The sequence below is a fragment of the Tenrec ecaudatus genome, chromosome 6 (genome assembly GCF_050624435.1).
Source record: "Tenrec ecaudatus isolate mTenEca1 chromosome 6, mTenEca1.hap1, whole genome shotgun sequence".
Lineage (NCBI taxonomy): Eukaryota > Metazoa > Chordata > Mammalia > Afrosoricida > Tenrecidae > Tenrec > Tenrec ecaudatus.
The window spans coordinates 81,869,617-81,981,511 of NC_134535.1; the positions used below are offsets into that span (position 1 = coordinate 81,869,617).

The window sequence follows — 111,895 nt, forward strand, 5'->3', positions numbered from 1 at the left end:
CCGAAGCTGTGAAGCTTTACTGGAGCCGAAAACCTCATATTTCTCCCAGGGAGTCCTTGGTGGGTTTGAACAGCTGACTTTGAAGTAAGCGACATAAAGCAGGACCCGTTATACCACCAGCACTGATAGAGCAGAAATCCCACACGTGCATGGCTTTAACAAACATGGATTCCCGACAGTGCAGGGGGGGCTGGACGTCTGCAGACTGAGGAGGGCTTTCTCTAAGTGGGCTCGGGAAGAAGGACGGGCTTTCACTCTCCAGCTTCTGCCTCCTTGGCCCTTGGAGATCCCCAAGGGTCCTGGTATCTAACTCCTCTCTTCTTACCTGTTTAATCTCTTTTATATCGAAAACAGATCGACTCAAAACACACCCTGCACTAGACCCGTCACGCTGGCAGAGCAAAGGCGACGCATTCCCAAATGGGGCTGTCACCAGAGAGCATAACACCGCAGGCCCTGCCCCTTCCTCCCACTTGTCAGGCATGAGCTCACTATTGCAGCCGCGGCGTCAGTCCGTCTCCTTGAGGGTGTCAGTCCGTCTCCCTGTGCTTTGTCATGCATGACTTTCTTTTCTAGGGACTGATGCCTCCGGTGTCATAGCCAGAGTATGTGAGAAAAGTCCCCACCCTGGATTCTAAGGGGCATTCTGGTGGTACATCTTCTAAGACAGACTTTATTTTTCCTTCTGGCCATCCGCAGTCCTTTCCATGTTTACCCCAACCCTCAAATGCATGGATTCCTCTTTGATCTTCCTTATCCATGGTCCCCGGAGGCCTGGCGGCATGGTGGGTAGGCCCTGTGCTGCTATGTGCAAGGCCAGCAGTTTGAAACCACCAGCCGCTCCTCTGGAGAAAGACAGGGTAGGGTGTGTTGCTCCCCTAGAGATCGACAGTCTGCGAGGCCCACAGGGCAGTGCCACCCTGTTCCATGGGGTCACTGAGTTGGCACTGTCTCGGTGGCTCTGTTGGCCACGATTCGTCTGAGACCACAGGCATCACCTGCTCCCTGCCACACACGGCTCCCCGAGAGGACCGGCCTGAACTGCCCCAGGGGGTCTCTGAGTCGAAAGCCCCACCTTCCTCTGGCCACAGGCACAGGTGGAGGGTAGGACTTACCACACGAGGTTACAGGGACAGAAGTCCAACACTAGAACTGCTGAAGCCAAGAAGCTCCTGAAGTTGGATGTGGAAGAACCACCCTGGTAGTTGCCTCACTTGAAAAGTGTTAAATAAGCTAAGCAGTTCATGCAGCGGCGGGATTCCAGAGCGAGCTGAAAGCTATTGCTCCTGTCCACGGAGCTGAGCTATAGACTGGAGGTTCATCCTGTCCGGAAACAGCAACAAGGTAGAGAGTGGGAGACACATAGTCACCCACACACACGTGACCACTCCCATGCACATGCACACACTCACACACACAGACACACACATGCACGCACACACTCACTTATATAGACACACTCACATACAACCATGCACACTCACACGTGCGTGCATGCATAAACACACTTGCACACATCTACACACTCAAACACATGCACACACATGTACATGCAGTCACACATATACATGTACACACTCACAGAGTCATACACATGCACACACATGCACACTTGCGCACACGGGAGCGCACACCCACTCACATATGCACACACTCACATGCAGGCACGCGCACTGCCGCCGGGGCCATGCTGACCCCTGCACCCTGGAGGACAGAGCAGAGCTGCTCCATAGAGTCTCTGAGACTGCATGTTCGCCCCAGGCAGGCCATTGCCTAACTCCCTCCGCAGAGACACCGGACAAAAGGACGGCTTCCCCCTTGCAGATTCTGGGAAGGCTCCTTGAAGGAAGGGCTCCAGGGAAACCAATCACTGCTTCTCAGTCATGTCCGACTGACAGAGGCCCTCCTGGGCGGGCAGCGTCACACTGCCCTTGTGCGTTTCCGAGACCCTAACTCCTTGCAGGAGTAGAAAGCCCGTCTTTGTCTGGCAGGTCACCCGGAGGTTTCCAACCACTAACCCTGCGGCTAGCAGCCCAACTCGTAACCAAAACCCATCCCACCGAGTCGGCTTCACCTCATAGCGACCCTGTGGGGCAGAGGAGAATGGCCACGTAGGGAGGGCCTCTTCCCGACACGACTGCCACACCTCTGTCCCGCAGAGCAGCTCCTGGGTTCAAAACTGCCGGTCTTTTCTTTTTTATCATTTTATTAGGGGCTCATACAACTCTTATCACAGTTTTGTTGTATATTGTTGCTTGGTTTTGCTCTGTCTTGTTTTTGTGCATGTTATTGTCTCCACAGGTCTCTCTGAATAAGATAGGCTGGATGAACAATCTGGAGGAGAAAACAATGGGACTGACAGTTCCAGGGGGACATGGGAGAGGGGAGGTTGGGGGAAAGGTAGTGGTGTTATCAAACCCAGGGACAAGAGAACAACAAGTGATCCAAATTGGTGGTGAGGTAGGTGTGGGGGGCCTGGTAGGGCATGATCAAGGGCAATGTAACCAAGAGGAATTACTGAAACCCGAATGAAGACTGTACATGATAGTGGGACAAGAGGAAAGTCAAAGGAAAGAGAGGAAAGAGCTAGAAGGCAAAGGGCATTTATAGCCAAGCACCTCCCCCCTGGGCTCCTTTAGAGAGGACTGGGGTTGGGTTAGGAGCCCGATGGCATAGTGATTACGTGCCAGGCTGGGTCAGCAGCTCGGGCCTTTCCACCCCTGTAAGCAGGGGCAGTCTCGGAAACCCACAGGGGCAGCTCGGCCCTGTTTTATGCAGTCGCCGTGAGTGGGTGGGCGGGCACCATCTTGCTGGCAGTGAGTTGGTTTTGGCCTTGGGAGGGCCGGGCTGGCTGCAGTAAGGAAGAGGGGACTGTGCCAGGAAAAGCCCACAAAGAGGATCCAGACGGAACCATGGACTATCAGGCTGGCGCAGTAGCATGGTCCACCGTGGGGTTCGGCTGAGCCCAGTACCCGTGAATGTGGCCTTGATTGGCCATTGTCGTCGAGATGTTACTAGATAACAGGCGGTCCCATTAGGGTGGGGTGGGTCCTGATCCCCCCAAGAGTGGTCACAGAAAATAGAACAGATACCGGTGCACAGGCACACGGGTGCACATGTGCTGGGAGCTGCAGGTATCGAAAAGGAACCCCAAGGATCCAGGGGCAGCTCCTCTCCAAGCCCCCTGAGCACCGTCCGTGTCTGTTTGGCCTTCTGGAGCTGGGCGACAAGTCCATGCTCCCTGGGAGCAGCCTGCTCCTGTAAGCCACCCGGTTTGAGATATTTGTTCCAGCGGCCCTGGAAAATTACTGCAGGGCCCTTCCCTGCAGGGTGTTCAGACTTGCCTCAGCAGCAGTGGGGAGCCATGGGAGGTGTTTGAGCAGGAGAGTGCCCAATCAGTGTTACAGCCCTGGGTGGTCCCAGGGTGGGGGGGGGGAGCAAGCTGAGGCAGGGAGACCCTGAAAGCTGACCAGCGAGCTGGTAATATGGGGGTCACATGGCAGGGGGACACACAGAGGGAGAAAGGAGTCCAGAAACTGGAGAACATCTCCCCCAACAAGCCAGGCACAGAAGCCAGGCCCTGCGGGCCTCTCCTGAGCCAGGCTCTGTCCAGAAGGAAGAGGATTGGGCACCAAGTAGGAAGGAAGCAGGGAGGGAGCAGAGCACAGAGCCTGAGGCTCCTGAGGACATGCCTCCCTGCTGGGGCAACAGCAGAGCCCTGTGGTCACAGGAGCTCCAGCGCAGTGGGTAGGAGGTGCGAGGTATGTAAATAAATAAGACTCCTCAAGGGATCAGAGTGCTGGGTACAAACAGGAGCTGGGGACTGGGGGTCTATGCCCTAGTACTAGAGGGCACCATACATGATGGAGAGATGAATGATCAGTAACTGGTGGGTGCAGACAATGCAGATGAGAGGGAGATGGGTGAGACAAGGCTCCTCCCCACTTAAAAGCCTCCTGAACGCAAAGCCTCACTGCCATGGATCCACCCTGAAGGACAGAGTAGAAGTGTCCCCATGAGGTCCCCAGACTGCAAGTAGAAAGTCCCATCTTTCTCCTGAGGAGCCGCTGATGGTTTCAAACTGCTGACCTTGTGGTTAGGAGGCCAATGCATAACCACTCAGCCACCAGGGCTCCCTCAATGTCTTCTAGACATTGCAAATGTCAAGTGAGAAGACCCTGGATTGAGTGTGGAAGCCCTGGGACAGCCCTGACCATGGAGTCATGATTCCTTGCATCTCTTCAGAGCAAAGATTTACCTGCCATGCTCAGGAGTGTATCTTGCCAAGGATGCTTAACGCAAAACTTCCGGTTATGCTATGACTCAGATCATGTGAATGTGAGCTGTTTCCTGACCCTCTTTACGAATGGGGAATGTATGTGGCAGAGTCACTGGGACAGGGGGACACACATCTGCCAAACCAATGGTGGTATACACGCAGTTGAGGCTGGATCAATGTGCCCTGCCAATGATGCGGCCACGACTGGCGCTGGCTCTCGTGGCAAACACGCTTCTCTGTCCGGTAAGTTCTTGTTCAGTAGCTAGATTCAGTGACAGGGGAGTTGACCCTCCCATGCCTGAACACCCCCACCACCACCACCAGAGGAGGTTGGAAGGAAATTAGGCGACCATTAGATGCCTATGAAGACCCCAAACTGAGCATGCTCCTTTTCAAACCTGAACCAGTAGGAGGTACACCTGGGCAATCCAAACTAGGCCCAGGCTCATGACATCACCCAGGTGGGCTCAACCCAACCAATGGGTCGACCAGTACCTTCGACCATGCCTTCCCTAGCCAGTGGGGGTGGGGGGAGTGGGGGTGGGGGGAGTGCTAGGATCAAGGTAGGGAGCACGATCTGGCTCCTTTCTGGTCCCTGCTCATGCCACAGCCTCTCTGGCCCCCTTTCCACACACATGGGAGTGCTCTTTTCCACGTGGTTGTTCATGCCCCATTGAAAATCCTTTTGAGACTGGAAAATCTGAAACTTGTCCTTCATAAAAACCCAGTGGGGTTACAAACAGGCTTCGGCGTGAATTCTTTCATCTTGGGAAGCCACGTACCAAGGTCTTACCCGCTCCAGAACCCTAGCCTTACCTTGCTTCAGTCCTGTCACTGATTCAGGTCTCTTTTCTTCTGTTTTCTATTCCCTCTCCACTGGCCCTGAGCGCCCTCATGCTACTCCCTTGGTGGGGTTTTTGCACACGCTGCTCCCTCTGCCCAGAATGCTTTTCCATCCCGTTAACCCAATGAGCCTCAGGTCAAAGGCCAAGGCCAAGCCTCACTGCCTCACAGGCCTGTTCCCCATTCCCTGAGCAGCTCTCTAAGTCTGCGCCTCTCCTTTGTCGTTTACAAGCTTACATCCCTTTATTTATGCTACAGTTATATGTAGCAGTCACCACTCTATCTGCCTGACTGTAAGCTGCTGGAGGGCAGGACCTGTTCACCGTGCTCCTCAAAGTGTCTGGCAAACCTGGAACCTCGCACATCCTCAATAAAGGTGCCCGCCAACAGAAGGGATGCTCTGGCCAGGACACGCGGAGGGCAGGGCCCTGGGGCTGCAGATGGACAGCCAAGGGGGGCCCTGCTAGAGAAGAGCCCTCATGCTGACGGGGACCTTGGAGATTAGGGTAGGCCTGAGATGATAGGGTAGGCCTGAGATGATAGGGTAGGTCTGAGATGAGAAAGCCTCAAAGTCCCCACACCCCTGACTGTCACTTGTGACTAGTGTCTGTGTTAGTTAGGCTGGGTTCTGCAGAGAAGCAAAACTCTGTGTGTGTGTGTGTGTGTGTGTGTGTGTGTGTGTGTGTGTGTGTAGAAAGATCCCCATATAATGTAATGAGTATAGAAAATAATTTTGAAGTAATTAAAATCAATAGATTTTTGGCAACCAAAAAGAAAGAAAGAGATCCCCATCAAGAAATGGCTCACACAGAGTCAGGTTCAAGGCAGGCATCTCCCGACTGGTGGAAGCTGATGAACAGGACACGGGAGGACAAAGCAGAGGCAGCCAGGGTGGGGCAGGGCAGCCTGGTGGGGGCAGAGGTTCCAAGTCAGCCAAAGGAATCCGCTGACAGTCTGTAGAACACTGCCAGCTGCTGGGCTCGCCAGGGGATGCAACCAGAGATGGAGGAGCCAGACCCGAAATCCAGCTCCAGCAGGAGGGAGGGCCGAAGAGGATTCCACCAGCTCAGGGTCCCTTTCTTATCTCCAGGGGGTGTCAGCAGGCTGCTCTGCAATTGATAGGTTGAGCTCCACCCCGTCCTTACCCAGGAGTGTCTAGTTGATACGGTCCCTCACCATCTCTCTCTCTCTCTCACACACACACACACACACACACACACACACACACACACACACACACACTTCCATCGCACAGAGAACCTGTAGGGCAGGGTGGAATTGCCACCGTGGGTCTCCAAGGCAGAGACTCTTTATGGGAATGGAAACCGTCAACGTTCTCCCTTGGAACAGCTGGTGATTTCGAACTGCTCACCTTGTGGCTGGCAGCCCAATGCATAACCACCATGCCCCAGGGCTCCTGAGCTAACGCTCAATCATAGTAGATCCACCTCACACAGCAGTAGATTTGGTTTTGTCCATACCCTCTACCCACACTTCTTGGGGTTCCTGAAGAGACTCCCCTAGTTCCCAGCTGGCCCAGCCAGTCACGAGGGCCAGGCTTCCTTCTTTGGTCCCAGGCCTGCCCCCCACCCCCGGGCTGCCCTTGGACATGGCTATGCAGAGCTGCTGAGCCCTCGGCCTAACCGCTGTGTTCCAGGGCGCTCCGCCCCACCTCCCAAGAAGCTCTTCATCACAGTCATGTTCCGGGGCCTCCGCGGCTTGAGGAGGTCTGCTCCAAGCCGCCTAATGCTCCCTTCTCCTGCCCTGCAGTCATCCCCTGCCTTGCTCCCACCCCGTCTCTGCCGCCCCCCCACCCCACACCCAGTGGACATCCTGAAAGTTCCGGTTAATTGAGCACTGACTACGCGCCAGGCTCCAGTGGGCTCATCCCAGGAGTGGCTACTCCGATGTTTGTCCCCTACTACTGTTCCTGTTGGGAGATGCTCAGGGCGGCTGCTTGGCTCCTCACACCATTCACCTGCTCCTCCTCCTGAGGACGGCCTGGGGGCCCTCCCTCTGGGCCCCAGCTGCTCTCAAATGCAGAGCACACCCAGGCCCAGCAGTGGAGCCAGCTCTCTCGCAGGCCATCGGTTTCCTGTGCTTCTCAATGACGGGGCACTAGCTTTCACTCCTGGTGGCGTATTGGTTACGTCGTGGGCTGCTCACCCCAAGGCCAGCAGTTTGAAACCACCAGCCACTCCTTGGGAGAAAGACAGGCTTTCTGCTCTCTTAAAGAGCTGGCGGTGAAGCATTCACAGAGGCACTTCTACCCTGGCCTGCAGGCAGTGTTTGTTTGGGTTGGGGGTTTCGGCCCTGGTGGCGTGGTGGGTAACCACCAGGGTGTCCCGGAGAAAGATTCAGCTTTCTGCTCTTGCCGTGGATCACAGCCTCGTGAGCCCTGAGGAGCAGATCAGCTCTCTCCTATGGGGCCACGAGGAGTCAGGATTGACTCAACGGCAGTGAGCTTGTTTGGGGTTTTTGTTGTTGTTGCTGTTTTAGGGGGGGGACAGTTGTTGGTTGGGCTTTGGATTTCCCAGTTGAACCCCCTTCATGAGACGGCTCGGCGCGGTGGCAGCAACAGTGGGCTCGGTCATAAGAACGGTGAGGATGGCCCAGGACCCACCCGGCTGCGGCTCCTGCTGCTGCTCCCAGGGCCGCCATGGGGCAGGGCCGGTTCAGAGGCAGGCACCGGAACCACTACCAAAGCAACCAGTTCCCTATGTCGGGGCCCTAGTGGCACAGGTGGTTAAGCACTCCTCAGGCAACCAGAAGTTTGGCGGTCCAAACCCACGCAGAGACGCCCTGACAATACACCCACTAACCCCACTCCTCCACAATCGGCCGTTGACTCTGTGGGGCAGTTCTCCTCTGACACCAGTGGGGTCGCCCTGAGTCGGAACCAGCTTGGCGACAACTGGATCCCGGCAGCGTCCAGTGCTATCACGAAGGATAGCCAGCTTCGGTGCTGAACGGACAGACGGGGAGCCACCCAGGGCATTGAAGACACCACAGTCAGACCAACCAGCACACACACACAGCTGTGTTCAGGCCACTACAGTGTGGAGCAGAGGCCAGGATGAGGCTGTCGGCAGCCGGGCAGGCAGGAGGGTAAGAGAGAGAGCCTGCTTCCTCGGGGAGGACAATGCTTTCCATCCTAAGAAATCCAGGCCATCGTGAAGGAGGGGAGCACGGGATGGGGACCCAATGCCCATCTGTAAACAACTGGACATCCCTTGCAGAGGGGTAGTGAAACTCACAACCTTCCTCTAGTTCCTGAATGCTTCCCCCATCCCCCCACTATCATGATCCCAGTTCTACCTTGCAAACCTGGTTAGACCAGAGGATGCACAGTGGTACAGTTGGGATCTGGAAACACAGGGAATCTAGGACGGATGAACCCCTCAGGACCAACGGTGAGAGTGGCGATACCGGGAGGGAAGGGAAGGTAGAAAGGGGGAAATAATCTCGGGGATCCACAGGTAACTTCCTCTCTGGGGGATGGGCAACAGGAAAGTGGGTGAAGGGAGACACCGGGCAGTGTAAGATAAGATAAAATAATAATTTGTAAATTATTAAGGGTTCATGAGGGAAGGGGGAGAGCAAAAAGGAAAATGAGCTGATTCCAGGAACCCAAGCAGAAGGCGAATTTTGAGAATGATGAGGGCAATGGATGTATAAGGGTGATTTACACAATTGATGTATGTATGGATTGTGATAAGAGTTATATGAGCCCCAATAAAATGGTTTTTTTTTAATCCAGGGAATGCCGAGTGAGGCCGTGAATCCGCTTTGTCCTGAAGAGCCATTTTTGCTGCAAGAGGAAAGCATATTCCATGTGACTGTTGGCCAGAGCCAAGGACACAGCAGCAAGCAACATTCAAAGACAGAGAGGCCCCCAGAAAGGAAGACGCTCACTCAGTCCAAGGACAAAGCCTTCTAGGACAGGAGGCCCCAACCAGGACTGGCTGGACACGTGGCCTTTCAAACCCATGACACCCCCTCCCCCCGCCCCACCCCCACCTGAGGACTTCTCTTTACTGGGGGACTAGAGTTTCCTGCGGATCAGGCTGAGTCTGTCCTTTGCTAAGCCAGCCCCTAGCCCGGTGCCCTCAATAGCCGGCATCATTTGGGAAGTATGGGCAGAGGGACGGGTGAGACCTGCTCCCACAGCCCCGGCCTAGTGCGGCAGACATTTCTTTTGTCCGGGAAGGCTGCAGGTCCCTTCTGTAGAGCCCTAGTTTGTAGCCCAGAACAAGGGTCCCGGCACCCCTGGCTGGGATGTAGCTGGGTGTGGTCATGTGACTGAGTGCTGAGTTGATCAGGCACATGAGGGGCCCGCCCTGTCCTTGCCAGTCCCCCTTCCCACCGGCTGCATACAGAAGTGGTGATGGCCACCAGCTTGCATCAAGTTTGCCCTCCAGCCGGGGGACAAGGAGACGGGACAAGCCGGGGCGCTGATTCTGCTGGGTCCCTGCTTCAGTCCCAGAAATCACGTGAGAGAAAACTGAGGTCGGATCTCGTCTAAGCTGCTCTGGGAAGTTACGTTGAGTCTCTTCTACAAGGCAGGACAGCCCCATGTCCTACCTAATGTCACCAAGGAGCCCTGCTGCCACATTGGGCTGCTAGTCGCAGGGTCAGCGGTTTGAAACCACCAGCCACTCTTCGGGAGGAACAGGAGACCTTCTGCTCCATAGAGTTACAGCCTGGAAAACCCAGAAGGGCAGTTCTACTCTGCCATAGATGGTCTCCGTGAGTCAGAGTCCACTGAATGGTGGTGAGTTTGAGGTCTGGGCTTGTTTCAACTAATATAAGCTATGAATCCTGGGAACTGCCAAGCAACCCAACTCTCTTATACTACCCCTTGGTCTGCCACTAAGGCTATTTCAATGCCACCGATTGCAATAAGACAAGCTACTCCACACACTGGGCTGCTCAGAGGGGTGGAGGCTTTCAACCTGACCTCATCCTCACAGCAGGGTCATTAACACTGCACCTGGGTTTCAGATGGGAAAACGGAGGCTCAATGGCGAGAACGGATCTCAAACCTGGGCCAACCTCAACCTGCTCCAGGTTTTCCCTCCCAACCAAACTGGGGGTGAGTTATGCTCTTGGCAGGAGAGACCCAGGCACGCGGGGCGGGGGGTGGGGACGGATGCTTTGATAAGCCTTCTGGAAGTCTAGGCCCCCGGCCCTCGGTGACACGTTGTGACATATTACAGAAGGGAGCTCACCAAAACCCCAAAACCAAACTCTGCCATTTGGTCGATCGCGACTCACTGTGACGCATGGGTTTCTTAGGCTGACGATCTTTGGGGGACATCAAGCCTCGTCCTTCTCCCACAGAGCAGCTGGTGGGTTCCAACTACTGACCTCGTGGTTTAACAGCCACCTCACAGCCCACCACACTGCAAGGCTCCAGACAAGAGAGGGAAGGAAATTGGGGAGCAGGAGGGGAAGAGGCTGCAAGAAAGAAAAACAGAGGAGAGACGATAAACAGACCAATTCAAACGATGTGAGGAACTGTTATCTCATCACCGCCCCCTTAAAGTAAGGTGTCAAAAACAAAACCGCAAAACACAGAGCGTGTTATGAACTGAATGGCACCTCCCCAGCTTTACCCACCACCAGAAACGTAAGCTTAGACTCTTAAAGACTTGGGAGACAAACTGGTAGCTCTCTCTCATGCGGAGATCCCTCGGACCTTGGCTGCCTGTGAGAAAGAATTCACTCTGAAGCCTGGATTGTGATCCAAGTGAGTTTTATGAAAGGCAGAAGAAGTTTCAGGTTTACACGGGCACCCTTGGGGCCCTTCACCCTCACCCTGCCTGCCAAGACGCTGCCCGAGAGACCAAGTCACACGGTGGACTCCAGACTCTGCCTTTTAATTCCTCCGCTGGGAGGTGCGGTTGACGATACTGGTTGAATTGAATTCACCTGGCCCAGGTGGGCCAATCCAGGTGTAACGCCCACCTCGGTGCACCACCCCTCCCTGGCCAGAAGCTGGAACTTCTGGGCATGGGCAGTGGGCACCCTGGTCCCTGTGCTCGCTACCTAACAAAACCACGGTGTCAAACTTCTGCTCCACGCTATGAAGCGCTCTGGTTGCAGGTAACAGAGAAAGCCACGTTTCCTGCGACGGTTGTAATGGAGATGCCCGTGCTGCATCCGGGTAGGTTCATGCGGCTTCTCCTCAGGGATGTCTTGCAGGAAGTGAGCCTTGCCAGCTGAAGCAGGGAACTGGCTAAGGTAGCTGCACCCTGGTCCGACCATCAGAAAGCAAGAGACTCAAGAACTAGAAAGGCGAGGCTCACTGAGCCATTTATCCCTCCACCCTTCAATTAACCCCACATGTGTTTATTGTGGTAGAAAGAGCCCACAGGGAGGCAACGTTATAAAACGTCATAGACATAACCAAACATCATGGGGGGGAGTGTCCCTGGCTGAGGGATCAGGACCATCGTCCACACCGGGGTCACGTGGCATCACATAGTTCACGAAGACAATGCTTGACATCCCATTTTGGTGAGTAGCAACTGGGGTCTTGAAAGCTTGTGAGCAGCCACTGAAAGGTCATTATCCAGAAGCAGTTGACTTTTCCCCCTACTTCTCAGTTACTCCACACTTCTTTTCTTTTTTTTCCTGCCAACTCTACTCACCAGTGGGCAGTTCTTAAAGCATATTTTATCCAGTATTAGGGGAAACGCAGGCTGTAGCAATGGGTGCAGCCCTGGAAGCTCCAGATTCTAGATGCCTTAGATCGGTGGTTCTCAATCTTCCTAATGCTGCGACCCTTTCATACAGTTACTTGTGTTGTGGTGACCCCCCAGCCATAACATGATTTTCGTTGCTACTTTATAAGTGTCATTTTGCTACTGTTATGGATTTGGTGACCTCTGTGAAAAGGTTGTTCAGCCCCCAAAGGGGTCTTGACCCCCAAGTGGAGAACCGCTGCCTTAGATACTACTGCTGGAGGTCAGGCCCCAAAAGGAGATAGCAAGACATTGGTATTACCAACAGACAGGCACAAACGAGAGGGTGCATGTCTGTTGAGTGTGTGGAATAACATGTTACAGTATTTTTACCAGACAAGTCACGCTCGCCAAGATTCGGAAGTAAATGTAAAGGCATATACACAAATCATCGACAGGGTGTTGACATAATTTGAGATGTTGAATTTTTGGGAGACACAACCAAACACATATTGACTGAAGGCAGTTCACCATCCCAGAGGCATTCATTAGAAAGAGCCAAGTAAATAAGGAAACCAAACCAAAGCCAAGCCCACTGCCAGCGAACCGACACCGGCTCGCAGCCACCCTGCAGGACTGGGGAGAAGTGCCCCTGGGGGCCTCCGAGGCTGTAACTCTCACGGGGAGTAGAAAGCCCCGTCTTCCTCCGGTAATGACAGCAGTGCGCCGGAAGAATCGTGTGCCCACGAGCAACTGCACATAACCACGTGCTACGCACACCTCTGCCGACCAACTGGGCCCCATGAAGAGAAAGCAGATTTCCCTTCCCGAGTGCTGAGCGAGTACTAGGCAGGACGGCATCAAGGAGACGCAGTCTGCTCCCAAAGGTCTTGTTTTTAAAACTCTCGCTGCCGTTGAGTGCCTCCGACTCAGAGCTGCACTGTCTGACAGAGCAGACCGCCCTGTGGCGGTCACTCTTTATGGGGACAGAAGGGCTCATCGTTCTCCCACGGAGTGGCTAGTGGTTTCAAACGGCTGACCTGGCGGTTAGCTGCCCGGTGTGTAGCCCACTGAGCCACCAGGCCTTCAAAAATCCCTGGTGGGCTTCAATAGAGTTGTTTATGGAGAAGTCAGACCATCTCATGCTTGCCTGAGAACTGAGTCTGCAGGTCCGGGAAAGATTCATTTTAGGCAGGAAGACATGTACCGGAGGGGCCCCGTGGCTCGCTGGGCTGCCACGTCGGCAGTCGGCACCCAGCAGCCGCTCTGTGGGAGAAAGCCGGGCTCGCTACTGCCGTGGAGAGGAACAGGCTCCGAAACTCCCAGGGCTGTGCCCCCAGGTCTACAGGTTGGCTGTGAGCGGTCATCAACTCGGTGGCAGTGAGTTTGGGTTCGGTTCGGTTCTGTCTTTGAGGTATGTATGACTCTGTACTAGAAGATGGAAGACAATATGCATTTCCCAATGTTAAATCATTTTGCACATGTTCCCAACGTTCATGAGCACTCATTTTCTCCCCTAAAGGGACTCGAGACCCTGCAGTGTACGACAGGGATTCCAGAAAGCCACCACTCATGATCCTTGTCATGCGTGGAAGCAAGGAGCCCTGGTGGCGTGGTGGTTACACGTTGGGCTACTGACCACAAGGTCAGCAGTTCAAAGCGACCAACCAGCCCCACAGGAGAAAGACGGGGCTTTCTACTCCCATAAAAAGTGGCCATCTCTGAAACGCAGAGGGGCAGTTCTACCTACAGGGTCACTGTGCGTCGGCATCGACTGGCCGGCAGTGAGTTGGTTTTTAGTTTGGTGTGGAAGTCATGATTGCTCAGTGGCCCGATGGTGACAAAAATCACAGAAGGAAGTCTACGAGCAGGGAAGAAAAGTTTTAAATTATATAACACATGAGAGACGGAAGACTATTGGAAAATAAAACACAGTGAATTTTTTTCACATTTTTCTGATCATTTCATTTGCGTCGCATGGCATCTCTTCATTTGTGTGGATGTACTTGTAACCATAGGACTGATTCACAACAGAAGGGTCAACATAGACGCACAAGCTGTTTAGAAAGCAAAACTGGAGGGAGACCAGCTCCCGAATGACACGGTGCCCGTGCAGGAGGCCAAGGCCATGGACACCTTGTCTCTGCGGTGCAGTGTGCAGTGTTCCTTCTGTGGAGAATGGGGTGCACAGGAGGGGAAAGTCTTAGTGCCAAGCATCCGTGAAAACATTGTATCCTCCAACGCATCTCATTTTGCTACAATGGGATGATTTGCCACATGATTTCTATTCAGTCATTAATATTATAGAAGTTACACCCATACACAAACCAAACCAAACTCATTGCCACCCGTCCAGGCCGACTCAGCGGGTCCCTATAGGGCAGGGGAGAACTCCTCATGTCTGAGACGATAACTCATTATGGGAGTAGAGAGGCTTGCCTTCCTCCCAAGGAGGGGGGGGGGAGGGAGGATTGGAACTTGGGACCTTGAAGTGAGCAGCGCAGCGCTTCACCACTCTGCCACCAGGGCTCGCCAGAGAGACAAGGGGGCTCAAAAATGTTGGTGGAAGTGGGACTGAAAGATAAAAGGATTTCCCCCCACACATTTTGAAGCCCCCTCACAGATACCTGTGTATAGAACTCACAAGTCCCATTTAAATGAGGGAGCAAGTTGAGGGGGGGGGCGGCATCATAGCTTATTGGTGTTTAGGACCCTCCACAGTGACACCTGGCCCTGCTGCTAACTGAAAAGGTTGGAGGCATGAATCCACCCAGGACAGGGCAGGAAGAGGCAGAATCCTCTGGTCTCCCTCCTCCCCGGCAGGCAGCCTCTGCTCAATGGCCTCGGATCACCACCTGGCCATTTGGGGCATTCTTTGCTCTGCTGGACCTGGTGGAGGTGGAAGAGGGGGTGTGAAACCGGCTCCCTGTGCCCCCGTCCCTCAAATCTCCCCAAGGGCACATTGACCACACAGGCTCCATCAGATTCTCCTCCCCTCCCCTCCCTCAGCCACCCACGCCTTCCCAGCACCCTCCTCCCTTTACTTGCCTTCAAAGAACTTCAGGGGGCTGGGCCTCCTGACCCCCATGAGAATCGCAGGTGGAGCGTATGGGAAGAGGAGGCAGCCTTTTACTCCCTAACCTGGCAAGCGCTGGGGTGGGAGTGGGGGTGCAGGCGGGTGCCCTCCCACGGAAGACAAGGGACTGGAATCCTCCCATTAAAACAAGGTCAGGGAGACCCCCAGAGTGGACTGGAATTGCTCTCCATTGTTTGGGGTGTCTGATCTCCTAGAGGTAGATCCCCAGGCCTTTCTTCAAATGGGCCTCTTGATGGACTGGGATCTCCCAACTGTCCCCTGGGAGGCCAAGCACCGGGAAGGTTTGCACAAACCGGGCCTCCGTCCCAGCACAGGTTGTGTTCCATGTCTCCACCAGAGGGGGCTGCAGAGCTACCGGCTGCTTTTCGGAAGTCCCCAAGCTTAGACGAAGGTGGGAACCCCTGCTCCCTGGAACAGCACGTACAGTCCAAAAAAAGAAGTTTTCCCTAACTTGCAAGGCACAGACTTTGCCCCAGGCTCCTACTGTCCCCATTATTCCGCCCAGAGGTCTTTCTTCCTGGGCCTGCTGGAATGAAAGCTGAGAATTCTGGGCTAGATTGCCTTCTCTGATTCCGAGCTTCCTGCCCTCAGAAGAAATGAGGGGTCTTCCCACCTCCCCCGTCACAGCTTCAGTGTCCTCAGCTCACGTGAGGGATGCTGAGATGCGTGAGCTTCGCCCCCTCCCCCACGACCCCCCCCACCTCAGTGCACTGGTGGGGGGGTGCGAGATGGGGGGCAGGGGGACCCGTGGTCACAGGAAGTGTTCCTGGTTGCAGGGCCACCCGCTGAGAAGGCCCTGAGGCTGGAAAGGGCAGGACCAGCGGAGGAAAAGATAAAGGCCCACTTGGCTGGAGTTCAGAGGAAGGGTGGGGGCCCCAGCCTGTCTGATCTGCTCCAGGGCCACCACGACCTCCTCAGACTTCTCCCCCCACACGGCAGTGGGTAAAGAGTGTCCCTCTCCTGAAGTGGAGGAGGGGGAGGATTCGGGGCGCCTCTCCCATTTCACCCACTGCACGGAGGGTCTGAAGGACCGAGGGGGCCCTGGCTGCCTCTCCAGCAACCACTGACCCGGCTCTTATAGTTGTACTTTCAGTTGTCCAATAAATTGTACTTCAGGGGTACACACTGCCCCAAGCAGCCCACGTGACATGGGGTGAGCCAGTTCCTCCGGGGCTTCTGGGGCAGGCCTTTCCTGCAACGTGATGGTGTCCGGATGGGAAGATGACTCTCTGGGCTGAGGAGAGTTTTGCTGTGGGGGGTTGGAAAGCCGCTTCCTCATCCTCTCCCAGAACCTAGATCTCAGGAAGCCAAAGCCTTGGGCGCTGCTACACCCCTGCAGGCCACATGGGGACAGCCGGCTGGTGGTGCATGCACTGTGTCTGCCGCCAGGGGAGACCACAAAGTCCCAAGCCCTGCCTTGTTCCGGCCCCAGTCTAGCCAGCTGGAAGCCCCTTCCTTCCTCTGGACAGTCCATTAACACAGCTCATCAACACTGGGAGGGTCGATTCTGATGGACGGTACTCCACACAGTTTGCAATGGCTATGATCTTTGGGACTGCTAACCACGAGGTCAGCAGTTCGAAACCACCAGTCCCCCCACCCCACCCCAAGGAGAAAGATGAGACTTCCTCCTCTGTCAGAGCTACAGCGTCGGAAACCCCCAGGGGCAGTTCCACCCTGCCCCATAGGGCCGCTCTGAGTCGGCATGGACTCCATAGCAATGGGCTGACCTTTCAAACACAGGCCACCAGGCTTTCCTTCCAAGATGCCTTTGGCGAAGCTCAATCCACTGACCTTTGAGTTAGCAGCCCGGAGCTTAACCATCTGCTAATAAGACCCCTTTGTTGCTTCACCCAATGAGCCCTACTGGGGCTAGCTGGTAAGCGTTGGACTGCTCGGGTCAGCCTTGTATGCTCAGGTCAGTGGTTCAAGCCCACCAATGGCTTCCTGGGAGAAAGCTGAGGCTGTCTACTCCCATCAAGAGCTACTACTTAGGAAACCTCTGTAGGATCGCTATGAATCGGTGTTGACCGCATTGGCAGTGGGGTTGTTCTGGGGTTTACTGCTGAACCCAATGCCAGTCAGGCTGTTCTGGGGTTTACTGCTTAACCCAATGCCAGTCGGTTGGGGCATTACTTTACAGCTGAAAGTCTCACGCTACTGCAGGGCCACGCCTCTTGCCTCCCCACCCCCCCCGCCCCGCAGGATTTTATTCTCCAGCTTCTCCCACCACCCTGGGGAACCTATCAGGCTAGGTCCAGGGAGATCAGATCTGAAGGGACTGGCTGGATCAGCAGGACCCTCCCTGATGCAGGAGAGCTAGGCCGAGGCTGGGACGGAGCGGGACAACCCCCAAACAAGAACAGTGTCTGCACAGAGTCCCGGATTCTGCAGGGGTGTTCCAGGTTGCAGGATCAAGGGTGCCCCGGCATGAAGTAGGGAGAAAGCTGCCCAGTGGGAGAGCTGCAGGCAGCTGGTGTGCCTGGAACAGAGGGAGGTCCAGCCAGAGAGGTGAGACCGGCCTGGGGGTGGGGCGTGAGGCACGCTGAGGAAGCTGGACTTTTTCCAGAGGGAACTGGACAACCAGGAAGGGGTTGTGCGCAGACACGGTCCAGGAGACTTCTCTGTGACCATGATGACGCCACCACCCATCCGCTGGCTAGCTGTGCTGGCGAGCATTTGGAATGGTTCGTTGTATTTCATTGACACTGGCACAGCCGCGGGGGCTACGCAAGCGGGCGGTGGGCCTTTTACCAGAGCATGGATCCCTGCTCTGGCCACCCCACAGGACAGAGTCCAACCGGCCCCTGGGGTTCCGAAGGCTAGGGTCTCACTGGAAGCAGACTGCCACATCTTTCTCCCACAGAGAGGCTGGTGGGTCCCGACAGCTGAGCTTCAGATGAGCGCCTGGGTGCTGAAGCCCTGTGTTACCAAGGCTCCTTCCAGGGCTAGTAGTCAGGATGGGGCTGGAGCAAGGACAGATGGGAGGTGCACTGGGGGTGGGTGGGGGGTGGGGGGGTGGGAAGGCACAGTTAGGTGTCCGTGGGTGGTCCAGGGAAGAGAGGGTGAAAGCTGGTGAGGAAGTCCAGGGAGGAGGATGGCCATCCCCACGCCCGGAATCTCAGCAAATCCACGGCAGTTGGTGTGTCCGGCCTCTCAGTCCAGTTGGGGTAGTTAGAAAGCGGAAACCATGACTTCCTGCACATGAAGTCCAGGCGAGGAGCTCTATGGAGACAGGCACTGGATTAATCATTAGCTAGGGGCAGGGCAGGGCAGGGGAGGGTGCAGGGAGCAAACACGGGAAGAAAATGTCCCCAAAGCGATGTGTGCTGACAGCACCACCCTCCTCAGGTGACAGAACAGCCATTGTGTGCGGTGTGAACTGGTTAAAACAGAGGTTCTCAACCTGTGGGTCACGACCCCTTTGGGGGTCAAACAACCCTTTCACAGGTGGCACCTACAGCATATTTCCCGTGCTCTTGGGAACCAAGACACTGCTCCTCTATCCGTCTCCAGGCCCACATGCAGATACACCCACATACGGGGTCCCCACAACATGAGGAACTGTATTAAAGGGTCGCAGCATTAGGAAGTCTGAGAACCACTGATTTAAAATAAACACACACAAATAATAATAACTTATGAATGATGAAGGGTTCATTAGGGAGGGAGGAGTGGGGAGGGAGGGGGGAAATGAGCAGCAGATATTAGGGCTCAAGTGGAAAGCAAATGTTTTGAGACTGATGATGGCAACAAATGTACATAAGTGCTTGACACCATGGATGGATTGTGATAAGAATTGTACGAGCCCCCAATAGAATGATTTTTTAAATAAAATAAAGCAAACAAAAAAAGAGAGGAACTCAAGATGGGTGGGCTGCAGGCCCCATACCACGCCGCTCCCATGCAGTCCACCGTGATCAACATCCAGAGTGAACCCCACGTGCCCAGCCACGTCGTCTGGTCCCTCTTCAACACGCTCTTGCTAAACTGCTGCTGCCTGGGCTTCATGGCCTACGCCTACGCTGTGAAGTCTAGGGACCAGACGATGGTGGGCGACATGATTGGGGCCCAGAGCCACGCGTCCATTGTCAAGAACCTGACCATCTTCTCTACAGTCCTCGGACTCCTTGGAATCCTCATCTTCGTCATTCTTGTTGCCACGGGCACAGTGAGGAGCTTCCAAGCCCTGTCACAGAGGATGGGCCAGCAAGGCCACTAGTCACTGCACCACACTGTGTCCTGGACCCTCCGGCCCGGCCCTGCTGGACGACCTGACCCTGGCCTGCCTGCCACCGCTCCTGTCCACAACTGATTGCTCATGTATCTCCATCTCTCAGCAAGTTCAATAAAGCACCCTGGTGTGTGTAAAAAAACCCCAATTAATTAAAATAAATAAATAAATAAATGACAACCCCGAAACCAGCGTTTGAAGGCTGACTGGATGGTTTCGGCACTATTACAGAGGATGCTACTGGAGAGGGAGGGCAGTGCAGGGCGCCCGCCGGGTGGACTCGGCAAGACCAGGGTGAAGGTGGCACAGCCCTCCCCCCCACCCCACACCCACCCATGAGGGTCTCATGTCTGCACGCAGTTTTGCACCAGAGCCTGCCCTGAGTCACAGTGTTGGGTACCTGCCCGCCGTGGGGCCTCTGCGCTCAGGTCGGAAAACCAAGGATCAAAACCACCCCGGCAGGGTGGAAGCTGACGCGGCGTGGTTGCTGCTGTTGGTGTTCGTGCCACTGAGTCAGTGCCGACTAGTAGGGACGTCATGCACAACAGAGCGAAGCCCTGCCCAGCCCCGCCTCACAGCGGTTCACAGGTCTGAGCCCAAGGTTGCAGCCAGTGTCCAGGCCACTCATCCAGGACCTTCCTGTCTCGCTGCCCCTCCACTTTACCAAGCCTGATGTCCTCTCCAGGGAGCAGTCTCTCCTGACAACATGGCCAGCGTACGTGAGATGAAGTCTCACCATCCTTGCCTCTGAGCAGCTGTGTCAGTCTGGGTGGACTAGAGAAACAAATTCATAAGCACTCATATGTGCATAAGAAAGAGCTTTAGAAAAAAATTAAAAAGAAATGGGTAGCGGGGGAACAGGGCACTAACCCATCCAAAGGGAGGGTATTGTTTATATTTCCACAGGGAAGGAGGGACCAGACTTCATCCCAGTGCTCCAAGATGTGAATGCAACATACTGGCATGGAGGAGGGAACCAGTGGAGAGGTCTGAGGCGCCGGCCCCAATCCCAAATACATGGACACCTGCCCCTCTCCCAAGAAGAATTTATTTCAGAGGACAGCCCTAAATCTGCAGCTCCGGGAGAGGGACATGTCTGATCAGAGCACATGGGAGCAAATGAAGGGGGAGGAAGAGAGAGTGAAGCACACCCTGGGCCACCAAGCCTTTATGACGATATTTCTTCTCAGATCAGCCAATGCACAAGAAGAGAACATGGCCAGCCCCACTATGAGACATGACAGCCCTCAGTGACCCACAGCCCTACAGGGGACAACACTGGAGACAGTGTGGGAATTGCACCTGATCTGATGGAGGCAAAACACTAAGGGCGTGCAACAGAACAGCAAGAGGAACAGAGCAACAAAGTCCCCAGGGAATACCAAAAATAGACTTTGGGGCCAGGGCTTGGCACCCCATCAGACTGAACCGGAAAACACTCCTAAAGGCAAACAAATAGTCCTTGAACTAACTACAAGTTTTCTTTTTTGTTGTTGTGTTGTGTTTTGATGTTTGTTTTGTTTTTTAACATTTTATTAGGGGCTCATACAACTCTTATCAGAATCCATACATATACATACATCAATTGTATAAAGCATATCCGTACATTCTTTGCCCTAATCATTTTCAAAGCATTTGCTCTCCACTTAAGCCCTTTACATCAGGTCCTCTTTTTTTTCCCTCCCTCCCCGCTCCCCCCTCCCTCATGAGCCCTTGATAATCCACAGATTGTTATTTTGTCATATCTTGCCCTATCCGGAGTCTCCCTTCCCCTCTTCTCTGCCGTCCGTCTCCCAGGGAGGAGGTCACATGTGGATCCTTGTAATCAGTTCCCCCTTTCCAACCCACTCATCCTCCACTCTCCCAGTTGTTGTGTTGTGTTTTGTTTTTTTCATTGGCTTTTTGTTGTTGTTGTTTTGTTTTCTTTGGTTACTTGGTTTTGCTCTGTCTTGTTTTTGTGCATGTTATTATCTCTATAGGTCTGTCTAAATAAGATAGACTGGATGAACAATCTGGAGGAGAAAACACAGGACTGACAGTTCTGGGGGGGACATGAGAGAAGGGGAGGTGGGGGGAAAGGAAGTGGTGTTAACAAACCCAGGGACAAGAGAACAACAAGTGATCCAAATCTGTGGTGAGGAGGGTATAGGGGGCCTGGTAGGGCGTGATCAAGGATAATGTAACCAAGAGGAATTACTGAAACCCAAATGAAGTCTGAGCATCATAGTGGGACAAGAGGAACATAAAAGGAAAGAGCGGAAAGAGCAAGTTGGCAAAGGGCATTTATAGAGGTCTAGATAAAGGTGTGTACATATGTAAATATATTTATATACGATGATAGGGAAATAGATCTATGTGCATATATTTATAGGTTTAACATTAAGGTAGCAGATGGACATTGGGCCTCCACTCAAGTACTCCCTCAATTCAAGACTATTTTGTTCTATTAAATTGGCATTCTATGATGCTCACCGTTCCAACACGATTGCTGACGACAGAGCAGGTGCATAAGCAAATGTGGTGAAGAAAGCTGGTGGCACCCGACTATCAAAAGATATAGCATCTGGGCCTTAAAGACTTGAAGTTAAACAAGCGGCCATCTAGGTGAGAAGCAACAAAGCCCACATGAAATAAGCACACCAGCCTGTGTGATCACAAGGTGCCAAATGGATCAGTTATCAGGCATCAAAGAACAAAAAATCGTATCATTGTGTGTTCACCTCCCAGATATGATTACTGAAGACAAAGTGGGTGTATAAGCAAATGTGGTAAAGAAAGCTGATGGTGCCCAGCTATCAAAAGATATAGTATCTGGGGTCTTTAAGGCTTGAAGGTGAACAAGCAGCCATCTAGCTCAGAAGCAACAAAGCCCACATGGAAGAAGCAAACCAGCCTGTGTGATCACGAGGTATCAAAGGGATGAGATATCAGGCATCAAAGAACAAAAAATCATATCATTGTTAATAAGGGGGAGTGCAGAGTGGAGACCCAAAGCCCATCTGTAGGCAACTGGACATCCCCTTATGGAAGGGTCGAGGGGAGGAGACGAGCCTGTCCGGGTGCAGTGTAGCAACGATGAAACATGCAACTTTCCTCTAGTTCCTAAATGCTTCCTCCCCTCACCACTATCATGATCCCAATTCTACCTTACAAATCTGGCCAGACCAGAGGATATACACTGGTACAGATAGGAACTGGAAACACAGGGAATGCAGGGCAGATAATGCCTCAGGACCAGTGGTGAGAGTGGCGATTCTGGGAGGGTGGAGAGAGGGTGGAGTAGAGAGGGGGAACCAATTATAAGGATCTACATATAACGTCCTCCCTGTGGGACGGACAACAGAAAAGTGGGTGAAGGAAGACGTTGGACAGTGTAAGATATGACCAAATAATAATTTATAAATTATCAAGGGTTCATGAGGGTGGGAGGAGCGGGGAAGGAGGGGATAAAATGAGGAGCTGATGCCAGGGGCTTAGGTGGAGAGCAAATGATTTGAGAATGATGAGGGTAATGAATGTACAAATGTGCTTTACACAATTGATGTATGTATGGATTGTGATAAGAGTTGTATGAGCCCCCAATAAAATGATTATTTTTAAAGAAAGAAAGAGCTTTATATACAAGAGCAATTAAATATGGAGAAAACATCCCAGCCCAGACCAGGTCAAGTCCATAAATCCGCTATTAGCCCACATGTCTGATACCAGTCTATAAAGTCCTCCTCAGACTCACAAAACACATGCAATGAAGCCAAATGCAGGGAGATCACAGGCCAGCGGGTTGGAAGTCTTGTGGACCCAGTGGTGTTGTAAGCATCTCAGTGCTGGCAGGGATCTCCACGTGGTTCCTGCAGCATCAAAACTGCCTCAGGTTAGCTTCATGTGGCTTCTCCTCAGAAATGTCTCGAAGGGAGTGAGCCTTCTCAGTAGAGAGTATCCGAGAGATTGTCTCCCACCTCCAAGGAGGAAATACAGGAGTTCCCAGAATCCTCAGAAGGCCATGTCCACACAGAGGCCTCACTGGCTATCACCTGATTGACAGGCTAGTCTCCCCCCTTCACTCTGAATCCACTCAAACTGACAAACGATTATGTAACGACCACAGCCGCATTCTGGCTGTACTTCTTCCCAGTCAGATAGGTTCCTTTAGCAGTCTGTGGCCCTCTCAATATTCTTCTACAACCTGAAGGACAGGGCTGAAACTTGTGGCAACTGCATGATAGGTAGAGCTACCCTCCAGAGGCTTTCAGTGGTCACGATCTTAGAGAAAAGAACCTGGTGGCACAGTGGTTAAGCGCTTGGCTGGGAGCTGAAAAGCCTACAGCTGGAGGCCACCCAGTGTTTCCCAGGAGATGCTATGATCTGCCCCTGAGAAGACGGCCGCCTCACCTCTCGGAAGCCCTATGGGCAGGGCTCCTCTGCCACACGTCGTCTGAATTGGAATCGACTCCACAGCCCATGATGACAGTCCTATGGAAGGTGAGCACCAGGCCTTTCTTCCACAGTACCACTGAGGGTTTTGAGCCACCAGCCTTTTTGCTTACTATCTGTGAGTAGCTGTGGAGGATTGAAATGTCTTTTTTCTTTTTTTTAATCATTTTATTGGGGACTCATACAACTCTTATAACAATCTGCACACCCACTGTATCAAGCACCTTTGTACATCATCCTTTTGAAAATATTTTCTTTCTGTTTGAGCCCTTGGTATCAGCGATTCTCTTTTCCCCTCCCTCCCCCAACCTCCCACCCTCATGGACCCGACAAATGATAAATTCTTATCATTTTCATGTCTTACACCACCCGCTATCTCCCCTCTTAATTGGGTTCTTCTACCTGAGTGGCCTGTGTGGGACCAAGCACACAGGGCGTGGGTGACAGTCAGAGAGGGGAGAGGTTTTTGTCACCACGCCCCTGCCTATCAGGACGATCGCCATCTCTGAAGCAGAGGAGAGGGACCGGAGGACCTGGAAAACCACATTCAAGAGCTCTGTCGCAAGTAGCTCAGGCCACGGATACCAGGTGCATACGGAGACTCCGAGGAGCTGCAGCTGAGGGGGGGGGGTCCCCTCTTCCTCCTCACCTGGCTGAGGCTATGGGGCTGGAGGCCGGTGGCCAGAGCAACGGGCGAGCTGCCTTCTTGGCCCATGGAGGCCAAGGCCAAGGGATGCCGTGGCTGAAAAGGTGAGAAGCAGAGAGAGCCATGGCTACCCTGTGGCTGGAAGGCTGAGAACCTGAGGCTGGGAGACCAACTGTATCCTTTCTGTTGCTGATCCTGACTTGTGGAAACCAGTTAGCTTCCCTGACAACCCCCTTTGTTGTGAGTACTGTGTGTGAGTTCAATGATTACAGCCACCTGTCAACCCCAGCCTGGCCGCAGAGTGCCCAGAGAGGAACAGCTGGGCGGGGAGGGCTCTCGGGGCAACGGGGAAACCAGAGAAAGGCAGCTATGTCCACCTCCATGGTTGTGTATTACAGCAAAAAAAAAAAAAAAAAGCCAAGTACTCAAACTCACTGCCATCAAGTCGATGGTGAGTCACAGTGACCCTATAGGACAGGGTAGAATTGCCCCCTGTGGTTTCCAGGACTGTAACTCTTGACAGGAGCAGAAAGCCCATCTTTCTCCCTCGTAGTGGCTAGTAGTTTTGAACTGCTGACCTTAGGGATCACAGCCCAACGCGTAACCATGATACTAGCAGCTCTGTTATTGCAGGAGTCCAGCACAAACTGTCTGCACCACCCCGGACCTAGTATTGCCCCCCACATACGAATGACCTCGCTTCCCCGGTTCTTTTGGATCCAGGGGAGTGCTCCGTGGACTCACCATGGTCCCATCCCTGAGGAAGGATGACCCTGCTGGCTGGCAGAGGCCAGGAGTCAGCAAGTTAGGAGGGAGGAGAGATGAAAGGGTGGACATACCGAGAGGAGGGACCAGGCCACAACCAGCTTCCTGTCAGAGGGAAGCAAGGCTCAGACGCCCCCGTAGGTGCTCATAAGGGGTCCCTAGTGAGAGCAGCGTTGCCAGACATTTCCAAATTGGAAATTTTCCCAACAGGGTAACTTATTTTCCCATTAGAAGATAATCTGTTCGGTCCCATTATATTCATTCACCAACAGTGGCAACCTCCAGCCGGAGCCAGAGGCCAGCGTCATGACTTATATGCTCAAGTTCAAGTTCAAAATGTATCACCGTGACAAAACAGACCGCGGAGAGCCGGACTAGTTTAGCGAAACATTATTGATCTCTCAGCCAGCACAGCCAACTTCCCAGAAGGCTAAGGCAGTGAGTCAGGCCTGCAGGCTCCTCCAGCCTGGCCCCAGCCAGGAACCTGGGGCTCTGGGCCAGTTCGTTTAGGGGGCAGTGGAATGAGGCTGCTGCCGCGAGGGACCAAACCAAACAAATGAAATAGCTCTGTGAGGAACGGAACGAGTGCTCCGAGAGAGGAACGTGTGATTGGAGGCGCAGAGTGTGGAGCTTTGGCGGGAATCACTGCTGGGAAATTAAAACCCCGGAGCACGCTTTCACCGTGTGTAGAATTCTTGTTGGCCATGGCTCCAAGTTTGTTTCATGGAAGTAGTTGTTCCTAAGATGTATTGTTTGGGGGGTTTGGTGTTTTTTTAACCACTTTCTGAGGAAAATGTAAAAAGAATTTAAATTTAGCCTTGTGGCGTTACAATTCTTGGAAACACGGTGCATTTCATGTTCGTGTTCGGACACGGTGAGGGAAATACAGGAAGGGCCAGGACCTAAAGGTTGTCTTGTCTTTCAAAGGAGGGGCTTTAGAACCGCATCCCCAAAGCGTGTCTGCTAAACAGTGATCCCACAGGAGGCTTCTTAGAACGACCGTGAGAAAAAAGGAGGACGAGGTGGTCCACCCTGCAGAGGGACAGGAAGACGCGCACCAACGGGGAGGTTTCCGCAGGCCCTCCAGACCAAGACAGACTCCAAGACAGAAGGCCTGGGAATCGACTTCCGAAAATCCGTCAGCAAAATGAGCTCACGGATCACAACCGAATATTGCCCAACTCGCTTGCTCCTGACACAGCCTTCCAAGGAAACCAACCAGACCCACTGCCCTCAGTCCACCCTGACTCACCACAGCCCTAGAGTTTGCTCAGCCTGTTTTTGACACGAGCAGAGAGCCTCATCTTTCTGCTAAGGAGTGGCTGGTGGGTTTAAACTGTCAACCTTGTCGTTAGCAGCCCAACAAACACCTAACTTACAGCACCACCAGGTCTCCTTAGACGCACCGTTAGGCGCCATCAGTCCGTGGAGGAAGGCATCCTGTTTGGTGAAGCAGTGGGTCCATGGGGGTGGGGGAGACCCTGGGTGAGATGGACCGCCAAGGTGACTATGAGGACAAGTCAGGAGAGGGCAACACCACGAATCCGTACAGACGCGGTGAGAGCGATCTATTAGACATCTGCTAAACCCATCGCCGTTGAGTCAATTCCGGATCATGGCACCGCTGCAGAAGAGTACAGAACTGCACCAGGGAGGTCCAAGACCACATCTTTCTCTTAAGGGGTGGCTGAGTGCTTAACTACTGCACCACCAGGGCTCCTTATCTATAGAACACCTCTTAACAGAAGCCTGCTTAACTTAATCGTAGCCCGACTCTAAGAAAAATGTGTCCTTACTTGATACTTGCCCTCATGAAGTGATCACTCAAGAAATGGGTGGCAGGTATAGCAAAGTGTGGTAAAGAAACGAGATGGTGCCTGGCTATCAGAAAGAAGAGAGTCTGGGGTGTTAAAGCCTTGTCTTTTAAACAAGCATCCATCTAAGTGAGGCATCAACTAAGTCCACATGGAAGAAGCACACCATCCTGTGTGATCCAAGGATCGTAAATAATAAAACCCAAGACCAGAGGAGGGAATGGTGTTAGAGCTTAAATTCTGAGCACCTAGTTTACAGAAGGGGATGGATGACAGTCAAAGCCCCAGATACACTTGCAGGGGGTGCCCACTTGGATGAGGCCTCCGGTGGATCCCCGCCGACCATTGGCCAGGAATGTGAACAGCCTTTCTATATGACAGAGTCCATTGGAAACTGGGTAATGCAGATGTAATTATGATACAATTTAACACCTTATCATTTGTTCTTCCTTTTGACTTGTTCAAGTTTTTATTCTTTTCTGTTATCTTTTTAACTGAAGCTTTTCCCTGTTTTATTTAGTTGCTGCTGTTTTAAATTTTTTTATGATTTTTTTTTCTTTCTGTATGCTTCTTTTTTCCATATGAAATTCAGGATAAGTTATAGTCTCCTGGGGTTGAGGCAGGACTAGTGGGAAGAGAGTAAGGAGTTAACAGTAATGAATGCAAGAAAAGAGTTCTAAAATTGATTGCAGTGATAAGTGTACAACTCCTTTTCATGTCTAACTATGTAATTGCATGCTCTCTGAATTACATGGCAACAACTCTATGAAATCCTTTAATAAATAAATAAGAAACCTGAGGCTGACACAGGACCGGGCAGTGTTTCATTCTGTTGTGCATAGGGTCACTATGGGCCGGAGTCAACTCGATGGCATCTCACCACAACAATAACAATAAGTCTGCTTAACTTTGACTCACACCTTCTTTCCAAAATGCATTGCGCCGGGGGATTTTGTGTTTTTTAAGGAGTTTTGTTTTTTTCCCCCAGCAGCACCTACAACAGCTGCGGGGGCAGCTGAGCAAGGAAGTAAAAGTCAGAAACCGTGCCGTGCTGTGGCCTCTGAGGAGGAGAGGGGAGCCCGGTCCCCTGCTGTCTACCAAATGGCTCCCAAATAGCCATCACTTCTCTCAAATGACAATGCATGGAATAGTTTTCACACCAGCCACCCCATGGTGTGGTCAGCTCCAAAATGTGTCCGTCAGATTCTAGCCCGTTCCTGTTCCTGGGAGCTAATACCTTCTTTTTAAGGAAGAAACCAGGATGTATGAGGGGGAACCAAAAAAAAGCAGTATGGTTTTTCCAAAGCTATATATTTATATTTTTTAACAAAACAACCTCATCACCTTCAATGTTCTCTCCATTTAATACATTTGTCAAATGTGCGATTCCTTTCTTGGAAACATTTTCAAACTCATCTGTTTGGATGGCTGACAGCACCTCCCTCGTTTTTTCTTCACCTCTTCTTTCGTTGTCAAACCACTGTCCTTCCATGTCCCTCTGCATTTGAGGACACAAAGAGACGTCGCACCAAGTGGTCAGGTGAGTAGGGTGTATGGGGCAAGAGAGGCATGCTGTCTTTTTCCAAAAACTGGCACAATGAGATGGCTTTGTGAGCAGGTGCACTGTCGTGGTGGCAAAGTCAATCCTCTGTCACAGATCAGGCCTTTTTTGTCGCACACTGTTAGGTTATCTTTTCAGAACCACTAAATAGAAAGTTTAATTAACAGTCTGACCTGGTGGAACAAACTCCAGATGCACTACTGGTCAACATTTTCATCCTTTCGGGAAGTTGATGGACATCCAGAATGAGGTTTGTCATCAATTGACAATACACCTTTTCTTGAAATGAGAAAACCACTTATACACTTGAGTTTTTCCCATAGTGCTGTCCTGGTAAGCTCTGCTCAACATCACAACAGTTTCTGCAGCATTTTTCCCGAGCAGGAAACAAAATTTCACAGCCACATGCTGTTGTCTAAAATCAGCCATCCCAAAAAATGAGATTTTTAGCAAAACTGCCTTTATGAAAAAAATCACTGTGATAAAAGAGAACCTTCCCAAGTGACGGCACTGGATGCACTAACTCGGAGCGAGTTGCTCGATGCTCACCTACTGAGGAAAAACTGTGTACTACGAAAGCTCTGTTCCCAGCACAATTCCGGTTTGGGGGAGGTACCCCCTTATATTTACACTCCTGTCTCCTCCCCACCCTTCAATGAAAGAAGACATTCAGGGGACCATGCCACCCATTCAGAAATGCTTCTCCTAATGGGCCTTTATAGGCCGAGAACAAACCGTGAAACTCCATTTCCCAGTGGAGCCCAGCTTGGAGCAGGTGGCCCAGCAGAGGCATGTGCAGCTAATGCCGTGACTGGGAGGGCTTGCCCCACCAAATCTCCCTGTGGCTGTCTCTCAGGTCTTTGCTCAGATGTCACCTTCCCTGGAGACCCCACTTAAAATGTCACCTTTCCCCTGCCCTTCTCCAGGCACTGTCCAGTGTTGCTTTCCTCCATCGTCACCATTACTGCCTGACGTACTCTATTTTTTAAATGATTTCTAGTTCGTTCTCTGACTCATCTCACATGGGGTTTCTGTTTGGCTCACCACTAGATGCCCAGTGCCTAGCACACAGCGTGTGCTTTGTAAACGCTGGTGGAATGAAGCTAAGACTGAATGAACGAACCAGTGAAGCCTTTCATGCCTCTGCATCCACTGAGGGCCAGGGCCCTGACTGCCCATCAGCCTCGCCGTCCCACTCCTGGTTTGCTGCCTTTGGTGAGGGATGAATGGTACAGCCAGCTCCCAGCCCTGTGTCACCATCACCTTTGGGCCACCTGAGCAGCCCACACGCCCACCTTCCACCTCAGCATTGCCTGGGGCTGTCCTGTCTGGGCTGGCACTGGGGCTAGACACAGGTGGTGTTGGGATAGGACATCTTTTACAGAAGCTGGAAGCCATTGTGTTGCAAGAAGTGAGAACAAAGGGCCCTTAAAGAGGGAAGCTACCTACGGCATTGTGTCATTTGCCCAGAAGGGCAGATGAGGTGGAAGGAGAACAGGGAACAGGTAGGCATCTGAGCTGGTTGGGGAGGGGTGGAGGTTTGGAAACGGTGAGACAAGGACAAATGGTTGAGGACAGAGGTTGTGCAGACACACATGGTCAGGTATCACCCATCATTGGGTAGGGCAGTGAGCCAGCATCAGGGGCAGGGACAGGGGCAGGTCAGAGAGCGTCCTCCAGTGGCCCTGGCAGGCCTCTCTGTAGAACACAGTCCTTCACTTAGTCTGCACGTGTTTGTTGAGCACCTACTAGGTGCCGAGTGCTGTGCTAGGCAAATGAGCAACCCAGTCTCAGCTGCATGCACACAGAACTGGGAAAACGTCAAGGAGTGGCACCAAGTGCAGAATTAAACCCTAACTAAACAGGAGACCAGGTAGGGCATCCCAGGATGCTCCAGGAAAGCCTGGCAGGGACCCCATAAATCTGGAGGGGCTCAGGAACATCCCCAAAGAAGTGAGCTCTCAAAGGTGGAGGAGGAGCCAGCCAGACCATGGACAGAAAGGGTGGGGAGAATCTGGCAGAAGGCCCCATCCAAAAGCAGAGGAGATGACCAGCAGAGGACATGAGGGAGCACACACAGAAATGACACCGGACGAGAAGCAGGCCCCTCCACGGAGGGCAATGGAAGTGGGACCACCGGAGGAGGATCTCTGAACTCTACCCTTGAGCAGTGTAAAGCCATGCTGCGGGAGAGGGGCCGGGCAAGAGACTCCTTCCTATAAGAGCCCCGATGGACGTGGGGGGCCAGTGAGAAAGGCTCCAAGGATGAGGCCCAGGGAGTTGGAGCAACATCAGGAGAGGTGAGCTGTCCCATCCTTGATGATGGGAAGGACAGAGGGACAAAGGCCAACGGAAACGCAGTGCTAGAGGGAGATCCTCCGCTGGGCCAGAGACCTTTCTGCAGGGAAGATGAGGAGGCATCAGGGTGAAGGTCGCTCCAATGTCTGGCCGTCTCTCATCAGCCCCAGCCACCCTGCCTCCTCTGGGTCCCTGGGCCACATGACAGCCTGTGTCCCTCCAGCAAGAACACTCTGGCCCAGGCCTCTCTGCCTGTCTGGGCACTTCTGACAGGCCAGGCCTCGACTCAAATATCCCTGCCTGCCTTCCCCTCCAGTCACCCGGCAAGTCTGTCTCCACCATGGGCCTGTCTCGCCTCCGGCACCGCGCAGCCACGGGCTGAAATGCCCTTACGTGAAGACGGGAAGCCTGGTGGGCACGGCTCTCTCCTGGGATGCACGGGGTGCCCAGACTTGGAAGTGCTTTGACGGCTATGAGAGTTTGGCAGGTTATGTGAGGATCTCTGGGTGGCACCACCACGTAAGCAATGGACGACGGAGTCTGGCGGCTCCAGCCCACCTGGAAGCCCCTTGGGAGAAACTGCTGGTGAGCACCTTCTCACAAGTCACAACCCTAAAAGCCCAACGCAGGAATACTCTGACACGCACGCGTGGCCGGGAGCTGGAATCGACTCACTCACTGGGTGACACAGATCCAACAACCCTTCTCCCTGAATGCAGACTCGTTCTCAGGGGCCAGGGCCTCTCTGTCTTGCTTACAACGTCTTTTTGGCTGGTGCCTAGTCCGGTGGTGGCTGCTCGGTCAGTATTAGGGAGTGGACGCGTGAATTACAGACTGAATGCGGTCATGGGCACTCGGGAGCTTGCAATGGGTGGAGCTGAAAGTGTCAGCGCCCGTGAGCAGCGCAGAGGTGGCAATTCAATCTAGCAGAGTGAGGCCACCAGGGCACAATGGCGGGAGAACGCCCAGCCCAAAGCCTGAGGGCCACCACCGGCAAGGGCAGGTCCAGAAAGAGCAGCAGGGTGCGATGTGGTGGTGGTGGTGGTGGTGTGTGTTGTGTATACACACCAGCAAAGGGGCAAATAGGACACGGGGCTAGGGGCTCCCAAACCTTGAGGTGTGCACCCTCTCCTTGGGGCTCTGGGGGTGTTCCATTACCCCAAGATGCTAGCCAAACGAACTCACTGCCCCCGCGTCCACACGGACTCACAGCCACCCTCGAGCACGGGGTGGAACTGCCCCTGTGGGTTTCTGAGACTGTAACACTTCCTTCACAAGAGCAGAAAACCCCGCCTTGCTCCCTCGGAGCAGCTGGTGGTTTCGAACTGCTGACCTTGCGGTGAGTAACCACTGCACCAGGGCTCCTTCATCATACTAAGGAGGAAGGGGATGCAGGGCACACCCTAAGTGACAGGGCTGGGAGCTGGAGGCCCAGAGGTGTGCGGGGGGTCCCCCGTCTCAGCTCCTCCCCTCGGTGCGCAAGCTCCCCCGCAGAAGCAGAAGTCACAGCAGGGCGAGGGAAAGGTCACGGGTATGAGCCACCTGAGAACTGAAAGTGGGAGGGCCTACTGAGGGCTGGAGACTTGGCGGTCAGGGAGGCGGGCTGGAGAGGAGAAGGGAGGAAGTGGGTACGAGCCTGGGGAGCCCTGTGGAGAAGCTTGGCTGATGAAGTGAGCCACAGGGTGACGGCCATCTGGTGGGCTCTACCTCAGCGACACAAAGGCAGAGCAGGCCTGCCCCAGGAGGCTCCTCGTGGTCCCAGTCTTTAGGGAGGCAGACTGTCTCCTCTTTCTCCTGAGAGCAGCCGATGCCTTTGAGCGGGGGAAACCAAGGGTGAGCGGTCCAGCAATTTACCCAGGGCCCCCAGGGCCCCAGAGGCGGCAGAAGACCCCTGCGTTGCCGGGCTGGGTCTGCAGAGACGGTGGAGTCCCTGGTCCCAGAGGTGGGCTGGAGGGCTGGGCCAGAGGGCAGCGTCTTCATCTACTGGCTTCCCTTTTTCTAGAAGCAGGAGGTGAGACCATCAGCCGAGCCTAACACACACGCCAAGCACAGGGGGAGGGGTGGGTGGGCCAGGGTTCCGAGAGGACAGACAGCTCGTAGTGGCACAGCATGAGGATAGAGGACTGCCCAGTCCGGGGCCAGGCAGTGGGGGTTCCAGTGGGGACTGGTCACCATTCTCGGGGCCACGGGTGCGCCCACGAGTGTAGGCCTTCGAGGCTCTCCGTAGCCCAGGTGCAAACTCAGAACAGAGTCACAGCCATCCCAGGCTGAGCTTCTACCAGCAGGGATCGACAGAGGTATGACATTAAATACAAGCAAGAGAGTGAGGTCCTGAGAAGCCACGGTCTTGCACTAAAATGCCACATCCGGTGAGTGGCTTGAGGGAACAGAAGTTTGTCTGTCGTCTCAACAGGTCTGGGGGCTGGGAGCCTGCATTCAGGGCATCAGCTCTCAGGAGGGTCCTCCTTTGTCTCTCACCTCCTAGAAGCTGCCAGCAGCCCTGGGCTGAGAGATACAGCCGCCTCCGTAGCGTCCTCCCCTGCCCACACCTAGTCTGCCCTTGTCCCGGGGACACCACTCAGAAGGGATTAGGTTTAGGACCCATCCCACTCTGGGATGACCTCATTGCAAACAAAAGACACGCCCCATCTCAGTAGCCGCTCCAATGTACACACCCAGGGCTTCAACTTTAACTTTCTGATGCAAACTTCAATCCAAGGCAACATTGAAACTGGAGGGGAGGAGGGAAGTGGGGGCAGGAGCAGGGAGGGAAAGAGAGAATAGACCTGAATGAGGGACCACAGCAAGGATGATGAGGTGAGCAGGTTGGAAAAATCAAAGTGGTGGCCTTAAGACATGGCATGGGAATGAGGGATGCAAAGGGAGATCTCTGTTGGGGGGGGGGAGTCTTATGCTAAGACAATAGAAAGGTTAGTTAAGACAGGGAGGGCTGAGCGAGAACAGGGAGACAAGCCCCAAGTGGAAAAGATCCATAGGAGTCAGGTGTGAAATTCTTCAATGAAGTCAGTCTCTGGGTGGTGCAAACAGTGAATGAGCTGGGCTGCTGACTGAAAGGTGAGAGGTTCAAACCCATTCACAAGAGTCTCGGAAGAAAGGCCTGGCGATCCACTTCAGAAAACTCAGCCTGACCACTGACCACCCTGTGGAGCACCGTTCTCCAACATAGGGGGGTCGCCCTGAGTCCACTGGACTGCAGCGTGCAAATGGGCCCAGGAAAGACATCACTGAAGACAACTGGGGAGGAGTGGGCGACTAGGGGAAGTAGAGACCACAGAGAAGACAGAAGGAAGGGTGTCCTCCGCGTGGAGTTACAGCAAGAAGAGGCTGTGGAGCCTGGGCTGCAGGCTGAGGCGTTGGACGGTGCTCCCAGCAGTGGCTGGGGCTTGGAGGCACTGAGGCACAGGTAATGCCTGTGAGCCAGAAACCAAGCTTGCTGCCATCGAGCTGCTGCCGACTCATGGTGACCGTACAGGACAGAGTAGATCTGCCTCAGTGGGTTTCTGAGACTGGAGTGCTTTATGAGAGCACAACGCCTCCTTTTTCTCCCAGCAAGTGGCTGGTGGTTTCGAACTGCTCCCTTTGTGGTTGGCAATCCAACTCATAACTACTGAGCCACCCATAAGTGCATGAGAAAGTACTCACATGGTACAAGAGTACCCTATAAAAAGTTACAGCCCTCCCTCTCTGGGCCATGCATCCCTCTTGGCTAGCTCCTTCCTTGGCCACAGCAGATGGTAAGGGTACCCGGGGCTTGTGTGGTCCAGTGCACATGCTCACAAAGTCCACTCCATCTCAAAGTGCTCTGATCAGGATGGGACTAGATGGGGCCCAAGCAGGGACTGGCAGAAGGAAGAGTCCTTGCCCATACTGGCCACACGAGGGCAGCCGAGTGCTGGCCCGAGGCACTGTCCACCATCCACCACCATCACCCCTCAACTCCTCAGGGACCAGAAAGATGTGGATGGCCACCAAGGAGGGGGTGGTGGTGGTTAGGGGCCAGCAGCCCGTCAGTGGAACTGCTAGAAACAGAACTGGAGAGAGAGAAACAATGAATTCCAAGAATCAGAAACCAGGAACATAAGACCGCAGCCCCCAAACTTCCATCGGCTGCAGATTTAATGACAAGTCACAAGAAGTTTTGGAATCCAGGACCCTAGCCCTCTGCAGGCACTGACTGGCCACGGTGGCCTGCCCCAGGCACACATGGGCAGGGGCATGGCCAGAGCCTGCTGCGCACCCTGAGCCTCCAGGGTGGTGGTCATTTCAGTACCTAGGTACTCAGCAGTCACCAAGAGGGTTCCTTCATCCCTGAGAGCTGCCCCTCCGGGCCCACGCCCGAGCACACTCAGAGCACAGAGGGGGCAGTTCGGGGTCAGTAGCTGGTTGCAAAGGTCCCGGTTTGAGGTCTCGCCACAGCCCAAGTTATTGCCAGTCTGTCATCTGTACCAGAGGTGGCTGGAGTCCCTGTTGGGGAGGGTCAATCTGTTGGGTGGCTCAATTCAGGGACAGGGGAGTTGTCCCTCCCATGCCTGTGAAGGAGGATGGAAGGAAATCAGGTGACCATTAGCTGCCTATGAAGACCCCCAAACTGAGCATGCTCAAATCCAAGGCCCCAGCCAGGTGGGAGGTACATCTGGGCGGCCCAAACTAGGCCAGGCTCATGACCTCACCCAGGTGGGCTCAACCCAGCCAAAGGGGTCGACCAATACCTTTAACCCTGCCTTCCCGGCCAGGGGGTGGGCTAGGATAAAGGCAGAGCACAATCTGGGACTCTCTTAGCCCAAACTCTGGCTTCCTCAGCCTCTGGCCCTTTCTCCCGCCCTCAACCCCTAGGTCCCTGAGATCCCTCCCCCAGTTTGGCACCCATGAGTGCTCTCTTCCACGTGGTTGTTCATGTCCAGTTGTGAACTCGCTCAGCTTGGCACATTTCCCTGAAACAGCGTGTACCCTTTCCAGACTGTAAAATCTACAACTTGTCCTGGCCTTCATAAAAATCCACTTGGATTACAGAACGGGCTTCAGCGTGAATCTTTCACCATGCAAAGCCAAGAACCCACTCCAGAAACCTTACAGATCTGTAAGTCTCCCTCCCCCTCTGCACACATACCCCTCTCTCGGCCCCCCACCAACTTTGCTGGGAAAGGAGCTGTGTTGTAAGGAAGATGAGAAATGGATTCCAGGGACCTCCAGCAGCCTTTTCCAGCTCAGCATGAAGCTCCAGTGCTGGAGGAAGGGCAAGGCGGGTCCCAGCCCATCTGCCACCTTCAGTCCTTCCGGAGACTGCCCAGGCTAATGGGGTGGGTGAGGTGGGCGGAAACTCAAGCCTCTCCGCTAGTCCAGATGCTGGCTTCCTTCATGATGCTCAGACCTGCGCCCACACCCTCACCTCTTGCTCCCAGCTGGGGTCTGAGGTGGGGTGGCAGCAGCAGGACCCATTCCCCAATTTTCCAAAGACCCCCAGCCTGGTGACCTCGACTAAAGTCAGAGTTCCCCCAGCAGGCAGCTTAGTTTCTTCCCCTAGGAACAGAGGCCACCAGGAGCTGAGGAGGCAAGGACAGGAAGTGGGATGCAGTCTTTTTTCTGCCCTGCCCCCAGTGTGAGCGGACACACAGACATTGGGTGCCCCTCCCATCGCCATGGCTCTCTGGACCGCCAACATCTGCACTGAAACCCAAAAGGCCAAATGGAAAATCCTTGAGCTCTGACCCCCAGCTGACTGCTTGCATATTTTGCATTCATGTGTAACAGTTCAGCTGACCCTTTAAGCCCACCCTTCAGGACCAAGCCAAGGAAGCTCAGCCAGGCCACCAGCTGGGAGCTGCTGCCGGGGCAAGGGGAGTCTGAGACTGTTGGTAGCAGCAGGAAGGTCACTGGGGATGGCTTGGGCCAGTGGCACAGGGTGTGGGGCTGGAGGACCTGAAACTGCATTTCATATGTGGGGAGTGGGGGGCTTATTTTGGGAGGAGCACATTTTCCATCAGCATCTCAAAGAGGGATGGGCAGAAAGAAATAAAAGGAACAATAGGGGTAACCTAAGAACAAGCCCCCAATTTGGGGTCAGAGTACTGTCCCATCTCTCTGAGTCTCCACTAGCCCATTTGAAAACTAAAGGCATTCCCAGTGGGTCTGGAGACTCCTCCAGCCCAGCTGGGGAGGAGAGGGTGGCTCAGGACTAGGCCAACACAGGGCTGTAAAGTCGCTGTGTATCTCTGACCAGAGGGCTGGGAGAACCTGGATAGAAGGGAAGTGGTCTCCACTCTCTCCCAGGACATAGCAGAGAGGAGGCAGGTGTCCCCTGAGTTGGCCTGGCCACCTTTAAGCCAGGAGCAGCAAGACACACATACAGCCCTCTCTCCACGGGGGTGGAACAGTGGGCCTAGGTGAGAAGCCCTGGGCTCAGCAAGGCCAGTGTGGCCCAGCAGCCCAGCCAGGATTAGCCACAAATCCTGGGCTGTTCTGTGCAGGGATCACACGTCGTCATGCCATCGGCTTCACAGCTGCTTAGCCGTCCTCTGCCCTTGCCCCTCACCAGCCCCTCCGCACGGGTGCCCAGCCTGTAGCCCTTCTCAGAGGGGCACAGGGCCCTCCTCTGCCCTTGACAAGCAGGGCAAAGGCTCTAGGGACGGAGGACAAAACTAGTCAGTCGCCCCCACAAGGATCTCTCCCTCAGGAGCAACCAGGTAGAACACTGAACAGAGGAAGGGGACTTGGGCCACCCGGCCGTCCCTCCAGATGGCTCCTGTCTTTGGACAGACAGAGGAGGCAGGAGCCACAGAGCCCCCACAGCTACGAGGCCTCAGCCCCAGCTTCCAGGAGCAATGTGTGCCTGAGGCCCCCAAGCTGCTGGGACTCAGGTCATCACTGCCACCCCCACCTCCTACACACCCTCCACCACCAGCACCCAATGCTCCTTACTCCACACTACATCTGTCCCCCAACCTGAGTGGGGGTGTGGGAAGGAGCCTCAGCTCACCTTCCATGCCCTGGGCCCCGGCTCTGCCCTCAAATACTCCAATCCCTGTTCAGAGGATGGGTGAGAGAGGAGTACAGAAGAGAGGGGGAAGGTGGGGTACCAAGAAAAAAGGCTTCCCCTTCCCTAAGCCCTAAGCAGCTCATGTCTGTCACTAGGTGGGCAGAGAGGGACAAAAAGTGGAGGGGACAGCTGCTAGGAGGGGACAGCAGGCAGTGTGGGGGAAGCAGCCTTTTCCCTCTGACCCCTGCTCACCTGGACTGGTTGCAGGTCCCACCTGCTGGGGATTGGGAGACCTAAACCAGAGCCACTAAAAAGCTGATTCTCCAAGCTAGGTCCCCAGATGCATCCCTCAATATAGAGACCATTCATACCCACACCTGCCTACTCTGCACCACCACCACCACCACCCCGCCCAGCCCCGCCCCCCCCCACACACACACACACCTGCCTGCGGCCTTCACTCCGGATACTCACCTGTTGGCACCAGCATCAAGGAAGGGACAGGTATCCTCCTGAGGGCAGCCCGCTCCAGCCAGGCCCCCTGCCCCCCACTCCAGGCCTACAGGTGGTCTTCACCCCCACCAACCGGCTCAGCCTCGTGAGAAGCCCCCCGCTCACGGGCCAGGAGCGCGGCCAGGCCCTGGGCCCGGAGGAGGAGCGCGCCCCCCAGGAACACGACCCCACAGAGCACAAGCAACGACAGCACGACCAGCACCGCCGCCTGCACGGCGCGTGGGCCCTCGGCGGGCTCCGGCGGCGCCCCCGACTGGTTGCAACAGGAGCTCAGCCAGGGAGCCCAGGCGGCAGGGCCCGCCTGTGAGCCGTTCATGCTCCTGCCCAGATGTGCGGGCCTGCCACGTGTGCGGGAGCTCAGCCGCCGCTGGGAGCACAGGCGGACCAGTCGACTGAGGGGAGGGACCTGAGAGGCGGATCCCCGGAGCTTAAGCCCCAGTCCCCGCCCAGCAACGAGGTCAGGATCTTCCTAAAACACTGGGCCTCTTTTCCAATGTGGGTTCCAGCCCCTCCTTCGGAGACCCTCAGCCCTAAGAGGCGTTTGGCATCTCCTCCCCAAGGCCTCCATTCAACACACCACCTGTACTCAAGTGAACCCGCCTGTCCTCGACCAGCAGGGTCTCCCAGACAGCCCCTCTCCCTCAGCAAAGGAGGCCTAGGGGTTACACCTCCCTCAGGGCCTGGAAAGAAATTCCAGACCCCCATGCCGGTGCTGGCTGCAGACGCCATCCGGAGTGCTGGGCTTTGTCCATGGGTCCAAACTCAATTAGGTGGCCCAGGAGGCAGCCTCCAGGACATCGAGCGACCCTACCCTTCCTTTCCCATCATGCCTGTGGGCGCCTCCTTCAGCCTCCACTGCAGGGGGTGGGGATTAGGGGGTGAGCAGGAGTCCTCTCTAAGGCTACCCCCAATCCCTTCCCTCTACCCTGGCCATCAGCCTCCTCTTCAACAATGCCAAAAGGGCCGAGATGTGACTGCCCTGTCCTCCAAAGGTAGCCCTCTGCCAGCTGGATGGTGGGAGGCTGGAATGGAGTCCAGCTGCAGGAACAAACGGAGAACATCCGGGGAGGCGGAGACGAAAGAAAGGTGCCCTGCTCAGGGTTCCTGAAGACCTCCTTCAGCGACTCTCAAGCCTGCCTTCAAAAACACCACCCACCAGTCAACACCTGTGCCAGTCACCTGCTCAGGAGGGCTGCCAGCTGGGAGGAAGAGAGGACCTCCCAGACGGCAGGAGAGGACTCCCCAGACAGCAGGCGGCTAGGCATCAGTCACTGGTCACACATGATCAAGAACCTCCTGGGAATAAGCCTCCCACCTGCAACTCCCTCTCAAAGTCCCTGGGCCCCCAAGCTCCTGCAGCTACCCAGATGTTAGCAGTCTGCAGGTGGATTCCAAGAGATCAAGGGCGGGGGTAGCTGGGCAGTCAAATGTGCAAGCACTTCCTGGGCAAGCTGGACCATGAGCAAGACCCCTTCCACACACACACACACAACCAATGGGCTTACAATTGCCCCAGGGGGTAGTCAGAGGACTGTAAAACATGGAATAGAATGACATTCAGTGAGTCAGTGAGTGAGTGAGTGAATGAATGTGTGTGTGCAACAGCAAGCATGAATTACCAGAGCAAGGTCTTAACAAGCGGCCAAAGCCAGGCCAACCTGGGCAAGTGTCACCAAACACTAACTGGAAGGCAGTCCATCTCTCCCCACAGAGAAGCGCTCCAAATCAAATGGTCCATCTGGTGTGTGTTGGGGTGGGGGGTGGTACCTGAGGGGGTTCGGTGAATATAAAGAACATACTCTGTAGGACCATTATGAAGCAATACCCACAACCCACTCCCCTCCATGGAGGTTAGCAGACCAATGCTTTGAAATAAGACCCAGTACTACAAAAGCCAGGGCTGTTTTCATCTCCTAGGAAGGAAGGTGACAGCTCAGACACATCCACAGGAAACAGCCCCTGACCCCACGTCCTCACCCTGGGGGCTGACTGTGGTCACCTGTCTGTGCCAGTGTCCAAGGAAGAGTGGAAACTTTCAGTCATCCTCTCCATTAAGCCCCTGTTGTCTTGGAACAGCTCCCTCAGTCCATGCCATGCCCATGCCCTCCCCGAATAGAAGAGACAGGCCTCAATCCAATCTCACATTCTCCGCTTTATTTGCCACCCCTGGTAGGAGCTCTTCTGTACAGTGGAGGGGGAGCAACAGTGTATGGCTGGACTGGATAGTGAGCAAAGGAGGACCAGAGGGACTGGCGACCACAAAACAAGGAAGCCAGGAGCTGTCCTTTCCAAGTGTGCGCCCAGCACCCAGAGCAGGTGTCCAGCTCCCCAAGGGTCTCAGCAGTAACTTCCCCAGATACCAAGGCCTGGGAGCCACAGGGGAACCCCCAGCCGCAGTGCGCCCTAGAGGGCGAGGGTGTCTTTGATGAGCCTGCGCATGGTGGTGGTGACGGAGGTGCCCAGGGTGTCGGTGATCTGGAAGGAGATCTTGTAGAGGTAAGGCTGCACGTCCCGCAAGCCGGTGTCGAACACGTTGTCCACCTCCGACTGCGTGGGCATCTTGGGCAGGTACTCGTGGCGGTTCATCACCTCCACGATGTTGATGATCTTCTCACACAGCTTCTCGCCCACCTTCTCCCGGCAGATCTGCCGCTCCTGCTCGGTGGCCAGGGCCACCACGTGCACCTTGACTGTCCACACTTCCCATGGGATGCACTCGTCTGAGAACGGCCAGCGTGACTTCTTCTTCTGGTAGAACTCCAGGGACATCTGTCCTAGTCCGTCGCCACCAGAATTGCGCAAGGCATCCTGGAGGGGGGGAGGGGTAGCCACAGATGAGGAGGCCAAGGCCTCTGGAGACTTCTTCCCCCATCCTATGCGCCCAGGGAAGCAAGCACTGTCTCTCTCTAGTCCCTCAGGATGACAGGGGACAGGGGCCCAGTAAGCAGAGGGTTTGTGGGGAGCGATACTGCAAGCTGCCAATCTGAGCTGAATGGTAGGCAAACCAACCAAATCTATCTCCTCTCCAACTCCTCCAGTTTGTCAGGGCGAGACAGTATGGGAATCACTACCTCTTGCAGCTCACACTCCATGCCAGGCAGCGCACACTCTCCCACCAGCTCCTCTTCACAACTGAGGCAGGCATGTTACCTCCACTGCAGTCGGGCAAAGTCAGGCTCAGAGACAGGCGTCACTTGACAAAAGCCGCACTGTCAGGGAATGGCCGAGCCAGGATTCTAATCCAAGTAGTGGGATTTCCAAACCCATGCATTTCACCTTCATGGGAAAAGGCCTTCTCCCTGCACAGCCCTCCCAGGGGGCCCTCGTCCTCTCGTCCTTGAAATATTCTCCACAGCCCCTAATCCTGACACCTCCTTCCTTCCCCTCAGGCAAGTCCTACAGTCTTCTCCATGCACCCTCCCCGGTCCTGGCAGCCTGAACACTTGATGGCAATCCCAACTCGGTCATTTTCCAGAAAGCTGGCTGTTATAAAATCCTCATTTAAAAAGCAAGAAACCAGGGAACCGAATGCGGAAGAAACGGGAGGACAGATGAGGTCTGGCTGCTTCTGCTTCCTCTGGGAGCATGACGGACCATCGGGTGCGAAAAGCAAGAAACCCCACCCCACACTCCTCTGCCGAGGGCAGCCAGAACCCCAAAGCTCCCTTCCGTCTGAGACTGTGCCAACACAGCCAAAGTCACCTGGCTGTAATGAGCACTAACAACGGATGACTTGGTATACTCGCAGGGTGCCAAGCCCTACCCCAAGAAAGTGCCACGTGTGACTCATTTCAACCACAGGTCCGGCCTACGTGGTGTGGACTGTGAAGAAACTGTGGCCCAGGAGTGATTCACGCAGCCAAGAGCACACACTTAGGTGGCAGAACCTGCTCGCAGCAACGCAATTCTGCAGGCTGTACGTGGACATGGGCGCGGGAGGGCCCAGCCGAAGGGGAGAGCTAGCTTTCTGAGGCTGCAGCAGCCTAGGAGAGGCTCCACCTGACGGTAGGCAAGCCCCTGGCAGGAGCCCACAGTATAGAGGCGCCCCAGCAATCCTCCTCTGACCCCCGAGCTTGTGCCTTTGATTTAAAAGTAGACTGCCTTTGCTACTGCCCTAGGATAGTGAACTCCCGAGATTCCACATGCAGGCAAAATCAAGTCACCCCCTAGTCTACTTTCCTGGGGTCACCAACACAAAGAGTCATGTGTCCCTTCCTCTTGACCACTCACTCACTGCCACCAAGTCAATTCGGACTCTCGACGGTCCTGTAGGACAGGGTAGAACTGCCTCCGTGGGTTTCTGGGGCTGTCAAGTTTTACAGAAATAGGAAGTCTTATCTTTCTCCCGAAGAGTGGCTGGTGGTTTTGAATTCCTGGCCTTGCCGTTAGCAGCCCCCGGCTTACCCAGTATTCCACCAGGGCTCCTCCTCCCCACATAGTCATGTGCAAACACATGTCACAATGCCCAATGGCAGCACCTCTCTCTCGGGGTGTCGTTTCTTTTTAAGAAGGAGAAGCAGAAGCAAAGGCCTTGGTAGAAAGTGGGTGGAGCTGGAGAAGAATTCAAGAGTCCAGAACTCAGGAACCGGGCTCATCAGCTTCCGGGGAGGACTCCCTGCTCTCTCTGCTTGCCAGGGGCATTCTACCAACTGTCCCACCCACCCTGAACCCAGCCCGCCAGCCCTCCTCTCTGTCAGGCTGATGGGCAGTCTCACCCGCCTGACAACCCGCCAAGCCACACTCCTACCTTGAATTCCCCAACAACCTTGCGCAGGGCCCGGTCCAGCTCATCGGAGGAGACACGCACGTAGGTGAAGTCGATGTAGTCACAGTCGACATCCTGGGTGCCCACAGTGCCGATGGAGTAGGTGCCCTCCTTCTTGTAGTGGAACTTGCCCGTGCTGCGGTGTAGCAGCACGGTGTGCAGCACGGCCAGCATGGCCTCCTCCACCTGCCGCCCCTCCACGGACACCTCCAGCACCTCCGAGCGGCAGTTCATCCCGCAGCTGGTGGCCCACCTCGGGTGGAGGGACAAGGATGGCGCCGGCGAGCGTCTGCCCACTCAGGGGCCAGCCTATAAGGGCAGCCCAGTTAAAATGCAGGCACTTCTGTCAATCTCTGCAGGCTACCCGACCACCGCCACCTTCCAGGCCTAGCCCAGCCCAGCTGGCCTCCATTGTATTTCTGCACGTACAAAGGGGCTTCAAATAGTGTGGGGGGCGGTACGTAAAAGAGGGTAGAATCTTCCCACACACTCTGTTTGAAGCCCCCTCATACATGCAGAGTCAAACTCTCACGAGACAGGAAGAGGGAGGACTTCAAAGTGACCAGTCCCACCAACCGGCCCAGGCAGGCGCTCCAGGTCTGGCGTCCAGTGCCCTTCACCGCAAATGCTCCCTGGGCAGCACCAGGCGGGCTGGCAGAGCCCTGGCCCAGAGAAGCTGAGGGCCGGAGACAGGTGAGGCAGGTGGTGAGACAGCCAGGGGAGGGGGAGGAGAAAAGGAAGCTGGCACCTGAGTTCCTGGGAGCTGCGTTAGGCATCTGGACTCTGCTGCGGGCAGAGGAGAGTGAGTGGTGGCATCCCCTGGCCAAGAGCCTATCTGTGCACCAGCAGGTGAACTCGGGCTGAAGGGCCCAAGGGTGACTCTTGACTATCCTGCAGTCATCCTGACTTTGTGAAAGCCATGAATGCTCCGCTGCCTGACCCACAGCCGCACACACACCAAATCTCATACGCCATTTCAGGGGTCACCTGAACCCCAGGGCAGACTTCAAGGCTGGCAGGGGCAGTGACGATGTTCATGGCCAGTGGGTTTGGGATGTGAACTGCAGCTCTCCTCTCACTGTGACCTTAAGTGAGTCCCTCGGCTTCAGTGCCCTGCTCTGTGCATGCGGGCTGTTGCGAACATGAATTAAGAGCACGTATACAAAACACAGTCGTAAAATAAACGCTGCCTCCTGAGCAAGACAGCCTGGGTTGAAACCACAGCTCTGCCGCGTCCCCACTGTGCAACCTTAGGCAATTACTTAACTTCAATTTGGAAAAATCTAAAAAATAATAATAACAGGAACCACATGGAAAGATTTGTCTCCAGAAATGAGCTACTATCTATAAAGCACGTGAAATTATAAAGCCCTTAAAGCAGTGCCTGGCAAGTCATAAGCACTCACAAGCATTAGATGCTACAACCGAGTACGATATTCTCACTGCTGAGCGAGGAGGCAAAGCTACATTACAGCAGGGACAGAGAGGCAGGATTGAGTAACTTGAGCCTGGGGCAGAGGGAGCAGTCCCATTTCTTAGTTCACACTGTTCAGTCAGAAAACTTCTCTTTGGAGTGACTCCACAGCCCAGCATGCCGTCTTGGTGACTATTAAGCTATTCCTGCAGTACAGCCACATGGTCTTGGTTCTGACACCCGGAGCCCCTTAGAAGCTGCCTCAACACTTCCTCACAGATGGACCTTTCTGGCCCATCCTTGAATCCCAAGCATGCCTGCTGGACATCGCATCCCACCTCCTCTGGGTCCTGGCTCCTCCCCTGGAGTAGATTCCACTTGATCTCTGCCAGGCAGCGAGGCTCAGAGAAGATCAGCCCTCCTCTTACCTGTAATCGGCAGTTCCCCCTTCACTTATTCTTCTCTCTGCTACTAGGCAGACGGCTCTCTGAGGACAGGGGACTGACGGTATGCTTCTCAGCACTGTCGACTGGATACCCCAATCAAAGTGGCAGCTCCAGTTCTCCTCCTCCTCCTGGAAAGCCAGGTGCTCCCTGAGGTTGCTGATCCGCAAGGACTCCCTCACTCCTTTCCGGACGTTGGTTGCCCATTCAGAGACGCCCAGCTCTGTTTCCCCTTATTCCACAACTTCCCCCTCTTAAACTTCACACAAGCCCAACTCCCCCAACCCCCATGCTCAGAGCTATCCTAGCCTCCACTCCTCCAGGAAGCCTGTCCGGGCCGGCCGGGGCCAGCCTCCTCCCCAGGGCGGCCACCTGAAGTCTACGTAAGTCGCCCACACCGGGAACTGGAGTACTCCCCAAGGGGGCAGGCCTGGTAGTCTCGGCCCTCTGGTCCCCGCCGCCGTCCACAACCCTCCAACTTACGTGGACCGGCCGGGGCGCGGCCACTCAGGCTGGGAGCATGCCCCTTCCTTCGCTCCTTGCTCCCAGCTCCCGTGGTCGCAGGGGATGAAGCCGCCGCGTACGGAGGGGAAGAGCCGCGAGAAAGTCTAAAGGCAAAACCAGAACGCTCTTGAGACGGACTAAAAGGCAAGACCAAGCTTTGGCTCCGAAACCGGAGACGCAGGCGGGGCGCGCAGACGACTTGCGATTGTCGCACCGCCGCTAACCGAGAACCTCGGCCGTCCGACGACGAGGGAGGCGCGGGCACCTCTGCAGGCTCGGGGGCGGCGCCCCACCACGAGCCTGGCCCGACGGGGCAGTTCGAGGGGCGCCCTCCCTCCCGCCGCCCCCGAGAACTCCCGAGCTGTGACAGGCGATGGGAACGGTCCCCGGCCTACTCAAACACCAGCCCCCGAGCCCCCCGAGCCCCCCCAGCCAGCCGGCTGCACTCACGGCGGGCGTCGGACCTCCGCGACCGGAGAGCGCCGGCACAGGAACACCGTCCCCGCGCCTCACCGCCCCGGCGTGCCGGGCGAGCTCGGCCTGCGCCACTGGCCTCCGGGGGGGGCTCGGAGCTCGGCCACGGCCTAACGTGAACGCCGCTCGCCACGGAGGTTCTGTATTCCCAAAATCCGAAGGAATCGCCTACAAATTGACCTGATATCTGTACGCTACTCTTTGTGGGTTACGGCTCGGCGTTTAAGATTTGAAGGTAACAAGTATCCCCCCCTCCTTTGGACGAGTCCATTCACTCGCACCCTCGACAATGTTGTTGTGCTCCGGCTGGAACGACCCACTTCCGCCATAGAGACGGGCGGCGGGAAGGGAGAGGAGAGCCGGATGGGCCCTGCGCTGCCGCCCTGAGGCCGGGAGGAGTCATCGGCGGCGAAAGCGCCCCTGCAACAGTAGCGGTCCCGGACGCTGGCCCGAGAGCCTGGAGCCCCACACGACAAGGAGCATGCCTTCCGGGGATGAGCCCTAGGCAGTGCTGCGTGACGCTGTGCTGCGTGACGCTGAGCAGCCGGCAACACCCTGTGTAGCCCAGCACCCACAGCAGACAGGGTTGCCAGTTCTGAGCCCACAGGTAGACGCTGGAAAAGGGCTCCGGGGAGTGTCGACCTTGCTACAGTAACGCTAATCAGTACTCCGAGGGGACCAATCTGGAAACAATTCTTAAAAGACTGATTGTAATTCTGCCATGGCCTATGTGACCTTTGTTTATCACGTATCTTCTCTGATTTCCTCCTCTATAAAGGAGATCGCCAGAGATAACTTATGGAAACCCTTTGTACACTGGAAACTGGTGGATGAATGTGAGTAGTTTTTAGTATGATGTGACTCCTTAGGAGTGCATTGGGCTGTCCATGTAGATTGTAAAGCCAGACTTGGTCAAACGTATTACCATTGGGTTAATTCCCCGATAGGCTACCCTATTGGGCAGAACAGAACTAACCGATCCCTAGGGTCGATGAGTCTGTAAAATGTACAGGGGCTGGGAGCCTCATCTTTCTCCCGAGGAGCAGCCAGTGGCTTGAACCACTCACCTTGTGGTAGCAGTCCAACTATTACTAGACACGGACATATGGGCTCATATCGGACTTATGAACTTGATCTGGACTGGGCTGGGTCTTGTACATAAACCTCTCTCTTATACACATGAGTGTCTCTATGAATTTGATTCTCTAGTCTACCCGGACTCACACAACCACTATCCACCCAAACCTTCTGCTATTGAGTTGATTCCTATTTGCAGGGGCCTATAGGGTAGAGTAGAATTTCTCCTTGGGATTTCCAAGCCAGGAAATTTCTCCTGCAGCCATTCTAAACCCCTCTCCTCTGCCTGCCTTCTCCCCACACCTGCCCCCTCTCCCTTCACCTCTCCACCAGAGTCTGCCCTCATCATGTAGCCCTGTTTCTGTCTTGGAGAGGGCCGGAGCCAGGAGGGATAAACCTGCCAGCACTACCTACCAACAACTTCATCTGGAGCCTGGACCGACCCAGGAGATCTATCAAGAGGAAATAAATCTGTGAGGAGGAGAGAGAAGGAAATCCAGGAAGATTGGGACCATCCTGGGGTGGAGAGGACCAGAACCTGCACCCCAGACACCGCCAGTGAATGAGGGGAGTAGCTTGAGTACTCTACCCCCTGGACACCCTCACTCCCAGGGCTCTTCCACACCATTCCCCTGCATCATCATCATCATCATCACCTCTCCCAACCACCACACCTCACTGGGCACCACGCTAGCACTTCACCTGCCCTATTGTGTGGATTTCTCCAACTTCCTGTAACAGGGGTGTGATAGGTAGGTTTATTGTGCCAACCTGGCCAAAAGGAACATGTGGGATTAATCGGGTTGCAGTTTGATTAGAGGGCAAAGAGATCAATGGCTCTGCGAGACCCTCCCTCTCTCTCTTGCTCGCTGGTGACCAGAGTGTGCTGCAGCGTGCTGCTGCTTTAGCTGGCTCTCTGCCTCAACCTGTGAGCTACACTACTGTGGGCCAGGCCAAGCCATGGAGCATGTCGCTAGAGTTTGAGGCGCCTTCAAGACCTGCTTCGCCACACTGCTGGTGTGTACATCGCTTGAGCAATGCCTTGTATTGCTTGCTGTCTACGTTCCATCTGAGCCTGCTTCCTTAAGCTCCCGAGCTTCTGACTGTTGCCGACCCACCCTGCTGCTTGCTGCCTGTGGGCAGACTCTGCTTGCCTTGCCCCAGGGAGGACTCTGCTGTCTTCTTCCTTGACCTTGGACCCACCCGGCAGCCTAGGAGAGTTGAAGGACTTCTAGAATATTAACCGTTCCACAGAGTGAGTTGAACCGAGCTCTCTGTCCTGCTGTGTGGGCTGATTGTTACATTCCTTCTCGCTATATGAACCTATCTTCATATATCTATAAAATCATGAGTGTCCTGGTTTCATTTCTCTAGAGAACCCTGCCTAACACAAGGGGGTGTTATCTTCTCCTCAATTTACAGATCACAAAACTGAAACTGAGGCTCAGAAACATGTCATGGTCTGTCAGAGGTTTTCAGAAACATGTCATGGTTTCCCTTCATGCCTCTCGTTTTCTTACCCTACTCTCCTCCCTGCTCCCAAACTTCCTCTTTCCAGGGAGCCTCGCCTGCCCACCGGTGGGTAGAGTGGAGCCCTGTTACCTCTCCTACCTCAGGCCCAGATGTAAACCAACCCCTGCCACCCCATGCCTTGCAGGGCCCTCTCCCCTCACTGCACCTCAGACGCTGGGTGCCAGTGGGGTCTCACGGAGGGGGAGGGCTGTCAGAAAGAGTCGTAGCTAAATATGGGGGTTATGTGTGGTAAACTTGCCCGTCCTCTGCTCCTATCCTGATGGTCGCTCATTCAGTCACGCCACACATATGCAAGTGTCCGGGCCCATGTCAGATCTCGATATACCCAAATGGCACGAGAGACATGGCAGCGGGCTTCTCGGGAACCAGAGGGACCATGATGGAGGCTGCTGCTGTCAGCTCAGAAAAATAGGAGCGGCCTGGAATAGAGAGCGGACAAATTCTAAGTGAAGAGGACTCTCACAGCCTGCCCTCAGCAAGTTAGGAGGTGGCGGGACACCAGAAAGGAACTGGAGCAGCGGCAGAGACACAGGCCAGCAACCTGAGCAAAAGGGCAGGGAAGGGGGGCTGGAAATTCCAGGAAGGAGTGGAGCTCCTGGGAATTCTCCTGGGGAGGTTTCCTGAAGAAGTGGAAAGAAAAATGCTAGACCAGGAATTGAGGCTGGAAACCGAGGGTTCAGAGGCTAGGAAGGGCACGGCCAGAGAGAGCCAACTGTCCCCAGAAGCGACTGCAGCCCCCTGAGCTGCGCCTTGCAGCAAAAGCCAGCGGAGGGACCTTGAAAGCCAACTCAAGACCTTGGGAGGAGACAGCTGACTGCATAATGAGCGTGGCCCCAGATGGCTCCACCTCATCCTGGTGTGTGCCCAGAAGAGAGCCGAGCCCTAAAGCTAGCCGGGCAGGCCTGCCCCCTGCCGCTCCAGAGCTGACCCCGGTGACGTCACAGGGAATGAGTCAAAGCCCAGCAACAATAATGAACGGGACTGACGTCAGCCCAGAGGCTCCTGACGGTGGTCAGCTTGGCTGGGCAGTGAGTACCCTGCTAACTGACTGACCCTCCAGCCCCCGGCCGAAGGGCAAGGGGTGCCAGCTGTCCCCTTAGACACCGGCCCCTGGGATGCCGGGCAGGGGCTCCTGCAGTCCCCCTACATCCACCCCTATTGGGCTGTCACTTTCAGACCCCTCCTGGCAGCAGAGGAAATGACTGGGCGGTGAGAGCAGCAAAGGGCGTGAGAAAGGGGTGCCTCCCAACCGGGCCCGCGCAGGCAGGCTCCAGACCTGGACGGGGGCCCAGGGCGCATGTCTGCTATCTGTCCCCCTCTGGGACAGCCTGCCCTTCGGCGATGAGGAAGGAGTGTGTGTGTTGGTCTGTAAGTCTATATGTCTGTCTGTCTCTCTCTCTCTCCCACCGACAGGTTGGAAATGGGGTGGGCAGTGGGGAGAAGAAGGCTTTATTTCTGTGTGTCTGTCCCTGTGGCAGACATGTGGCTGTTTCGCCACCCCTAGTCAGGTCCCTCCGAGGAAGAAAGAGGCAGCTGTCTGCTCCCGCGAAGATTTGCCCCCTTGGAAGCCCACAGGGGCACTTCTACCCTGTCCTTCAGGTCGCCAGCTATGCTGCCAGTCGGCATCGACTTAAGTAGCAGTGGGTGAGGTAGGGGAGGCTCTGTGAGTACCCCTGGGGACTAGGCTTGTTTTTCTGTCCCTGGTTTTCTTGTCAAGTGGGGGCATCTCTGCAGCCTGATGATAATGTCCCAGTTATCCGGGACCCTGGGATGGGGCCTCTGTTTCCAGCTCGGCCACCTTCAAGCCTGAGTTCCATGGAGGACAGAGAGCGCGCCCTTCCCTCCGATGCCCCTGGGTGAGAAGGGCAGCAAACTAGCTGTCGCTGGGCACTGCTTCCTGCTAACACAGCATGTACCAGGACAAGCCCCACACCCCCCGCACAGCCCTCCCCGGCCCAGCTGCCACCCCCGGCCCCCAGGGCCATGCAGGGGCTGATTTATGACTCTGGGTTAGGGCTAAACGGTGCCAGAGACTGGGTCAGACCTTGAGGAGACCTCTCATGGCCCCGGAGCCCAGGCTGGCAGGATCAGGGCCCCGCAGGCAGTAGAGGCAGTCAGAGCAGATCGTGGTAGGGGCAGGAGGCCGGAGGTCCCCAGACTCCTGCGTGCAGCCAAGGACCCCAGTACGTGCCTCCTGCCCTCAGAACCTGTCTGGCACGTGTTAGGAGGGGAATATAGGGTTGGAGGAGAGTTTTCCCAGTGTTGCATAAACTCCTTCCTGTCCTCACCGTGGGGAACCGGGGGTTCCATGTTCCCCTGGACAGCCAGTCAGCCAGGGGTTCACTCACAGCCCCCAGCTGAGCGCCAAGGAAGGACATGAACTGGAGGAGGGAAGGAGGTGAGGTTTGGGGTAGAAATGGCTGCCCCCGGGGGGTGCTGAGTTCAGGCTGCCTGGGAACCAGAGCAGCCACTGGCTGAGGCTATGGGGCTCTGTGGCCCCGGCCAGACAAGGCTGGACGCTGGTTGACAGTGAGCTCGCCCTTTAGCCTCATCCTCTCAGGAGAAACAGCAGCTCTGGAGTCTATGCAGAAGAAAGGACTCCGGGGTCTTCCTGCTTCTGGACATAAACCCAGGGCCTTGTTGGGGTAGCCAAGCCACACCTCGCTGAGGCCCCGCCCAGCGCCTCACGCCTGCCAGCCTGCTGCTTTCACCCCAATGGCTCTTTCCTGTGCTGCCTCCCACCCACCCCCTCCCCGGGCATGACCACATGGTGAGCACACGGGCTGCTCAGAACAAACCGAGTGGCACCATACACTGAGTCCAGAATGGCTGCCCGTGATGCCCGTGACCCTCAGACACCCCACAGCTCCCTCAAGCCTGGCCCTCACCACTTCCCTCCATCACCAAAGCAGAGAGCCCAGCTGTGGGGCATCCCCCTCGGCCCCCAGGACACCTGAAGCAGAGCTGTGGGGGACATCAGCACCTAAAAGGGAGCGCTCAGACCCATAACCACCCCTCCTAGCCACAGTGGTCCCTTGGGGCTGAGGAGAGGGTCAGAGCCTCTGGGCCCAGAGCCCAGCGTGGGTGGGGTGGGGGGAGACAGGGAGGCAGGCTTCCTGGGTCTCTCCATGAAGACAAACAGCAGGCTTTGAGGACTTGGAAAATCCCGCCCGGGATTCCAGGCCCTGCCGGCGTCACTGCCCTTTGACTATTGTCCCCCGTCGGAAACGGGCCCAGCCCCCAGCCAGCGGGGACAGAGCGGCCATTGTGAGGCCCCACCAAGCTCAATGCCCCCTTGTTTGCCCTCCCAGCCCGGAGCAAGACTTGGAGGCCAGTCCTTCCAGTTGCTGGGTGGAAAGAAAGAGCCTGCCTCCAGGCTCCAGTCCTTGGGTGGGGCTGGGTGGGGCAGGGTGGGGCTAGGAGCTAGGGAAAGGGGGAGTCGGGTTGGAGAATCAGCCCTCCCACCTCTATACCCCAATTGCCAGTGTCCCCAGGAGCCAAGGAGACCTAGCTATGAAGTGACCCCCGATACACCCAGGTCAGCCCCTGGGCCACCAGGTGACCTTGGGAAAGTCATTTCCTGTCTTTGGGATGAAGTCTTTGCCTTGTAAAGATAACAAACCCCAAACAGGCCCTTCATCCTCCAGTCAATCCGCACTCTTGGCAGACCCAGGTGTGGGAGAGCAGAACTGAGCTACAGAGCTTTCTTGGCTGCAATCCTTACGGAACAAAATCGACAGACCTTTTTTTTCCATGACAACCCTGGATGGGCTAGAGCCCCCAGGCTGCCGGTGGGCAGCCAAGAACAAACCACCTGGGTTACCCAGGGGCCTTCACTGGGCGCATGCCCTATGCCGCTCCCAGAGACCTAGCAATGGTAATAGCAACCACATATCACGTTCCACTACGGGCCGGGCTACTGAGCCCTGGTGAATACGAGTTGGGCTGCTAACCACAAGGTCGGAAGCTCAACACCAGCAGCTGCTCTGCAGGAGAAAAACAGAGCTTTCTAGTCCCGCGGAGTGGCAGGCTCGGAAACTCCCAGGTGCTGCTCTCTCCTGTCCTATAGGGTCATTGTGAGTCAGCATCAACTGATGGCGGTAACAGGCGAAGTTCTTTCTACATGACCTCTAGCCTTTGCTACAACGCTACGAGGAAGATGTGGGTGTCCCTAGTCATAGGCCGGCCACACAGGAGAGGGGTTAAGAGCAAGAACTTGCTGGCGATGGAGTGTGGGACAAGCTCCTTAGCCTCTCTCTGTGCCTCAGTCTTCATCCCCCATCGAGGGTTTATAACCAGAGAGTACTTGTACGCACCAGGCAAAAGTTCCTCGTCACCGTGGGTGGAGCATTTCCCAGCAGGCTCGGCTCCCAGCCGGGGCATTACTCCCAGACAGGGATTGCTGTGGACCCTGCAAATGGAGAAGAGTGCAAGGCGTCCCAGCCTCTCTCCTGCTCCTGAGCAGAGAACTAACTAGTTCACCCAACTCCCATCATCAGGGGCTGCCCTCCACCCCCACCTCCACCCATTCCCAGGGGTGAGAGGAATGGGGCGCACTGTATTCCGGGCTCCTGCCAGGTCCCAAAAAAGCAAATGAGCTAGGATGAGCTCCGAGGGTGGTAAAGGGGCCCAAGCCCTGCATGGGCCTCGGGTTGAGGAGGATGTAGGTTCATGTCCCTCAGAAGAGTAGCCCCCAGAGCACCCCCATGATCCCCGATACACTCACCACAAGCAGATTGAGCTGAGCTCCACGCTGTGTCAAATCTGAGCGTCTGGGGAGGGAGCCAAGAACTCCCCAGTTCAAGCAACTGGTAACCTTGGGCATGGAGACCCCATGGGGGCGGGGGGCACCTGGCACAGGTAGGGATCTCAGAATCATCTTACCATGAAGGCAAGCGCTACCAGCTACTTGGGTCCTCATGCTGGGGTGCCAGCAGGCTGGGAAGAAGGGATGTTGGCACTGGGAAAACATCGTACACTAACAACCCGGCTCCCACCACCATGGAGTTCATTCCAACTCAAGGAACCCTATGGGATCGTGTATGACGGCTCCTTAGCGTTCCTGTCGATTTTTCCAGAAGCAGCCAGCCTCATCTTTCTCCAGCACAGCAACATTTTGAGAACCGCCAACCACTCCCTTAGCAGCCCAGGGCTTAACCCAAGGCACCACCAAAATCCCTGTAACTGCTTCTACTACATCAACTTACTTATCCCAGCTGTGGTCAAGCACCTCTCTCTCCCCTCCAGGAGGTAGGGTCTACCCCATTTCCCATTTTACAGATGTGAACATTAAAGATCAGTCACAGGAAAGCACTCGCCGGATGACAGAAGGCCTGCTCAGCCACCTCCTACCTGGATGTTTACTGTTGGAAACCATTCTGCGTGCTGGACATGACCAGCCACGAAGCAAATGGCCCCGTGACCCCTTTACCCTGGGTGTTGTCAGCGGCTAACGCACCTGGCTGCTAACCAAGCCTACAGGGAACGCCTGGTGATTGGCTGAAAAAAATGGCCACGACATACCTGCTGAAGCACCATTCTGCTCAGTCAGGGTGCCCAAGAGTCAGAACCAGCTGGATGGTAACTGGTGACTGGTTTTTGCAAACCAAGACCTGTTGAACCAAGTCAGTAACTACCCCAGGTTTAGCCAGAGCCACCGTCTCCGTGAGTATGCAAGTATGGGTATATGGGGGGTGGGAGGAAAGGGGTGCTGTCAGGGACCCATCAGCCACTCCTCAGGAGAAAGATGAGACTCTCGCCTCCCGTAAGGAGTCACAAAGCTTCGGGAACTATGGATCGGAATGGACTTGATGGGCGGCAGTATTTTTAGGTTCGCTGTGTGTATTAGGGTCAGAGAACAAGGTGTCAGAGATAGACAGAACCCCCAGTTTTGGCTACATGTCTATTTTTTATTCAATATATTAAATATATTAATCAGAAAAGTCACATACTATAAATCCAGGAAAATACACAAATATAAATGTCAGACTCTGTCATCTGTCTTCCTCCTAGGGTGACAGTGTATGTACATGGAGGAGGAGGCTGGCGGGGAGCCCCATCCCTTCTTCCCAACCCCAACTCCCACCTTAACCCCTTCCTTCCTGTATTTACAACAGCGTTCGGCTTATTTACAGCATGGCAGTGTGTGTTAAAAAGTTTATCTTACAAAAACATAAAGGCCAGGGGTGGGCTGGGTGTAAGACAATAGTGGGGGGTCCTCCCCACGAACGAGTCCCCCCCATTCCCCAGGGCTCTTAGAGCCAACAAGGAGGCCAGCAGGCCTTGGGCTCATGCCCAGTGAGGGGCTCGGAGGGGTGCTCTGCTCTGGGGTCTGTTGGCCATGGGCTAAAGGCACGTGTGGGGCAGTGTGCAGGCACACACGCGTGTGCACGCATGTTCCCGGGGCTGGGGTCAGAAGGGCAGCGTGTCCATGAAGATCTTGTCGACGATGGGTGGAGGGGGCACCAGGTCCTCCAGCTTGAGGTAGAAGATGCGCTGCAGGCCCTGAGTGCACAGAGTCCGCAGCTCGGGCAGCTTGCCCAGCAGGCGGGACAGGCAGCTGGCCGGCTGGGGCTCGCCCGCCACAGACGAGATGTGCTCCTTCAGGCAGCTGGCAATGCGGTTCTGCAGCTCCTCCACCCGCCGAGGCTCCTGCAGCCCATGCCGGTCTGCAGACAAGGATGGGACTTAGCCACCCACCCCAGAGCCAGACGACCCAAGACCTAGAAACCCCAACCCTGGGTCTCTCCTGTTGCTTCCTCACCCGCCCCCGGCACCCTGCAGAAGCTCACATGCACACCAGCTCATGTGGAGTCCCCATCGGGAGCCTACGAAGGAAGTTTCCCCTCGATGTCCTTCTAGGCCAAGGGGGAAACAGGTCGGGAGGGGTGACAAGACTTGTTAAGTCATAAAGAGAGGAGAGGCACCCTGGTTTTCTGGCTAGGCTACTGACTGCCTGAGAAGCCCTGGAGGGTGGCAGCCATGTGGCTGAGACACCCTCAGAGGCAGCGAGTCCTAAGGCACAGCAGCCCAGGCCCTCTTCAGCCAGACTGGGCCAATCCGGTGTGACAACCTGCTAAGGTTCCACTGGACGTCAACAGGGGAGGGACAGTGGTGGGGCTCTGGAGCCTTTGGAAATCAAAACTGAGCAGGATCCCCTGTGCCTGGCCCCCCAAGAAGCCATCCTCTCTGGACACGAGGGTTCATGCATACATGGACAGTAGCAATCACGTAAAGTGCAGGGGCAGGCACAGCTAATCAGGGCAGCTAGGGTCAGCACAGCAGGCCTGGGGAAGCTGGGGGGTGGAGCATGGGAAGGAGCCCCGAAGGCATCTGGACGGGTGCCTAGTGACCATCCCTATCTCCCTATCTTTCTGTGTGTGGGTTACACCCCCAGCGAACATTTCTAAAACAGACATATCGGTGACCACCATCACGCACATGTCTGAGTAAACAGTCCCGCACAGTTTTCTACGGCTTCCTTTCCAGGAGTCTCTGGAGGGACTTGAACCGCTGACCTTTCAGGTTGCAGCCCAGTGCACTAACAGCACCACCGCAGACTGCAGCAGCGTCTTGGGTAGCTCTGAGCGGGGGTTAATTCGCAGACTTGATTGGGCTTTGGCGTCAGGTGAAGCTATGCCTGCCCCAGCTCTACCGCCTTTCTGCTGTGCTGCTCTGAGCAAGTGTCTGCCCCTCTTGGATTCTTGCCTGCCCCGTGTCTCAGCAGGTTTGAGCAGGAGCAGGAGCCTAGGAAGTGCTAGATGCCAGCCCCTACGGCCCTCTCCCCTCCCAGACCACCACCCTGCAGAGGACTAAACAGCTCCTCCACCAGACCCCTCCTCAAGCCCCCAGGGCTTCCTGGTGCTATCCGCTAACCGGTGATGAGGACAAGAGCAGACAGGCAGGCAAAGGCAGGGACGTCCACGACCAGGCTGTGCAGGGACCGAGAGAAGGCCAGGATGCTGTCGATCCACTCGCCGAAGCCTCGGGTACACTGCAGCCGATGCAGCACCAGGCCCGAGCAGAAGACCAGCTTCCCCTCGCCCGGCTTGGACCTGGGGGTGGGGGTGGACACAGAGGCCGTCAGGGCGGCCCCAGGGCGGGCAGCATCGGGGGACGGGGCCAAGGCGCTGGCGAGAGGCTTACCGGTAGGCCAGGCGGAGGATGAAGAGCTCCAGAAAGGCGGACTCCAGAAGCAAGTCCTGGTCGCAGGGGGCCAGCTCCGCAAAGCCGGGGATCTTCTCCGCCCACATGCGGATGACCTCCAGGGACCCCGAGAGCAGGTCGTAGAACTGCTGCACGTCCCCGGCATCCTCCTTCCCAAAACGGGGCAGCATCAGCTCCTGGAACTACGAGGGTACCCAGCGTGGTCATAACCCCCGAAGGTCCCGCTGGGCTGGCCGTCTTGGGGGAGTGGGAGAGGCTACAACTGAAACTGGGCCCTTGCTCCTGTTTGCCACTTCTCATACCCGGCCCCAGGACTGTCTTTTTTTTTTTTTTTTTTTTTTTTGCCTAAGTGGCTCCGAGGTGTCGAGTTGCCCATCTGGTCAGCCCAAAGGGGGCTCCTGTTCATTTCAGTGTGTGGAGTGATGCACCCCACCCCACCCCAGGCACTGAGTGCGCCCTCCCAGAGGGGCGAGGGCCTCACCTTGGAGTAGTCCAGTTTGGTCGTGCTGGGCCCCGAGTCCAGGTGCGCCCGGACCAGCGAGGTGAGGAGACTGGCCGGGGAGGCATCTGGGGGCTGCTTGGGTTTTGAAGGAAGCCGGCCCCGCCGGCCCTTCAGACTGTCTGTCCGGACAACTGCAGACAAACAGGCCACGGTGAGGGCAGGGGGACACCACCTCATGCCCCCTCAGCCAAAGCTGAGCACACAGACGCTGGGACATGGGGAGCCCGAGCCCCAGGGGCCCCCACCTTTCCCACCCCTCCTAAGGCAGGCCGAGCTCAGATCCAGCAGGGCAGGTGTACCTAGGGAGCTGGCCCCGCCCTGCCCACTGAGACGGGTCTGCCCCCTGGCCCATCGCAGCCACCCACCTTCCTTCACCATGCCCACTGCCAGGCACTTCTGGAATCGGCAGAATTGGCAGCGGTTCCGCCTCCTCTTGTCCACAGGGCAGTCCTTGTTGGCGAGGCAAATGTACTTGGCGTTTTTCTGCACTGTGCGCTGGAGTGGGGGGGGGGTGACACGGAACAGGCTGTCAGAAAGTGGGGTGGGAGGGGGGACCTTCCAGGGGAGGGCACTGTCCAGATCCTGCTGCCGACGCAGACAAAAGCGCTCTCTGTTCACAGCTATTTTTTTAACATTTGGGTGGCAGGGAGGGAGAGACAGGGGTTGTGGGGTGGGGAGGAAGAGGAAAGTCTAGGGGGCCCTGGAGGAACGTTCTGCCCCAGGACAGAAGGTGAGGGCCGGGGCGAGGTCTCCCCAGCAGCCCTGACACCTGTCCATTTCACTGTGCTCCTGCCCGCCTGCCCCTTTCGCGGGGCAGACAGAGCGGGCCGGAGCGGTTGGGGTGGGGGCGGGAAGCTAAGCGGGCACCCAGCGCTGGGACAAATACACAGCTTGTTCCCGAGGCCACCCCCAGCCCTCTCCCAGCTCCTTTCATCTCCTGCCAGGGACAAGAGGGTGTGGGGGGCCCCCTTCCTGGGACCTTGAAGGGGAGAAGGCAGGCCGAGCAAAGCCAAAGGCTGACCCCCGGACCCTCCCTTTCTATGCCCCTCAGCCCGTGGCACCTTCCTACTGGCCCCGAGGCCTCTGCCTCTGGGGGAGCCCAGGCAGGCTTGCCCCTTTGCTGCAGGGGAGGAAACCGGACCAGGGAAGGGACCTGGCTGTCCCCACTTCTTCCACAGGGGCCCTGCAGGCCTGGGGCTCACCTTGAAGAAGCCTTTGCACCCCTCACAGGTGCGCACGCCGTAATGCTGGCAAGAAGCGTTGTCCCCGCACACGGCACAGCGACCCTCGCCTGCCCCGGGAGTCCCACTCAGGGCCTTGGCTGAGGCCACGGGCGCGTCCAGCATCCCCGAGCCATCCAGGTGTGGAGAGGTGGGCCCCAGGCCTGGGAAGGTGGTCGGCATGGCATAGCTCTCCCCCTCCCCCAGCTGGTGGGCGGCCTGTGAGGGGTAGAGCTTCAGGGGGCTCTGGGGGAGGCTGTGGCCAGTTGGGGAGCTGAAGGAAAAGAAGGCTGGGGGTTGGGGGGGCCCCGAGGCCTTGGGCAGCTGCTCAGTCCATGCCCGCAGGCCTTCGTAAGTCTGGCTGGGTGAGAAATGGCCAAAAGAGCCCTCCCAGGGAGAGAGCTGGGGCGGCTGGAAGCTGGGCGTGGACGGGGAGGGGACGGAGCAGGGGCTGCCATAGTAGTCGGAGCCGCTGGAGGACAGGGTCTCGTCCAAGGGGCCGCTCAGGGGGCCTGGGTAGCAGCCATACACCTGGAAGTCCTCAAACTTGAAGGAAGTAGAGGCAGGGGAGGTGGCTGAGGACGAGGACGTGGAGGAGGACGTGGAGGAGGCCGAGGAGCACGGCTGGGTGGTGCCCGGCAGCTGGTAGAGGAAGGTGTCAAACTCTCCCGTGTAGCCGTCCATGAAGGTGCTGAAGCTGGGCAGGGCCGTGGGGGCAGCAGGGGCCGTCTCGGGGCTGGCCAGGTCCATGGTGGGCTTGCTGAGCTCAGGGGTCAGGGGGTCGCTTGCCAGGTGGTCACGGGCTCCTGGGCTCGGCGCTGGAGTGGCATACTGGGCTTGGATGCAGGGCATCTCTGGAGAGGGAGAGGAGCCCCAGCGGGAGGGGAGGAGTCAGTGCCCAAGTCGAGTCTCACTGCATAGGCTAGGCCCCAGGGGCAGCCAGGTGGCAAGAAGCCCAGGCAAGAAGCAGGACACAGAGGCCCGAGGGCTGTGACCAACCACAGAACCCAAGATCCTGACCCCTGGCCAGAGCACCCTTCTCAACCTACACGCCACAGAGTCCTTGGGCAGTGGCCCAGCCAGAGTGGGCTCCATCGGGAGGCCCGCCATACCCCAGTCAGCCTGGGAACCCTGGAAGGCATCTGGCCAGCGTTTCTCTGCTGGAACAGGGGGCAGCTGTATTCCTCCAGCCCCCTGCCCCTTCCTCACGGGCGGGCGAGGGCTGGGAGAAGCAGCGGCAAAACCTGATGCCCGATCCTAGGAACAGGTGGGCTCACATCCTGGGAGTATTCCCAACCCTGCCCAGGCTTCTCTTCTGCAAAACTCCTTCTGGACCCCGGCCCTCCAACTCCATGCCTGGAAGAAGGGCACCCTGGGGAGAGGCGAGAGGGGCTGGAAAGGAAGGCCCAGACCCCACCCAGCTCCAGAAAGCGGCCGAAGGACCAAGGCAGCTGCCCTTGAGCCTGCCCCCACCCTACTGAGCAAGGGCTGGGGCTCCCACGTGCACCTCAGTCCTGTCATCTGGGGCTGGGCACCCCCTCTGAACTGCCTGGGAGGCTCCCAGAAGCCAAGAGAAAGGGAATCCTGTTCTCTTGGGGATCGGGGGCCCTGGCTTCAGACCTCTAAAAGCCATATGATGGAGAAAGACGGAATGGGAGAGAGCACAAGCCCCGAGACTTCCAGAGAATGGCCAGTCCCTAAGAAGTTCCCCACGACGCCTTGAGCACCTCTCCCTCTTCATTTTGTAGGAGGCAACACCCAGAAGTAAAATAAGACACCTTCTCTGAGTATTCTCCTACCTAACTCCACCGCAACAAATACACGTCCAAAAATCCATACAGAAAAGGTTCATAGAAAAAAAAGCTCTATTCTCTAATAATTCCATTTTCCCACCAACTTCTTGAAGCCCCTAAGGGAGATTTCCCCCCCTTATAATTACACATCTGAATTTATGAGTGTCGTGCTAACAGAAATAATGGTCTCTCCTACTTCTGAATTCTTGCCTCTTAGGAAAGATATCGGGGCATTTAGTTCTCACATTTACCATCGAGGGGAGGGGGCACTCAAAACAGTCCAGCAGAGGACATAAGGTGGTATGCAGAAGCAGAAGGAGCCTACCCCTCCCTGGACCTCTCCATGAAAAGTCAGAACAAGTCAATCAACACACACACATCTTAAATTCAAAGATGAGTCAAAATTCATGCAGGAAGTTGCAGGACAGAGCAGCCCTCCCTCCCTGGTTCCTGCCTGGGGTCTGTGTAACTCCAGCCCATCAGTCAAGGAGAGGGGCCACTGGGGAATAATCCCAGCTGAAACTCAAAGAGTACCAGGAATCTAGGGGTAAGCAATGGGACCAAGGCTGTCAATCACCACCTCCCAGCCAAGAGCCCTGGTCCTAGTCCTCCTCCCTGCAGGGCCACCTCTACCCTTGGCCTGGCACACACCAACCCAGGCAACTGAATCGCTCAGAGCTCTGGCACCACTTGCCTGGAGGCGCCCATTCTCAGCATGCAGTCCTGGGCACCTGCTCCCGATAAGGGATAAGGGAAGCCACGTCTCCCAGCAGCACTGGGACAGCCTGGCAGGGATGGGCTGGAGGGGGGAGGAGAGCGGCAGCCACACAGAGCAGGGCAGTCCAGCCTTATTCAAATCCTGTTTCTCCACTTGGACGTCCCACATCCGGATCAGCCCCCACCAACCTATGCCCCCCCCTCCAGCTTCCACTCTGTGCAGGTACGGAACACAGAACCTATATCCAAACCCACTGGGTGGGAGGAGCAGTCCCCTGAGAGGAGGAAGAGGCGGAGTTGAAGGAGGGAGTGGGGAGAATCCGGCTTCAGGCAGGTCCTGGCAGCAGTGTGGTTTCCTTCCACCTGTTCTCTTGAACAAGCCTGAGACTGCACCCTCCCTACCTGTGACATCCTGCAAAGACTACAGGGTAAGGGGGACCCAGATGCTGGGGGTTCAGATCCTCCCAGAGCCACCCCCCTCCTACAGGCTCCTGTATCCACAACTCCCTCCAGGGTCCCCAAGGACAAGGATTTCCACATCTACACATACATACACACACACACACACACACACACGATCCAAGTCACAGCTAAAAAAACACCACCACTCCCTGTGCTTCTAGAAAGGGACCTTACTCCTGCCCTTGCGAAGAAGACTCACTTCTTCCAACAGAAAGCAAACGCCCCTCACTGTTTGGCCACCAGCATTAGCCATTCTCTTAGGTGGTCGCCGAACACAGCCAGGGCAGGTCACGGCAAACTAAGCGATTAAGAGGGACAAGCGGGAGAGGAGGCTTCCCAGGCTGGGGGAACGAAGACCTTTGGGAAACCGGGGCTGAAGTTCAGCTCGGGATACCTTTCTTGAGACCCTCGCCAGCACCCTAGTCCTGAGCACCGTGTCGACTTGGGACGTTGAATTCAAGCCAGCTTCTCGCTGGACAAGTCTAGGTTGGCGCCAACCCCAACCCCCTGCGGCTTCCCCGTGCACTGACACTCCCCCCTCCGCGGCGCGATCAATCTGGGTCCTCCCTCACCTGGCTTCGACCGCTGCCTCCCCAGCCCGGGGGCACCGAACACCCGGCCTCCTGCCGGAGGACCCTACAACTCCCTTTCTGCCCTTGCGTATATTCCATCTCCTACGGCCAGCACCCCTAAAAGCGAAAACCCAGGGACCCATGCAGATGCACGCTCCCTGCGGGGCACGTACCGGGCCGAACGGTTCCTGCGCCCCTAGCCCGCCACCAGCGCCCCGAGTCGCAGTCTGGTCCCGCGTGCGCTCCCGCAGTCTCCGCACACTCCCCCAAGTTTCACAGCCTCCGTTACTGGGGCTCCCCGGCCCAGCCGGACCCTCCTCTTAAGCGCTCCGTGACGCACTGGGGGGGCGGGGGCGCCATTGACGCACGCAGCCCGGCGAGCTTTCCATACAAGGGCGCGGGGGGCGGCGCGGTTCCGGCGGGAGGCGGACGGAGGGAGGGAGGCGCGGGGCCGGGGAGCCCGAGGGGGCGGGGCGAGAGGGGGGCCTGGAATGTCTGCGCGCGTGACGCACGCGGGGTTCCATTGACGCAGGGAGCGCGGAGTGTTTGATCTATAAATAGGGTCCTAGCACCCGCGGAGCCGGCTAAAAATAGCAGCTGCGCGCCTCGCCAGGCTCTACCCTCCCCCCCAACCGGACTCAGAACCGGGTCGGGGAGCCTCCAGGTCCGAAATAACCAGCCGGGAAGGCCAGAGCCGAAGAAGAGGGCGCTGGAGAGCGGCGGCCGCGGGGCTTCCCCGGGGAAGGATTTCCTCGCCCTCGGGCTGCTCCCGGGCAGCTCGGCCACACCCGGTCTCTCGGGCTGGCCTCCGCCTTGGCCTCTCCAGAGCTCTTTCTGGAGGCCTGGGGTCTCGCCCTCTGCTGCCGCTGGGCATGCATCTGCTGGGACCGGGAACCCAGGCGAGCCTGCGCCCCGAGCACCGCCCGGGGTGCAGCTTCTGCACTGCACGGTGCCGGTCTTCCCCAATGTGGCTCAGGCCAAGAGGTCACTCCCTCAGATGACAGTTAGGGTCCTGCTTACGCTCTCCCTCCAAATTGCCCACACAAGGTCTTCCCGGGCAGTGCTTCCCCCAACACCACCACCCGCAGGCTTCACCCACCGGACCTGGGTTCTTCACCGGGCCCTCTCCCAGCTCTGGGGGCACCCTACTTGGGAAATTCCCGCATTTTAGAACCCTGGGTGGCGCCTAACTGTTCCCCTTTCTGGAAATAAACGGGCTCAGAGATAGGGCACTTGCTCAAGGCCCCACAGCAGAGCAGGGGTACCCACTCCACTGCCAGTTCTTCTAGGGTTGTCTTGTCACTCTCTCCTACCAGGACAGCTTTCCTCCCCAAAGGTCCAAGAGCACCTCAACTCCCGCCCCACCCTAGCAGCTGTGGAGGGGGCCGTTCTGACCATAGCACCCGTCTGTGGGGCAGATAGGAGCCTGGCAGGGTGGGTGGCATCAGAACTCAACAGACTAGAGCCTCCTGGAGCCTTCCTGGGCTCTGCACCCTATCCCACCCCAGGCCTAGGGCCGCCTGACCAGCTAGTTAAGAGAGCAAAGATGAAGTGCTCTCTTAGAAAGTTAAAAAAGAGGGAGCCACTCACTGCCCCCACCCATCCTCCCTCCACACTGCTCTCTAGTGGAGTCTACATTGGGGTTCTGGAGCTGTCTGTATGGGAGCACATAACCTCATCTTTCTCCTGAGGAGCAGCTGGTGATTTTGAACCTTCGATCTTGTGATTAGCAGTCTACCACTTACCCAACAGCGTCACCAGTGAGTCAACATCAATAGAGGCTGCACCCACCCACCCACCTCACTTTCACTTCATCTAATGACCCCATAACACTTCCCTCTGCCCTCCAGGCACTTCCTGCTCCCCACTTCCACCCGTTTCCCACATGCCTGCCCACCCACCTGAGCACTCTGCAAACATCTCAGAGAATGGGTCCTCTCCTACCCCCTGCCCACCACCCCATTTCTGCTCCGGATGTTTCTCAGGCACCGTGTCATTGTGACAGTGTCAGGACAGTGTGGAGTAAAACGCATCCAGGATCTCCACCCCACCCCACCCCAGTCCGAGTTCTGTTTTCCTTTGGGCTTTTACATACCATTTTGCTTAGGAAAAAAAGGATTCCTCAGTTGCGGAAAAATGATTTGTGAGTCACACAGGGCTTTTATCTGTGCCTTGACTTATCAGGGCTCAGCTCATACCTGGCCTTAGCGCTTGGAGTTCTGCTAACCTCCAGCCATCCCAACCACCTTCCATTGGGAAACTGGAGAATGCTGAGGGGCTGGCTGGGCTGACCTGTGGCCTAGGTCCTAGCCTCCCAACCCACCTGCAGCCCAGAGCCCACTTTCCCCGGCTGTAAGGCTGCTGCAGTCCCGCCCCTTCAGAGAGGGACAAAGGGACAATTGCAGCTGCCCCTTGGCTAGGCCTTCAGAGGAAGCCAGGGTGCTAAATAAACCACTGGTAAAATAAGTCAACACAGCATAAGAAGCAAAAGGCAGTTTCTCCTGGTGGAAACACAACTGGGCTCCCATCAGACTCACCCCTCAGCCAACACAGGGGGGAGGCAAGGAAGGGACGTGGGGACCCAGGCTCTGCAGCCCAGAGGCTCTCCAGGGCTGGTGGCCTGGGGACTCTGAGGGAGGTGGTGCCCAATTGGCAGCAATTCTGGGGAAGGCATCATGGGCACACTGGCTCTGGGATGCTCAGAGTACAAGCTGGTCCCAGGTTGGGCAGAAACCCTCAACGAGCCAGCCTGATCCAGCAGCTTCCCGGGACAAGGTCAGAGGGTACACTGACTCGGGTGAGGGAAGGCCAGGAATGATGGCAGACATGTCCAAAATCACAAACAAGGACCAGAAGGTAAGACAGGGTCATGATGACACGGGAAAGGCGGAGAGAGATGATGTCATGCTGGAAGCCAGAGACAATGCCACAGAGTTGGGTGTCTTCATCAAAACCCCAGTCAGCCTGTATGCCCTCATCACCCCCACTCCTCACCACCCCGACAAAAGAACTTTCAGTTACACCTTTCCACAAGCTATTTCACCCACTGGGTACAATCTTCTTCTTCCCATCTACATAGCCCTGCTCATCTTTCCAGATTAAAGTTCAAATGCCACCCTCCTAAGCTAGCTCACTTCTTCATACATGCTATGATAGTTAAGGTTTGGTGTCAACTTGGCTGGGTTAATTTTCCATGGTTTGACAGAAAAGACCTAGTAATTCCCTATGATGTGACCTAACACAATGTAATCTCTTCCATAATGGGATCTGCTATGAGCAGCCAATCAGCTGTAAGATTAGTTGTACCTTAGTTCACAGCCCTGATCCAAACAAAAGAATGAAAGTTTCCTGGGGGGGGGGGGAGCTGCTTCTAATAAAAGTGGACACTGTGGAAAAACTTACTTGCTTTTGGCTGAGTGTGGACCCTGCATCTGGCTTGCCCTCTGACCTTCAGGTCTTTAGACTTGAGCCAGCAGCCTGCCATGTTGCCTACTGACCTGCCTACCCAGTATTCTTTAGACTCTGTGATCAGAAGCCTCCAGCCTGACATCTGATCTATGGACTTGGAGCCTGCCTGTTTCTACAGTTGTGTCTGCTGCGTCCTTCACGTAAAGAAACAAAGATACGCATAAGCTTCACTGGTTTTGTCCTGTAGAAAACCTAGCCTGAGACACAGTGCGAGGAACAGGCCTTGGCAGGAGGCAAACCAAGTGTCAAACCTTCTTCCACTGAACTAACCCTTTCAGGTTCCGGAATCTGATTAAGGAGGAAATGGGGGCTAAGCCACGGGATTCACACTCAGGTTCCTAACTTGCAGTTTTGTGCTGGGCCCGCTGCCCTTGACCCTGAACTCTAGAAGGGACGACTTCTGACCCCACAGTCCCTGCTGCACTGCTGCACACACACACCACAAAGGCAGGCACCAGCAGGACCTGGAAGGGGATCCTTGGTGAGACGGGCAGCTTCCACTTCCTAATCTATGTTCCAGTCCCTGGGTGTGTTCACTCTGGGCAAGTCACCCAGTTATATTATGAGGATATTAAGCCATGATTTGTGCTCTTTCCCGTGTTATACTCGCCCCTGACCCCCAAAAGTGTCCCTTAAAAATGTCACTACTGTTGGGTGCTGGTTCTATTCCGCCACATAGCCTTTCTGAGGCCGAAATCTTCACAGGAGCCGAAAAGCCAGTCCTGGTGAGTCCAAACCCCCTGGCCTTTCGGTGAGTACTTAAGTGCTGCACCACTACCACCACAGCTCCTCTATGGAAACTGGTGGTGGAATGATTGGGCACAGGAGAGCGAGGACGAGTGCGCTGTAAAGAATGTGACAGCATCACTGATGTGTCCGTGTTGGAATCGTTAAATGGGCACACGGTATGTGGCATGTATTTGCACCGCAGTTCCTAAATTCATGCCCGGAAGGGAGCGTCGACACTACTCAGATGGATGTGGGCACCACGGGAATTCACTGCAGACAGACTGGAGTGGGTGCTCCTGGAGTCATCGGGGCTGCTTCTCCGCTCCCTCAACAGCCGCATACAGTACGACGACAGCCCGGTGGAACCTCAACACCTGACATTCGAAAGGGGTCCTCGCGTATCTACACTGCACCATTTGTGAACCATACCCCTGGCCTTGACCCTCCTAGTCAAACCTTCTGGGGCCCAAGCCCTTACCAGAGCCCCGCCCCCCTTTACCAGAGCCCCACCCCTACCCCCTAAAAGGAGTTCAGCTTCCCTAGCAGATAGGCCCCGGTCTCCCTCACTTTGGATGGGGGACCCATTAGTAAAGAGCCCAGGTCAGAGCTGGCATGCTCCCCAGCCAGCAGGGTAGCATGAGGTTGGGTACACAGGAGTGGAGGAAGTGGAACCACACAGCCCCTTTCCCACGCTGCCCGCCCTCCTGGCTCAGCTGGGCCTGCCCCTAAGCTAAGGGCAGGAACCTGCCTTACTTTCACCAAGGCCTCGCCCTTCCCACAGGGTGGGCACTGGGTGAGAGCCTTGTCTCTGCCTGCTGAGAAGTGGCCCTGGGAGCTTCCCCTCCTCAGCCCCAGGGCCCAGTGCCAGCCCTGACACAGCTGCTTCCTCTTCCTGCCAGTGGGCAGGGGGACTGGTGCATGGGCAAAGGGGCAATGCCAACTGCCCTGGGGCAGCAGGCAAGGGCCAGTCTGGGAACCAGGAGTGATGACTGGTCAGGCTCAGACCACTGGCTCTTATCTCCCGGCGCTGGTCCAAGCCCTGCCAGATGATTGCACATGTCATTATCTGCCCGCAACGGGTTCCCCAAGGGAGCACCTGTCAGCCACTATTCCCACCCCCACCCTGACCCCGGCCCTCAAAACCAGAACCAAACTCACTGCCATCTAGTCGATCCTGACTCATAGCGACCCTATAGGAGTCCAAGATGGAAGGGCTGTCGAGACATCTGGAGCCCGGAGGCCTGGGGTGTGACCGGAAGCCAATCTCTGGGGCCTCTCTGAGACTCTGGGGCCTCTCTGAGACTATGCAGACATCCCACGTCCTGGAGCTGTGGGAAAGCAAGTCACAGGAGAAGCTCCAGATGGAAACCGAGCGCTGTCAGGGGTCTGGGCTCAGGGGGGCCAACAGCAGGATCCTGGGGCTGGCAGTGGGCAGGGGAGAGGAACTAGCAGCACCCTTCCCCCCAAGAACCCGAGATGCATCTCCCCTCTTCCCTTCAGGGCTGGAGGAGAGGAAATGGGAGTCTGCCCTCTGCCTAGAAGAAGCGCCATCCAGCCCCAGAAACATTCCAGAGTGCACGCAGCAAGTGCTCAATGAATCCCCAGAGAAAATGGGTAAAAGGACTACAGGCCATGGGGGCCACCCTCAGGCCAGTGGCTCTGCTACTCTCCAGCACCCCCGCCCAAGCCAGAGACATGAGCTAACTGCCAGTCCAGCCAGCCAGCCAGCTGGACTGGGGCGCAGGCCTAGCAGCGCCCGACTCCCCTGGGAAAGCTCAGTATCTGCGTCCTCCTCACCTCCCCCTGCGTGCCCCCTGGGCCACCCCAACTCCTGGTCTCTCCTCCTCCGTACTCAGAGGGCCTCCCAGAACCTCATGGACAACCACCAGCACCCATCAAATTCCCCAGCTCCCGCTGAGGGCCCCCACCCAGCCTCCTTGTCCAGCAAAACTTCAAATTCCAAAATAAACCCCACTCAGAGAGCATGCAGCAGCCAGCCGGAAAGACTGATGCATTTCCCTATTGTTACGGTATTGGTATTTTTAGTCGCAGGCTCTGGATTCGTTTAGAGACTCACGTTCAAAAAGGGGGGGGGATTATTTTTGAGAACGGAGCAAGCGCGCCCAGGAGCCTCCCACGTAAGGAGCCGAGACGTGTTCCATGTCGGGTCGGAGGCCTGGCCTCGGGCCGGGGGCAGCGTGTTTGTGGCTGGCTGGCTGGCTGGCAAAGCCGCCTGACCTCGCCCCAGTCCTGCTTCTCAGGCAGCTGGGAACCCAGGCGAGACAAGCAGGGAAGGGGCTGAGGTCTTAGCAAGAGTAGGGGACCCCATCAACCCCTGAGTCTCCACCTGCTGAGAGGGAGTGGGTATCCTTTGGCACCCTGGCGGACAGACAGCACACTCACTTCTGAGTGTTCCCCCCCCTGCCTGAGCAGACCCAGGACTCCCCAGGACTGGGTCACTGGGAAACCCTGAGGAAGAACATGAATGGGATCCCCTATTCAGCTCATGTCCCCCATCCGGTGTCCCCTGGCCCCCGGCTCCAAGTTCAGCTTCATCTGCCAGCTGCCATCAAGTCCATTCACCCTCATTCCTGCCACCTGCATTGCCTGCCCCCACCCCACGTCACCCCTCCTTTCAAGGTCAATGCACACTGCCCAGCTCCCGTGCCTCAGTTTTCCCATTTCCAAGACTCACCAGCTTCCACCTCACTGTCTGTTCTGACTCCCAGAGATCCTGAACAAGCACCCGAAGGGAGTGTCCCTGGGCTGGGTGCGGGCTCTTGCCGGTGGCCTCTGGGAGTCCTGTGGGGAGAGAGACGTGACTGCCTGGTCTGCCTTTCCTCCCAGTGGAGGCCTGTCACCAGCAAAGCAGGCTCAGGACTCAGAGTGGACACCCAGCCAGCATGTTCTCCTGTGTTTATATAGCAGAAACCAGAGCCTGTCTCTGGGGAGAGGAGCCGCCTCAGGGCCCTCTTGGCTGGGGCTTGACTTTGGCCCAGGTCAGCAAGGGCCCAAAATAATCAGCTGATGGGAGCCCCAGTGTGAGCGTGACCCTGGGCCCACGCCCGGGCTTGGCAGACAGGTGCCCACGTCACAAGACCAGCTCCAACGCTCATGTGGCCCCGCTGGCAGCCCCTCAGGGTGGCCTTGGCAACGTCTGTGGCATGGGAGTTCCACCCCACCTCCGCAATCGCCCAGACAACGGGTAAACCCCAGGATGCCTGCCCACCGAGGCTGGCTGCCGTTACCCCAGAGGGATAGGCTGGCACCGGAGTGCAGGCTGGGGAAGGGAGGCACTGGCCCAGTGATGTCATCCTCCCTCACGTGCTTCCCAAGCCAGATCTCCGGCTGACCAGGGACACCTGCCTCTCCCATTTACAGTAATTCCTCCCCCCACCCCCCAAGCCCTAAGGTTGGTGGCAGAGCCTGCTTGTCAGCTGGACACCAGGTGCACCCTGGCCCTCGGAGTAAGTGAGCACTTCCCAACTCTCCACCAGGCTCACACTGGACACGTCTTCCCCATCCCAGCTCCCGCTCTGCAGCCTGTGCACAGAGTCTACAGGGGGTGCTGCTGGGGAGCTGAGGCAGCCCCTGGGTCAGCCAAGCACCTCTCAAGGCCTGGAGAAGGGGAGTTGCTTAGCGATGCTGCTGTTTAGGGAAAGAGGCGGAGGACCCACAGGGACCCTGCCTCAGACTCCAGGTGGGGCCAGGGCTCTCTCTGTTGCAGTGGACCCAACCCAGGCTCTCAGATCCCAGGACCAAGGAACATTTTGGTGGAAAAGCTGCTCCTGCTCCCCAGCCCTAGCCTTCGGACAAGGAAGGGGTGTCCCCTTAGATCAGGCTCGGGCTGGTCCAGGGCTCCAGGAGGCTGGACGCTAGGTGGAGTCTGCATGTGCTGGGTGGGGGTAAGGTGGGGTAGGTGAACAGGTGAACCTCTGAGGCGTCTCCACCCTGTCACGCCACTGTTTCATTGGCCAGGGGAGGGGTGCGCTGAGTGGCCACAGGTCAAGCTTCTGCCTGTCACCATAGTGGAAGGTCTGTCCCTGCCCTAGCCCATAGGATCAGCAGAGTCCACTTAAGCCATAGTGGTTGCCTCCCTGACCCATGGACTCCGGGGCCCTACAAGCTCACCATGATGGGGGGAGCAGCCAGCACCCTTTTGGGATGGCCTACTCACCATTCCGAGTAGATCACAGTCTTTTGCATAAACTCAAGCCACCCCCTTTGGCTTCAGGCTGGTCACCAGAGAGAGGCAGGGACTGGCCTCTGTCCACGGTGGCAACCTGGGAGGGAGACTCAGCCGATTATGGTGGAGCAGTGGTCACTACAGGGTGTTGTCTGCCTTCCCTTCATGAGGGAGCTCTGGGGCCATGTCTACACCCTAGAAAGGAGTCAGTTGCCACCTAGGTCTGCCCTCAACCTCCCTGCCCAGCCCAGAGCGCCCCTACCTGACCTTACCCCATCAGCTTACTGGAAGCAGGCGTGCGCTGCCCTGGAGGGCTGCTGTCACCACCCCCTCACCCCCAGCAACCCAGGTCACCTGGCCCAGAGCTCTCCTGCTGAGAGCCGGGCTTCCCCCTGCGCGCCCCCGCAGCACCCTCAGCACCAGAGAAATCTCATCTCGCAAGCGGGTGGTACCTTGCCCGCTCTCAGCAGGGCTTCCCCTCCACCCCCAAACCACATCCGTCTCAGGCAGTTCCATACCCCCTGGGTGGAGTGGTAGGGTGGGGGAAGTGGGTAGTCTGCTCAGGGGCCCCTGGGGGCAAAAGGACAAGAGAGGAGCACTTCACTTACCCCTAGGGCAGACAGCAGGCTTTGGGCCCATCTCAGGGAGCTGGTCACCAGGGAGGGGCAGGGGCTGGCCTCTGTCCATGGTGGAGGGCTGGGAGGGAGAGAAGGTGTGAATGGAAGGCAGATGCAGGCAGGGCGCACAGTCACTGTCGGGGGAGGAGTGGAATCCAGACATCACTTAGGGGTCAAGGCAGCCCAAGGGCCTCCCTGGGTGAACATCATGAGGCTGGAGACCCATACCCAGGACAAGTAGCTCTTGGGGCTGGGAGATATGGTCAGGACAGTCCCTCAGTCTCGCAGCCCCGGATGCACACAAAAGGGCATCTGTAGGCTGAGGAGTGGAGCCATTTTTAAGAACAGACTGGAGCTGTAGTACCGATGAAGAACACAGCTTTCCCCCAGATCCTGGATGCTTCCTCCCCCCAACTACCATGATCCAAATTCTACCTTGCAGGCCTGGATAGGACAGAGGCTGTACACTGGTACATATGAGGGCTGTAGGTACAGGGAATCCAGGGTGGATGATACCTTCAGGACCAAGGGTGTGAGGGACGATGCTGGGAGAGTGGAGGGTGAGTGGGTTGGAAAGGGGGAACTGATTACAAGGATCCACATGTGACCTCTTCCCTGGGAGAGGGACAGCAGAGAAGGGGGGAAGGGAGACTCCGGATAGGGCAAGATATGACAAAATAACAATGTATAAATTACCAAGGGCACATGAGGGAGGGGGGAAAGGGGAGGGAGGGGAAAAAAAAAAGAGGACCTGATGCAAGGGGCTTAAGTGGAGAGCAAATGCCTTGAGAATGATTGGGGCAGGGAATGTATGGATGTGCTTTATACAATTGATGTATGTATATGTATGAATTGTGATAAGAATTGTATGAGCCCCAATAAATTGCTTAAAAATAAATAAATAAATAAATAAATACATTTTTAAAAAAAGAACAGACTGGAGCACCCCTCTCTCTTTCAGGGGCTCTAGCTCCATCCCCACAGCCTGGGCAGGGGCTGGGGGGTCAGTCTTCTGACCAGAACCAACAGGACCCCTCATCCAGCAGCTTAGAGGGGACAATCCCCAAATGTAGGAGGATCCTTGAGAACAGAGTGTGTGGGCAGGAAGAGGCTGGAACCCAGACGGCCTGGGTTCAAAGCCTGGCTTCTGCACTCATACCGTTGGGCAAGCTCCATAACCTCTGCTCCTCCAGTGCCCCACTGCAAAAACCAACTACCACTGGCTGGCCGGTCGTCGGCCGTGAAAGGCGTCAGTGTACCCAAAGGGCTTAGGGCAGTGCTGGGTCCACAGCCGTGCTTGACTTACATGACTAGTGATGGCCATCAAGTTGACCCCTGACTTGTGCTGACCCCCTCCATCATGAGACCGGACTGCTGGCTGGTTTCTGCAGCATGTAGCCAGCTGGAAACTCCACTGACACCCACCTGATTGGCACCATAATAGCACTCCCACCTCCACTCACCCCTGAGAGGCAAGTGGTACTTGAGGTGCATTGGCTGGGAATCGAACCCAGGGCTCCCATGTGGACAATGAGATCTCCACCACTGCCTCGTCACTGCCCTTCTCACATGGCGGTCCGGGGAGAAACTAACCGAGGACACATATAGTCACCCTAGAACTGAGTACCTAGTCCAAGCCACTTCTGGGTCCGTGGCTTCAGACCTGCTTCCAGAACAACACAGCCAGTCTCCCACACACAGCCAGGCCCGAAGGGGGGGTCTCCCTAATACTGAAGAGGAAGGCAGCAGCGTGGGGGCGGCAAACATCCCCTGGAACCAGTCAGGCCCAAGCAGAGAACCCAGGTCCTCCCCAAGGCATCCCAGGGCCAGGGCCAGAGCCAGAGCCGGGCACCCAAAACTCACTCCTCAACACTAGGCCCCAAGAATGAGCAAGTCTGGGGCAGTGAGGTGGGGTTGAAGTCAAGTCAGTTACAATCAGAACTGTGCTGGGGGTGGCTCAGAGAAGAAAGCATGGCTCCACAGTGGAGTGGGGGCAGTAGGGAAGCATCAGGCTGGCCCAGCTACCCCACCCCACCCCCCAGTCTTCCCCACTCCCACCTCTCCTCCCCTGCTGTTCTCTCTGCCTGGACTGTCACTGCCCCACGCCCTCTCATCCATCAAGTTTCCATTCCCATTTCACTTCCTCACAGAGTACCCCCCAACTCCCACCCCATCACACTCATCTATTTTTAATTTATCCTCCAGACCACTGTGTCTGATCACTTGTCAATCACCTGTCTCCCTAATGAGACCAGAAGTGAGGATCCTGCCTGACCACCAAGGTGGGGTCTTCTCTACAACAATGTTCAGTAAGCATCACAGAGAGGAGTCCTGGTGGCCTAGTAGGGGGTGCATCTGAATCTGAACCACAAGGTCAGCAGTTCGCAACCAGCTGCGGCTCAGTGGGAGAAAGACGGGCGTTTCTGTTCCTGTAAAGAGCTAACCGTCTCAGAAACCCACAAAGGCAGTTCTACCCTGTCCTACTGGGTCCCTCTGAGTTGGAATAGACTCGGTGGTAGTGAACAAGGGGCGGGGGGTGAGGGATCTGAGCTAAGACGCCTCCTTGCGGACAGCTCCGGAAGCTGCCTCTTCCATTCCCGGACAGATCAGAGCATCTTCTCTGTGGTGAGTCCCACCCCGACTCCAAAAGCCTTCCAGCCCTGGACCCCAGCTCCACCACCTGCCCACTGTGTTCCTCTTGTTCGGTGTCCACCAGTCAATCCCGACTCATAACGAACTAACAACCATCTCCTCCTCCCCTGCCGTCCCACCAAGGATGTAGGTCTTTTCTCTAAACACTGCCCTGAGACCATCTATGGCCTCCTGGGGAACAACCTCTGCACTGGCCAACGCCCCCACCCAGGCACAGACTTGTTACTGTTGTTAACTATGATACGTCGTTAAATATGATACTTGTTATTGTTAACTATGATACATAGGAGTTGCTGAATGGCGTGCTCCAAACAGTGCTTTCCCAGGTGCTTTCGTGTTTCTGCACCGCAACGTGAGGAAGAGCTATAAACAGTTTACCAGGGAGGCACAGAAAGGTTAAGCAACTTCGCTGAGATCACGCAGATAGGAACTGGCAAAGCTTGAAGAAGAACCCAGACAGCCCGGGACCACCACCAACACCCACCACCCACCCTCCCACCCCCCGACATCTGTGCAGAGGGTAGAGGCTTCTGATTACAGAGAACAGTGTGACAACCTCTCACCAACAGAACAGGGACCCAGGCTTTGGGGCAGCTGAGCCAGGTCTCCTACCAAGCCTGACTCCTGAGCTGACTTTCTGAACTCCCCTAGCCCAAGCCTGTACACTCAGCCTCAGTCACAATCAATAGGCCCCACCCTTCAGTCCTGTTAGGAGCCCTGGTGGCACAGTGAATTAAGCACTGGGCTGCTAACTAGTCAATGGTTCAAACCCACCAGCTGCTCCCATAGGCGCCGGAGGGAGAAGGCTGTCTGCTCCTGTGACGGCTGACAGTCTCAGAACCCCTGCAGGGAGCAGTTCTACTCTGCCTATGGGTCCCTGTGAGTCAGGATCGCCTGGAGTGTCTGTCCTACAGGCCACATTCAGAATCTCCATATACATTTGTCATTCACCTCAGTCCAGAGGCACTACGAAAATGTCAGCTTTAAATTTTCGTCCATGTTACTAATCTAAATGGCCATTTGGAGTATGTCTGGGACCATGCCTTCTGACCCCTGTCCGGGTGATATATGTCCCCAATCCACTGGGACCCTTTGATGTGAATCCACCTACACTACCAAGCCTTCATGTCTCCAACACATCCATCACCCTAGCCCCTAAACCAGATCAACACACACTTGACTCTCAAAAGGGCTTGCCTCTACTGAAGCATCTCTGCCCACCAAGGCACCTATCAAAAATGGTTGAAGTCCAGGAATGGCACCCCCCCCCCACGCCTCCCAACACTCCCAGCAGAGGGGCTGCTCCCCGCAAGTACGGGGTCTCCATGAGGCAAGAGGCTTCAGAGGCACAAAAAAACTTTGTCCTGGCAGATGAGACTCCGAGTCCCCAACCCAGCTCCGCTCCAAACTCCGTGAGACCCTCTCTCTGGGCTGATTTTCCCGCCTCAGACCCCTTCAGGGCCTGCGGGCAATTCCGGGCCCTCGGGACCGGCCTCCTGGCAGCGGAACTCAGAGCTCCTGGAACTCGGTCCCGAAGCCAGCAGGGAAATGGAAGGAATTTCTCCCGGCCTGGCCACCTCCGGCGCCCCTCGCGGGCCAAACCCCACCCTTGGCGAGCTGGTTGAGAAAGCGTTGGCCGTCGCCCTCGGGGCCTAACTGAGCCAGCAGGTTCCGCTGGGAGTCTAGTCCACCCCGCTCCAGCTTCCACGCAGGGCTCCTAGCGCGGCCCCGAGTCCACTGTGGTGCAGCTGCAAAGCACCCCCACCCGTCCCTGCCGGGCCTCCCCCACGGTCCACCTGGCCCCTTCCTACCCGGCCCCTCACCTGGCACGGCGAGCTCCGCCAGCCTCTCCACCCCCGCTTTCCGGGGTCGCGCTCCTGCCGGCGGGGAGCTACTCTGCACCTCCGCGGCGCCCATCCCCGGAGGCCGGGGAGCGCGGGGGCCCCCCACCAGTTCCGCCGCCGCCGCCGGGAGCTCCGGCTGCAGCCGCACCGCCGCGGCTCCGCTCCCCCGCCCCCGGGAGCCCCCAGCCCCGCAGGCCTGGCCACAGCCGCGCCCCCCGCCCCCGCAGCCCGCGGCCCGCCGCGCCGCCGTCTAAGCCGGGCGCGCCTCCCCCGGCGGGCGGGCGGGCGGGCGGGGACCGTGACGCGCGCGCCCATTGACGTCTCCGGAATCCCGGCGGCGGCCGACGCAGCCTCATCAATGGGGCTAAAAATAGCTGCGCCCGGAATAGCCGCGAGCGCCCCGCCCCGCGGCACCCCTCCCATCCAGGCCCCCAGCACACCCGGGCTGCACCCGCGGTTGCATAACCCGCCTCGCTGCGGCTGGAGAGGGGGGCTGTTTTTCAGGTGAGGCCTCGCCAACACCTCCGAGAGACCGCGAACCCGGAGCTGAGGTATAAATTGACTCACCTGGGGCTTCCCCTGAGGAAGAAGTGGAAAAAGAGGCCCAGAGAGGCCCCGCAGCGGCCCCAATGTCACACAGCAATTCGGCCGCCTTGGCCCCTGCCTCTGAGCCCTGGGCACCCACACCAACTTTTCTTAGCCTGTGTGCTGCCAAGGGTGGAGAACCCAGAATTCAGTGCCGGCTTCCAGACAAGAAAGCAGTTTGGCCAGAGCAGGAGAGGGCTTTCTGAGACACAGAAATTTCCCTTCTGAAGAGAAGCAGCCGCAAACTCCACTAGGCCACCAGGGTCCAAAAACCTCACTGCCATAGAATCAATTCTGATTTCTGGCCACCCTGTAGGGCAGGGTAGACCTGCCCCTTGGGGTTCCTGAGACTACATCTTACTCCCAATAGAAAGCCTCATCTTTCTCCCGCCCCGCCGAGCATCTGATGGTTTGCCTTCATGACCACTACACCACCAGGGTAGATGCTCACAATAAGTTACTTTCTTTCCCTTGTTCTCCCCGGGAAGTCTGACCTGTCCATGGACAAGAATGCTCAGGGCCCTTGACACACTGGCCAGGAAGGCCCAAGGACATCCCCCTCCTCCCACCTCCTCCTCTGACCAGTCCCAAGCCCCTGGCTTCCCCGGGAGGTGGAGGTACTTGTAAGAGTTCCCTTCCCCGGACTGGGGCATTCTTTGGGAATGGAAGGACAAGCCTGGACTGAGTTAAATCCTTCACCCACCCCCCTCCCCCAGGGGCGGCTGGAGCAGTTGGGGCCGGGTCTAGCTGGGGGGCTGGAGGCTAGAGTTTCTGCTCCTGTAGTGCCCGGCAGCAAGGCCTCTGAAAAGACACAGGCCTGTGCTCTGAGCTGCCAGTCAAGCAGCCACTCATTTTTTGGAGTTGCCTTAAATTATAAGCTTAAACACTGATACCCAGCTCCCGTGCCCCCACTCTGCCAAGAATCTCATCATCTGCACTCTCCGAAGGAGGCCCTCCACCCCACTCAGTCTTCATTCCAGAGACCACATTCCTCTCCCCACCCCCTTGTCCACCCCCACAAACCCTTTTCTGGACCAATCCTAAAACCCCTGCTATACTCAAGAAGGCTCCTTCTCTCAATGCCTCATAAGAATCCTCAAATCTCTGGTTGGTCCAAAATCACCTCCTCCCAACCTTTGCCTTTCACTCCCACCTCCCCTCCCTGCCCTGATTCAAGTGTGAAGCCAGTGTGCAGGGTAAAGAAACAGAGGCTCTGAAACAGACAGTGAAGCAAGCGAGGGGACCAGCTCTTCCTCTAGCCCCCCCACCCCGCCCACCCACCACCCAGGACCCTTCTTCCTATGTCCTACTTCAGCAGCTGCTGCCTGATGGGTTTCCTAAGACACCACCCACCCCAGTCTTTTTCTTGTTCCCAGAAGTCTAACTTTTGAAACGCATTTTGAAATAACTGCCTGTGTGGGAGCAATGCATGTATTTGGACAGGAAGGGAAAAATAAAATAAAATTTAAAACGGGCTCCGTTACCAGCTTTTCCATGAACGTTTCCAGCCCACAGAGGTCTCTCCCTTCTATAAATACTTTAGTACAACTTGCCTTTATGATAAACTTCCCCTCCCCCAAATCAAATCAAATCAAACATATATTAAAACGTGGCCAGCTGGGACACACAACCTGTGTAGGTCCTGAGGTGGGGAGAGGAGCTTAGGCTGAGGTTGGACACTGTTCCAACCCTCCCCAGCCTTGTGGCTTCCAGAAATTCATTGGCTCTCACTGGGTTGCTCATCTGAAACACAAGTGATCGCATACACATCTTGCAGAGTTGTCATCGATAGTGGGCACAAAGCATGCCTCAAGGAGGCAGATCCACTATTCTGTAGAGGAGGCTTTCCCCAGCTGCCGTGTTTGTGCAAGGGAGCTGTGGGCAGAGGGGTTATGCCATGGCTTAGTGTCATTACTGATGTCATTCCAGCCCCTTGTCATCATCTCAAATCCTGGCTGGTACAAATGGTTAATGGGCTCAGCTACTAACCCAAAGGCTGGAGGCTCAAGCCCAACCAGGGGGTGGACGAAGAAAGGTCTGGAGATCTAGTTCAGAAAAAGCTGCCCCTGAAACCTCTGTGGAGCACGGCACTACTCTGACACACGTGCGATCCCCACGGGTCAGCACTGACTCCCTAGCCACTGGTTTCTCTCAGCCAGGCGGTGACCAAGCCAGGACCACAACCCAGACCTTAGAACTCCCAAACCAGTCCTCTTTCTACCCACCCTCATGTTCCTTTGTACCTTGCATATCACAGTGGAGAAAGGTTGCCCAAAATCTCACAGATAGTAAGGAGCAAGACAGAGAGCTGTGGGCTGCAGGACCCAGGATAGAAAGCCAGACCCCTCACCCAGCCTTTCCTCTGGAGAATGATGAGGTTTTCTGCTCCTGTAAAGAAGTACAGCCTTGGAAATCTGAAGGGGCAGTTCCACTCTGTCCTATGAAGTCACTGGGCATCAGATTTGACTCTTGATGGAGGTGGGTTTTCTTCTTCCCTATCTTCTACCTTCCCATGCCAAGGTGGCCTCTCAAGACCAGCCCTCCAGATTCCACTGCGATGCCAGCTCTTCAGACAGATGCTATGTTCATGCCCTTCTGGTTCCTCGCCTTTCCGTCGGACAAGGAGGAGCCAGCTTTCTGCTGCAGCACCTCCCCCACAGACTCTTCCAGAATATGGACCAGCACTAGCCTGTCCTACCTTCGAGCTCTGCAGGCAGCTTCCCTCCCTCAGCTTCCCCATCTGCCATGTGGGCTGTGTGCTGGTTCCTGAAGGGAGCCCTCGTGGCATTGTGGTTAACCTGGTCTCTCCCATTTGCCCCATCCCTCTCCAATGAGATGGTACACAACCCCTTGGTCCAACTGCACCTAGTCAGGGAGATACCCTGCTCCACCCAGGCCCTTCCACTGCAGCAGGGAGGAGCAAAAGGGAGTCTTCTTCCCAGGCCCTGCCCCACAGAGCAGAGGGGCTGTGGAGGGTATTTCCCTTCAAGGTTCCCCTCCTTATCATGAGGGGGGTCTCCGTGAGCTTCCCACATTCGAGAGCAACTAAAGGGCAGAAAAATGAGGGCACAGAGGCAGGGCACGGCCCAGATGGAGTGGTTGCCAAGGCAGGCAGTCGGGGACAGCTTAAGAGTGAGACCGAAGGCACTGATTGCAGGAGCAGTGGGGCTGGAATTCATGGCGAGATCCCGGCCGCCACCCCCGACCCCCGCCCGCCCCACCAACCCTCCAATCTAAGCCAGAGATCTTTATTTTAAAAAAGAGAGAGCTTCCTTTTTTTTTTTTTTAATTACAAAATGAAACATGCTTGCTGTCAACAAATGCAAACGTGCCAGGCTGCGTGCCTGACGACGTGAGGCCGGAACTACCACTCCCAGCGCGGTTTTGTAATCCACCGGTGTCCGCTTCCAGACGGCTTTGCACGTCGGAGGGTGCGCTGGGGAGGCCGGGCCGCACCTCTGGGCCGGAAGGCGCAGGGCAGGGCCACGCCGCGGGCCGCAGGCTCCGCCGTGCCGCACGCCACGCTCCCTCCCGGGGGGTGGCTGGCGGGGCCGGCCGGGTGCGGCCAGGGGGAGCCGCTCCTCCCGGAGGGAGCCCGCGCCGCGTCCAGCCAGGATTCCATTACATCACCCGGCGGCTCCGTCAACGCCGCCGCAGGGCATTGGCTGCCGAGCCACTCTGAGAACCAATGGCACGGTAGCATGCAAATTAGGCAGGGAGCCTTCCCTCCGGGGCTCGATGCATGCAAATAGACGTCGTGACGAAGAGGGGGGCGTTCCGAAACGAGGAAGAGCGGGGTCCCGAGAAGCCTCCGGGGCTGGTTGGGGACTTGCCGTTCCCGAGCTGGTCGAGCCCGCCCCGGGGAGAACCGGAGTGTAATGAAGGGCGAGTGCGGTCTTTCCAGTTAGAGCTCGTTGCTTGAGTATGCAATGAATCGAGAAGTGGTGCAAAAATGATTGAGGTCAACTTGGAACCGAGAGAGACACACAGAAATCGGAACTGGATTCGGAGAACACACAGGCCAACGCTCCCTCTGGGACGCAGCAGTGAGACACGCAACCTGCTGGCCCTGTGCTGACTGAAACCCAGTCAGTTGGGGAGACTAATGGTACACCCAATCAGCGAGCTAGTTCACCGAAGCTGTCACAGCGTGGGTGGAAGGCCAGGGAAAGCAAGGGGTGACTGAGGACAGAGGACACAAGTAGGGTTTGCTACGTGGGGGAGGAGGGGAGAAAGGGCAAGTGTTCTAGGGAGAGGGAACAGTATGTGGGGAAGCTTCGAAGTGGGAAACTGCTTCGTTCATTGCATCAGCAGGATAAGATAATGGAAGGGAGTCCCGGGATTAAGGGGGAAAGGGCATGAAGCTGAAAGGGGAGCCTTGGGCTAGGTTATGCATGACTTTTTCCGTAAACTCCACTGTAAGCCCTGCCCTTGCGTGGTCTGTTTTCTGTCAACGACCCTTTAAGATGGGTATTAGTGTTGGCCTGAAGATCCACTGAGGCACCAAGAGGTTGGGGAACTTGTCCCATGTCACACATCTGAGAAGTCTGGGGACCTGGCCTTGTATCCAGATGATCTCAAAGTCTGTCCTCCTGTAGAGACATCTGCGGTCCACAGGTGAGGTGACTGGCCCTGCCCTTCCCGGCTGGGACAGAACCAGGAGCCCTGTAGCTCTGGGGTGGTAGGGAGGTTGCTTCAAGTGATATGAAAGGAGCCAGGATTTGCAAAAGGACAGAGGCACAGGGAGGACAAGGAGGAGAGAACTGATTCCTTCCCCTTGGCCAGGCTAGAACATGGGTTTACTGGGGTGGAGAGAGACGGACAGCTCTAGCCATTTGTCTCTGGGAGTCCTTGCTGGCCAGCTGTGGAAGGCCTGCCCAGCTGGCCCGACAGCCTGGATTAGCTGGGTCTTGTGTGCTGTCCCTGTTGCCAAGCGACACCACTCCTCTGGCTCTCGCCAGCCCAGCCAACTCTTGTTACCAGTGACAACTCCCGGGGGAGAGCACCCTCTGGGCCTCAGGCAGGTAGCAGGGCACCAGAGGTGGCCAAGCCACTCCTCAAACAGGTTTGGGGGAAGGGGAGGAGGGAAGCTCCTTTGGGGTCCGTCTTCCTTGTGCCTCTGAACATAGACGCAGAACTCTGCGTGGATACCAGGAAGCACACGAGGAGGAGGGTGGCAAAAGCGTGGGCACCGCCTCAGCACAGGCAGGCCTTCCGGGGAGCGGAACAGAGTGGCAGAAATTTGGGAGGGATTCGTGCCCCCACATCTGAGTACCAAGAAAAGAGGGGGAGTGTGTGTGTGTGTGTGTGTGTGTGTATACCCACCCCCAATCATGGGAGAGGGCCAATCTGTCACCGGGAATCCAGAACAGCTCACCAACCTTCCATTGCTCTCTGAAAAATGCCCCCACACTCCCAATTTGGGGGTTCCTGACTGTCAGAGGGCCTCAGCTTCCTGGGGTAAGCAGGTTCCAGCTTCCTGACAGCCTCCACAGTGAAAGACGGAAAGAAATGAGACACAGAGATACTATACTGACCCTTTTGCCACTGAGTCAATTCCAATTCTGAGTGACTCTATGGGACGGCGCAGAGCGGTCCCACAAAGGGGACAAGGCTGTCCTCTTTACGAGGGCAGACTGCCTCTTCTTCCTCAGTGCACAAAAATGACAGTGCCACCAGGCTTCCTGCCTGAAAGATTCAGGAGAGTGAAAGAACTATCCGTTCAGGATCAAACCAAGCACAGCAACACACAAGATTAGATAGGAGCCTTCGGGCAGTGCGGTGTATGTTCATGGGGGAGGGTACACAACTCGTGGGCTGTGACCAGAGTCATGGAATTGTGTATATAGGAACTGTTGAATGGGTGTCTGTGTTTCTGTGTATGTTCTCCACAACAATAAAATAACCTAAACAAGCAAACAAAAGAGATCACAGCTGGGATAAACCCTCTGGAACCGTTCTGCCCAGTGACCCGTGGGGTTGCCAGGAGCCGGAATCCACTCGCCTGCAATGGATTTGGGTTGGTTTGGGTTTGAATCCGGGTATCTTAAAGGTACAGAGTCGGGGCAACCATAAATCACAAGGCTTACCACACCTATCTTAGCGCATTTCTATTTTATTGTACCCCACTATATTTTCCCTCTATTTGTTTTATGGTACTTTCTCTGTTGTCCCCCCACCTCCCTGTCCAAAGTGTGTGTGTTTTTTCAATTGACTCTCCCTCCTTTTCTCGCTCCTCCAGCATTGCTTGGGGGTGGCTCATGTCTACATCAGTTTAACAGATACTGTGCTAATGATCTGCTGTATCCTATTCCTTATATGTAACAATATTCATTAGTATGCAGAGCTGCCATTTTCAGATAAGACGTGTATGATTAACAAGATAAGCACACGCACACACACACAAATTGTTTTAAGGGCTAAGCATACAGAACTGTGACATTAAACACCATCAGACTCATGTGGGGACCACCCCCACGCCCATCCCAGGGTCTGGACGGTGAGGCCACGGGGCTCTCAAGAGTACAGGTGTGGGTGTGCCTTATCTCTGGGGAGGAGACATGTGGCTCTGCCTTCTCTGGTGGGCGTCAGCGTGGGTGGCACCGTCTGTCTCCAGGGGCCATGGGTGCAGGACTGTGAGCCGCCGTGAGGAGCGGGTTGGGAGTCCCATGCAGCCCTGCCCCTCTGCCCCTGCCAGCACCCCCTTCCCTCTTCTCCCCACCCTCGCACCAAGGGCTTAGGCCCCTCACTTCCACTCTACCTGGGATCCTCTAGGCCATGACCCACCAGGGCAGAGCCTCAGCTGCTGGCTGTAAGAGTCCCAACCCACTGTGTGGGCAAGACCTCTGGCTCCCAGCCTCATGTGCGGCTGTCCAGTGGGCACTGGGTGCCCACGAGCACCCGGGGCTCAGGCTCCTGAGTGGACAGTTCCTCCGGCACTCACACCATAAATGTCCAGACACAGAGTCCTTCTGGAACCATCTCTTGCTGGCCAGGCAGGGCCACCTCCCAGGGAGGTCTGGGTAACCAGAGCTGCTGGCAGGCGGGTGGCAGGTCACTTCAGGAACATGGGGCGGTCAGCTGATGCCCCAGGCCCAGCCAGTCACAGACACAGCCATCCACAGCTCCTGCTAAGGAGGAGCTCAAGTAACAGGCTGGGAGCCCGGGCCTGGGCGGGAGGAGACTTGTGACACGGGAGGGCTTCCCCCCTACCACCACCACACACCACACACCACACATTATTGGGCCAGTCCCCCAGAGCCCTGGTTCTCCCTGCAGAACTGGGGTGGGGGGGACGCGCCCACAGTCCTGGGTAGGATCACTGTGGACAAGCTGGTACCTCTGAGTGCATTTGTCATTTCCTCCCTCTCAGCCCTACCCACCAGCATCTGGCCCCTTTCCTTCCATGAAGCTGGAGTCAGCAAGCAGCCCCCACTCAATGCATTCCACCCTGTGACTGCGCTCCTTCAGAGGCAGAGGAAGGTATGCCTGCTCCCCTACCCCCACCACCACCTAGAGCCCTGGGGCTGTGTCTGCAGTCCCTTTCCTGACTCCCCAGGGGCCTGTGAGGGACAGCTTGGTCTCACTAAGCTAGCCTCAGCTGCGCTTACCCCCAGTGTGGCTTGTGCAGGCTTTGTAAGTGGGAGAAGCCTCTGCTTCTAATCTGGGAAGTGGGTCTGCTCTTTCCTGGGCTTCGTGATGGAGACTGAGGGGTTAAGGACACACTTCCAAGAGCCTGCACAGTTTCTAACTAGAGTGCAATGGTGGCTTGCACCCTGTGGAACTGCACTAAGTGCCCTGCACCGGAAGCTGGAAGACGGTGAATGGTGAAGTGTTCAACTACTAACGGAAAGGTTGACAGTTCAAACCTACCCAGAGGCACCTGGCTGGAGAACCTGCTTCCAGAAAGGCCTGGTGATCTGGTCGCAATGGTCAGACCCACCTACAGCACCGTGCTCTCTAAACATGGGGTCTCCACAGGCTGGAACCAGCTGGGGAAAACTGTATATATATAAATGCCATCCCATAGGGCAGGGTAGACTGCTCCGAGCCCCATCTTTCTCCTGTGGAGCAGATGGTGGTTTTGAATTTGGACCTTGCAGTAAGTAGCCCAACACATAACCACCACCCCACCAGAGCTCCGTAACACACACACACACACACACACACACACACGTCTGTTTACTTATTCATTTATAGCTCACTGCCATCGAGTCAATTCTGAGTCTTAGCCACCCCTTATAGGGGTTCAGAGACTGTAACTCATTACAAAAGTTGACAGTCTCATCTTTCTGCCTCAGAGCAACTAGTGGGTTTGAACTGCCAACACTGAGGCTAGCCATCCTATGCTTAACCCAACAGCGCTACCAGGAGTCCTGAGAGAGAGAGAAAAGCTATGTTTATTCATTTTCCTTTCGATCAGAGAAAGGCAACCGGCTTGGGCTTGTCATGTTAATTTTCCCTCCAGGGAAAATAACGTATCCTGGGAGGCAGCCACGGTTTGCATCCTGCTCTGTCTGCGGCTTTGGGAGATTTGTGCCATCTCTGCATACCTCCGTACTTCCCTCCTGGGCAGAATGGGGGCGCTCTCCCTGTTGTTGGAAGGATCGGGCGCGTTTCCTGCACGCAGCGCCCGGTGCGCAGGGTCAGCCTCGGGGAGGCGTTGGCTATAATTAGACGATATTTGGAGATCACTTTTCCTCAGTCCTGGCTCCTAAGAAGCTCTTAGTTTAAGTAGTTGTTATTTTTAACTTCTTTCTGCATTGCTATCTTAATCCCCTTCATAAATCCACATTTAGTCTTGCAATTCTGTTAGTGCCACCTAATCTCTGCTCTTTTGTCCTCAACCTGCTGTCACTACCAATAACCAAACCAAATCCTCGGCCAGCAGTTGGTTCTGACTTGTCGAGGCCCTTAAGGAGGGAGTAGAGCGTCCCTAGCAGATCCTGGGCTGGAATCTTAACTGAAGCAGCCCGCCACTTTCCTCTGGAGCAGAGCAGAGAAAGCAGGGAAAAAGGGGGCCAGGAGTAGGTTCTACCTACCCTCCTTTGGGTTAGCAACAGAATACTTAACCATTGTGCCACCAGGGCAAAGAACCTCACCACAACCCACAGCCAAGGAGTCGATTCCTAGCGGCCCTGTCGGTCAGAGTGGAGCTGCCCTTTGGGATGTCAGAGACTTTACAACCTTTAAGGGGCACACAGCTTCCTCTTTCTCCCTTGGAGTGGGTTGGTGGGCTGAACCGCTGACCTTGCTGTGAGCACCTCAATTTGTAACCCACGGAGCCATCCGGGCGCTAGGTGTGTAGAAATGCTATGTGTTTCTGTTCACATTCACAAAGCATCGCAGGCCGCTGTGTGGGCCTCCCAGCGGACACGTGAGCGGGCAGCGAAGTGCATGCCCATGGTCCGTGCCCTCCCAGTGCCCAGCCTCGCCCTGGACAGGGTGTGATCGGTCCAGAGGCATCAGCTGCTAGGGGGTGTGTCTGAGACACCGGGCTGGGTATTCCGACCTCAGCACCAGAGCACGCTGCGCGGGGATGCGGCCAAGGCGTGCCAGCTCCGCACTGCCAGGACAGATTAGCACAGGGGGCCTCCAGTTCCGGTCTCGGCCGTGAGAGCGGCCCGCAGAGCCCGCGGAACGGCCTGGACCTTTATAAATATCTCCCGGCCCAGCACTAAGCCAGGAGATCCCAAAGTGCTGGCTGGTGGTTCCCTCTACTGGACACCAGGGGCACTGCTGCATCTTACCCAGACACACACCCCCACCCCACCCCACACACACACCCCAAAATTTATATCCACCAAACTTTCACTGCCAGGGAGTGGATTAAGGCTCTTTCTAGACGTCTTGGTTTGCCAGTCAGTCAGTTCTGACTCATAGCGACCCTATGCACAACAGAACAAAACACTGCCTAGTCTGGCACTCATTGTTCCTATGTGTGAACCTATTTTCCACTCAATAACACCTCCGGCCCCCCAGGACCCTTACCGACGTCTCCACCGAGGAGGTCCCTCCCCTTTACCAATCCAGGGACTGGTCTCTCCTAACAACATGGCCCTATTTTTCCTAATACAGGCTTGTTTGTATCAATTCTTCTTCAGTTTTCCTTAGTCAGTGTCCACCTTTCACATGCTCACGAGGCAAAGGAAAATGCCTTGGGCTAGGCAGGGCACACCTTAGTCCTGATTCCAGAGACCCTGTGTACGGGTTCCAGAGCGCAGTAGGCTAATCTTTCTCCCACAGAGTGGCTGGTGAGTTTGAACCTCTGACCTAGCAATTAGCAGTCCATCGGCCCCGGCCTTTTGGAAAAGAGCATGCTGGGACCAAAATACAGGGCGTCTTAGGAAAAGAAAATGGTCCGTATTTACACAAAAATCTACGGAACACATACTGTGTGCTAGGCACTCTTCTAGGGACCACTGAAAAGCCAAACTCACTACCAACTGCAGCTTCCAACTCAGGGTGACCCATAGAGGGAACCCAAGACAGTACATAGCGACAGGAGCTGACAGGAAGCTGCCAGGGATTTGGGACCCATGACCTTGCAGTTTGCAACCCACGGCCTAGGCCACAGCGCCACATAGAGGTGGAACAAGTCCCAAGCTGCCCTACTTTTTAAAAATAGTTTTATTGGCATATAAGTCACGTATCTTACCATTTAATTTTTTAAACCATACTAAGAAGAGTTGAGCAATCATCACTACAATCAGTTTCAGAATATTTTCTTCTTTCTAATATTCCTTGTTGTTAGCTCCCTATTTCCCCCATCTCTGCCATCTCCCCACGTAATGATTAATCCAGTTACTGCCTCCAAAGATTGACCTGTCTTGGATTTCAGATACAGAAAATCATACAAAACAGAAACAGGAAGCAAGAAAAAAACAACAATGATAAGACAAAATACAGAAAAACCTCAATAAAAACGAAAGCAGAAATATTAAAAACTGAAACAACTTTAAAATGGGTCAAAAGGGAGATCAAATGATAAGGGGTTACGTTTTAACCTTATTGTAGCTGCCACAATGCAACTTTGCAGTGCTCTCTGATAGCAAGTCCGTTCACATCCCCTGAGGACGGTCAGAGGAGGTTCCATGTGTGGATTCTACAGATGGATCTGGGGCTCCCACTGCCATCCACAGCCTCCTGCAAACTGGGATCCAAAATTTAAGCTCTGATACCATTCCCTCCCTTGGATTTGGATTTTATTCTTTACAATCCTTGGATCACACCGGCTTGTATCTTTCTCCCATGTCGTTGAAGCTTCACTTAGATGGCTGACTATTTAAAGACAAACTTTTAAGACCCCAGATGCTCTTCTGATAGCTGGGCACAGTTACCATACTTTGCTATAGCACGCTTATCTTTGGCGACTGGTCTCTTCATGAGGGTGAGCATCGAGTAGGGCTGGACAGTCCCTACTGTCCATGGAGATACTTTTTGGTGGTAGTTGGGGATTACAGATAAAAACACAAAACTCCCATGTCATGAGATGTGCTATGAGGAAAAATAAAGCAGGCTAAGTGGCTAGGGAGGGCTAATGCCACCAGTCCAGCGCTCGCTTACAAACTAAAAGTCGATGGTTGGAGGCCATGTAGCCCCTTTACTGGAGAAACACCTGTAATCCACTCCTGTGAAATGTACAGACTAGAAAACCCCTTTGGGACCATTCTACTGGGTCACACGGGGCTCCATAAGTCAACAATTGACTCACGGGCATCTAGCAGCAACAGCAACAAGTCACTGTCAGTTGGCATTTTGAATTCACCCAGTGGTGGCACAGAAGAAAGGCCTGGTGTGATAGTTACACCATCTCGTGTCAACTTGAGGATATTAAGAATGAAGGGGTGGAATCTAGTCTATCAGTCAGGTCACAGTCTGATGCCTCTTTATGAGCGTGACCTTCAGATGCTGCTCTTCCTCCCTGGAGGGAGGACACCCTCTCTCTCTGCTTCACCTTCCTGTTGACAAGCCACATGAAGCCACACTGATGGCAACCAGGGCCCTGGAGATGCGTCCACCGCCACTGGATCCACAGGACTTTCCACCCACCAGCCTGCGATCTTCCTTCATTTGGCATCATTACATGTGCTGTGTGAGTCTGAAGAGGAATCATGGGCTAATAATACTGGGCTTATGGGCTAACATCAGACTTACAGGCTTGATCTGGACTGGGCTGGGATGTTTGATTGATGCATACTTACTTCTTGATATAAAGTTCTCTCTTACCCACATATGAATGTCTCTGGATTTGTTTCTCTAGCCAACCAGGTCTAACACACCTGGCAATCCAGTTCTGTAAGATCACAGCCAAGAAACCCCTGTGGAGAGGAGGGGCCCATGTGCCGCAGCTGATCTCAGCAGCAGCCTCCCTAGGGCAGGCACCATACCACTTCTGGCTGAGACAGGAGCACCTGCCAGTAGCTTCTTCCCCACTGCGGGAGCGAGAGGCCGAGGCTCAGCCACCTGCCCGGGCCCACACAGACCTGCAGTTGGCATTTGCATCTCAGTTGCCGTGATGCGCAGGTTTGTTTAGCCTGTCTGAGCTCCGGTTCCTTCCGCTGTAAAAAAAAAACCCGTTACCATGGAGGCAACTGACTCACTGCGGGGACTCTATCTGTGGAAGAGTAAACTGTGCCCCGGGGATTTCAAGGACTGGAGTTTTCGGAAGTATGTGGATTGCCAGGGGTTCCTCCTGAGGACTCAAACTGTGAACCTTTCCATGAGCAGCCAGGCACATTAACCACAGGCAGCATTGTCTGTGGGCCGACAACAAACATAGAACAACACCGAGGAAGCGGGGCAGGCCTGTGGAGTGGGGGCAGCCATCCTCCAAAGCACCTGGGGACGGTGTAGCTCTGTGAGCAGCTGAGGAAAAGGCCTTGCCAGAGGGGAAGATCAGAGAGGCCCTGAGATGGGGACTAATGAGGCCGGGTAGCTGAGAAAGAGTGGACCCAGAATGAAGGCTCAGGCTCTGCCCCCCACCTTACCCTCAGGATACGCTCCCCGAGAGCCTCAGTGGAGGAACGGGGGTGGCAGGTGCCCTGTTTCTGTCTCCCGGTGGCCCCATGTTCAGTGTGGAACCACCCATAGCGTGTTCTTCATGGGACCAGACTACTAAGGTTTCCTCCCAGAGGATCACGCGGTGGGTTCGAACCACTAACCTTTCAGTTCGTAGACCGGTGCTGAACCCTTGAGCCAGCGGGGTCCTTAACTGAAGAACAGTCATCTGCAAAAGATACCAAGCCTAACAAAGTCAGGGAACTTGTCACTACTTCCTTGCTTGAGAACAGGGCTCTACCTCCAATCCGTGAGATGGTGGGCATCCCTGGTCTTTTACCCTTTTGCTCCTGAGAGCTTGGCAGGGGGGAGGTGGCTTACCTGAGGACAGAAATAGAAAGTGGACATGCCAGGACTTGAATTCAGGCTTGCCTACTCCAGTGTTTTAAGGGGGAAGTTCAAACCCACCAGCCGCTGTGGGGAGAAAGAGGAGGCTGTCTGCTCCCAGAACAGTCGCTACAGGCTCCACGGCAGAGGATTTGGAGTTTGGTTTTGGAAAGCAACATGTGGCATATGGCCATGATCGCTTTAAAATACATGTTTATGTTTCCAAAAACAGCCCCTGCCATCCGGTCCATTCTGACTCATAGCAGCCCTCTAAAACAAGGTAGAGCTGCCCCTGTGGGTTTCCAAGGCTGCAGCTCTTTGCAGGAATAGAAAGCCCCACCGTTCTCCCTTGGAGTAGCTGGTGGTTTCAAACTAGTGACCTTACAGTCCACCTGGTAAGCAATAATCGTCACCAGATCTTTTTTTTTTCTCCTTGTGATCCAAGTGAATTTTATGAAAGATAGAAGTTTCAGGTTTACACAGGCACCTCAGAGCACTTCACCCCCGCACGTGGAATCCTGGGGCCAAAAGGGATCTCTGCACGACCTCCCAGGAGCAGCTTGCGAAGCAGAAGGGCCCCAAGGCTCTGGATTCTGGCTTTTCCGGTCCTCTGCTTGGAGGCGTGGTCGCCACTAGATTTGCGTATATGTGAAGAAAGGATGCTGAGAAGCAATACATTGGCATGTGATGAACCCAGGGGGGTGCAGCCTGCTTTTCCCTCCACTGGGGTCAAGGGCTGGGAGCAAGACCCCTGCCAAGCAGGTGATGGTGCCTTCTATTATCGGGGTGACCTCTTTTAGCCTGCTTCTTTCTTTATCAGTCACCAGGTAGTCAGTGGAGACTCACAAGACACCCCTCCCACCCCCCACGTGCATCTTCAATGGCTGCTTTTCTGGGAGCTGACCACCAGGCTTTCTCCCCAAGAGCCTCCGTTTCGACTGGAACCTCCGTGTCGACTGGAACCTCCGACCTTTCTGTGGGCATCACTGTGGGGGACTCTTCACGCTCCTGCATTGGGGGTGGGGGGACAACAGTTTCACAGGGAGGGAAACTGCCTTCGAGTGAGTGACAGCAACTCTTAGGCAGGTGGCTGGTGGCATGCCTGGGACCACACCCCATCTACATACCCTGTGTCCCTCAGGGGGTCCGGTCAAGGAGGGGAAAGGGGTGACCACAGCAGAGTTGTCCAGGTGGCCAGAGAGAGGAGAAAACACCGCCACGGCGCAGTTCCCGACACTTGCCAGCAGAGGGCAACGCTGCTCTAAACGCCACCAGCCTGCCCCGGCCGCGCCCAGCGCCCCACGCCCCACGCGATGGACCCCCACCCAGCCACCCTACGTGCAGGAGCACAGCGGTGCGCGCCAGAGGAGAGGCTGGCTGCGTGGTCAGCCCGATCTCATGTCCGCGTCACTGCGGGGGTCAAGGGGGCAGGGGCGCCGGTGTCACGAGTGGGGGCGGCGTGCGCGGGGAGAAGGTCCCGGGTGGGGCGGGGGCGTCGGTGAGGCTTCCGGAGGCGACGAGCTGCGCTGGCTGCTGCTGAAGGCAGTTACTCACCCAGGCTCTGCCACCTGCTTCCCTCCCCGCTCCCTGCCACAGTCCCCAGAGTCCCCAGCTCCACCCCCACCCCCGCTAAGGGTGGCTGCGCCCCCAGGCTGGAACGGGGCTGCCTGCAATCTAGCCCTGCACCCCTGGGGAGGTGGGGGCAGCGAGTGACTCCAGTTCGTGCGTTCCTGTGCGCTGGACTGGAGTGGCACCCCCGCCCACACCCCACTGCAACACAGGCCTAATGGGGAGGGAGGAGAGGTTCTCTCCTTACCCCCCTTTTCTTTCTCAGTTCTCTGAACCCTGCACGCCCTCCTAACCAGGGTCCTCCAGGCCCCCCGCGGGCTCCCCGCTCCCCTTCCTCCCCTCTTTAACCTCCAGTCCTCCATTATAACTGCACCCCTCTAACAGATCTTCTGCCGACAAAGCCCTTCCCCCAGCCTCTTTGGTGCCCCCCTAGAACCCTTACCCCGTGGCGGGGACTATTCCCACCACCCTCTGGGCAACTCCCACATTCATGGTGCCTGGATCACCCAGGACCTGAGCTCCTCCTGTTGCTCTCTGTTTCTTCTGGCTGCCTTCCACTTCACTCCTCTCCCCGCAGCAGCGAAGGTCATTGCCTGAGAGCCTCAGCCAGGTCATCACCTCACACTCTCCTCCGGGAAGGGAGCTCTCTTCTCTCCCAAGTGGAGGCTCCAGAGCCAACAGAGCTGAGAGAAACCTGGCCCTGCAGGCACCAGCCAGGCTAGGTGACTTCTCTGATTCTGTCTCTTCCTCCTGTGAAATGGGGGTGGGGGTGATCCCCAGTTCCCAGGTATGCTCTGAGGAGACCCGAGGGAGGTGCCTGTGTGTATGTGCTAAGCACCCTGTAAGCACACAGCAGCGGCTCTGAGCAGCAGTCCCCAGGCCTGGCCTGGCCTGGTTTGCTCCTGTCACCGGGCAATGAATCCCATGTCCACACCCACCCTGTCCCAGGGCTTTGCACCTGTCAGGTGTCTGGCACTCGCCTCCTGCCGTGGCGTTACTTGACGGAGGGACAGGGAGGACACCTGTATAGGGGACCCTCTGTCTTGGATGTGGGGAGCCGGCCACACACAGAACTTCTCCCACCCCCTAGCGCTGCTAGGGGAGCGGAAGAATGGTGGGTGGAGAGGCGACAGGGTGGGCAGGACAGGAATACCGACCACAAGAGCATCCCAGGCTCCTCTTCCCACCCCCCCACCCCCACCCCCTCGCTGAACACGCTCGCTCTTGCTCGCTGGCTCCCTGGGTTAATTTTTAGCAGCACAGCTCACACATTAGTCACTCCCTGTCACCCACCTACACTGCAGGAGGCTGCGGTGCTGGGGTTGTCATTCCATCAGCTGCGAGGTGGGATCCAGCCCCGCCCCGGGCACCCCCTCACCCTCCCCCGGCTGCACATGGGCAGCCTGACAGATGAGCTAGGGACTGGGGACCACTGGGCTAGCTAGCTGCACAGGAGAGGAGGGCAGATAGGGGGGATGGTGCTGGAAGTTAGCTGGGGATGAGAAAGCTGGTTCCCCAGCCCACCCCCCCCCCTGCCAATGTGCTAGATTTGCCCCAGCAGCTGGTCTCCTGGCAGACTGGGCACCAGGAACAAAGGTGGGAAAGGGCTCCTCCCTAGCCTGGGGCCCCAGGGAGCCGCTGATTGTCATCTCTGCGGAATAGCTGTTCAAACAGCAGGCCTGGGGAAGCTCCATTTTCTTCCTCAACTGCCAGTCCTCCTCAGCTGCCAGGTGCAGGTACCCAGGCTGGAGCCCCTAAAGGGCTTTTGTGTGAGGGCCTCCCAGGTGCCAGCTACAGGTAGTGCTGGGGAAGTCCCACTCAGCTCTCTGGGGTGGGGAGATAGTGGCCACCCCCAAGAAGGGCTGGCCCTGGGGAGGTAATCCCTCATTCACTAAATGTTCTTTGAGCATCTTTTGTGCGCTGGGCTCCGTGGTAGGCCCTGGGGGTACAACTGTGCAGTCTGCGGGTTCCTCCCCTATCGCAGAAAAAGAGAGCTACAAAGGAAGTCAGTGTAATTACTGGTTCCGAGGAAGGAAAGACTGCAGGGCTGGAGATACAGAATAATGGGGAATGTTTGCCTTGAGCAGTGAGCTCTTTTAAAGAGCCATCAGCATGGGATTGAATTGGCACCAGCAACTTGAATTTTACTACAAAGGTAAGGTAGGGCCCTTGAGCTTAGTTGGCACAGTGGATTCACCTCCAGAAGGGTGACAAAAGGATGCACCCTTCAAAGACTGTAAGCAAAGCCATTGTTGAGTGGATGTCTGCTCCAATGTGTATAATTCCACAACAACAACAACAATAGAGGAGCTTCACATCTTACAAAACAGAAGACGAGAGAGAGAGAGAGAGAGAGAGAGAGAGAGAGAGAGAGAGAGAGAGAGAGAGAGAGAGAGAGAGAGAGAGAGAGAGAGAGAGGCTCCTTCTGAGGAAGTGGGGTTTACATGGAGACCCAAGGATTGGGACAGGCCATCTTGCCAAGAACACGAACAGAGAGAACAGCCTGGGCGGAGGCTGAGGCTGGAAAGAGCCTGGCAGACTTGAAGACCAGGGCTGACCGAAAAACAGACAAAAACTCACTGCCACCGAGGCGATGCTGACTCAGAGTGACCCTCCAGGACAGAGTACAAGTGACTCGGTGGGCTTCCAGAACTGGTCACTCCTGCCAGGAGGAAAAAGGCCCGTCTTTCCTCAGTGAAGGAAGGCTACTGATACTGCTGGGGACCTTCTAGTCAGCGGCCACCCATCAGGAAGGGATCACTGCCTGGTCCTGGGCCGGCGTCCGCAAGCCCATTTAGAGCCCATCGCTGCAGCCCTCTGTCCACTCCTCTCACTGAGTGAGGAGCTTCCGGTGTGTGTGTGTGTGTGTGTGTGTGTGTGTGTGTGTGTGTGCGCGCGCGCGCGCACGCTGAGCTTTTACGTTACCAAACATGCCGTCCTTCTTCAGGGACTGATGGCTCCTGGTCGCGGGTTCTGAGGAGGTGTGATGGGGATAGGCTTGCTCTCCTGTGCTGCTCACCACGTCGACCGGCTCAGCCCGCGCTACTTCCGTGCTCCTCACCGATGTCAGAACTCAAAGATCCCACCACTTCTTCCGCCTCCCATGCTCATTGTCCAGCTTCCACACGCGCAGGAGAAGGTGACCCAAGAGACCATGGGCATTGATTGTGGGTCTAAATAAATGTCAGTCCTCGACAACATCCAGCTCTTCTGCATTGATCAGGATGTTGTTTGCTGGCTGGCCCACCCGCGAGAACTTTTTGTTTCTCTAGGTCCAGGTGCGGTCCAAATTCCAGACGTTCCTGTTTGGTTTTCACGAGCAAGTGTTTCAAGTTCTCTTTATTTTCAGCAAACAAGGTGGGGCCATCTGCATGTCACCAGTTGATGACTCCGTCTTCATACCGTCCAGCTTCTCGGATTGTTTTCTCCTCATGCAGATGAAATAAGATAGATATGATCCCAGCACATCCCTTGACCCATGTGCACCCACAGTCTCCCCTTTTTCTGAACACTGCATCTTCGTCCATGTACAGGCTCTCCATGAAGCACAGTTACGTTCAGGAATTCTCATCGTCTCCGTACTTTGTTATGATCCACAGTTGATTGCCTTTGCACATTCAATGGGGCACAGATAAGCATCTTTCTGACACTCTCTCCTTCCAGCCAAGAACCTTGAGACATCACCAGTGATGTCCCTGGCTCCAAGTCCTCTTCAGAACCCAGCTTGAATTTCTGCCAGCTCCCTGTTGATGGACGGCAGCAATCATTTTTAAAGCATCTTTAGCAAAATTGTACTTGTGTGTGGTATTTATCATATTGTTCCGTTGGGAAACCTTTCCTTGGAATGGACACAAATATGGAAAACCTTCGTGTTGGTTGGACAGGCCTTCCAAATTTCTTAGCAGAGAAGAGTGGGCACCTCCAGGGTTGCATCTGTTTGTGGAAACACTGAAATTGCTGTTCCATCAATTCCTGGAGTCTTGTTTTTCACCAGTGCCTGCAGTGTAGCGAAGACTTCTTCCTTCAACACCCTAGGTTCTTGGTCATATGCTAGCCTCTCAAGAATAGATTGATACACTGAGCACCCAATGTCCAAAGACCAGATGAATGTGGGTGAAGACATGAAGAAATCAAAAGGCCATTAAAAAGACAGGAAAGAAAACGGGGAGCTGAGATCAGGGGCTCAAGTGGGAAGAGAATGCTTTGAAAATGATGATGGCGGCATATGTGCAAATGTACTTGACATGTTGGTGGAATGTATAGATTGTGATAAGAGATGTAAGAGCCCCCAGTAAAAGTATTTTATTTTAAAAAAAGACAGGAAACAAAGATGAAAATGGATTTCAAAAGAGAGTCTGAAACCTGCTCTTGAGTGTGGAATAGCTAAAGCGAAGGGAAGTAGTGGTGTGTTAGTCTGGGTTGACTAGAGAAACAAATCCAGAGACACTCATATGTGTATAAGAAAGAACTTTATATGAAAGAGTAATTGTATATTAAGAAAACATCCCAGCCCCATCCAGATCAAGTCCATAAGTTTGATATCAGCCCATATGTCCGATACCAGTCTGTAAATTCCTCTTCAGACTCAGGCAACACATACGATGACACAGACTGCAGGAAGATCACAGGCCAGTGGGTGAAAAGTCTGTGGATCCAGTGGCGGTGGAAGGGAGCATCTTAGCGCTGGCATGGGTCTCCACATGGCTCTTCCAGCAACAAGGCTCTGTCTGCCATCAGCATAGCTCCATGTGGCTTGTCAACAGGGATGTCTCCCAGGGAGACAAGCAGAGAGTTTGTCTAGATCTGGCCTCCAGTGAGCTATTTATCTCTGTAGGGCTTCCAAATGAGGTCATCAAGCTGCGACCTAATTGACAGGCTAGACCCCGCCCCTTCGCAAGTTGACAGGAGTTTATGTAACGGCCACAAGTGGTGAAGTGAAAAAGCTGACCAGAAGGTTTCAAAGGGTGGTCAAGAATACAAAGTATCGCGGAGGAGGGAGAGGAAAAAAAATGAGAAACTGACACCAAGGGCTCCAGTGGAAAGCAAATGTTTTTAGAATGATGAGGGAAACAAATATACAAAAGTGCTTGACACAATGGATATATGTGTGGTTTGTGATAAGTGGTAGTTGTACAAGCCCCCAAGACAATGATTTAAAGAAAAAGAATACAAAGTATCATGATGAAATGTGCAAAGGCCTGGATTTGGAAAACCCAGTCAAGAGCACATTCAGTATTTCTCAAGCAGAAAGAAACAAAACACGTTAAAAACACCCTCTGGAACTCGGTCTTATCCTTTGAATCTAGGGCATTACCCTGACTTGAAATCCCCTTGACATCCTTGGGCTTGGGTTTTGATTCTATCTGCTAGTGCCAAGCAATATGGAGTTCTGGTGGTTACGAATTAGGCTTCTACCTGAAAGGTCAGTGGTTCAAAACCACCAGCCACTCTGTGTGAGAAAGCCAGGGCTTTCTAATCCCATTAAGCATAACAGTCTTGGAAACTCACAGGGGCAGTTCTACCCAGTCCTGCATGGTCAGAGTCAACATTAACTCGATGGCAGTGAGTTTGTCGACTGTTTGGTGGAGCAGTTTCTGTGTTGGGCTGCTAACCACAAGGTCAGCACAGCTCAAAACCACCCATGTCTCCCTGGGAGAAAGGATGCTCTCCTCCTATAAAGAGCTACAGTCCCCAAAACCTACAGACCATGAGACCCCTTGTGGGGTCACCAGGAGTCATTAACAGCGAGTGCCAGACAAGACCTGGTGCATTGAAGAAAACAGGTGTCCTGAGTCTTGCCTCAAGAACCTGACATCCTAAGGGACAGGAGGTCAACCAAACCCCCACACCTATAAAGGTCCGTTTCAGATGGTGAAGAATATTGCGGTGGGAATACAGCGGAGCTCTGTGACAGCCACGGAGGGGGTCTGTGCATCTTCCACACTGGGTGGGAAGGACTTTGGAGGGACAAAATTGAAACCTGAAGGCACCATGGTAACGCACCAGGTGCAGAGGCTGCAACGGAGGGGTGGTGGTCTGCAGAAATAGCAAGGTGGTCACCGGCCAGAGCAGGTGTGAGGGGTGGGCAAGCAGGTGAGGTTGGCAGGGGCCAGTTCCCATAGCCCGAGGAGCTAGCATCTTATTTGGGGCATCAGGGATGTCCTTAAGGGATTTCATGATAGTGACCACGTGGCCAACACTGGGCTCGTTACACCATGGGTGGACAAAGCTGCAGGTCCCCTGGAGATCTGGCTTCAGCTCCTCAGGGAGACTCCAGGCCCCAGGGGAGGGCGCTAGGCATTCCACAGGGATAGCTAGTTCTTTAGACAAGCCATGGACACCATCTGCTCTGTGTGTTTGGATAGGGAGGTTCAAGGTTTACTTAATCAAAGAGGCCCCTGGTTTTGAAGATGGTGCGCGCTCTAGTTCAGGCCCATACTCGTTAGAATCTCCCGGAGGCTTTTCCTGGCTGCAGACTCCAAGCAAATGGGATGTAAAAGAGAGAGTGTATGTGTGCATGTGGGGGGGGGGGTATGGGGAAGGGGATGCATAGGGGAGTCAGAGCTTGCCTGATCCCAGCCCGCCCCCTCAGGCAGTCACCACACAGAGAGAGATGAAAAAAACCACGTCCGTTTATACAGTTTGTAGTGAGAAAGCAACCACAGCGAAACGGAGGAACAGTCTGTGTGCCGGCCCACCAAGCTTGGGCATGCCCACACCTGTTCCTCAGGGGGGTGCGGGATCCAGGACCCCTGCCCAGCCTGACCCGACCTAGTTACAAGCCCCTGAGAGGAGCCAAGCCCTTAGGGGTCAAGGCTGAGAGGGAGGGGGACCAGCACCTTTCGCCCCCACAGGGGTCCCACTGGTTAACCGTAACGGTGGATGTGTGGAGGGCCATGGTTCCCCTTCAAGGCGGAGGGTGGGGGGTGGGGGGCAAGTAAAGCTGAGAAGAGGGCTTCGTGGGGCGGGTTCCCCCACCCCCGGGAGTTTTCCTGGACACCCCACAAGGCACTACTGACCCAGGCGCAGGCTAGGAGACCCCAACCTTGGGCCCCTGAACCTCTTTCAAGCCCGAGCTCGCTGGCTCTCTCCCAGGCTAGTTCTCACTGTGCTTCGGAGGGGTAACCAAGTCTGGGCTCCCCCAACCGGGCCTGCGGGGCTGGCGAGGACCCTCGCCCGCAGCCCCGGACTCCCGAGGTCCCCGCGACCCCCTCCTTTTTGCATTGGCTGGAAAGAACGAATAAATAAATAAATACCTCCCCCCCGCCCGCCCCTGCCCCTACAGCTGGCTCTCCTCCTCCTCCAGGGAGCGGTTGAGTCCGGGGATGAACTTGAGCAGCCGCCGGCGGAAGCTGCGGTACTTGGTTTTGCGTAGGCCGGGGCCGCACAGGGCCTGCTCACGGGCCTCAGTCCAGAGCGCGCCCGGCGCGCCCCCGCCGCCACCCCCGCAGGGGCCGGTGCACCGCACGCTCGCGCTGCGGCTCAGCAGGGCCCGCGGCTCGGCGAACAGCCCTGGCAGCGCCAGGTTCTCCGCCGGGCCCGGGCCGGGCGCGCGGGCGGGGGGCGGCGGGGGTGGCAGCGCGGGCGGCTCGGCAGCCCCGAAGAAGCAGGTGTGGTAGACAGCGTCGTCGTTGTCGCCCGGGGCTGGCCGTGAGCCCCCGCGGGCGCCCCGAGGCGCAGCGAGCAGCGGCCCGAAAGGCAGCGAGCCGGGCAGCAGGCCGGCTCCGTAGAGGCAGGAGCGAACGGACTCCAGGGTGTCATAGATGCTGGGGTCCTTCACGGCGATGCCTGCGGGCAGAGCACACAGTGGCTCAGGCCTGGGGCCAGATGTCTCTGCTGCTGCAGGGCATCAGGGGGCATGGGGTGAGGAGGGGGGTGGAGGAGGGGAATAGTCCTTCCTGGTGACCACCTGGGTGACCCCTTGATAAGTCACAGCCTCTGAACGCCATTTTAAAGGGGCTTCCCCAGGGAGGCTGCTGGGACACAGGACACAGGGACGCCAGTGCTTCGAGCCTTGGGAACATCTCCCACCTCCCTTCTGAAAGGGTGTGCGCCTAAGCCCAGGGCAGGGCTGTCCTCCAGTCCGTGGTGGTCTTCCTTGCCGTCTGACTCACGGCAAGCAAAGAATAGAACTTCCCCACAGGTCTTTATATATATATAAAAAGAAACCTGTGACCTTTCAGAAGTAGACCGCCAGGCCTGTGGCTTCGAAAGGTCCAGACTTGGTTAGCAAGTCAAGCCCGTAATTGCTTGCACCACCCAGAGACTGAGTGCTCATAGTGGCTTGCGACCTCTCTGTGCTTTGGCAGGAGAAGTCACCCTCTGGATAGATGAAGGAGACACGTGGAGGAGGGGGGTGGGCGGGGGTATGGTCAGTGGATGGCCCTTGATGCCCCTAATCTACTCACCGTGCACCAGCCGCTGCTCCTGTACCATGAGGGATCTGTATTCGCCCCATTTCTCATACAGGGTTTGCTGCAAGACAGCCCCCACCCCAGTGTCAGGAGCTAGCATGCAAAGGGAAGCCAGCAGTGAACAACAAAAAGAAGCCTCCAGGTTAAAAGGAAGTGTGGACAAATGACCCTTCCTGTTCCCCACTGCCCCCACCCCCGCCCCCCGGGAAAAAAACAAAACAAAGAGGCAGGGGCAGTGTGTGGGAAGAAAGAGGTGGAAGCTGGGTATGCCCTGGACGAGCTTACCTTCAGGTACTGCAGACGGGCCTCCAGCTCCGCCTTCCGAATGGACGTCCCATACAGAGTTTCCAGCCTATGGAGGGTGAGGAATCGGAATCGGAACCCGAGTGAGCAGACAGGGGGAGGAAACGCCCAGAGGCCCAGCGGCAGCCTCGGGGAACCACGGGGCCCCAGACACACCTGAGAATGTTGCCGGATGCTTTGATGATGTCCACGATCTCTCGATGGCGGATGCCTTCCACATTCAAGCCATTGACACTGGCGATGGTGTCCCCTGCAGACAGAGAGGGCTCAGCATCTCTTCTTCCGTGGGGCTTAAGAGAAGACTCCCAGGCCTTGCTTTAGTCGGGTGGGCAACAATAACCCCTGTAGAGCACTCGGCTCGTCCTTCCCCACTCCTAACCATACTGCAGCAGAGACCTCTCTGGTGTCTGTCTCCACCCCCTTCTAAGCACCCGTCCACAAACCCACAGCCAGCACCCACCGTCCACAGCCATAGTCTGGGTAGCAGCCCACACGGCCTCCCACCCCGGTTTGGAGGTGAGGGACTTCAGCGGCTCTTCTACGCCTGTAACTTCACCCCACCTGCAGAAATGCTGTCCCCACGCACCGAGCCTTGTCAGCCCCTCCCTCCTCTGTGGCTGCCCCCAGAGCTGATGACTTCTCTCCAGCCCACATGTTGCCAAACCTGAGAGGGGGCAGGGTGAGCAGTGCCATGCTGCAAACTAGCCCTGGCCCCAGGCATGGTGGGCCTGGCTTCTGCCACTCCGTGGCACAGCAGAGGCTCCTGACTGGGCAGGGCATGCCACTGTCTCTACAGGCTCATTTCGCTGGTGACAAACAACTTTTGCAAAGTTGCAATGCACCACTTGGCTACCAGGCGCTTCTAGTAAGTGGGCAGGGAGATGAGGGGTTAGGGAAGAGAATGGTGATGGAACTGGAGTAGGGGTGGGGGAGGTGTTCAATTAATGAAATCTCCGGGGGTTCTAGATTTGGCTGACCCCAGAGAATCCTACAGGAGGCACTGGGTTCTTTTTAGAGGGAGCAACACCCATACCCCAGAGGGGGGCAGACTTTGGACAGTGTAAGCCCTGATCCTCAAGGACATAAAGAACATCAATGGAATCAGTTCTTTCAACTCCTGCACATCCTGGTCCCCAGAGGAGGCCGAGCAGCAGTACCACCAGCAGCTACCACGTAGCAGTCATGAGCCCTGTGGCCAGGGAACCCTGGGCTGGGAGGATGGATTCCTAGTCCCATTTTACAGATGGAACTGCTCAAGGTCACACAGGCAATGACAGATTTGCCTGGAATCCTGAGCCCAGATTCTATCTACCACTCCCCTTTCTGGCCTCCCCAATGCAGGAAGAGGCAGGGGAATGGCCTTCAGGAGAGGTTTGTCACCCTCTCTTGAAGAGCCAGGTCATAGTCCTCCCCTCAGAGTTCTGTGTCCTGAGCCTCACCGGGGGTGAGCCCAGCCAGCTGGGCAGGGCTGGAGTCATGAACTCGGCAGACAAAGGTCACCATCTCCACACGCTGTTCCTCCCGGTGGTGAAGGCCATAGGTCTGTAACAGGGCAGGGAGGACACACACACTCAGTCCAGTGGCAGAGTGGGGCTTACCCTGCTCCCAGGCTGGCCTCCCCCACCCACTGGGTTCTCAGCTTCTCCCCACCTGGATCTCAAAGCCGAAGGTCTCCTTATCCCCCTTCTCCAACGTCAGCACTCTCCTGCAGCAGACACAGGGGGCATGTCAGGAACAGAAGGAGCTTTGCACCTCCATCCCTAGCCTGGCCCTCCAGGGAGGCCCCGAGAAGGGGGGCTGCTCTAGACCATCCAAGGGCTGATGGGCTCCAGACACTGCTCCCTCTCCATCAGATTGCTGGAAAGGCCTTCCCCAGATGCAGCTTCATCCAGTGGCCTGGGACAAATCCCACCTCCAGCGGTGGGAAGCACCCGGGCTGACTGGGGTTGAGCCCCAGTGGCAGGCCCCTCAGCACCACCTCCTTCTGATGAGCCAAAGCCTCACATTCAGGCCCCAGCCTGGAGCCTCCTCTGCTCCACAGCTTGGGGGGGCTGGCCCCACCCCTAGGGGCCAGTCACGAGCTTAGCCCAGACCACAGCTGCTCCTCCCAGCTGCGGTGGGGCCAGCCCACCAGATGTGAGGGCTGGGGGAGGGGAGCCCGCCCAGAGGCCGGCCCTTCCCGCACTGAAGGCCTGCCCACTGGACACAATGGTCTGGAGCTGCTCCAGCCCCTGGCCTGCTGGGGGAGCCCAGAGTTTCCTCTGCCCACCCCGCCCCCTTCCTTCCCGCCCAGCTAGAGGCAGAGTGGAGGCAGCGGCCAGAGGGCCCCCTCAAGCCTCCCAGCTTCAGGATGGTCCAGGCCCACAGCTCAGGACCCTTCACACCACTTCAGATAACTGGGTAGCAAGTCCCAGGTCCCCCCACCCCTGCGCCCCTGCTCTCTGTGGAAGGGCAGGCCTTTCCTCTCAGGAGGAACTGAAGCAGGAGGGGGAGGGGTGGCTGGAAGTTGGGGTGGACCCCAGTTCCCTCCAGCTTTCTGGGGGGTTGGCAAATCTTGTCTGTAAAGAGCCCGTGTTGCGGGATGAACAGGCCCAAACACCAGTCACATACTGTTCTTTGTTCTGTTTCATCACCCTTTAAGTGTGTAAAAACCACTCTTAGCTCAAGGGCCAGACAAGCCATCTGCCAGGAGGCTGCAGTCGCTGACCTGTTTCAGAGCTGCGAGGCCCAGGTTGGGGCTGGAACATGGGCAGAGGAGACTGTGGGCTCCCAAGGCCTGGGTCGGTGCTGACTTCTGCCCACACCTCAGACCCTTCCTAGGAAGCTGTCTGGGTTTGGGGCCAGCATGGACGGAGACACTGGAGGCAGGAACAGCCAGGCCAGGCAGCAGCTGGGCCCACAGGATTTGCTGGGGACCAGGAGACCTGGGCAAGGCCTTTCCCTGTTCCAGAAGCCCTCTCTGACTTCCCCCACCTCCTGTGGGGTGGGGGCTAACTGGCAGGGACTGGGGGTGGGTTGAGGAGTACCTGATGACTCAAAAACCCCCACCTCCTTTCTCTGCCCCCCCTTCACACAGCCCACACCCCACCTGCCCCTCACTCCCAGCAGGGGAGCCAGGCTTGAAGGGTAGAGAATGCCTCCCCCTGGCTGTCATATTCTCTTCCCCCCCACCCGCAGCACCTCACGCAGGACCGGGCCAGGCCGGGCCTGGGGGTGTGGTGACTCACCGCTGCTGTTCGGGACTCTGGCTGAGGCTCTTCCAGCGGAACCCGGAGCCCTGGGCAGGAAGAGGGGGCTGACCTTGAGCAGCTGCTCGGGGGCCCTCAGTGCTGGGAGACCCCTCTCCTGGGGACCAAGCACTTCAGTCTGTGACCTGTCTGTCCCCAGCCCCAGCTGCACACCTGCTTTGGTGGAACTATTTGCTGGGCACCATTATTTGTAACGTTCCACAGCTTTCTGCCCAGAATAGCCCTCCTGGGTCCTGAACCCCACTCCCACTGCTGATTTAGGAGGTATGGTGCTAATTACTCTAGCAGGGTTTCTCCTGGACCCTAAAAGTCATGGCAGGGGCTTCTCCTCCCAAGGGATTCCAGAAAGGGCAGGGGGTGCCTCAAGAACTCACTCCCATGGAGTCAGTGGGGACTCTCCAAGACCCTACAGGGCAGGGTAGAACACCTCTCCCACCCAGGCTCCCCCAGAGATTGTAACCCTTTACGGAGTACAAAGTCTCCTCTTTCTCCCTCAGAGCAGCTGGTGGTTTTGAACTGCTGACCATGGGGCTCCCAGCTCACCCAGTAACAACTACACCGCCATGACTCCTCGGGGTCCCCTAAGTTCACCTTTATCAAGGCACTCTGGGGAACCCCGGCGACACCAGTCACCGTCTCCCTCCAGTCACCATCACCATCACAGACAGTGGCTTCAGAAAGCTTGGCTAGGGGCACCAGGACTGTAAGGCCCAAATCCCAGATGCAATATGAAAGGGCCAGGGCGGAGGAGAGGGCCCACAAAACAAGCGATTTCTCAGAGCCCAAACGTGGGTCTGAGTTGCAGGTCCATGTCCACCTGGGAGACTGGACCTTGTTGTCTTTCTTTGTTCCTTTCTGGGACAAAAAAAAATCTCAGAACGAAAACTTATCTCTTGGTCTGACTATCTGAATATCAGTACTAAGGACTGAGGTCTGGAGGAGGGGCGGTGGAGTTGAAAGTTGCTAGTGGGTCAGTAACCTCAGGTAACTCAAACCTCCTCCAGCCCTAAATTATTGTTCCCTGAAGGAAGCTGCTTGTCCCAGCCCAGGCCTTTCCCTACATCCCCAAACAGCTGGGGCCTCCTTGGTTTGTGCCTTGTGGCCAGGGCAAGGACTATAGGAGAGCCCTCTTTTTCCGGAACCAAGGATTAGCCTCAGGGGTGAGGAGACCTCCCTAATGGGCCAGGGCGGAGGGACTGGGCTGCACAGAGAGACCCCTTTGTCTCGGCATACGATTTTCATAAAATGCAAATTCTCAACAAGCTGTTCATTGTGTGTGTGTGGGGGGGGTGCTAAGCAGGGGGGCCGGGGAGGGGGGGAGGGGGGAAGGAGGAGGAGGAGAAGGTTGAGTTTGAACAGGGAAAGACCACCAGCCCCTCTTAACCTGGGTCTATGTCCCAGCCTGAGCCTAGAGGAAGCGCCTGACGGAGAGGGCACTGGGAGGGCGGGTGCAGTCTGCATCCTTCCTGCCCGGCGGGTGCCTTGAGACCCCTCCCACCGCGTCCGGTCCGGCCAGAGTCCAGGGGCGCCGTGGGCCGGTCACCCAGACGAGCCTCAAGGCGTCAGGCCCGGAACGCAGGAGTCGGGGGCACCCCCTCGGAAGGGTGTGCTTTTCCGAACTAGCCAGGGCCGCACGCACTTCCACCACAGGAGAACTCAGGAGTCCAGCCGCCCTCCTTCCCCTCCCCACCCAGTGCGCTCGGACCCTCAACCTGCGGGGGGCGAGCGAGTGGCAGGACCCATCTCTAGCCCCTCTCCTCGTTTTTAGTTGAGGGAGAACTCGAGGGGAGAGGGGGTCCTGAGACACCTGGACCTGGGGCAGCGGGGCGGGAACGCGCCGAAAGCCAGATGGAGCGAGGAAAGAGGGGGTGCGAGAACCGGCGACTGCGGGTGGGGACTGGAGTTGAGAGCCACCAGGACCCGGGAGGGGGGCGGAATGGAGGCGGGGGCCACAGCCTTAGGAGCAGCAGGGGCCGTGGGTGGGGAAGGTTGGAACCTTCTGGGGAGGGGGCGGAGGGGGGTGAGCACGGTTCAAAACACGTCCATGTGGGGGGGGCGGTCAGCGGGCTGGGGAAGGGGGTGACTCTTTGGGTTCCAAGGAGGGCGTGTTGTGGGGTCAGCAAGCATGGGTGGGAGTGTTATGGGACTCCCCAGGTTCTAATGAGGAGACACTGGGCACCCTGAGCGCTGGGGGTCTCGGGGGTTAAGGGGTGGGGGGGACGCACCTTTCGGCGGGGCAGGGTACCCCCAGACACGGCGAGCGCCCGGTACAGCTCCGCGGGATGGTAATCTTCCAACGCCGCGTACAGCTCGTCTCCGGGGGCTCCAGGGGCCGCGGCTGCCGCGGGGGGGCCGGAGGCCCGGGTCGTAGCCGGCGCGGCGGGCGCGACTTCCGAGTCTGGAGCCGAGGCGGCGGGGTCCGGGGCAGCCGCCGTCTCCTCCTTCTGCTGCAGCTTCCTGAGCCGGCGGAGAGTCATGGTTCCGGCGCGGGGCGCCCCTGGGCGACTGTAGTGGTTCCGCAAGCGACGCGACCAGCGGCTCGGGGAAGCCAGCAGGGTGGCCGCGGGCCCCCTCCTTTTATAGGCTCGGGGCGGGGCCTGGGCAGAGCGCGGGGCGCGGCCTCCCGAGGCCCCGCCCTCAAAACGACAGGCCCCGCCCCCAGGAGCCGCGGGGTCCCGAGCCCCGCCCTCCAAGTTTCCCCGAGAGCGCTCTGGGCTGGATCTGGGAGACTGGGGCACTTGGACTCTCTTTGGGGAAAACCTTGCTGCGGAGATAGAGGCAGGAAGCCCTGGGGAGTGGCCAGGGGTTCTCCTAGCCATCTGCAGGGGGCCTGTGAGGGGGGAGGTGTCTGAGATTTGAAATGTGGGCATGGGTGGGGAGACAGTAGGGGGTCCTTGTGATGGGACTGGGGACCCGGGAGGAAGATTCAAGATCAGGGGACTAGGAGGCTTGAAACTGGGGAAGAGGCTGTGGCGCTGTGTAGGGGAGAGGTGAAATTCAGAGGAGAGAGATCCCTGACTTGGCAGAGCAGAGAGAGGATGGGGCTGCCTCCCAGGGGTGTCTGGTGGGGCCAGGGTGCTGGAAGGTAGAGAAGTGGGGCCTGGCTGGGGGTGCGGGGACTGAGCTGAGTGGCTGTTGGGAGGGATAGTTGGTCATGCTCTGCGCCTGTTTTAGGGACCACCCCAGGGCTGTTACTTTGGCTGCCAGGAGGAGATGTGGGGACAGTCCAGCCAAAGTCGCTGTCGTCAGTGGTACCAGAATAAGAAGTGAGAGGAGGAACTAGTAGACCACGCGTGGCGTCTGCAGAGTGAGCAGCCACACCACACGGGGGTGTGAACACCACAAGGTGAGGCTGCTCCTCCTGATATGGGCACTGAAAACGCGAGGCACTGTCCCCTCCCCCGATCTGCCAGCGTTAGCGCCAGGGTTTTAAAGCAAGCGCTGATGGAGCACGTACTGTGCATGCACCGTGCACACTGTCCTATGTGGGCGTTTACATACGTACACGTGGTAGCTCATTCAGTTCTCATGTCAGCCCTATGGAAGAGATGCTGTTATCACCCCTTGCGGATAGAAAGCTGAGGCCAGAGAGGGTAAGTCTCTTGTCCTAGGATACTCAGCAGGACACGATTTACACCCAGCAGCCTGGCTCCCAAGCCTTGGTTTGCTCCAGTTTTCCTCCAACCAACATGTAACCCTGCTCCTGGCTAGGTAGTGGCAAGGCACTGGGCTTACAGAAGTTGTTGGCCTGGCAGGGAGGGGGACGTGCCACAGGTGCTATGTGAACCATGTGACATAGGTAGTACAGGGGACACATGGTCACATCCACGTGGGGACACCAGGAAAGGCTTCCTATGCCTCCTGCCCCTCTCTGTTCACAGGTCTGGATGACTTCTTACTCCTCTGTGTCTACCTCCCTGACTGCAGGCCCCTGGACCCCCAGGCGCCTTCAGGAGGGTGTGTGTGCGCGCGTGCATGTGTGTGTGTGTGTGTGTGTGTGTGGTGTTCCACCCTCAAGGATCGCACAGGTCCAGATGGCAGGCTGCTTCCTTGGTGGGGGGCAGGGGAGGGAAGGGGATAGGGACTGCAAAAAAGCTAAGAACCAGCTCTCTTCCCCCTCTCCCCCAATACACGCACCCCCCTCCCAACTTGGCACCACCAAGCGGCCATCAGCTGAGGGGTCGAGGCAGTGACAGTGGGGAAACATGGGGCTGTATTGTGAAGTACTAGCACACATGGACCCCTGGACCTTCTGTTGCCTGTTCCAGACAGATGGCATCTGGGGTGGGGGTGGGGTGGGGGGCGGGGTGGGGGTGGAGCCGCTGAAGGAAGGCAATGGATTCTATTCCCACCTCCAGTCAGTGCTCATTCCCTCCCGCGGGGGAGCTCTCCGAGGGCGTTTCTGGGACACACCACTATCCAGGGCCCAAAAAAAGGCCCCCTGCCTGAAACCTGGAGAAGTAATGGTGGAGGGGGGTTGCCACTGGAGCCACATGACACCTGTGTCTAACAGCCCTGTGAGACAGTCCTCCTTGGGTGGGCACGGGGGCAGCAGTCTCCCCCCAGCTTGCGGGGTCACTTTGCCCTCCCTGCCTCCACATGATAGCAGCCCCCCTGCTGCCCCCATAGAACTGAAGTTCACACTCCAGGACCTTTCCTATGGCCAGGCAGAAGCCCCAGAGGACCCTCGAGGGGCAGCAGAGTGTTTTGATCCTGGTCTCAGAGCTGGGAAGGAGGTTGGGTAGCAGGAGGACCATGCGCCCATTTGACAGAGGAGAGGGAAGGCAGGGGGAGGCTCAGGCCTTCTGATCAAACAGACCGGTGTTTTCCTGCCTGTGCTGTTTGATCCAGGTGAGAGAGGCACCCCTTTCCTCAGCCTTCCCCCAGAGAACTCAGAGACTTGTGCCTGTTTCCTAGTCCTTGCTCATCCCAATTTCCCCAGCCAGTTGGTGGGGAGCCCAGAATACCACACTGTGGGGCGGTGATGCCCTCTGGTGGCCACGCGTCACTTGACAGAAAATCTTCAGACCAAAGGCTCCACCTGGCTGGGCCCAGGCCAGACAGCTGCACGGAATCCTGGCTCCTCCTCTATGCAGTCTGACCCGTGTTAGCTACCCCTGGGCTCGAGGTTCCTGTTCCACACAGTTTGGAGGTTGGTTTGTTTCCTCAGCTGATGCTGTCCTGCTGCAGGTGAAATTCCCCAAGGAGAGAGCTTTGCCGGGCAGGAACTTGCGCTCACCAGATAGTACATGTCTGTACAACAAATCAATTAAAACAAATAATGAACTGATTCCGACTCCCAGAGACCCTACAGGACCGAGTAGAACTCCCCCTGTGGGTTTCTGAAACTGTCCATCTTTCCGGGAGTAGAAAGCCTCAGCTGTCTCCCTTGGAGTGGCTAGTGGTTTAGAACTGCTGACTTTATAGTCAGCAGCCCACCAAGAAACCCGCTACACCACCAGGACTCCATGTACATATACAAGGGTCCTTTAACAAAAGTTGGTGGGGAAATTCAATTATCTTTTAATTCCAGTTTTCCATTAATTATCTTTTAATTCCATTACTTTTCTGAAACCCCCTCACATGGCTCCTTCCCCAACTCCTTTTGACTGCCTACTGAGGCTGGATCCGTTATCTGGTATCCTTTGTCCTCTTCAATCTGGTGTCCCCATAGAGCTTGGCAGGTGGAGGCCACAGTGCTAAGTGAGATACGTCAAGCTTATGAGGACAAATACTCTGCGAGTCCTCTTTTACAAGGAGACCAGACTAGATATAGACCCCTCTAAAGAGATCAAGATTCATGGGTAGTTATCAGGGAGTGGGGTGGGGCTGGAGGTACGAAAGTACACTTCACATTGTAGAGATTTGTTATCGTGTGTGTGTGTAACAGGACATAGGGCACTGAACGGCGCACAGTCAAAATGCGTGTTTAAGGGCATAAGGATGGGGACAGACATACTGGTAAGTGGGTACGTACAGGTGGGTGCACAGGTGAGAAGAGAGAAAAGTATCCATAACAAACAGACATAAGGCTTTCAAAGCTATACATCTTTCCTGGCCGCAGACTGCCATGCATTTCTCCCACGGAGTGGGGCTGGGTTCAAACTGCTGCCCCTCTGGTTAGCAACCCAATGCTTATGTCAAAAAAACAACGAAACTCACTGCCATTGAGCCAGTCCTGACACACAGCGACCCTATAGGGCAGGGTCGAACTGCCCCTGTGAGTTTCCAAGACAGTAACTGTTTACAGGAATGTAGAAAGCCACATCTGTCTCCTGAGGAGCGGCAAGTGGTATTGAACTGCTGACCTTGTGGTTAGCCTCCTAACGTGTAACCAGCTACCCCACGAGGGTTCCTTGCAAGTACCTGTAGTTATGTGTAAATAGCAATAAATACATGCATTCAGCGACAGCTGTTCACTGCAGACACAAGTTGAGCTACTCCACAGACATAAGCAAACCCCTTCCAAGACTGACTTTCCAGGTTTGAAAGCTTAGGATCCTAGCCTCCTGGATCAACTAAGTCCACTGCTATACCACACTTCATCAAAATCATGATCTGTACCCCAGGGGGTGGGGCTTAGTTTTTGGCATCTCAACAGCTGGGGTGGCTGTGACTCGAACAGGTTAGATGACCGGGGCAGAAGGAAGGCTTCCTCCAGGGATCCACACATCACCCTGAAGACATCAGCTATTTATTTGCCCTTGCTCAGATTCCTGACAGTCAACTACCCCCTCCCTGGCCCTACAGGGGAGAAGGGGAGGGCATAATAGTGCTCCACCAACCTGCTTCAGCTCGAGGACATCTCTAGGACACAGCCCTTGGGGCCAGGGCTCAGAAACCCAGGTTCCTCTGACCGCTAGTTAGGGTCTCTAACTGCTAGCTCGGGCCCTCAGTTGGAAGAAGAGCCTGATGGGGTCCATCTCTGGGCAGTGCCACTCATTTAAGCTGGGAGGTGGGCAGACGGGAGGGAGGCCTGTGGTTCAGCTGACTCTTGGGTCTGCCTGGAATGAGGACCTGGGTCCCAGTCGGAGACTGCCTCTTGAGAGAGGCATGGACAGCCGGTGGGCAGCTGACTGGACAGGAGTGGCCATTTTTCTTTTAAAAAGTTTTATTAGCATATACTTCACATATCATACAATTTAATCTTTTGATCATATTAAAATGAGTTGTACAATCACCACCACAATCAATTTCAGAACATTGTCTTCTTGTGCTCGTTAGCTCCCCATTTCCTCCCCAACCTCCCCTGCCGTGCCCCTAGTTTGTTTGTGTTGTATTTTTAATGGCTCTTATTGCTCAACAATTGCCATGGGATAAGGTGTGTATGTGTGAGGGTGAACTGTGTATTGTGTGTGTACATGCTTGTAAGGTTGTGTTATGTCAGCATGTGTGTGCATGTGACTGTCTTGTGTAAGAGTGTATTGGTGTGTCTGTTGTGTGGCAGTGTGCAAATATTACCTCCCCGTGTCGATGGTCAAGTTTAAAGGGACGAGACCATGAAACATTCGTCTTTGTATTCTGCCTGCTTGGTGGGTTAAATGCTTACAAAATAAGTCTGGCGAATTGATCTGTAAACCTCCCTACAGCAAAGGCCGTCTCTGGCTCCCAGGGAGCACTCTCTGGTGGATCCAAGGCTTCTTGCCATATTCCTTCAATCTCATCGTGCTGACCATGGGGGGCCAACAACTGACGCTGCACACAAGCCTGGACAGTGAGAGGACACCTTCCTGTGTCCCCGATCCAATTGCTCCTCCGTCCCTCGTCCTCATCACACTTCCTGCATGGGCTGGATGGACACTGCATCCACTCCTAATTTGGGCCTGATTGTGGTATGTTCTTGGGGTCGTAGGGCTCTGAAAACACACTGGCTTGGGGTTCCAGAAATAGAAGGTAGGTCTAACAAATTCAGGTCTCTGCATACGGGGGCTGGTAAGTTGAAGTGCAGTCAGGGACCTGCAAGAGCACGTGCAGAGGTACCAGAGCGGCTGCCACTTTGATTCTTCAGAGTGGTAAAACCAGCCTGCCAAGCGCAGGTCCACGCCTGGCAAGATGGCGAGCTTGTGAACTCAGGACTGAAAGGGGCCTTCATTTGAACGGGGCTGAGATTCACTGCCAAGTCAGCAAGGTACTTGGGCATCTGGTGTTATCTCTGTAGACAGAACTCTGGCCAGGACACAAGGCCAATTTGTAGCAGCTGATTGGGCTAGTGGGATAGAAGCCAAAGGTAGAGCGAACATCTGGAGGTAATCAGATTCCTGATGGCCCAGAGCCTCAGCCGGGACAACGGGAAGCTTGGGTGGCAATCAATACTAAACATACTGGCAGGTGGAGCAGGGTCTCTGACCAAGGTTAACAGGGCAGACATCCTGTACTTGAGTTCAAGACACCAACCCCCCATCTATGTGAGGGCTTCAAAAAGTTTTTTTGGGAAAAACAAAATCTTCTAATTCCATGTTTTCCATGAATCTTTTGAAAGTCCTGGTGTAAGAGGAAGAAGATAAAATCAAAGATCTACTCGGCTGCTTAGCAGGAGTGAACCGTGGCACCCGGCTTTCACAACGATCACGGCGCTGGCAGTGTTCTGCCCTCTAAGGTCACTTTATCATCCTGTGCTGGCTGTGTGTTGCCCGTTTCAAAGATTGCTCCAACTATGGAACATCATTGATATCACACGCAAGTAAAATGTTGCCGAAGGTGCTCCAACAATGGTTACAGCAGTACATCGACAGGGAGCTGCCAGAGATTCAGGCTGGATTCAGAAGGGGATACGGACCAAGGGATAGCATGGCTGGTGCCAGCTGGATCTTGGCTCAAAGCAGAGAATACTTGTGTTTTATTGACTATACCAAGGCATTCGACTGTGTGGACCATAATAAACTATGGATCATCTTGAGAAGAATGGAATAGAAATTCCAGCAACTCATCAGAGAAGCCAAAGCATCTGAAGAAAGCAGTCTGCGGATTGGAGAAGGGCTTAGTACCAACCACAATATGCAGACGACACGGCCTTGTTGCTGAAAGCGAGGATGACTTGTAACACTTGCTGATGAAGATCAAGGATTGCTTCCTTTGTGGATTACCAAGG

At 56.0% G+C, this 111,895-nt stretch overlaps 4 protein-coding genes and 1 pseudogene across 8 annotated transcripts; 1 reads left to right on the forward strand and 4 right to left on the reverse strand.

Moving 5' to 3' along the window:
- The first annotated feature begins 18,776 nt into the window (after window positions 1–18,776).
- On the forward strand, window positions 18,777–19,130 carry LOC142451500 (interferon-induced transmembrane protein 2 pseudogene; annotated as a pseudogene).
- Window positions 19,131–38,145: 19,015 nt separating this feature from the next.
- SMIM41 (small integral membrane protein 41) lies at window positions 38,146–38,497 on the reverse strand. The gene has a single exon (XM_075552966.1). It carries the CDS (start codon window positions 38,478–38,480, stop codon window positions 38,211–38,213), a length of 270 nt encoding a protein of 89 aa, XP_075409081.1. The 5' UTR covers window positions 38,481–38,497; the 3' UTR covers window positions 38,146–38,210.
- Window positions 38,498–40,296: 1,799 nt separating this feature from the next.
- ATG101 (autophagy related 101) lies at window positions 40,297–46,049 on the reverse strand. Of its 2 annotated transcripts, XM_075551651.1 has the most exons (5): window positions 45,741–46,046; window positions 45,270–45,394; window positions 44,772–44,917; window positions 42,912–43,238; window positions 40,297–40,972 (listed from the first exon to the last, which is right to left on the reverse strand). In XM_075551651.1, exons 4-5 carry the CDS (start codon window positions 43,161–43,163, stop codon window positions 40,568–40,570), a joined length of 657 nt encoding a protein of 218 aa, XP_075407766.1. In that variant the 5' UTR covers window positions 43,164–43,238; window positions 44,772–44,917; window positions 45,270–45,394; window positions 45,741–46,046; the 3' UTR covers window positions 40,297–40,567. The 2 variants fall into 2 exon arrangements, with proteins under 2 accessions (XP_075407766.1, XP_075407767.1); XM_075551652.1 differs by lacking the exon at window positions 44,772–44,917 and having other exon boundaries at window positions 45,741–46,049.
- An 8,223-nt stretch (window positions 46,050–54,272) lies between these two features.
- Window positions 54,273–75,459, reverse strand: NR4A1 (nuclear receptor subfamily 4 group A member 1). Of its 4 annotated transcripts, XM_075551654.1 has the most exons (10): window positions 75,282–75,459; window positions 70,798–70,885; window positions 68,699–68,805; window positions 67,162–67,331; window positions 58,245–59,116; window positions 57,408–57,537; window positions 57,022–57,173; window positions 56,520–56,722; window positions 56,250–56,428; window positions 54,273–55,042 (listed from the first exon to the last, which is right to left on the reverse strand). In XM_075551654.1, exons 4-10 carry the CDS (start codon window positions 67,184–67,186, stop codon window positions 54,786–54,788), a joined length of 1,818 nt encoding a protein of 605 aa, XP_075407769.1. In that variant the 5' UTR covers window positions 67,187–67,331; window positions 68,699–68,805; window positions 70,798–70,885; window positions 75,282–75,459; the 3' UTR covers window positions 54,273–54,785. The 4 variants fall into 4 exon arrangements, with proteins under 4 accessions (XP_075407769.1, XP_075407771.1, XP_075407768.1 ...); XM_075551656.1 differs by lacking the exon at window positions 67,162–67,331 and having other exon boundaries at window positions 75,282–75,458; XM_075551653.1 differs by lacking the exons at window positions 67,162–67,331; window positions 70,798–70,885; window positions 75,282–75,459 and adding an exon at window positions 70,181–70,311.
- Window positions 75,460–95,292: 19,833 nt separating this feature from the next.
- On the reverse strand, window positions 95,293–105,344 carry TAMALIN (trafficking regulator and scaffold protein tamalin). Its single transcript, XM_075551658.1, has 8 exons — window positions 105,033–105,344; window positions 102,787–102,836; window positions 101,210–101,264; window positions 100,999–101,101; window positions 99,716–99,809; window positions 99,542–99,608; window positions 99,251–99,317; window positions 95,293–98,630 (listed from the first exon to the last, which is right to left on the reverse strand). Exons 1-8 carry the CDS (start codon window positions 105,282–105,284, stop codon window positions 98,122–98,124), a joined length of 1,197 nt encoding a protein of 398 aa, XP_075407773.1. The 5' UTR covers window positions 105,285–105,344; the 3' UTR covers window positions 95,293–98,121.
- Between the last annotated feature and the right edge of the window lie 6,551 nt (window positions 105,345–111,895).

Bases quoted from the DNA above. Each gene is read 5' to 3' on its own strand.
- SMIM41 (XM_075552966.1), bottom strand. From the start codon at position 38,480: ATGAACGGCTCACAGGCGGGCCCTGCCGCCTGGGCTCCCTGGCTGAGC.
- ATG101 (XM_075551652.1), bottom strand. From the start codon at position 43,163: ATGAACTGCCGCTCGGAGGTGCTGGAGGTGTCCGTGGAGGGGCGGCAG. The intron at 40,973-42,911 runs GTAGGAGTGTGG...CCCCCCCTCCAG, and splicing joins AGGTTGTTGGGGAATTCAAG to GATGCCTTGCGCAATTCTGG.
- NR4A1 (XM_075551653.1), bottom strand. From the start codon at position 70,209: ATGCAAAAGACTGTGATCTACTCGGAATG. The intron at 57,538-58,244 runs GTGAGCCCCAGG...CCCCCACTCCAG, and splicing joins GGTGCAAAGGCTTCTTCAAG to CGCACAGTGCAGAAAAACGC. The intron at 55,043-56,249 runs GTTAGCGGATAG...CCTTGTCTGCAG, and splicing joins TGCTCTTGTCCTCATCACCG to ACCGGCATGGGCTGCAGGAG.
- TAMALIN (XM_075551658.1), bottom strand. From the start codon at position 105,284: ATGACTCTCCGCCGGCTCAGGAAGCTGCAGCAGAAGGAGGAGACGGCG. The intron at 101,265-102,786 runs GTGAGTCACCAC...TGTCTGCTGCAG, and splicing joins CAGAGTCCCGAACAGCAGCG to GAGAGTGCTGACGTTGGAGA. The intron at 101,102-101,209 runs GTGGGGAGAAGC...GCCCTGTTACAG, and splicing joins CCTTCGGCTTTGAGATCCAG to ACCTATGGCCTTCACCACCG.